Source organism: Diospyros lotus, chromosome 6, assembly GCF_014633365.1.
Source record: "Diospyros lotus cultivar Yz01 chromosome 6, ASM1463336v1, whole genome shotgun sequence".
Classification (NCBI taxonomy): Eukaryota; Viridiplantae; Streptophyta; class Magnoliopsida; order Ericales; family Ebenaceae; genus Diospyros; species Diospyros lotus.
The window spans coordinates 7,651,089-7,773,789 of record NC_068343.1 but is presented as its reverse complement, the minus strand read 5'-3'; the positions used below and the strand labels follow the sequence as shown (position 1 = coordinate 7,773,789).

The 122,701-nt window shown below is 37.8% G+C and overlaps 6 protein-coding genes across 8 annotated transcripts; 3 read left to right on the top strand and 3 right to left on the bottom strand.

Annotated features, from left to right (window-relative positions):
* Positions 1-12,139: 12,139 nt before the first annotated feature.
* LOC127803348 (triacylglycerol lipase OBL1-like) lies at positions 12,140-14,286 on the bottom strand. Its single transcript, XM_052339505.1, has 4 exons — positions 13,620-14,286; positions 13,495-13,528; positions 12,772-13,379; positions 12,140-12,593 (listed from the first exon to the last, which is right to left on the bottom strand). The coding sequence occupies exons 1-4, from the start codon at positions 14,115-14,117 to the stop codon at positions 12,300-12,302; spliced, it is 1,434 nt and encodes a 477-aa protein (XP_052195465.1). The 5' UTR covers positions 14,118-14,286; the 3' UTR covers positions 12,140-12,299.
* A 10,364-nt stretch (positions 14,287-24,650) lies between these two features.
* Positions 24,651-25,633, bottom strand: LOC127804695 (transcription factor HEC2). The gene has a single exon (XM_052341633.1). It carries the CDS (start codon positions 25,529-25,531, stop codon positions 24,794-24,796), a length of 738 nt encoding a protein of 245 aa, XP_052197593.1. The 5' UTR covers positions 25,532-25,633; the 3' UTR covers positions 24,651-24,793.
* Positions 25,634-29,161: 3,528 nt separating this feature from the next.
* On the top strand, positions 29,162-29,893 carry LOC127804148 (protein RALF-like 34). Its single transcript, XM_052340933.1, has one exon. The coding sequence runs from the start codon at positions 29,289-29,291 to the stop codon at positions 29,631-29,633; it is 345 nt and encodes a 114-aa protein (XP_052196893.1). The 5' UTR covers positions 29,162-29,288; the 3' UTR covers positions 29,634-29,893.
* Positions 29,894-43,865: 13,972 nt separating this feature from the next.
* Positions 43,866-50,994, top strand: LOC127804950 (PI-PLC X domain-containing protein At5g67130). 2 transcript variants are annotated; one of them, XM_052342068.1, is made up of 9 exons: positions 46,932-47,124; positions 47,228-47,302; positions 47,385-47,507; positions 47,604-47,741; positions 48,863-48,961; positions 49,053-49,356; positions 49,442-49,665; positions 50,320-50,406; positions 50,505-50,994. In XM_052342068.1, exons 1-9 carry the CDS (start codon positions 47,119-47,121, stop codon positions 50,697-50,699), a joined length of 1,251 nt encoding a protein of 416 aa, XP_052198028.1. In that variant the 5' UTR covers positions 46,932-47,118; the 3' UTR covers positions 50,700-50,994. The 2 variants fall into 2 exon arrangements, with proteins under 2 accessions (XP_052198029.1, XP_052198028.1); XM_052342069.1 differs by lacking the exons at positions 46,932-47,124; positions 47,228-47,302 and adding an exon at positions 43,866-45,028 and having other exon boundaries at positions 47,378-47,507.
* A 1,309-nt stretch (positions 50,995-52,303) lies between these two features.
* On the top strand, positions 52,304-67,537 carry LOC127803371 (DNA polymerase alpha catalytic subunit). The gene is made up of 31 exons (XM_052339542.1): positions 52,304-53,551; positions 54,745-54,915; positions 55,000-55,083; positions 55,193-55,267; positions 55,477-55,541; positions 56,470-56,557; positions 56,635-56,823; positions 57,245-57,408; positions 57,532-57,646; positions 58,035-58,214; positions 58,294-58,407; positions 58,932-59,051; positions 59,141-59,458; positions 59,561-59,653; positions 61,227-61,345; positions 61,459-61,531; positions 61,642-61,698; positions 61,828-61,920; positions 62,322-62,444; positions 62,536-62,633; positions 62,760-62,805; positions 63,236-63,349; positions 63,452-63,535; positions 63,654-63,767; positions 63,876-63,965; positions 64,290-64,366; positions 65,232-65,451; positions 66,103-66,156; positions 66,244-66,363; positions 66,458-66,532; positions 67,123-67,537. The coding sequence occupies exons 1-31, from the start codon at positions 52,403-52,405 to the stop codon at positions 67,267-67,269; spliced, it is 4,629 nt and encodes a 1,542-aa protein (XP_052195502.1). The 5' UTR covers positions 52,304-52,402; the 3' UTR covers positions 67,270-67,537.
* Positions 67,538-67,738: 201 nt separating this feature from the next.
* LOC127803372 (nicotinate phosphoribosyltransferase 2-like) lies at positions 67,739-113,050 on the bottom strand. 2 transcript variants are annotated; one of them, XM_052339543.1, is made up of 15 exons: positions 112,560-113,050; positions 110,467-110,614; positions 109,208-109,327; positions 108,938-109,072; positions 108,787-108,848; positions 95,062-95,137; positions 92,061-92,162; positions 89,504-89,620; positions 86,114-86,172; positions 70,883-71,057; positions 70,581-70,715; positions 70,192-70,290; positions 68,513-68,621; positions 68,111-68,223; positions 67,739-67,993 (listed from the first exon to the last, which is right to left on the bottom strand). In XM_052339543.1, the coding sequence occupies exons 1-15, from the start codon at positions 112,718-112,720 to the stop codon at positions 67,916-67,918; spliced, it is 1,689 nt and encodes a 562-aa protein (XP_052195503.1). In that variant the 5' UTR covers positions 112,721-113,050; the 3' UTR covers positions 67,739-67,915. The 2 variants fall into 2 exon arrangements, with proteins under 2 accessions (XP_052195503.1, XP_052195504.1); XM_052339544.1 differs by lacking the exon at positions 89,504-89,620.
* Between the last annotated feature and the right edge of the window lie 9,651 nt (positions 113,051-122,701).

The following is a 122,701-nucleotide window of genomic DNA, read 5'->3' as shown; positions in this document are numbered from 1 at the left end:
GATAAATAATTTAATAGATAAATGAATGGTCTAATCACATGAGGGGTCATATATATTTAATTTTTTTATCATTAATCACCACTTATATCATATTTATTTTCATTAAACATTGTCTCTAGACTACTCGAAAAAATAATAAGTTGAAGATATATCTTGTAAAAGAAAATACTAATTAATCTATCTTCCATGGTTTTCTCTTGGAGCTGTCAACCTTCTTAGCACTTCTTATTTATATTAAGTTAATTACACCACCGTTACAAAAAAAAAAAAATACATGGAAATAGGGGCGATTATGATATTAAAAAGTCTGAAAACGATATGTCTCCCAAGGAATAGTACTATATATTTTGCTACATCTAAGCTGGAGGCAAGTAATTAAATAGTACTAAGATGGGTTGACTATCATGCTAGCACATGGTTTTTGTGAACCAATATGTGTCTAAACTAATGAAATCAGGGCCTCTCATCTATTGATTTAGTTGCTCTCTTGATTTGTTTATTTTCTGGCATGCAATTGTTTAGGTTTCTTTTATGCTTTTTTAATTAAATGCAGAAAATTAGTCTCGATACAGTAATATTCACACTATAAATATTAACTCCTTTCTGTAATATATTGACACTACAAATGCTTAAGAAAATAGTATCCAGTATATCCACAAGCGAGAGATTGGCAGGATGAATCTATGTAAATAAAAAAATAATAATTTAGCTAAAATGTTTTATTTATTGTTCTACCACTTGCAATATTTTATTTTATTTTATTTTTTATTTGAGAGTACTGGCGCATTATTCATGTAATGTTTCTTTAATTTAATGTCAGATAAATACAAACTTCTTGTTCTGTCTCCATGTTCTCTTAGGAAGGAAGTATTTTTAAGATGGTATCAACAATCAAACCAGATCGGACAAGATTGGATTATGATATGCATAACGAGATATGTTAATATATTAATTGGAGTGTTGGAATGATTAGGAGGAAGATTATTAAAATCGAGATTTTAAGTGGCATTGTAAGAGGGTCAATAAAATTGAATTGTAAAATTGTAAAATTTTAAAGAAAAATTTAAAATACCTTTTAATTTATATAAATATATATTTATAATGATATATTCCTTATTATAAATGAAATACATATGCCTATTTTAAAATTACTTCATTTATCTATTTCAAAAATATTAAATATTATGAATTTTTTAAATATTAAATCTATCATTTATCATAAATTCATCATTCATCCATCCATAATCAAAATTTCAAACAACAAACATTGTTTCTTGTTAAAAATAAAAAAAAAATACTAAGTCGTAAAAATAATAAATATTGTTAAACTTCTATATTATGTCATTACACTAATTAAGTTAATACTAAAGATATATATTTGTTTCTTGTTAATCATCAATCTTAATATAAAATTAGACTCACTCATGATCTGATTCGGACATATTTAAGATTAATTATTTGAATCTGAACCTACTTGTACGTGTAGATAATAACATCACAAATAAAAATGTACACACACAGACATAGTCGCACAGCACACTCACTGACTCACTTAGCACGTCAATTGAATGCAACACAGAGCTTAGCATAGTGCACACACAACAATTGATTATCGAATTTAGTAAAATATAGTCACTCTCATTCATGATTCACTTGTATACTTGGATTGGGTTTGATTTTTCGAACTTTCAAGATGAACAAACAAAGAAGAAATGCCGAAACAATATCGATAGTGATTAAGGTTTGCAGAAGGACACATCAAGTGGATGCAACAAGCACACAAACACAATGTCGTTTAGGGTTTGTAGAAAAATAAAAATGAAAATTGACAACGATTGCATATATATATACATATATGTATGTTGATTAGAGACGAAAATATTTTTGTCTCTAACATTGAAATTATGGGCAAGACTAAACTCGAATCAGTAAACTCATAAATTTGAATCGATAAACTTGTGAATCGAGTCTGATTCTATAAAAACTCGATCTACAAGCAAGTTGACTCGTTTTAAGTCTTATGACTTTTAAAGTCGTACGAGTTGACTCGTAATTTTAATAATGATGATTATTAGTGTTGGGTTTCTCAATTTTTATTAAAATTTGATAGATTAATGTAGCAAACCAGTTAAATTAATTAGTCTACCTCTTTTTGGCCCAAGCCATAAGAAAGCTTAGTCAATTATATAAAAATAATTGACGTGGTTGTCTCATTATTTTAGTCCGAGTAAAATATTCATTTTAAACTTATCATCTACATATTTTATTCACTATTTTGATGTGATCAAAGAATTGCATCTTACTAAATACCACCGTACACAAGGATGGCAATTCATCGTTCATTTATCTATTTATATATTTATTTCAGTAAAAAAAATTAAAATTAATCTTCTGCTTTTATCTTAATTTTTATATTTATTTTAATTTTAAATGAATAATTGGGATTCATTGGATATTTTACATACTTATTTTAATAAATTTCTAAGTAAGTCTTATATCTATATCTTAATTTTTATATATTTAATTTAATTCTAAATTAATAATTAATATTTATTGTCATCCCTAATTATTTAATAAGAAAAGTCATGATAATACCTTGTGTCATTGACTTATAATTAATCGTTCTTAATAATAATAGTGGCAACCTTGTGATCAAGCTGTCTTTGCTTTCAACTTTGGTTTGGACATTATTAGCCTGGAATTCGATATAAATGATTTGCACGTTTGCCTGATGTTTCTTAATTTACCTAAACAATTGGATGAAGGAGTGGTGTTGTCGTCCGCCCGCCGCCGCCGCCGTCTTTCTTCTTCTTCTCCTTCTTCTTCTTTGTATTTATCAACGCGAAGACGTAGCTAAGTAGAATATTTTGTGGGTATTGGTTGTCTTAGTTTCTTCCAGAATATGACAATCTCTTAATTAAAAGTGAGGGTATTGCGGATGGCATTAATTGTAAAATTAAGTCGTTTTTTTTTTTTTCTTTCTTGTTATATTAGGCTTAATAACCAAATTCATCAATCTGGTCAACAAGAATTTGTCAAAATCATTATTGAAGTAATTTTATGTTACATTTTGTTATGTGACAACGTCAACTGATCAGATCTATATGATACATTGATGTGTTTTTATTCTTTAATATTGTGAGAAATACATAAACTTGATTATTATTATTATTATTATTAATTCATGTGATTAATTAGATATTAGGTTGAGCCCTACCCTACATAAATAAGAAAATTTAAAAAATAAATAACGAGTGGATGGTGGGGATTGACCAGCGATGGGAAATGGGAGGCACCCAAAAGTTGAGCATGAGATTGATAGTCAAAGATAGAGATTTATTAGATCAACTGCGCGATAAGATAATAAACTGTGTGAAAGACTGTTAAGGCTCCATAAAGAAATTTTTGAGATCTTTCTTGATCTTATTTGGGTATAAGATTTAATGCGTGATTTTTGGGATGTTCTTAGATATAATATATATGGAGTATATATAAATATCGATGATTTGCATCAATTTTAACGAATTATATATGCATTGAATTGAATAGAATTATTATGATATTTAAACCAAATCTATAAACAGATCGAGTAAAATAACTTCTCAAGTACTATTTGAGGACTAAGTATTATAGGCCACGCACGTGGGAGGAACATTTTGGCCGTACTGAAACATTTGGGCGGGGCGTACCATAGGTTTAGCTTGCCAAAAGTCTTAAATGTACCAGATTACACTGGACTTGGCCAAAACGGTGACGATTTTAGATTTAGCTTGCCAAAAAACTAAATTAGCCGATCGAGGGAAAAGTGGAAGCATAAAATATATATAGTTCTAAACCTGGTTTTGCATGCGAAAGTATTCGAGGTCTTATTGCATTAATTTGCATGTTTAGCAATATATAGTTTGGGTGTAAGGTACGTAATATCTGTATTATCATATATATATATATATGGCATCTTCACAAAATATTCATATGTTATTAATTATATTATGTATTTTATAAGTAACTAAAAGTCTAAAACACATTATAACTGTAACGTCCTGAATTTCCCAAGCGTGCGTTAACTCGAGATTTCGGGATTTTTTTTTTTTTTCAACATCATACACAACATAATCATTTTTCGACAATCTCAATTATACCTTCTCAACTTATTAAATTTAATAATTAATAGACTAAGATAAATAATATCAATCACATCAGCAGAAACAGAATCGAAACATCAATGATATATAACTAACAAATTTCTTTTATAGTCAAATAACCAAATTGATGTTTCACATGAAAATAACAAAATATAACATAACCTCTGAACATCGAATCATAGACAAAGACCTACGAAAACTAAACATAGCAGCTACATCTTGATCACGTTTTTTCTTTTAGCGCCGCTACTTTCACTTGTAACGTTTGAATATTCTAGAGATATACTCAAAATTAAATGTTGAATCATCTAAATGAGAGTTCAAAAACATTTTTATGATATATGCAAGACCATGAGCAAAACCGACATATCTCAACACACTATAGCCCAAAAGAATCCCATGCAACGCTTAACCCATACTACGGGGAAATAACAAATCTCTCTAAAGGCAACCAGACCACACCGACATATTGGAATAACACGATCCTGTATAAGAGGGACAATCTCAATGCATGAACCCAGGTATCACCCCTAAATCATGTTAGATATTACGTTTCTACTCAAATGCATTCTAGATCTCAACACAACCATGGTCACAAGATAATCAACACTATCCCCTGTCACTTGAGCCAATTGGGGTGGTGTCCATTCTCAGCCCCACCACTTGAGTATCGTAAGGTGAAGTTTGTCTCAACCCCGTCTCAAGCGGGTCACGTAGCATTAATCATTGGCACGCATCCCGAGTGCTATCACTCTAGTGCCATAACACAGGTTGACACCCCACATCCTACATGGACCACACATAAACACGCCAATGCCACAACACAAATCATGCATCATATAAACTCAACATTTTCATGCACATAATTTAAAGTATAAAATTTGATGCACATGTAAATAATCACTTTGGATGAACCATCCATATGCAAATAATCTATCACGAGTCAACTCATTTGTATAAAAAATCATGTATAGGGTTGAACCATCCAAAATAAACCAAGTTTTTAAGTCAAAATATTCATAGTAAACCATTCACATGCCACAAACAAGTTTTTACGATAGAATCACTCATGTAACGCCCCGTTTTTTCGACGCGTTATAAATTGGGACAATAAATAATTTTTTTTTCTTTCAAACACTAAGGCTAAACCACATCATTCCTCGAATCCGTTCCGGAATTCCCAACTATTAATCTCGAAAGAGAATCACTATACACATCAAATGCGGAAGCAAAGATCGAAACCTAATATCTTAACATTAATCATAAATAAATTCTTACATCTTCAACATTTCTCAAAGCGTTCAGAATCTAAAGTAGCATAACTTAAATACGGGGGTTATGTAACATACATTTCATTATTCATGCACTCTGATAAGTGTCATTTCATGCCTCATTTATCCTTGAATCTACTACAATCTCCACCTGAAACGTTTGAATATTTCATGGGCAAAAACCCAAATTAGATAATGAATCATCTAAGTAATGGTACGTAATGCTATATCATGTGTGTATGCAATGTCTTTAATCGTAGGTGTCAACTGCACCCCTCATGCTGCCTACCATTTTTGCGGCCCCCTCTTTCTAGACCAAGGTGTATGGGTGCACCATTGGTAAAACAGCGGTGCTAATTCGTACTCCCTACGGCCACAAATGCGCGTGATCGATGATATCAACGTGTGTTTATGCATTTCATAGTCATGTATGCAGTCTACGTGATGGATACATATCAGGGCATGAGTAAGCACCCCCGCCCGGATATCCACAACCACTCGGACTACCCAAACGGGAGCGCTTACGGAAGAGAAAAAATGAAACACGAGACAAAGCCACCCTGGCATGCATACACAAAAAAAAGAACAACGGAAGCAAAGCTAAACACACGCATGCACTACGGGTACCCCGCTATCACAGTGGTCACAAGATCAATAATAAATACAGACTCCTGTGCCGACATAGACGAGACTCGAGGAAAGACTTGGCATAGTAAGAATAATAGAGTAAATCCTACTCAGATTTCAGAGTTGATAGGGACAAACGGGACTGCCTGTACACCATACCGACTCTGCCGCTAGGAGATGACACCCTTGCCATGGCCCACGCTGCCACTACTTGGAATGATGGAAAAACAATGTGAGTTGAGAGACTCAGCAAGCATAAAGAAAGGAAAGGCTGGAGGCTACACAAAACCAGAAATCGAAATCTCTCCCCAGAATAAACCCCCAAGCACACACAAGTCATGAGATGCTATAACACAATAGCATAGCAAAATAAAAACACATACCGATCTTTGGGGCCCACACAAGATACCTGGCACCAAAGTCTCGTACCAACCTGTCGCTGCCCTGAAAGGCAACATATATCTCCAACAAACCAGCGCACGCTGTCCCGGGTCAGTACTCCCGTCACCTGTCCATGTCGGTACTCCCGACATCCGAGCCAGAGGCTCATTCGGAACGGTACTCCCGTCCGAGAACTAAATACTACCAGTAGACATGTAATGCACATAGAAATGTAATGGCGTAGTGAGCATCAACGTGATACACTGGCGCCCATACATCCAGGCATCAGGCCATGCTATGCCCACATAGTAAACCACACGCGATGCATATGCCCGTGCTAGATGCAACCTAACCAAGCTAGCATGTCCGTGTCCAAGCATACTCAATAAATGAATATCCCAATATGCAACCCGTACCCATGTGCATATTAAATCATGGACAACAATATAATAAATCTAAATGTGTAGTAAATCACATACCGGCAGAGCTAGTCAGCAGTGCCCGGCACCGGTCAACGGCCAGTGACTAGGAGTGTCCACCCGACGGTCCACTTCAGGGCCGTACAATAGTCTACCCCAATATCATCAACAACCGACCCCTGCCCTACTGCTTGATAGCTCTAATCGAACCATAAATAAATCCGAGAAAAACTATAAATAAACTCGATAAAATCGTAAATAAACCCGGACGTCTAGGAACCTAGTTCCCAAGCTGGGTTCAACATCATTCCCAAAAAAAGTGGGGGCGGTACAAACCCCCATAGGCTCACAAGGAATAAAATTCTAGAAGTTTCGGATTTAATTTACATTAACACAAATGGATAATAATCTATCAAATAAGGCTATGCGCCGAATTAGAGTAAGGGAGATGATAAAATACGAGAAATCACGGGGTCTTTCACGGGAATTAAAGATCATGAGGAGAGAGTTAGGAACTTGCCTTCACACAGTCGTTTCCTCTTTTTCTTGCACTCCCGCTGCAAAGTAAAGCGTTTAATAATTATTAATAAAACCCGTGGCTCACATTAATTAAATCTAACTGTGTAATATAAATAATTTAACTGTCTAAAATCCCACGTAGACACATCGTAAATAAAACCCCAATGAATCTCATATTTAATTTAAATTAAATCACGCTAATAAAATCCTCATTTCGAATAATTAATACGCGATACCGAAACGAATTAAGGGAAGACGAGCGGATCATAAAATGGAAAGAGATCGCAAGAGTAGAAGAGAGCTTGCTTGTATCTAGTCATTTACAGCGTTTTCCCGCTTAAACACCACCAAATTAATACACGCTACAAATAAAATAACTCCCAAAATTAATAAAATTGGACCCAAAATAAAATTCTAATCGCGTAAAATTTATAATTTAAACATATCACATTTCTACTAATTTTTATCCACGTACCTAATCACTTTTCCTGCCAAAAAAATCCCAAAATTCCATTATTTTTCATATTTTTTTCTTTTTTTTTTTATTTTCTTTCTTTTCTTCTTCTTCTCCTCCTCCTCTTCTTCTTCTTCCTGCAACTCGCTTCTTCTTCTCCTTTCCTTTCCTTCTTTTTCTTCTTTTCTCATTCTTCTTTCTTTCTTTTTCTTCTTGTTCTTCCTCTTCTTCATTTCTTCTTCTCCCTTCCTTCTTTTTCTTCTTCTTCCGCGCGCACGCTCATGTTCATCATCTTCCCCACGCACCCAGGCAGCCTGCAACCGCGCATGGCCGCGGCTTGCCTTCGCCATCCGGCCCTCCGCTGACGTCGTGCCTGCCTCCGGCCCACGCCGCCTCCAGCTCCGCCTCCCATGGCCGTGCGCCGCCGCTGCTGCCCCGCGTCGCCACCGCTGCTGCCCCGCGTCGCCACCGCTGCTGCCCCGCGTCGCCACCGCTGCTGCCGCTTTGCTGCCATGGCAGCTCGCGACCGCACCCGGCTGCCTCCAGCCAGCTCTCAGCCACCAGCACTCTCTCTCTCCCTCGATCTCTTCATCTCCATCTTCCTCACTTTCTCTATCTCTCACTCTCTGCTCGCCCTCTCTCGGGATTCCTCTTCAGCCACAGCTCTCAATGTGAGAGCAAATATCAGATTTTGGCCACTTTTAAGCACACAAGCACTGCCTCACAATTAATTAGTTTAAATTAATTTAATTTATACTTTTATTATTTATTTATTTTTTTGGGGATATTACAGCATGTCAATATGATGAAAACATTTTCGAGGAAGTATCACTTACCTTCTCAAGCTTATCAAGCTATCTCGATATTTGCGCTTATCTCGAAGTGCGTGCATCGCCTCGATTTGCGTGCTAACCTCAAAATTTGCACCAGTCACTTCAACTTAAGTCTCAAAGCATCCTAATCACCATAATTATTTAAATAAAAATTAAAACCCATTTTTCCATAATTTTGGCATTTTCTATAATTTTCTCTCCATTTCTTCCTATTTTTTCCTCAATAATTCCAAATTAAATATTTCTAAAATATTTTCTCAATTATTTCGTTACGAAAATTCATAAAATAATATTCTGGAATTTTTAAAATTTTCTAGAGAATTTTACTTACCTTGACTTAGCATCTCTAGCTTCATCGGTTTGCGTGCCATATCCTCGAAACTCGTTCCCGGGCCGCTTTTCTCGCCAAAAGTTCCGGACTATTAATAAACCACTATTTCCTATTTTTTGAATTTTTTTTTGATATTTTTCCCTACTTTTCTTCTCTTTTTTTTCTTTTCTTTTTTTTTTTCTTTTTGTTTCTTCTCCCTCTCTTCTTCTTCCTTCTCCCGCTTCCTCCTGCGCGTGAACCCCCATGCCCACTGCCGCCGCCGCGTGCCTTTCGGCCTGCCGTTGCCCTCCCTGCCTGACTCCAACCTCCCTGACCGCCTCATCACCGCTGGAGTTGCCCGCAGCCGCCATTGGCCGTGGCTGGTGCAGCTTTGCTGCAGCTGGAGCTCGCGGCCTCTCTGGCCGCCTTCAGCCTCACCAGTCGGTCCCCTCTGCTTCGCCAGCCACCGCACACCTTGATAGGTCGTCGCACCAGCTCGTTTGAGAGCTTCAAGCTTGGGCTGCCATGGCTGCAGCTTGCGGCCATGGTTGCTGTCCGCCTCTTGCGGCTAGCTTCGACCGCCTCAGCTGCTTCCTTGCGCCTCCCCGAACCCTCTTCCATCTCTCTTGAGCTCGAGCTTCCTCTGCCTTTCTCTCAGCCGAATGCTTCCTATTTATACACCCCCTGCCTTGGCCACCACTCCACTGTGAACCTATATATATATATATATATTACTGTTAAATGCTTGACCACCACGCACTTAATCAGAAAATCTCACAAATCTTGCTGCCTCTTCCTTAATTCTAGCTGCCATATCTCTCCCTAAATCCTGCTAAAATCTCGCAAATCTCGGCCATAAACTTCTTACAGAGGCTCTGAGTTACGTACATATATATCAATATATATATAATGTTATATATTATACTATATTAACAACAATTTTATACATTTAAACCTCAAATTATATCATAAATTTATTAGAATAATTCTCTAATTGCAATAATATCCTCAAATTTTAATTGACATTATAATACCGAAAACGCAAAATTAATAACTTTAGAGTTACTCAATTTGGACGATTTCACCCCAGTATCCTTACCGGGCTATCATTTTATCCTAAAATCACTGAAGGGTTGCTCACTACGCAAAACTGAAGCCCCCCTAGGGGTTCGTTGATTTTTCGGGAGCCTTCTACAACGATTCGATTTTTTAGCCTAAATGGCAGCTGTACTTTAGCTGTACCGAAAACTGTTCCCGATCTGATTTCTTTCGATACCATAAATCCTATCTTGAAACGCTCGTCAATACTATATAATTTTCCTTAAACAATTTCACTCTGAGGTATTCCCTACAGTCGATTCGGTACTAATAACTATTATCAAACCAATTTTTCGGTATTCTAAACTTATTGAAATTACATGTCAACCTTATCTACACATGGAGTATTACAACTCACATTGGGCTAAATTCAAGATTACTCGAAATGTGTGCCCGACTTTGATTCTTGTGTCAAGCGCTCTATAGTTCAACCTCGAGCTTCAATAATACCCTAGACATTATATCCATTCAAAGGGAAATCAATATCTATTTTCTCAAAGTTTTCAGAATTTTTCTCCAATTTCTTTCTATTTTCTCTCGATAATTTCAAATAAATACCCCTTCAAGCATTTTTCCAAGTTTTTCTCCACAAAAATTTATAAAACAATATTTATAAGCCTCTTGAATTTTCTGGAATTTTTTCAGACTTTTCTCCTATTTTCTTCAATTTTCGTGATTACTTTTCCTTGAGAAAATTTATTTCTCCTTAATTTCCTTCGAATTTCCTCCATGAAAATCACTAAAATTCATAAAATAAATTCCTTATCCTTTTAGAATTTTCTCATAATTTTCTCAAAATCCCTCATATTTAATTTCCATTTACCTTTCCTTTCAAAAATCCAAAATAATTATCTCCTCAACAAATTTCTAAGATAAAAATTCATCAAAATAAACTATTCATTTTTTTTAAATTTCTGGATATTTGTTCAGAATTTTATTTCCTTTAATTCTATTTTTTGTCGAATTTCGTATATTTTCAGCATTTAAAAAATACATAAATTAACTCCGATCATCTTCTCCGGCGCCGGCGCACCGGAAAATCGAACCGATGACACCAGACTGCTCCTCTCCCTTATTCGATCCCAATGGTACCCCTCTTTGTCGGAAAACACTACCGGAAGTCCTTCGATTTGGCCGAAATCAGTCCGTCCAAGCCGTCCACCACCGAACTCCGGTGAACCAAATTGACCCCCGATTCGACTACTGATTGACACGAAACTTTCTAGACTAGTTGCCCATAGCCTCGCGACCAAAAACCCCTTATTAGATCCTTCAATTGTTCAATCTACAAGCCGATTTCATCCCTCACTCAATATGCATATATATATATATATAGATAGGCTACCAAATATATAATTGCGAAAACACCCCCTATACCACTCCAAAAACTCTCAAAATCTCCAGAATTGCTTCTCACAACCTGGGGAACAAAAGCCCTTATCAAAACGCTCCAATTCTTTCTCAAACTCTCGATCTAAGCCTATGAACTTTGATGGAAATCCTCGACTAAAACTTAGCTATTTATAGTCAAATTCGAGTCTCTCTCAACCAATCACAAGGGGTAACGTGAGCTAGAGACCACCCTCACGTCCATGCCAGGCTCGGCCATGCCCTGGTTACTGATTTGACGGCGACGGTGGCAAGTGTGGAGGCCATTCCTCACGTTGGAAATTCTTGTTTTTTTTTTTTTTTTTTTAACATGATAAACTATAATATCTTTTATTAAAAACAACTATAATATATACTAGACATTCTCGGAACGTTCATCAACAATATATCTTTTCTTTTAAACATCAAAATTCCGAGACACTCCTTGCCCACAATTTAGTTTTCAGCCCGAACTGAAGATGTATCGAAAATTAATTCCGATTCGATTTCTTTTGATACTAAAAATCCTATCTCGAGATGCTTAGCAACGACATATCATTTTCCTTTGAAATCTCAATCTCAGGATATTCCCTGTAGTCGATTCGACGACTTATTGTCCTTTCTAGCCATTTTTCGATATCCCAAGCTCTTCGAAACTATGTGACAACCTTATGTCAATACGGGATATTACAATAACTCTATTGCATATATATAATATAGTGTAATATGTGACAAAGTTTTCATATATATCCAATTTATATATACAATGGAAGGTGAAAGAATCGTGTAACATGAGTACATTAAATAAGCAATAACCATAAATATAAATGCAATAAATAAATATAAAATTATATTATGAGATAATAAAAGTTAGTAATTAATTTCGCGAGGCATCCAAAGCTTTCAGTTTCTTCTGATTACGGAGTTGCAGGTATTCGTCAAACGATCCCAATCGTGTGGCATTGACATAATCTTGTGGCATATGAGCTGGCACGCCTGCCACCACCAACCCCAATAATCTCACCGCTCGAAGCATCCACCCTTCTTTGTAGTCCGATCCCTCTGTGTATGAAATGGTGAAGCTTCTGATCAACTCCCAGATTGCATTTATAATCTTCGATATAGGTGATAATGGCGAGATGTAGTTCTTGTTTGGCTCTTCTGAAACAACCTGCAGGCCACCATTAATTTACAGAAATCATTCTCGCGAAGCCTGTCAATCTCGAAAGGGTCTGGAGTTTATTATTATTACTACTATTATTATTTGTTTATTTGTGTTAAGTACTGAGGTGATTAATTTTGAACAGAAGATAATCGAATGATCGAAGCATGAAGGAGGCTCTGATCACCTGGGCTTCATAGAAGCTGTTGAAGTATAGGCAGGTCCCGAAGTGCTTAAACATGAACGTCGGATCATCGTACGGCAACCTGGGAACCATGTCGTTGCTATACACGAACCTGTGGTATCGAATGTTGTATTTACGTAGCTGCTGTTTCATGAAATCGCCGAACTTTTCATCTCCCACCCTCGGTTGTCCAAACGTGTACACCCCCTCTAGCCTCTCCAGCAACCATTCCTCGCCGTGAAACGCCAAAACCGCCGGAAAAAGCACCGCCAGAGCGCCGCCCAAGCTGTGGCCGGTCACGATGAACTTTGCTTTATCATGCAAATGCTTTTTCAGCAATTCTCGGAGGGCGTAGTAGGCCACCGGCTTTTGGCCGTCGGCCGGTTGAATGTCCTTAGGCCAGCCAGTGGAATTCTGTAGGCCCAAGGCCCTCATAAAGCCGCGATGGACTTTCCCCATTTCGGGGAGCTCGTACCAGGAGATGTCGAAATCGGTGCACCATGCATCTGCGTCGAACATTTCGGTGCCTCTGAAGGCAACGGCTATGAGTTCTGGTTCGACATTCCTGTCTCGGAAAACGAACGCTTGTGTGGTAGATTTTTTCTGATGCTCTGCAACAACATATATATAGGATTTTTAAATATTGATTAATTCGATTCGTATACTTTATTGATTCAGTATTATGTAATGCGCTCCTATATATGATATGCAAGGCCTGCTTCTCACCATTATAGAAATCAAAAGAATCCACGAACTCCATCTGCAAAAATTCAAGAATTGTTTAGAAATCGGTATTTCATCTTCTTCAAAACATAGTCGTACAAACACTGTTCATGCATGATTAAATATACCTTCCAGTGATCTCTGACTACAGTTTGGAGGTAGGCTTTATTCTCGTAGGATGCTTTGGAAGCCATCATAGACAGTGCAGCATGGTACCTGCTATCGCCATGTTTGATGTTTCTGTCCAACTCAACTCGGCTATCTACATGTCCAACAATCGACAAGAAAGTTGCCGACTTTTTATCTGGAATCACGAGCTTCCCTCGGAGGAGATTCCATAGCAAGACGACGAAGCTGGTGTTGCTGGAGAGGAGGTTGAGCCACATCTCCAGAAGAGACCCAAACCAAGCGAGCGGCGTGGCCACAGCTTGCAGCAGCATCTGCACCATGATGGACGCAAATATGATGCACCTGTGCTTGAAGCATTGCTCTGTGCTTGCAGGGCAGTCTATGAAATCTGTCTTGTCTATGTGTCGGAAAAACAAGAAGCGGATGGCCTTGAGGATGGAGGCTTTCTCGTGAGACAGCAACACATGGGTTTTGGAGAAGCTCTTGTCGCAAGCCATGGTGGCCAACTTGATTTGGTTCGATCGGAATATATTAATTGATCACGAGAACTTGATTTGGTTCAATTGTATAAATATACATGCATATGTACGTACATAAGAGAAATTATTGTGCAGGAGCCCTCTCAATGGATCGAAGGATCACAGAAACAGATCGAGATGAAGAGGTCTTTAATCAGACCAATTCCACTATATATATATATAGACTACTAGGTCTTATTAATTAATTAGTTAGACTAGTCTCTCATTTGCGTTTAACTGTTTGCTTCTTCTTCTTGTTCATTTCTTCTGTACGTAGGTACATGACTTTTTTTCTTTTTTGGTTTCGTGTGTGGAAGAATGAAGGATACTTGTGGTTGTGCATGGGTGTATCACAAGATTCACATTTAATTAAACTATGAGTGTGACAAGTTGACAATATATCATACTAAAATATATATTTAATGTACTAATAAAATCCATGTAATTATTAAATGAAAGGAATTATATATTATTTGCTGAACTTGTGGGATATTGGACTACACCCTGGAATGGGTCAATATAGTTTCAACACTCTTAACGTGTGCGCTCCACTCAAAAACCTACACCAAAACGCTATGACTATTCAACAACTAAAAGTAGTAATCAATTAACGTGTCCTAAAAATTAATTAGAAATAGAAATTTGATTTATTTACTTAGAAAATATTAAAATTAAATTTGACCCAAGTATATAAGATCGATGCGCTAATTTTTAATAATCCAAGCTCTCTCACATCACCTATTAATCGATTCAAATTACTCTGTAAATTTGTTAATTTTTGGGTGCAAATATATTATAGGTTTATTTCATGTTTTTTATATGGAGACGTGCACAAAATTACCCTCAGTTATCAGTGCTTGAACTAACTTAATTTGAAGTATGAAGAAACACTTTTAAATGTACAAGTGTTGGAGGGAATTACAAAGTTGTTGTGCCATAATTATAATACTAATTCAATCTTATCATCAATAAATATTTATAATAAAGAGAATAATATAAATGCACGGTCGTGGCACGAGTAAATAATTAACTATAATTGTTTTTTTATGTGTTGTTTATTAATATATAGTTGCATGTTAAGGTAATGGGTAATTTTAATTATTATTATTATTATTAAAACATTTATTAACTTAAAACCATAGATAAATTATAATAAGTGTATCTTATTTTAAGATGCAGTATTGAAAATAATGATAATAAATGCATACGGAAATGTTAGTCATAATGGAAGACTTTTAAATATGAATCATGCTAGATGTACAATTTTTTTATATATTTTAGACTACATAAGAGGATATTATGACTAAAATATCCCTCATTTCTATGTGCCTCACGAGAAATTTTTTTGTCATTAATACACTTTTATGTAACTCAAGGTATACATAAAAACATACCAATAATATTTTCCTTAAACATAGCATTGTGTCCGAGTTAACGGGAAAATCTGATTAATTAATTTGGTAGAAAATTCTGGTGTGCAGTTAATTAATTAATTATTATATGTAGATGATTTTGACAGATATATATTAGTTAGCGTGTGGGTTTCATTTCATCTCATTGTGGGGGTGAGAAGTCCATAATTGACTAAGTATGGACGGTGAGAAGAGAACGGGGTCAACACGATGCTTATGACTGATTCCTTTGCTTTGGAACAGTCCAGCGGGATTCCCAAAGTCAAGGTCTCCCTCCATCAAATTCTATTTTAGATACAAGGTTTTAATATTTTGTGTGAAATCTAATATTAGTAATTAATTATTCATTAATTAGTAATGATTTATTAATAATTAGCTAAATATTAAACTTTATCAAAATTAACTGTACCTTGATTAAATTTTATCAAAGCTCACCAGAGTTCACTTGTGCTTGACCAAAGCTAACACTTTAATCCATTAAAATCTTAATTTCAGAATATATCATGTCTATTTTCAAACTCAATTTAATTAACCAAAAGCATCATTTGCTCATATATCCTTCAATTCACAAGACTTGTTAAGTAGATTTATTCTTCGTCAATATTATTATATAGTAATTAAAGAAAATCATCTCCAATGGTTGGTTTTTTAATTTACTTATTTTTATATGGTATTCCTATTTTATTTGGTTATTATTAAAGGAGAAGAAGAGCTTATTTAGCAACAACAAAACAAAAGTTCTTTATGATTAAGGAAAAGCTTCATTTTAATTTTTAAGTGTTTGTTTATTATATAAGATAAACAAGATGACTCGGTTAGGCCCATGTTGTTTTTTGTTTCCTAATGAGGCTCAAGGGTATGACGAATAGTCGGGTTTATCTTCATAGGTTTCGGCCCGAGATTTAAGTATCGTCCAAATATACCACCCATTGGTAGCCCATTAAAAAGTCGGGCCATAAACCCTTAATTAAGTTTTTGGAGGAGAAATTGGCTAAGCGCATTTGCTCAAGGCTTAAGGAAGCCCAAGCCCAATCCAAACGGCTCTTCAGCCGTGCCCTAGCACCGTCATATATAAGGTCTCTTTTCTGCTTTCTTTACCCTCATTTGACTGTCGAACTCTCTCTTTCCTTCTCTCTTTGCTCTCCCGATTGTTTCCTTTGATGGCTGATCTTCGTGAGTTGGCTCTTCTCTTTTTGTGCCAGATCTTGTTTTCATGGCAGGGGTCTTCCTTTCCTTTGGAAGCTCTTGGTCGATCGGTGAGTAGCCCCTATTTAGCTGGTTCAGCAGATCCTTTTGAGGTAAAATTTTTGGTCTTGTTCTTCGTCTCATATCTTTGTGATCGTTCTTGTTCCTTAGTGGATCTTGCTATGAACGTAACCTGTGTGGTTTTGGGAGAAGTTTTGGTGTTCTGGCCGATAGGATTTAGGGCTCCGATTTGGGGGTTTTCGTGGCTTGTTTCTTGAGTGCTTCTGTGAGGCTTGGTGTCCCTATTTTCTAGAGTTACTTGGGTGGTACAATCTGGACAGATCCAGATCTGAGCCTTGAAAACTATTTTACAGGGAGTCTCTTTTACTATTACTCTTTTGTGTTCTTTGGTTGGTTTATTTTTCCATATCCCTTTGGTTTTGCTTATATTTTGTACTAACCCTCTGTTTTGGTAAGTGTTCTTCTGCAACAAATGGTATCAGAGCCTCATGTGGCTCCTGGGTTGTGCAAAATCAAACCCTAATCAAAAAACCCTTTTGGTTTTTCTCGATCGATTTTCACGATAAGTGGTTCTAGGGTTTACGTTGGAACCCGAATTAGTTAACTCCTATTGCTTTGTGCAGTGAGTGATTCGGGGTAAACCAACCCCAAATCCGTGATTGTTCGTTCGAGTTGCTTCGCCCTGACCGGCGCCTGCCAGTCTACTCTCCAGTTGGTGACGACGCGTGTAGTGGCAGACTTTGGCGCGTGAAGGTCGGCAAGTCCATGAGATCCGACTCGATTTCATTCTAGATCTCACTCTTGAGATCTAGCTCGGTAAATTTTGTATCAACTTGTTTGATTTGTTTTTCCTACAGTTACTGTTCTTTTTTTTTTTTTATGCCAATATATACTTTGTTAAGTGCATCCTGATAATTTGCTATGTGTGATATCAGTCATATTGGCTGTGTGCAAAACAAGTCTAGAATACTGTTTATTTTGTAAATCAGTTTTCTCTGCCCTAATTAGTCTTGTTCCAATTCTGCTTGTTATCCTTCTGTGAATCTGCTGCCTTAATTAAATCTTTAAAACTATGTGTTTGCATTAATTTAATTAGGTTGCATATTTTGTGTGAAATTCATATACTTAGTGAATATGACTACACACTTCGAATTGGGAGTTTTCAATGGGAAGGGGGATTTTTCTATTTGGCAACAAAAAATGAAGGGAATTTTAGTACAACAGAAAGTATCTAAGGCATAGATGGTAAATACGCTGAAGGTACTAAAGAAGAACAAAAACTAGTAAGATAATAATTAATTAATATTAGTAATTAATTAATAATATTAGTAAACTGATATTATTAATTATTAGTAATTAATATTAATTACTAATATTAGTAATTAATTATTAATAATTAGCTAAATATTAAACTTTATCAAAATTAACTGTACCTTGATTAAATTTTATCAAAGTTCACCAGAGTTCACTTGTGCTCGAGCAAAGTTAACACTTTAATCCATTAAAATCTTAATTTCAGAATATATCATGTCTATTTTCAAACTCAATTTAATTAACCAAAAGCATCATTTGCTCATATATCCTTCAATTCACAAGAATGCTAAAAGATACTTGTTAAGGTAGCGTTTATTAAAATGAGTAAAATAAGGGAGTATCAAGATAAGTCCGGAATGATTTTCGGACCAAGATATGGAATGGTCAAAATAAAATTAGGAAGTATTCCAAATTTTTTATCAAATTATTTGTTAAATTCTTTGAAATATATTAGAGAACATAGACATAGTTGTTTTCTTATATGTATGGATCAAGATATGTTTATCTTGAGATGGAGCAGAGATATGTATATATTGAAAAATCAAAATAAGAGATCATTAATGATTTTTTTAAGAATGGTTAGATAAACTTAACAAACATGTTGTAAATGATAGAAGTCTAGGATGTATCACATATCTTGGTTATATCTTGATTAACAAACACCCCTTAAGTAGATTTATTCTTCATTAATATTAGGGCCTGTTTGATTGGCCATATTTTTCATGAAAAATAGCCATTTTCCATGTAAATTCTAATTTTGGTAGTGTTTGATTAGCAATATTTTCTACGTAATTTCAATTCTCATTTTTGATCACGTGGACTCCAATTCCCACTTTTGCTGGAAAATCAATTCTTAGGGAGGGTTGGGAAAAGAAATTTCAGGGAAGAAGAAGAAGAAAAGCTGAAGCACGAAGGAGAAGAAGAGGGGAAGTGCGGTCACGAGGAGGAGGGGAAAGGCGGTCAGCGATGGTAGCCATGGCTAGTGAAGATCGGCCATCGACGATGGGCAACGAAGATGGCAGCGGCGACGATGGCCACTGCAACCAGCACTGGTGGCAATAGGGGGAGGCAGGGAGAAGAACTAGGTTTGGGAGGGAAAGAGAGAGATGGGTAGCTTACCACGAAAGCTTTGAAAATGAGTTGGTAATTCCATGGCAGCACCTCATTGGAGTCGAAAATTCGATCGATGAACGCCTCATCGACCTCATCTCTTTCCTCTGGCGCTTTCTTATTTTCTAGGTCCTGATGAGAGAAGACAACGATGGCGGCGATGCTTGCTCCAGCGATGAGGCGATGGGAGAAGGCAGCAATGGCGGCGATGCTTGCTCCAGCAATGACGGTGATGGGAGAAGGCAGCGATAGCGGCGATGCTTGCTCCAGCAATGACGGTGATGGGAGAAGGCAGCGATAGCGGCGATAGGAGAAGGTAGCAATGGCGGCGATGGGAGAAGACAGGGCAGCATGGTCTGGTGCTGCTGGATCTCTCCATTCTCCAGCGATGGCGGCGATAAAGAATGGTAGGGCGAAGAACTGGGTTTGGGAGGCAGGGGAGAGAGAGAGATAGGAGAAGGCAGGGAGAAGACGGGGATGGGTTTGGGGGAGAAAACTACATAGAAAACAAAATTCAATCAAACACTTCTACTTCATAATTTCCATGTAAATAAGTTATAGGTAATTGAATTGCCTAAAACTTATTTTCTTTCTATGTAAATTCCATGATTGCAATCAAACACGTCCTTATTATATATTCATCTCCAATGGTTGGTTTTTTAATTTACTTATTTTTATATGGTATTCTTATTTTATTTGGTTATTATTAAAGGAGAAGAAGAGCTTATTTAGCAACAACAAAACAAAAGTTCATTATGATTAAGGAAAAGCTTTGTTTTAATCTTTAAATGTTGTTTATTATGTAAGATATACAAGATGACTCGGTTAGGCCCATCGTTTCTAGACCGGGCCATCTTGTTTTACGAACGGAGCCCAATTTAAAGTCAAGCGCCTGGGCTCATATTTGGGGCCATAGTTGGTCATCGTAGGCTTCACAAACTAGATCTTCATGGATCGTCTTCTTCCCCCCGCCCCGTCGTCTTCCTCTCTCTCTGCCACACACACACACACACATATTTATAAATGGTTTTAAAATGGTATTTGTCTTTACCGAGATCAATATGAAATGCTCGAATTCTGATACATCCCGCCTTGAAAACCGACAAATTAAGAATATGGAAATTCTTAGATGGAAGATGTAAACATTTATGTGTGTGTGTGGGTAGATATCAATGATGCATGTGCATGATTCATGATCATCAACCTTTGCCCCTTCAAAGGAGGAACTACGTACTTCTTCCAAAATTCAACGCATCCAACCAATTCACCAGCCCCTTTAATTCAATACGTTTATCTCTCTTCACATCGTTATATATATATATATATATAGCACTGTGTACATGTGTTTAATTATTAAGTATGCCATACATCCATTAGTTCAATCTTCCAAGTCCCATCATTTCTCTTCCACTCGCTCATCATATATATATATATATATATATATGTATGCACATATATATAGTGTTTCAGTCAAGCTCTAGCTTGTCTTAAACCAGAAAAATAAACAAAGCAGGTGACATTTTTCAGGTTGCTTTTCAAGCTGATAGATGGATCGTAAATCTGCCAGATCTAGTAGTTTGTTTGACATGAATATATATATAAATAAATATGTGTGTGTGTGTGTGTGCATATGCATGCATATGTAATATATATATATGTAGGAATATGTACTTAATTCACATAATATATGAGAACTTATCTTTTGAAGAGGAGGAGGAGGAGGAGGAGGACAAAGATAGAAAGATGGATGGAAGAAGATAAAAAGAAGATAAGAGTGTGTCAGAGAAATATACAATGAACTTGAACAGGTCTCCCCCAAACTTATTCTTCTTTCATGCACATAATAAATAAATATAAATAAACCTGAAGCCATACTTGTGGAGATGTCGGGACCTTTGTGGCATCCCCCACGTGACACCTTTGCTTATATATAAAATATGTCATCTGATAATTATATTTAATATATATTTATATTATGTTGGGTAGTTTTGACGCCACTTTTTAAGATTAAAAATTATATGCTTATAATCATACACAGAAATTAAGATAAAGAGGGTGCAAAATTTTAATATCATTTGATTTCAACAAATTTCGTCTATGATTTCACAATTAATATATAATAGAATAAATTTACTCATTGATGATATATATAGCTTTTAAATTGAGAAAACTATAAACTCTTCACAACATATATATATATATATAGTTTTTGTAGGACGAAAACATAAATTTTCTTAAGCCTTACAACACTTAGATGGCTTTGGTTGTGAATCATGTCACATTTTATAGATGCACCACCACATGCAGTAACCTAATTAAAGTATGTATCAAATTACTAAAAGGTGTGTAAGTCTATTTATAAACTTTAATAGTGTTGAATCTTCTACACTTGTGTTCCTATATATCGTTATTCAAAAGCAATTTGGGTTGATGGAAACTCTATTTAATTCTTATCATATTTAAATTTAAAGAGTTATCTAAACAAAATAATATTTAAATAAAAATTATTTACAAAGATTAATCGATTCATTAATAATTAATAATAATAATATATTGGGATAGAATTAATTATTAAATAGGTGTAATAGACCCTCTAATTAGGTCATTTTCTCTCTTTTATCTGGGCCTTTCAATGTTACATTGATTTCACTAGCCCATTTGATATGGCAAGAGTCCTATAATTGCTTGTTTCACCTAAATTATAGATTTCACAGCGATTGATGTTGTTGTCTGGTATGTTTTTAGCCTGATCCCATTTAATTATTTTGCTGTTTTATTGACTATTTGTTGTATTAGAATTTGCCCCTTATTTATATTAATTTTGCTGGTCTTTTGTCTTTAATTTAATAGTGGCAAAAAAAGAAAGGGTATAATTACCAAAGTGACACCTTATTACGTTCCATTTCTTTATAAAAATCTTATAAATTAAATATTATTTTCATATATATATATATATAATATTGGGTTGGCTTGAGAGAAGCATGATACTTGAGACATGAACACTCTCATCACTGGATCCTGCGTTGGGAGGCAACGACCTACCACCATCTTCCCAACCCACCTCTCCCTTAAAAATATTTTATATATACATACATATATATATATATATATTTCAAACGAAGTGCGCATGTAATGTAAACAACGAAGCAGCAGCAGCTGCAGCTTCGTTAATGATCAGAAAATTAAGCCAACCATCTGTCAGGCAATAAATAACTTTATTTATTTTCCTAATTTATACAATTTTATTATTAAGATTTTATAATGATTTTCTGTGTGTCGACTTGTTACAGTTACAAGGCCAAGCCCATCCTTGGTGCATGATAATTTAAGGCAATGTGATCGGAACGATGACTTCCCCATTAATTCTGCGTGGAATTCTAAACCATTAATTTGACTTGTAACACTGTGGAATGGTCCGCTCAACTAATTAATATCACATAACATATTCATACATATATTGACTAGCTTTCACAAAGCATTTGGTTTGGTCAAGGAAATTATTTGCACTTTTTTTTTTTTTAATTTTGTTTTGAAATTGAAAATAAAATGGTGTGAAAGCTTTGTTTTTCAAATTATGGGTGTATATATATATATATATATAGGTGATGGGTCATTCATTTTAAAATATGGATCGATCTCAATGAACATTTCATTTCCCTTTGACATATGAATTGTAATTTTTTTTAAGAACAAGGGTTGAATTAAATTTAATTTCACAATTAATAATTGAGTGCTAAACTATATATTGTTACGCCATTATTGGAATCTTGAAAAAGATAACGTTTTGCTAAATTTTACGTGATGCCAAGGGGTATGACACAGTTTCAGAAATGTTTGTGCCTCCGGATGCTTTCTGTTGTAAGTTTAATTTCCTATGCAAACATATGTTAAATAACAATTAAGTACGGAAGAAGTGTTGAATATATTATTTAGTTTTATAAATTTAAAATTAATTAAACTTTTAAGTAATGACGCATTGCATGTACGTGTTACAATAAGGAAGCCAAAAAGGAACCACTGTTAGGATGCGCCAAATACAAAATTTATATTATCTAAGTAATGTTTATTTAGAGAAGGTAATTCGTAACTTATCGCGTGTATTCGACAGTGAGTACTGTCATTATAAGATCGATCATTACCAGCAGCCTTAAAACCCCATAAACACCTTGAACATTGCGAGGCAGAATATAGAGAAAGTTGTGGAGTTTGGGACTGTCAAGATGACATAGAAAAGAAGATCCCTTCTCAAGACAGGCTTTTGTTGGTTCAAAATTATTTTTAAAATGCCACTTTGACGCCCATTTTGATTTTGTCTTCAAAAAGTGGCAGGACAGAATAATAAAAATTCAAGTACTTAAATTAAAAGCGTACGTAGAACATAACTTCAACTACTATATATATACTACTTTTATACAAGTCCTCATAGCTAGCGTTAGAAGCAGTGGGTAAAACGAACTCAAAACTACCACACAAATATTTATTTGATGACTTAAAGTGGGTTTTCTCAACCCTCTCCCAATCGAGATTCAAAAGCTATATAAACACAATAATTTCCTTTCATAGATCATATATAGTCTATGATTTTCAAACTGATTTATAGTTGGGCGCCAGAGGAGGTGGTATCATATGGAATAGAAGATGTCTCCTTGTTAAACCACAGTCGGCCTTTCTTTGAATTATCCTACTTGCAAGCCTTATTGGAGATTCTATTTTATTTTGTGATAATTTTATTTGCTCATTAATTATTGTCTTGTTGGATTATGTTGTCTTAATGCTTATTCTTCTGCATGTAGTAGAGCCTATGGCTAACTACGGCTCTCTTTAATATAATTTTACTTAAAAAAATTAATTAGTACAGACGATCGACTACTGTACGTGGTTTAGTTACAAACAAAAAGTAATCAAAGAGGTTAGTTTTTTGGTTTATACGTACGTATCAAACTTGCGGAGATTACATTTAAATTATGAAGTTTATTTGACATGTGTTCGTCTCGTTGTACGTATACTTCCACATTAAATATATTAGATGTGTGAAGGTTTATTAGAGTATATATGTATATAAAGTGAATCCTTAATTGATTGCTTTGATCTCCTGGGTGACTAATAATAAGATCTTTACTATATATATTAAAGTTAAGATTACATTGCACATGAAAGGGAATGTTAATTGTTTATTAATTAGTCAATACATATGCGGGACAGAGAACTCTCAAAAGTGCGATACCAGGTTGGACAATAATTAAAAAATTATTAAATCTTAATCATTGGAACAGTCTCAAACTTACAGACAAGCTCAGTCTCCTCTAATAATAGTGCCATGGCGTCAGTAACAAGCAAGAAAGTGAGGCAGAATTCTTCACATATATATAACAGTTAATTAACCATAATAATATTAACCCCGTTCTTTATATAAACCGATTAAAATTTTCATTTGAGCACGAAGAGAGAGAGAGATAAGTTAAACGGTGGAAGCAGAAACCAAACTGTAATCGATACAGAAAAACCCTTTCTTTACAAAACCGCATAATGATGAAGCTGCATGACAATAATGGATTTACACAAAACCCTTTGAGATTCGTTCTCTTTCCCTGTCTCTCACGCACACACAAACACCTAAGCATTCGAGTAGAGCCCACCCACCATCTGAGACGTCTGGCAAGCTTTCGCCAAAGATGATGAATAATTCATATTCGCCAGCTGCATCGCCGCCGTTGTCGTCGTTTGGAACAACCCAACCGTCGACCCCATCGGCCGGCTAGCCCCGGCCTGCTCCAAGCACTGCACTTGCTTCTTCAAGAACTTCACGTAGTGTATCGCCTCGTCCAGCATCGAAGCCGTGTCCATTTTGGTGCCGCCCGGAACCAGTCTCTGCAGAATCCTTATCCTCTCGCTGATCCTCTCCCGCCGGTGCCGGGCCGCCACGCTCTGCGGATCCTTGGATATCTTCACGTTCCGCCGCTTCGGCGGCTTCACCGCCTCCGGATCGATTTGAATCGGCTGCATCACCGCGATGCGATAAATCATCTCCCGCATTGCTTCCATGGAGTTTCGCTTCTCGTTGGGAGCGATGTTCCTGAATCTTGGGGGGATGTTAGTGGCCATTGGGTCTTGAACTGGAGCAGTGGTGAAGAATGGCATGGTTGGGGGAGTTAGTACTACAGGTGAGGGGCTGTGGATATGAATGCCGGTTGGGCTGACGGCGCCGGAGAATTCGAATTCGATTTCGGGCAAGTCGGAAGGGGTACTGGTATAAGGGCGCCTGGAGAGGTCGGGAAGCCTGTCGAGCTGCATCATCATGGTCATCATCTCCATTTGATGGTGTGCAGGGGATTTGGTGAGGTCAATATCCATGAATTATTTCTCTGTGCAGAGGAAGGAAGCTAGCTAAGGGATGAATTAGAGGATGGAAAGAAGGCCTTTTAAGAGAGTTAGGGTTTCATCACAAAGTGCGAGCTTATAGTAACTTGCATTTGGAATATGTCAGTGGAAAGCCATATATATAACAGCTTGTGAACCTTTCTTTATATATTTTATTTATTTTTAAGTACTGTGCGTGCTAAATACTTTATACTTGTTTTTTTAGCCCAGAGCTATAAATAAATATTTATTAATCTATTTTTTTACTCTCCTCTCCCCTATATACTAGCTAGTAAGTATTACAATTGCCAAATTTTCAGCTTATGATCTCCATCCTATATATTTTTCACTAAACAATATATTAATATTATTATTATTTATAAATAGGGAGGGAGGGAGGGAGGGTTGAGAGTGAGAATGGGAGGTAGCCGTCTGATCGATCTAACATTAATAAAGGTGCATGAACCCATTCATCATCTCTATCATCATCAAAGCAAGGGGGCGGGAGTGATAGATGTGAGAGATCCCACGAAGGAAAGCAAAAGCCTTCCTTATTAGCTTTGCCATCTATATAACCACCCCCACCCCCAATAAAAAATAAAAAATAAAATAAAACTTAACTTTGATTTGATTTCATTTCATGCTTATATTAAAGAAATCCCAAGAAGCCCCCACAGTCACATGACATGTGTCAGAAGCACAACCCCCCAATTTCAGAGGAGGGCCCCAATAACCAAACCAATCCATTATTAATTTACTATTATTATTATTATTATATATTATCAACACTTAAAAAGATTTTAAATAAAAAAAAATTAACTCCACCGCGTCGCATTACGTGCGGCACGGCACGCTTGCCAAGATGAGAGAGAAGTTGGGATCACATCACTGACGCTCTTCTCTTGAAGAAGTAGTTGTACTGTTACTTCCCCCACTCCCCCCCCCAAAAAAAAAAAAAATGAATTCAATTTGCTTTGCTTACTGTGGTAACGAACTTTAACTTACAACAATACATTCGTACGCTTTGTTCGTAGACGGAATGTTACGCAAAAGGGGACTCGATTTATTACCACACCACTGGGGCCCTGGGGATTTACTTTACTCCTATCCAATCATATACGTACAAGACGAACCAATATTATTATTATTATTATTATTATTATTATTATTTAATGGGCATGACCATGACTAAATTGAATTGAATTGAATTGAATGGATGCACGCTTGTTGGATACGTACCCAACATTTCTCCAGTTTGATGGATTTAGGGGGGTTACATTATTAGCTAGCGATGAGAATGGAAAGAAATTAAATGGATCGAGGTGGCAGGTTTTGTATTGTTTAATTGGAATAATAATATTGGTGATCAAGTGGATTACATTACACCCATTAATTAATTTGCTCCCCACCATTAATGGGTAGTCATCATCCTCATTAATGCCTCCCTCATATTTATATTCTTTCTATCGGTTATACATGTTTGAATGGATATCATCATTTTACTTCTTTTTATTTTTCTGTTTACTTCTCGTTTTTACTTTTTATGTGATTTTTATAATAAAACATAATTTATTTATTTCTATTTTTTTATAATTAAAAGAAAATGATAAAAAATCAAAAGAAATGTTTGCTTCTGACATGCAATACTCAACAGTCAAATTTACCACCATACGTGGATGTAGTTCTACAAAGAGTAAAGTGATAAATGAACAACGTACTCTTGTCATCTGTCGGTTTAAGAAAATATAGAATTAGTTCTATTTTTTTTAAATATACTATTTTTGTACAAAAATGATATGATAATTCATAAATATATATATATATAATTTTGGCCTTTTCATATTAATAGATGAACAGATCTAGATAACTTGCAATACATATTGACTTTTATGTAAAGCTATTATTTACATAATATTATACTTAATTTTTTTTAAAAATAAATAATTCTATGGCTATCTACTTTTACTTGGTGGGTGTGAGAAATATAACTTGCACGTTATATAGTTATTAAAACTAATCCAATTTAACAGAGCAAACAGCTTAGCTTATGTATTTAAGTCACTTAAACACGTACGGCTCCTAATCCCAATGTCAAATGCGACCAAGATATAGATACTGAGCCAACACAAAATAAAATGAATTCTCACCGCCAGTGGGAAGTGGCTGGAAAGATTGCATATATGAGGAGGGCATTAAATATCTGACTGACCCAACCCAATGGTCCCACTTTCCTTATCCCGGCCGGCTTGGGCGCAACAGGGCTTAATTTGTTTCTATAGCTTCGTCAGTCGTCGTCATCATATTCTTCTTGACAACCCACCATAGCCTCTGCATTCATGTCCATCCATCTTGTAATCCATCTCCTTATTACCGCAATTGAACGAAGCAGTAGCCACCGTAGCCTTGCTTCTTTCCCAGATTGCTTAACCTTTTCTTCTCAAGCTTCCATTACCCCCGGCCGGCGAGCCCTCATTAATTAGAAGCAACAGAACAAACAAGTCATTTCAAGGTGGTGGCACTGATGATCGATCCATAACAGCGACCGGTCCTAATGCTCTGCCATATATGCACCCATCGCCATGAATTCAACTACTCCAAGTAGTAAAAGTTGCAGAATGTATGCATTAATTAATGCGCTTCTGATAAAGGCTGGGAGTCAACGAATGACAGATTTACGATCGAGTGTTGAAGCTACTCCAAGTAGTACTAGTTTCACCGAAATGGTCCATCATCATGGACTGTTTGGGGTGATTTAAACTAGCTAGAGCTTATTCTCTGTGTTCATGATACATACGTGTGTGTGTGTGTATCTATATATATATATATGATGATGATGATGACGACGACGACGACGATCATAAAATTAATTTCCTGGCTTTGCCCACAAATTAACCAACCTTTGTTGTTGATCATCAGGGACCATGCCCATATATATATCGAGCGATCATCGATGAGATCACAAGTCTGTGCTTTGAGTCAGACTGACTACGTATGCACGGGAGTTTGCCTTTTTCTGCCAGCAGCGCTTCTTTAATTAATTTGCAGAAGAAAAGTGGAACTATATCATATTATTATAAAACTATAGATAAACAACAACCAATTATATACAAAATATGTATTCTATTAAGTGTGATCGGTTATATATATTAAGTTTAGTCAAATGAATGCATAGTGAATGAGGAGATCATAGAAGAAAGATGGAAGGAAGACAAACAAGTGATGTTGTGACGTCTTACATTACATTAAAAAAAAATGAAGAATAAAACTGTAAAACAATAATCTAAACAACAATAAATATATATCATCAGTTAGTTAATTATGTCACGCCTACAAATTACATTCATGATATAATAGCTACACTGAGTTTTTTTTTTTTTTTTTCTTTTATTGTTTTAAAACAGACAATACATACGTTGATGCTTGCTAGGCCAGGGTGGAAAAGGGTAACTACTGGGCCAGACCCGGCCCAGCCCCAACATGTTTCGGGCAATTCTGAAGTTGATTACTTGCTGGGGTCATAGAGAAGCCCGCGAGCTTCCACTATGTAGGGCATCAAAAAGTTTTGGGCCTGAGGAAGTAGTGAACCAATACGAATATATTTAGTATTATGCCACCAAGTTGAACTACCATGTAGTGGGACAAAACCATTTTAGGACTTCTACCCCTCCGTTTGCTTTCTTTTTCCCATGTCAAGTGGTATAGTTCATTCTGCAAACAGCCAAGCCTCTCTCTCTCTCTCTCTGGGACATCCATGGCAACCTCGAATCTCCTGAGACTCGTAGCACTTTGCATCCTCCTCCTGTGGGCCTCAGGTAGTGCCGGAGCTCAGGCCGACGTGTTCGATTGGCAGTCGGCGATGTCAATGTACGAGTTCGGCGGCGAGGAAGGTCTCTCGGACGGCGACCCAACCGAGCGAAGGTCTCTATTCTGGCACAAACTGCGGTTCTACATTTCCTACGGCGCCCTGTCCGCCAATCGGATCCCATGCCCGCCTCGCTCCGGCCGCTCCTACTACACCCACAATTGCTTCAAGGCCCGAGGCCCCGTCCATCCCTACACTAGAGGATGCTCCGCCATCACCCGCTGCCGGAAATGAAAAGCAAACCGCTACCTGGGTTAGCGACTCTTTTATGTTTTCTCTATGTATTAGTTGTGGTTTTTGTTTGTACGCGTGTAACGTGTTGTGGTTTGTTCTAGCTGGCACCTTAAGTTTGTTTTTCCCTTTTTCAGATTATAGGATTGTGATTTGATTTGGTTGTCGAGGAGAGAAGAGGAGCATTAAGGGCCCTATTCTATGCTTTGATCTGTAGCTAGAGGGTATGCTCATATGAATACATAATGTTGTCTTGTGTTACAGATTCCAATTCCATTTGATCATAGAACCCACCATAAAATTTGCTGCTAACCATCGATAGAATAAAAAAAGAAAAAGAAAAAGTCGATGATAATGCTGTGGATGGATTTGAGCTGATCATCCAGTTTATGCCGTGCTGAAATTCAACCCAAAAAGCTAATTCTACGGAAACAGAGGCATCCTCTGCTCAATCTGTAGAAATTAGAAAAGTCAAGATGGGAAGGAAGGGGTAATTAATAAGCAATAAATGATTGGAACCTCTAAAACTTAAATAGCTGTAAATCATGTCAACCACCCTCAACCGCTAGTATAAATGTTGTTTGGTTCGGCCATTTTTGCTTTAAAAAAAATAGTAAATTATCAATACGCCAGCGTCACCCATCCTAAGTATTAAAATTAAGTATATAAATAACATTTTCATAACTAAAATTGAAATTGCTGTGTTTAATCTTGGCCTTGGGAGCTTTTCTTTTTTTGAAAAATTTATCAGGTTCCTTAAATCAAGTTAGGATTTAGTTAATTTTAATAATATTTAATATTTATTAAATTAATCAAAATATAGCATCTGAATTACCACGTGAATAAATTAAAAACCCAGAGAAGCTCCAATGATGATGCTACAATCTTTTGGAATGGACAGTGGCAATAGAGCCAACAAATTGCTGCTCTCAAGCATTTAATATTTTTGAAGATTGCCCCACTCCACACCCACTCAAATGAAAAAAGAAATCTCATAAAACAACTAAAATTTTAAAATGGATCATTATTGTAATTTTGTTTAAATTATTGAGGCTACAACAAAAGAAAGTAAGCTATATTTTGTAATAATATTGGTAAAACGTATGAATGGGTCTTTTCATAAACATACTTGTCAGCACGCGGTCCACAAATAAACGTATAACGGCCCACGGTATGTTGGGCCAGATTATGGGCTACAATTTAATGGACCAACCCATGCTGAGCTTGTCATGTCTGCCTGCAATTTCTTTGAATTTGTCCAGTTGCAATGGGCCTCGCGTCACGTGCTTATTTAATTCCTTTGCTTAAATTCATTCTACTTAAATTTGAGATTTGATTTCATTAACACTGTCATTTATCACCATAAATTAAAACTTCAATTGTGTGGGTTTAATGTGTTAATAGCTAACATAAAGTTAATAATTATGGTTGACTATCCGAACTTACATTTCTCTTTTGACTTAGTGAGAGAAAATTAATAACCTCTCTCTGGGCTGATTATTTCCATTTTTGGTTTGTAAGTGTTTTTCATAATTGAAACTCTTGAAATCATATTCATATAACCAAATACTCTATACCATAATAGTAGAATCCCATCCCTCAACTCAACCATCGACTTGTTTTTATTATTAAGAAAAAAAAAAAAAATCCATCTTAGGGAGGGTATGGTGGAATGGGCGAGTGTGGAAAATCTAAAGATGATGATATTGAAGCTGACTCCTCACTGCAGCCTATGCTCATGTCTATCTCCATCATGTTCATGGTGGCGACACCAATTGTGATTGTGCTGTCCCCACCCCCTAATTGATGTACAATTTCCTAGATTTGTTTTTTTTTATATATATATTAATATTAATTGGTAGCCTATGTATAAAGGAGGTTAGAAATAAAGTTATACATATATCTCAGGTTATGATCATTAGTATACTAATATGGACTTAGTTATTGTTGAATTTTAGTTGTTAAATAACCATTTTGTCCATTGTTGACAGCCTACCACTGAAGTTGTCGTCACAGGGTCTCAGTCTCCAAGATTTGATTCATTCATTCATTGTGAGAGATGATGAAGCTCCCAAACGATATGGGCCTAGTCCCATGCATGGCAACAGCTAGCTAGAGAGAAGAGTTCGTGGACCTTCTTAATTTTGATGGTTTAAGGGGCAAAATTTTTCAAATTATGGAAAAAAGTTAATCTCACCAAAGTATCTAATTGAATAAGATCAATAGAAGATGGAGATGAATTTACCCTAATTTGGTAAAATAAAATTATCTGAAGCTAAATTATCCCCCTTTTATGGAGATTATCTAAACACGACAAGTAATTAAAGAAAACAAAACCACCCCCAAAAAAAAAAGAAAGAAAAGAAAAGAAAATGAAAAGGGAACGGCGGGGAGGAGTGGCGAGGTCAAATCAAATGGAAATGGGGCACCCCACGTACGTACATGAGAGAACAGTTTTCGTTCGTTCAATTAATATTTGTGATACTGATACGTTTGGGTTTGGCGTCGGCAAGCGCTCGGTGTTGGTTCCACTGTATCTTCTGCTCACTGGCCCCCCCTTGTCCTTTCCTCCATTTCCTTCCCCCCCCCCCCCCCCCCCCCCCCCCCCCTTTCATTCCACTTACAAATCAACTTGCATGCTATTGCTAAGTCACGCTAGCTATACATATAATTTGCCTTCTCTCTCCCTCTCTCTCTCTCGACACTATGTACGTATGTATGTATATCCATGTGCCTTCCTTTGCAGCTAATCAGAACAAATGAAGGCTTTCCTCTAGCTCCTAATTGTATTTGTATGTAGCATATATATATATATATATCATGCATGGAATTGGAATTGGAATAATGGAATGGAGCCCCATGCCAGCACGTGACAACATAATCACCAACTACTACATTGATGAAGGATTTTCGGAAGTGGTAGCCGCACGTTCCCTTCTTGCCTTTCTGAATGTACCTGCAATGGAGACGGGGTTTGCTCCCCCGGTCAATCTCCGATGATTAAGTTAGTCCTTTGATCTAGGGTTCCTTGTCCCTTTTAAACTATGTTAATTGATGGAAAAAATAAGGAGAATCCCCCACCTTCTTCGCTTACCTTTTCTCGGGATAGGAATCATGAGGGATCTTCGGGATCTTCCTCCCGCCTTCTTCGGGACTTTCCCGATAAGGGTTTCGCGATAGCCTCCGCCTCCGAGGAGTTCGGGATAACTGTTGCCTCCGTGATCTTCGGTGGGATAGCCTGTTCCTGAGATCTCGGGGGTTTCTCTATTGAGTGCTTATCTGATTGACGTGGCAATGCTTGTCTGCTGTGTATCTTTTGACCGCTGTTAGGTATTCGTCTTGGCGTAATTATGGGACCGAGGGCGTTCTCCTCATCACTTGCCCCCCTGCTCCTTGAGCTCTTCGGCTTGAAGGGCCCGAGGAGTAGTAAGGCCTCTGAGGTTCTTCACTTTAACTCCCCCTTTTTTTTTTTTGCGCGTCTGACAGACGTGAAAATCAATCGGTTTTGACGGCGGTATCCCTTCCCTATGCGCTGTCCGAGGCCTTTTCGTCTTTCGAGCTCTGTCAGTGCGGGGTGATCAATGCTCATTATTGCTCGTCCTTTGGTTTCTTGTCCCCGCAGTTTGGTCTTTTAAAATGGGAACCCTTCAGTCCCTTTACTTCTCTTTCCGTGCGACTTTCCTTCAGTTTTAGCTTTTCTTGTGTCCGCAAGCATTTTCCTCCTCTTTCGCCTCTCTTTCTTCTAGCTTTTTGCCATGGCGATAATCGGTTCTGGGAGGTTTAATCCCGCTGGTGCAGAGCTTATTGAGTGGGAAAAACATCCTGCTGCGTCGATTCCATGTCAATGGATGAGCCAAGCGGAATGTCAACAGTTTAGAGAAAAGTACAACGTCCCCGAAGAGTGGGAGGTAGAGTTCAACAGTCATCTACGGGCATGTCATCCCGTCGCCGGCCGCCTGTGCATTTATAAGTGTGCTTTTGACAGGGGCTTTCGGCTCCCTCCCCGGAGAAGAGTGATGACCTTACTTCAACATCTTACTATCGCTCCCGCCCAACTGTCTCCCTTCGGATGGCGATACCTGATGGGGTTCCTCCTTATTTGTCATTCCGGCAAAATTGAGCCAACTGGAGACCTCTTCGACTATTTCTTCACGACCAACCGCGACCCCGGAGGGTGGATCTCCATCTCCCCTCGGATCGTAAAAGATAGCCGTCTTCTCGCCTGCAAGGGATACTCTAATCTTGAGATCTCTGCTTCGACTCTCATGCAATCCGGCGGGTCGAAAGATTCTGATGATTGGAAGGAGCGTTTTGTCTTCGTCCGCCCCAGGCCATCCGGCTCTCCTCAAGAGATCTGGTCTGTCAGTAACGAGTGGACTCTGGACACTAAGCACAAGCGTCCGAGTGTCGAGACCATTGAAGATTTCGCCTGCCGACTTATGAAGAACAGTCGGAACTGGGAAGAAGGATGGCTCTCCAATCCCGGCCTTTCCCAAGCGGGTCTGGACGGCGAGAACTGTGAGCTCTTTTTCCTTCATCCTTTTCTTTTACTCTCTCTTTTTCCTTTGTCTGTATTTGATTTTCGTTGTTATCTCTTTCTTAGATGAAGAGGTCTGGGAAATATCTTATTCTGCTGTCACTAAAGGAATGATATTGGACTTCCCTGGGAGTAAAGGCCCTTCGGCACCTTCCGGCAACCAGAGGGTGTTGGAGAGGACTGCGCCTTCCGAGCGAATTCCAAAGAGCAAGAAGAGTAACAAGAAGAACTCATTACCGTCCAGGTCGCGAAGGGCGGTGGAGGAAGACCCCGGGACCTTCCAAGAGGCTTCCAAGGGGAACATTGCTGGGGGTTCGGGGGACCCCTCTTCCCGTTCGGGGGACCCATCTTCCCCGCTTCTCCTTTCTCAAACCAGAGGCTCTCCGACCGCGCGGCGAGAAGCCTCCACCATGCCTGCGCGCTTGCCGATCTCTCCCGAAGGCGATTCGGCGACCATCGCTCAGGTGCTTGCTGTAGCTCGCGCGGAGGCCCAGAAAAGGCAAACCATGGCAGGTACGGAGTCCAGTGCTACGCCTCCCAGCATCCCTATCAGTTCGATTTTTAAACGAATTTTAACGCCATTGGCACCAGCGGGGCGTTCGGAGCTGACGGGAGAGGCTTCGCTGGAGGAGGCTTCGGTGTTGTCGGCGAAGGAGATTTTAGCGCGCCGGACGAAGCGTCGCAGGATGGAAGCCACTTCCCCAGCTGCTGCTCCCTCCGAGCCTTCGGCTCCTGAAGCCACCAATGCCCCTTCAACGGCTTTAGTCTTACCGGAGACTCTACGAACTCCGAACGAAATCGACTATTGCGCTGAAATTCTAAGGGTGCGACCGTATTCCTTCTTCTTTTGACTTTTCGCTTTTTCTGTGCGAGTAGGTCTTGATCTATACTCTGTTTTTACTTCCTCAGAACCTTACGGAGTTCCAAGGTCTGGTCTCTCGACGAGAGTCCGAACTTCAAACTCGGATCACCTCCCTGGAGTCTGAAGTGGAAAGGCTTCGAGGGTTGGAATCTCTTTCTTCCCAATTGTCGGGTCTCGAGCACCGGGTTCATATTTTAACCAAGTCTGTGGAGCTGGCGCAAGAAGATGCCCGACTTGCCAACGAAGCCGAAGCTCAAGCTCGGGAGGATTTGGAGTTGGTCCAGAAGAATATGCTTGAGGCTAATCAGGCCAATTCCCGACTTGGGGAGGAGCTGGATTCCACTAAGGTTGTTAATCGCCAGCTTCAGGAGGATATAAAAAGACTCACTCTAGAGCTGAAGGAGGCCAAGAAGGGGCAGGTCGAAGCATTGGAGTCTTATTCCCGGTGCAAAGAAGACCTTCGTACCGCTCATGCCCAACTTCAATCTGCCCTCAAGGATGCCCAAGTGGCTTTTCAGAATGGTCGAGAGGATTTCCGAAGCTCTGAAGCTTATGCCGCGGAGTTAGAAGGAGTTCTTCGGGGTGGGTTTGAGCATATGAGAAAACTCGTCAAAGAGCGCTTCCCGAACTTGGATGTTGACTCCATCCCCTTTGATGTTGTCGCCGCCTTGTCTTCTTTAGAGTAGTCATTTGTATTAAAACCTGTTGTCGTAATAATAAAAGTGTTTAGATTTTTCACACAATTTTCTTTTGAAAAACAAGAAAAAGAAGGCCGCTTGGGATCAGGCTTGATTCTTCCTTTTTTTTTTCTTTTACCCTTCCTGCTCATCGCAAGACTTGGTCTTCGTCGCTTGCTCAAAAGGGTTCGGCTCCGGCCCCCCAAGGATCGCGCCTGATCCTCGCAGTCTTAAGCCTTTCGAGGATTCGGGACCCTCCAAGGATCACATCTGATCTTTTGCTTTTGCCGGAGGTTCGGGCCTCCTAGGATCATATTTGATCCTTTGTTTTTGTCGGGATCATATTTGATCCTTTGTTTTTGTCGGGGGTTCGGGCCCCCCGAGGATCATATTTGATCCTTTGTTTTTGTCGGGGGTTCGGGCCCCCCGAGGATCATATTTGATCCTTTGTTTTTGTCGGGGGTTCGGGCCCCCCGAGGATCATATTTGATCCTTTGTTTTTGTCGGGGGTTCGGGCCCCCCGAGGATCATATTTGATCCTTTGTTTTTGTCGGGGGTTCGGGCCCCCCGAGGATCATATTTGATCCTTTGTTATAGTTGAGGGGTCTAGCCCCGTTGAAGGTATGTCGATTCTTTCCCTTCGCGCTGATGTGCCTTCCCAGGTCTTTGGAAATGATGAGTTTTTACGCATAGGAGAAAAATGAATTTATTCCTGGATAGCATACGCAAAGCCATAAAAAGAAAAGATGCCAAGACATATAATGTAGAATTATTACTAACAGATCATATGAATATAATAAAGAGCTATCACTGATAGAACTTCCTCAAGTTCTGCACGTTCCATGCGTTTTTCACCGGTGCCCCTTCGAGGGTCTGTAGTTTGTATGCCCCCGGGCTGAGGACTTCTGTTACTTTGTAAGGACCTTCCCAATTTGGTGTTAACTTATCTGTTTCTCGGGTTCCCTGAATGTCTGCTCGCCTTAGTACCAAATCTCCTGGTAGAAAGTTTCGTGCTCTTACTCGTCGATTGTAGTATCTCTCTATGCGCTGATTATAAGCAGCTTGTCGAATCTTCGCCTGGTCACGAAATTCATCAAGGAAATCTAGGTTGTCCCTCAAACTCTGCTCATTGGATTCAGGGTCGAATAGCTCTACTCGTAGCGTAGGTACTCCAATTTCAACTGGGATTAATGCTTCCGAGCCGTAGCATAGACTGAAAGGAGTCTCTCCCGTGGAGACCTTCGCCGTAGTTCGGTAAGACCACAGAATGCTCGGCAGTTCTTCTACCCAACTACCTTTCGCTTTATCTACTCTTGTTTTTAAACCCCGCAACATAGTTCTGTTAGTGAGTTCGATTTGGCCATTAGCTTGGGGGTGAGCTACCGAGGTGAATTGCTGCTTGATTCCCAACTCCTGGCACCATTCCCGAACGGACCGGTCAGAAAATTGAGTGCCGTTGTCTGAGATTAGCACCCGAGGAACTCCGAAGCGACAGACTACGTGCTTCCATAGGAATTGTTTCACCCGCCGAGAAGTAATAGAGGCCACTGCTTCAGCTTCAACCCACTTTGTGAAGTAATCGATAGCAGCCATGATATACTTGACCTGTCCAGCTGCTGGGGGAAAAGGTCCCAGGATGTCTATACCCCATTGGGCAAAGGGGCATGGTGTGGCGAGATGAGTTAGCGCGACTGCCGGCACATGGACCAAGTTAGACGTTTTCTGGCACCGGTCGCAAGTTCTAACTAGCTGCTCGGAATCTCGCACCATCGTTGGCCAATAATACCCCTGCCGCAGGGCCTTTTGACTAAGCGCCCGAGCCCCGATGTGGCTTCCACATATTCCTTCGTGAATCTCCCGTAGGATGTAGTCTGCTTCGCGAGGTCGGATACACTTGAGCAGCGGTTGTGAAAAAGACCTTCTGTATAATTCCCCCCCGACTAACACGAAATTTCGGGCTTTTCGTTTGACCTCCCGTGCCTCCGAGTCGTCTTCGGGGAGCTTTTCCTCTCTTAAATATGACAACATGGGGTCCATCCAGCTGGGCTCGTCATCGATACAAAATTGGACTGCGGCTTCTTCGATACTCTTTTGCGGAAGAGATTCGATCCGAATTTCCCGAGAGCTTGTAGGGAAAGAGGAAGAGGCGATTCGGGACAGCAAGTCCGCCTCTGTATTCATGGCTCGAGGGACGTATTCCACCTTTACGTGTTGGAAACGCGCCATCAGCTCTTTGGCTAGGGTCAAGTATTGCGCCATGTGACTTTCTCGGGCTTCATATTCTCCATTCACCTGCTGCACCACTAAGTTAGAATCTGAACTCACCTCAACGTTTTGAGCTCCCAATTGTTCAGCCAACCTCAGCCCAGCTAATAAGGCCTCATATTCTGCTTCGTTGTTAGATGCTCGGAATTCAAAATGCAATGCATAGGGCCATATTTGCCCTTCGGGACTCTTTATCATTAATCCTGCTCCACCCCCGCCCGAGGTCGAGCTTCCGTCTACCGCCACTGACCATGGTTTCTGGCTTTCCTCGGGACCTTCGGGAGCTCCTATCCCTTCGGCGATGAAGTCTGCTAGCGACTGCGCCTTAATGGCCGGTCGCGGCCTATACTCAATGTCAAAGGCGGTGAGCTCTACTGCCCACCTCAACATCCGGCCTGAAAGCTCCGGCTTGCTAAGAACCTGCTTCAAGGGTTGGTTAGTAAGCACTATAATCGTATGAGCTTGAAAGTAGGGTCGGAGTTTCCTCGCCGATGTTATTAAGGCGAACGCCAGTTTTTCCATAGGAAGATACCGAACCTCGGCTCCCGATAATCGTTTACTCGCATAATAAACGGGCCTCTGGATCCTGTTTTCTTCTCGAATCAATACCGAACTTACAGCCTCATTGGCCACCGCCAGATATATGTATAATGGTTCTCCGGGCTTCGGTTTGGTAAGAACCGGAGGCGTGGCTAGGTGCTCCTTAAGCTTTTCGAAAGCTCGCTGGCATTCAGAATTCCATTCGAAGTTATTTGCTTTCGATAAGACCTTGTAGAAAGGAAGGCCTTTTTCTGCCAAGCGAGAAAGGAATCTGCCAAGGGCTGTCATCCTACCCGTAAGGCTCTGTACCTCTTTCACATTCCTAGGGGCCGGCATATCCATGATAGCTTTGACCTTCGCAGGGTTTACCTCGATCCCTCGGTGGTGTACTATGTAGCCTAGGAACTTTCCTGCCGAAACGCCGAAAGCACATTTGACAGGATTAAGTTTCATATGGAACTTACGAAGGGTTTTGAAGCATTCCTCCAGATCCTCCGGATGACATTCGGCTACCATACTTTTTACCAGCATGTCGTCGACGTAAGCCTCCATATTTCTCCCGAGTTGTTGGTGAAAAAGCTTATTTACCAGGCGCTGGTAAGTGGCTCCTGCGTTCTTTAATCCGAAAGGCATTACGGTGTAGCAGTAGGTTGCCTTGTTGGTGATGAATGCCGTTTTCTCCTGGTCCTCCGGGTGCAATGGAATCTGGTGATATCCCTGAAAAGCATCTAGGAAACTCATGAGCGAACATCCAGCAGTCCCATCAATTAGGGCGTCAATCCTCGGGAGTGGGTAGCTATCTTTTGGGCAGGCTTTGTTAAGATCGGTGAAATCGATGCAAAGCCTCCACTTGCTCTGCCCTTTGGGAACCAGCACAACATTCGCTAGCCAATCTGGATAATCCACCTCCCGAATGTGGCGCGCAGCTGCTAACTTTGCGATCTCCTCCTCGATCGCCCTTGCCCTATCGGGGGCGAAGCTTCGTTTTTTCTGTCTGACAGGCTGAAAACCTGATCGGACCCCCAGCCTGTGTGTCATTACTTCTGGATTTACTCCTGGCATATCTCGGGCTGTCCACGCGAAGATATCTGCATACTGTCTAAGGAGTGATATTATTTGACTCCTTAGCGGATCTTTTAACTCCATACTCACTCTTACACATCGACTTGGGCAATTTTCTTCCAGAGGTACTTCTTCCAATTCATCCACCGGCTCCGCTGTTTTGGGATCTTCAGGTCCTTCTAGTAGAAAACTGACCTCCTTCGGGGGGTCAGCATCCTTCTGCAACCCTGCTTCTTTACTCTTCGCCATGCCTATAGAGGCCATGTAACATTCACGGGCTAAGCGCAAATCTCCCCGCACTTCGCCCGTCCCCCTATCCGTGGGAAACTTCATCATCATATGATACGTGCTTGGGATGGCTCGAAGGGCATTGAGACCCGATCTTCCCAGAATCATGTTGTAAGCCGAAGGCACGTCTGCTACCAGGATATCTAGCATAACACGAGAAGTTCGGGAACCTCTCCCTACCGTCAACGGGAGTTGAATAATCCCTTCTGAATATACGGCTTCACCATCAAATCCCACCAAAGGGACCCTCGCTGCCCTTAGCTGTGTCATTTCATACCCCATGCCTAAGAAGGCTTGCCGGTACAAGATTTCTGAAGAGCTTCCTGGATCCACAAGGATCCGCCGAAGTTCCCACTTCCCGAGTTCAGCTGTTATCACCAGTGGGTCATTTTGAGTCGGGTACCCCGGGAGGTCGTTATCTGAAAAAGAGATTGGATCCACGTTCCTCGATCTTTTCAGCCGGGTCGCATTACTTTTTTCGTCCTTCATGACTGGGACCTCCCCCGCCGCGAGTGTGTGGAATATCGGAGGCTGAGGATGATCATCTTCTCTTCGGTGTGATCTCTCCCGCTGGGCCCGATTTCGATCCTCCGCGCGGTCTTTCTTGGGGGGGCTTCTTGATCGCGACCGTCGATCCTTTCTCCCCTGAGAATCACCTGTTTTTGCCACGTAGCTCCTCAGGAAACCCCGATTGATAAGTTCCTGAATCTCCTCCTTTAATTGGTGACACTCTTCCGTGTCATGACCATGATCTCGGTGGAATCGGCAATATTTACCTCTGTTCCTTTTGTCAGATGGTGCCTTCATCGGTCGAGGCTTTTTCAAGTAATCTTTTCCCTCAATAGTAGCCAGGATTTCTGCCCTCGGGGCGTTCAGAGGAGTGAAACCCGCCGAATCCCACCGAGGGCGATGCTTTTCTCTTCGGTCGTCACTCCTCCTTTCCTCGGGATGCTTCTTTTTATCCTTCTTCTCCACATGCTCCGCCCTCTTAGCCTGCATGACCTCTTCGGCATTTATGTACTTCGTGGCCCGGCCCAATATGTCCGTGAACGCGCTGGGAGGCGTTTTGGCTAATGATTGGGCGAAAGGGCCGGGCCTCAGGGCGTTCTGGAATGCCACCATAGCAACATTGTGGTCAAAGTTCTCGATGCTCAGGGCTTCCATATTAAATCGTGAAACGAAATCCTTCAAGGGCTCTCCTTGGTTCTGCTTCATACTCACCAAGGCCATTGTGGACCTTCGGTGTCTTCGGAGAGGTGCAAAGTGCGCCAGAAAGCTGCTCCGGAGTTGCGCAAAACTTATGATGGAATGATGAGCCAGGTTTGAGTACCACGCCCGTGCGTGCCCCTCCAGAGTGGCCAAGAAAACTCTACACCACATCGCGTCTGAGGCGTCCTGTACCATCATATGCGAGGTAAAAAGATCCAGGTGATCCATCGGGTCGGTGGTCCCTGCATAGGGCTTAATGGCCGGGATGCGGAGACGTTCTGGTGGTATGGCCGCCATGATCTCTGGGCCAAGGGGCTGATTTATCCTTGGTCCCTGAGCCTCTCCGGTCCTTGGCTTTAGGGCGGCTATCTCCTCCTCCAACTGCCGCAATCTTCTTTCCTGCCGCTGCTGCACAAACGACAAGTCAAGAGACTCGGCCGCCTCGCCGTCATCTGGCCCTGGCCTCTGCGGATTCTCGTCTTGTCGATAAGATTCCTCTTCTCTTGGGGGCTCGCGCCTTTCCTCCGCCCGAGAGTGCTGGGCTTGCTGATGCTGGCCATCTAGAAAACCCATGAGTAACTCCGTCAATCGTTGTACTTGACCCTCCAGAAGTGCTATCCGATCAGGAGGAGGCGGAGGGCCCTCCGGACTCCGAGCCCTCCCCGGCGGGCTTCGGGGAGGGTTCTGCTGACTCGGTTCCGGAACGGGGTTGCTCCCCACGGCCCTAGACGGCTGTCTTCTGGTCGCCATTCACGGTTGAGAAGATTGTCGGCTGCACTGGAAAGACAGAAGAGAAGAATGTCGGCCCCACGGTGGGCGCCAATTGATGAAGGATTTTCGGAAGTGGTAGCCGCACGTTCCCTTCTTGCCTTTCTGAATGTACCTGCAATGGAGACGGGGCTTGCTCCCCCGGTCAATCTCCGATGATTAAGTTAGTCCTTTGATCTAGTGTTCCTTGTCCCTTTTAAACTATGTTAATTGATGGAAAAAATAAGGAGAATCCCCTACCTTCTTCGCTTACCTTTTCTCGGGATAGGAATCATGAGGGATCTTCGGGATCTTCCTCCCGCCTTCTTCGGGACTTTCCCGATAAGGGTTTCGCGATAGCCTCCGCCTCCGAGGAGTTCGGGATAACTGTTGCCTCCGTGATCTTCGGTGGGATAGCCTGTTCCTGAGATCTCGGGGGTTTCTCTATTGAGTGCTTATCTGATTGACGTGGCAATGCTTGTCTGCTGTGTATCTTTTGACCGCTGTTAGGTATTCGTCTTGGCGTAATTATGGGACCGAGGACGTTCTCCTCATCATACATGTATCTGGGCTTTCAAATGAATTCCTTTCCCAGTTGGCTCTACAGCTGCTGCTATCGACCTTCATGATTGTATATTTTATTCATGCATTTATTGATTTGATGTGTCATTTTAATATTTATTAATTATTTCATGAGTGAAAACTGCTCGTGTTATTCGCACGCAAGGATCATTAATTTTACTCCTGTTCTTGGGAATGATTGGTCAATCGCTTCATTGTAATCGCTGTGTATTTCTTTAATATTTGTTGGCAACGTGCATGATGCGCAGGTGACGATCGCCTATTGATCATTACTTAATATATACTTCAAATTTTTAAATTGGGTAATTAGCCTATGTCTTTATAATAACAAAAAAACCAAATTCCCTTTCTTTTTTTTTTTAAATTTTTTTTTTGAAAAGGTCAAATAAATTACAATTACTTTATATCTTTAAAAAGTTTTGATATAAAATAATTATATAGATAGATATATATACTGCCCCGTGCCCGGCTACAAGAAACAACAAAGAAATGGGTTAATTAGGAGATGATATGAATAATGAATGGATGCGTGCATGTACATGGAATAATAATAATAATAACTTTAAATTTAAATTTGTTGATAAGTGTCATCTCTTAACTTATATAAAATCCCGTAAATTTTATGACTGCTCAAATTGAACCCGTAAAAAATTATATTTGTATGTATCCGTAAACGTGCATGTAATGTTAACGCATAGAACAGAACGTGGATGAATATGAATTGAGCCTTGAGGTGGCCCCGCAAACATGGAGGATCCAAGTATTGGAATCTTGGATATTACGCTCGCTCACATCAAACTATAAATATATATATATTATTTTAATTAATTGATTTGAATGGCTGTAGGAATAACGTGGGAACATGTGACTCCCCACTGCTGACAGATCAAAAACGTGATCTCCCCCTCCCCCTCCCCTGCTTTCTCGCATGCAAATCCTAACTTTGCCCCCTTTATTGGAAGTACCCAGCGACCAGCGTACGTACAGGAAAAGCAAACTAAACTAACATCACCCCCCCCCCCCCCCCCCCAAAAAAAAAAAAAAAAAAAAAAAGAAAAGAAAATGTGTTTCTCTGTTTTATTGCAATTATTTACGGTTACGGTTACTTGAAACAATAAAATCAAAGGTTTAATTAACTATCGGAATCCAAAGTCCAAACCGAGAGGAGAGGAGAGGAGAGGAGCTATAGTGCGAAACAAAGATCTTGACTTGATGGTGGTATATGGCTCTCCCTCTCCGTATTATTAAACGTTTCCTGAATTGGCGTAGGATATTCAGCCAAATTGGCAACAAATATCCTTCACTATCACGTGCTTCAATTATAAACTAACCGACCGTGCCTATGCTATGAACGTATCTATCTATCTATATCACTGATGGCACGGAACATACAATAAAAAATAAATATATAAGCAACAAAGAAATCCAATATATACAAGGATTCCAAAACCCAGTTGCCTTTGATTTGTGACTTGTGTTTCCGTCCCTGTTCCCACACCACACCTCAACACAGATGCCTGTAGCAGAGAGACTCAATACGGAAAATCGGAGAATTCAAATCTGAGTTACAGGCTATGGAGTGGGTTCGTGGCCAAATTGTCGGTCGTGGAAGCTTTGGGACTGTGAATTTGGCGAAACCCAGGAGCCGGAGCACCCTGTTTCCTCCTTTGATGGCCGTGAAATCTTCTGCCGCTTCGCTCTCCGCTTCACTTGTGAATGAACGGTGTGTACTGCAGGAGCTCAACGATTGTCCCCAGATTGTTCGATGCCTCGGTGGCGATTTCAGCTTCGAGAATGGCGAGAAATTGTATAATGTCCTGTTGGAGTACGCTTCCGGCGGTGCTTTAGCTGATAAGCTTCGGAATTCCGGTACCGGCCGGCTGTCGGCGAGCGATGTGCGGCGGTACACCAAGTCTTTGCTCAAGGGGCTGCATTATGTTCACAAGAACGGGTATGTTCATTGTGATCTCAAGCTTCAGAACATTCTTCTCTTTTCTCGAAAAGATGTTCAAGAAGATGATGTGAAAATTGCGGATTTCGGGCTGGCGAAGAAAGCTGGAGCGGGGAGAGAAAAGGCGGGGATGGAGTTGAGAGGTACGCCGCTGTACATGTCGCCGGAGATGGTCGCCGCCGGCGAGCAGGAGGCCCCGGCGGACGTGTGGGCGTTGGGGTGTTTGGTGGCGGAGATGGCCGGGGCGGAGGTGTGGAGGTTCCCACCGGGGGCTGACGTTTGCGGGCTCTTGATGAGGATCGGCGTCGGTGAGGAGGTCCCGGAGATTCCCGGAAAATTGTCGGCCGAAGGAAGAGATTTCCTGGGAAAGTGCTTTATCAAGGACCAGAGAAAGAGATGGACGGCTGAGATGCTTCTAAATCATCCCTTCGTCGTCGATGAGAACAGTGATCACGACGACACTGTTCCATTAGAGGAGACGTGCGAACCCTGCTCGACCTCTCCCAGAGCTCCGTTCGATTTCCCCGACTGCGATGAGCAGACCTCTAGCACATTTACCTTTACACCGTCGCCGGAATATTCTTCAGAACAGGACACATCGCCGGCGGAGAAGCTTCGGCCACTGGTGGCCGGTCAGATACCCGATTGGCCTGTTTCGGACAGTTGGATCACAGTAAGGTGGTTGTTGGAGTAGGTGCTGCCACAAGAGGGAGCTAAGAAGATATGCTTTGTTTTGAGTGCGGAGGAGAATTGATTGTCATGATTTGGCTATCATTTGATTCTTTTTTTTCCTAAAACCAAAATTGCTGTGAATACTTAGGGAGTAGTGAAATGTAAGTAAGAAAGCAGCTGACAGACTGAAGAGTGAAGAGTTCCCAATTGGGGACTTGGAGATGGCTGCCTCAGCTCGGAGTGAGTGTCCGCTGTACAGTGCTGCTACCCCCGTGTACATTGAAACTTTCGTTATCTATTTTCCCCCTCTCCACTTGATAGCCCCCTCTGTACAGTGAAGTTGAGCTATTAAACAACTTTTGCCACTTTTTCTGTCTTTATCGGGAAGGTTGAAGTTGGGTGCAGCTGCTATTTGGATGTGTTAGGCACTTTTATCTCACTTCCTAACTCAGATGCATTGATTCTGTTCTTCACCCACTTTTGCTTTGCTCCTCCCTTTGTGTTAACGTCCAACATTAATGGGAAATTTTCAAATAAAAATACAAATTATAACCAAATCTATTAGATCATCAATTATGTGACGGTCAATAAATAATTATCAACAACTAATTGACTATTAATTAATGTTGTTAAGTGTTATATATAATATCAAAATTTTATGTCCTGAATATTGGACACCTTGAGAATCCAAACAGCCCAGTGCCTGCGGAAGAGTGTGGCTGTACTGTATGAATGTAGCGTCCAAGATCCTCCCATCAAATTCCTGAAACTGAATCGCTTCGGAAAAAGTTTGGTAACCGATGATTCTCAAATTTTAATTGGATTTAATATTTTTTTTTGTTTTTAATAATATTTAACATTTAATATTTATTTAAAACAATCATAAATTTTCGTGTCATCAGTTAGGCGATAACCTTAGAGAGGCCCAAACAACAGTTGGGGCTGAAATGAATCTGTATGGGGCTTGTCCATGTATCTGCTGCGAAAATTCAGCCCTCAAAGACACGTTTTGCCAGGCCCACAAAGACGCCTAAAGGGCTCAATGGAAGTAGTGCTTGCCAACATAATAATAGCCTCACGCTAGACTTCTAGAAAAATCTCAACCGCAACGGGTTGTTAGGACTATTTAGTTTTAGAAAATATTTTTTAATTCTTAATTTTTTATTAATTCTATAGTTTTGATTAAAAAAAATTGAAAAATATGTTCAAATATTAAAAGTACAACAAAATAATTTTAAATTTAAAAAATTAAAACACGCGTGCAAAGAAAAAGCGAAAATTAGAACAATCACGTTTTAAGTAAAATAGAGATCAAATAAAATGTTTGGAACAATATATTTCTATTAATTAAACAAACCAGAGGCAGCTGCTAGCTACAAGGACCCTGAGCCCGAGCTTCCTAATTAATAAAATACAAATAAAAATAGCTACTGTGGAGGGCGGACCTAGACTAGATAATACTGTCTAGAAGCTCGTTTCTCCCAAGTCCCAACGAAATGTCTTCATTTCTAATTACCAATAAATGTCCATCCACACCATGGAATTGTCTTCTATTGAGACAGCCGTGTTGGACGAAGAATAGTCCTATATATGGAAGCTTTCTGAGGCAGAACATATCTGAACAACATCCTCGATCGATGGTGGTGCTTAAGGTGATTGTGACTGACGGCTATTATGATTGTATTTGAAAGTCAGGCAAGATTTATCCCATTCTCTAAATTCACATTAAATATCATATATGTAAGATATAGAATACATTATTTGTAAAGACCATCCGGATATTACGTACAGTTTTAAAATTATGATCAGAGGCGAAGCAGTTGAATTGAACGGGCCGTATTCAAACAATCGTGCCAACGAAGCCTCACCAAAAAAGAAAAAAAAAGAAAAAACAGAAAAGACAGATGGGCAGTTAATTTCGAGTTGCCTTCGCTTTCATTAGGGGAAAAGCCGGCGTCAAAAATCAGAACGAAGCCTCCTCCGTTTCCACAACACCAACCCCTTGTTTAGAACGGAAGCCTCAGGCGAGAAAGAGACAGAGTCCAGAATCCATCCCCGTTTATTCTCTCTTTCGCTAAGCCAAGAGAAACCCGGAAATGCAGGCAATCTTCCCTATTACGCGATAAGTTCATTGATTCCCGGCTTTTTAGTTTGCAATCCTAACTATTTCCCTCTTTCCCGCTATCTGCCCTGTTTAAATTGCAGAGAATTAATTTCCCAGCCGCCGAACTTGGGTTGATCACAGTCTGTTTGTTATTGGGCGGTTGCGCCGGTCTCAAGGTCAATTCTCTTCTATCCTCGTCGTTTCTTTCTTCAGAAATAAACCCTCTAATTTGTTGGGTTCGTTTCTCAAATCCTTCAGATCGGCGAAACGTGCTCTTCTGAAAATAAGTGCGACGCCGGCCTACGCTGCGGAACATGCCCCGCCAATGGCAACACCCGCCCCAGATGCACCCGCATTCAGCCCATCTCGCCCACATCCAAGGCATATAGTTATTGATTGTATTCGTATATGTTTATGCGCATGGATGCTTTTGTATTGATCGTTGATTGAATTTGGGAATCGGGGTTTTGTTGACAGGCGAAAGGTCTGCCGTTCAATCAGTACTCGTGGCTGACGACGCATAACTCTTTTGCGCTTTCCGGGGCGAAGTCGCAGACCGGATCGGTCCTAATCAGCCAGGAGAATCAAAATGATTCTGTCACCAGCCAGCTCGAAGTAAGTGGCATTACCAAATACCAATATTATCCGTTGGCTCTGCAGGATTTCTTTAATGGCCTGAAAATATTAAATTGCATATGGACATAATACCCTATGCTCTTTGTCTGATTGACGGAATGCACCAGATGATGATCTGGCACCTGGGTTTTGGGCAACAAAGTGACGGGGCTGGCTTTTGTTGAAGGGTCATGTTTATGCTTCCTGCAATCATCATGCCTGTCCGTCTGTCATCATTGGTTTTTTGCTACTATTTGGATTTCTATTGGAGTAAATGAGAGTGAATCTCGACTTATATGAACGCATGTGAGCCAGTTCAATCCCTTCTTCCACCTATTAAATTAGATTTAAGAAGCTAGTTTTACCATCTTATCAACATTCATGAGATTAGATTGACAACATCTTTGACGATGTTCGATGATAGTATTATTATTATTGTTTTTATTTTGAATTCAAGATAATCTCCTAATTGTCACTTGAATCACTACTCAAGCGGCGGTATTTATTAGTAATTGAGAGTTTAAAACGTTGGGAAGAATACATGCTCCTTTTCTTCCTCCCACAAGACTTGTTTATTCATTAGAACATAATTTCTGGGCAAATAGAATCTTAAGTTAAAAATAGAGATAATTCATCAAGCCGAACCATCATGTGCAATTTGAAGGGATAAATCAGTGGTTGGGTATGTGGAATAATTGCTGTCCAGGTTTGCTTAGATTATAAAATAAGCATCCAACCATGCATAACAGCGCCATTTCATAATGCTCCAGCAGAATTGTTACTTTTCCAGTCAAGAAGAATCCATTTGATTTTTGACATCATTTCTTTAAGCAGCACCCTTGTCTAATTAACCTAGCATCTGGGTTATGAAAAAGTTAATATGGAGGAGGCATGTTGATGTTGGTTTGATCTGAACTTCAGGACTCGGCTGTCTGCATTTATTTCAAAAAAGATGAATTTCCGGGTTGTAGCTTTTTGGAGAATTTAATTAATCTAGTGATTAATTATGCAATCTGTTTCATATACAGTATATATACAGGCTTCATTTTATCAGAAAATTAAATATATATACTATTATGCCTTTTCCATTTCAATGGGGTACAAGAGTGTTTCTTTTGCAGAATGGGGTGCGGGGCTTGATGCTCGACATGTACGATTTCATGAATGATATCTGGCTATGCCACTCCTTTGGTGGGAAATGTTACAACTTCACAGCATTTGTGAGTTCATTAAAGTGAATATATGTTCATGCATAATAAACTCGCAACTTATTTTCTATTTTGACTGAATTGGTGCAAATTTCCGCCCCAGCAACCTGCCATCAATGTGTTGAAAGAGATCCGAACTTTTCTGGAAGCAAACCCATCAGAAATCGTCACCATATTCATCGAGGATTACGTGTCGTCTTCACAGGGCTTGACAAAGCTCTTCAGCGCATCCGGCCTCAGTAAATACTTGTTCCCAGTCTCTCGGATGCCCAAAAATGGCGGAGATTGGCCTACCGTGGATGATATGGCACAGAAAAATCAGCGCTTGGTCATCTTCACCTCAAAATCGTCCAAGGAAGCCTCCGAGGGGATTGCTTATGAGTGGAAATATGTCGTAGAAAATCAGTGTCAGTCACAATCCAAGACTTCCCTTTGATTAACTTGATAAGGAAAAATGTTTCATTCACTTTGGTCCTATATATGAAACTGCAGATGGCAGCGATGGAATGATTGCTGGTTCCTGTCCAAACCGCGCAGAATCATCCCCAATGAACACAACGACAAAATCGTTGGTTCTTATGAACTACTTTTTGACTAATCCCAATGAAACAATGGCTTGTGTTGATAATTCTGCCACGCTAATTAGCATGACAAACACTTGTTATCAAGCAGCCGGCAAGCGGTGGCCGAACTTCATTGCCGTTGATTTTTACCAGGTATGGAATTATTTAACTTCAAATATAGATAGAGCCATTCATCTGTTGATCGAGACCATCTCTAACCCAACCCCAAATTTGGGGTTGTGAATAGTATTACCCCAAATTTGGGGTTGCACTATTCCTTGACCCCAAATTTGGGGTAATATGTTTATTCTTATTTTGTCCCTCCCATTTTAACTATAATAAAATTTAATTTCTTTTGTATCCCACCTTTATATATTTTTATTTACTTATTATTAGTATTAAATAATATTAATAAATTATAATCAATTAATGAATAATAATTAATAAATACACTAAATTAGAAATAACTAAATAATAATTGATTAATAATATTTTTACATTATATGTAATAATATTTTTTTTTAATTTTGTCGTGTTCAATGTAATGTTTTGTTAATTGAGATAGTAAATGTAATGTTTTTATTTTTTAATATTATTGATAATTAATTTTTTTTAGTTAATTATATAATTTTTAGGTAATAATTTAAATTGATATATTATAATAAATAAGTAAATAATTTATATTGTAAGAAAATATTTAAAATAAAAAAATAAAGAAAAATAATAATAAATTATCCCTTTACCCCAAATTTAGGGTAAAGGGTTGGAGATGCCCTCGACTTCTTATTAACTACCCCCTTGTTTTAGCTGAGCGACGGTGGGGGCGCCCCGGAAGCTGTGGACGTAGCCAATGGCCATCTGACTTGCGGATGCAATAACATCGCCTATTGCAAGGTTTTTGCACTTGTTTTGACCATTACAGTATCAAATGTACCTTATTCTGTGCTCTTCTAATAACTTTTTTTTTTTTTTTTTTTTTCCTGTGTGGATAGGCAAATGCAACATTTGGCACATGCGATGTGCCGGTGCTCTCTCCTCCCCCGCCGGCCTCGTTGCCACCGACAGGCGATGGCTCCGGCAGCGGAGCATCTCAAGGGCCAAGCAATGACTCTACTATTAGCAGGCCGGTTCAACTGCGTTGGCTGATGGGGACGATTTTCACTGCTCTTCTCTTGCTGAGTCTGTAATTCGCCGGCAACTTTTATTAATTAGTTACCTGTTTTTGTACCACTGCCCCATATAGATGCATTTCTTTTTACAAAATAAATAAGCGACCCATTTGTATTTGCCATTGGGTTTGGATATATATATATATATATATTTCAAAATTTAAATACCCTGCATGCAAGCAATCATTTATATTGGGTAAATGTTGCTTGCTTGATGTATGCATGGATAAGAGTATGTATATCCAAGTTTGGAAGCCACAACTCTTAAACTTAATTTTGCACTTAATTATAAGTTCGCTTAAACTTTATTAAACTCCTTCAGAATTCAAAATTTCCACATTTAATCCCTTTATAATTTTATTTTTATCAAGAACTTTCTTTAGTCAAAATTTAAATTTATATGTAATAAAATAACCATAATACCCTCATTAATCTTAAATATTTGCACACAATTCTATGATTACAAATCAATTGAAAATGAAACTCCCAAACTTACCCTTGAATGGAGTCAAGTGGCACTAATTAATAATTTAAGAGCAAAAGCTAGAGAAAAATGTAATTGTATACAAATTATTTTATTTTGTTTTTGTCCTTTCTTTGATCAAATATTTATTAGAGCTCGTTTGGTTAACCTTTTGTTTTTAATTTTATTATTTAAAAAAACAAAAATAAAAAAATAGCATTGTTCTTTTGTTTGTTCAGGCTTTCGAAAAAATTGAAAAGATAATGGAAAGAATAAATGAGTATTTTAAATATTATGATTATTACTTAAAATACAATATATCATTATCAAATAATTTATAATAAATTTTTGTCATGGTTGTTATCAATATATTGTGTAGGGGCGAGACTTGTCAAGTACCTCCTCGATTAGATTAATGACTACAATTATATATAATTGTTTATAAATCCATCAACACCAACACCAACATCAAATCAAGGGATCCCACTCATATCAATTATTGTACCCTTTATTTGTTTTTTTATCTCTAATTTATTACTATTATCCCTAACTAACGTTTTGACTTTTAAGTATTATAGAACCTTTTAGAATTACTTTTAAATAATTAAAATAAAGTTATGTTATATAAGTAAGAATTATTCGTATTATAAATCTCATTATAATTAAAGCCTAATCATCAAATTAACTACTCAAATATTACAAATTTTATCAGTGCAAAATATTTACAGAATCAAGAGTAAATTTGAAGTCTATTATAAATTTAACTTATCGGAGCAATAATAGTTGTCAGTAATATTTTGTGTTAAAGTAATCATATATAATTGTGAATTGTATTAGGTAGATGAAATAAATGTATTTATTATATTTATTTTTTAATTTTAAATTAATTATATTACTTTGTTTAAAAATAAAATATATTTATTATAATTTAACTAAAAATAAAATATATTTATTGCAATTTAACTATTGCTCTTAGTATTAGATACTTTACTTTACCCTATCATGTTGGGCTGCAAAGCTAAATTTTGTGCAACGGGCAGGCTGGATGGTAAATGGGCTGGGCTCTGTGAGTGACTTTTATCGGCTGGCAAAAGGGGTAGGGCTTCTTCTTCTGCCTTCAAATATCCGCTGGCGCGAAACTTTAGAGTTCCCGCCATTTATAATCCATAGTGGTCATAGGCGTGATAATGAATAGATACCTCTAGAGAGAGAGGGATTGTCGGACATAGAGAGAGAGAGAGAGAGAGAGAGAGAGAGAATGGACGACGAACAGCCGATAGACACCGCAAGGCGGAGGAGCAGAGGATCCAGCGCGTCGACCCGCTCGGAGGCCCTCGAACGCCTGAAAGCACTCCGCCGGGGTGGTCGGCGAGAAGGCGGTGGATTCCAGGTCAAAATTGAAGATCCGATCTACGACACTGTCGACGATGACGAGTACGATGCCCTCGTCGCGAAGCGTCGGGAGGAAACCCGGGGATTCATTGTGGACGACGATGGTCTAGGGTACGGAGACGAAGGCCAGGAGGAGGATTGGTCTCAGGCGGCGGTCCCAATGTCTGACGAATCGGAAGGTGAGTTAGAGAAACCTAAGAAGAAGAAAATGGAGAAAAAAGAACCGCCGCCTAAGAAGCCTTCTGCTCTCTCCGCAGCGGCTGCTCTAATGGGTAAGCAAAGACTCTCCAGCATGTTCACTTCTTCGGTTTTTAAGAAGAGCAAGGACGACAAGTCCAAGAATTTATCTTGTGACAGTATTGTTGATGATGTTATTGCTGAATTTGCCCCTGATGAGGCCGATCGAGAGAGACGACGCAGGGGACACACGAATTTATCTGCAGCTGCGAAAATCTTCACGCCGGTTAATTTGATCACACCAATTAAGAGTGAAATTCCACCTGTCGAAAGTGTTGATTTGATAGTCAGACCTGAAATTCAAATAGTAAATCCTAATGGTGAATTTTTGTCTGGTAAGGACCATAACTGTGAAGTCAAGGAGAGTGATCCAACAAAGGAAATTGAACATATCCAAGATTTGAGTCCTAAAATGGATGACAACCTGAATACCAAATTATTTGAATCTTCAAATGTTACGCTCGTAGCCAAGGAGAGCCTGCAGAATGCTGTTGAAGTGAAGTTGGAGCCGATGGCTAAAGATGAGGCTTTTACTCTTAATGCCAAAATTAAAGATGTAAAGGATCCCGCATTGAGTGCCACTGCTGGATGGCAAGCTGTCAGAAATGCAGGAAATGGGAACATTGAACATGATAGCACAGAAGCAAATCCTAGTTTAAACAGCGAAGAAAAGCCAGATTTCACCTTGGATTCTGATGGTTCACTGCTTTTCTACATACTTGATGCCCATGAGGAGTTTTATGGTGCTAACATGGGTAACCTTTATCTTTTCGGAAAGGTATGGCGGTAATTCTAATTTTATCCTATACCCATTTCCGTCTAAATCAAAATTATACTATCAATTTACACATAATCTGATTACATGTTTTAATACTGATGTGGTAGCATTAAAATTAGGTTTGTAATTTGTACGGTTTGTCAAAGTGTGATATTACACCACTGGCTGTTGTAACTTGTTATACGTGTTTATAGTTTTAAATTGTTTTTCTATTGCCCGCTTACGTCACTATGTTTGCATTCTGTTTTGTTCTTGTGTTTGTGACTGGCCAGGTTTGCTACATATAGGAAAAAAGAAAAAAAAAAAACAGAAGCAAACACAGATAAAGAATAGCAGCCTGAATAATATACTTGGCAAAGGCAGATCGTTGTATTTATTTTTTTTCCTCACTCTATATTTCTTCGTTCAGTAGTTTATATCCATATTTCAGGTGGTGGAAGAACGAATTACTGGAAATCTTGAGGCTATGAGACATCTTTAGTAAAAAAAAAAAAAAAGGAAACAAGGAATATAAGTAGCTGGTCATTCTCCGTTATTTGAATTACTCAAGATGATGTTGTTCCTGTCCTCTACCAAGTATCAAATTTATTTTTTTGCTCTTTGGATACTTGAAGGTCCTAAACCATTTTCTACTTGTAATGCCTGATTTGGCTGCTCTCCCCGCAAACAGCAGATTGTCCCTGCCCACCGGCCCCACCCTCTCAAACTTTCTTGCACTTTTAATTTATTTAGCACTCTAATTGACCGTCAAATAATATAAACTTTTATCATGTGGATATGAAACATAAACCATATAAATTTATATTTAGCACTCTAGTCCCTGTCTATTTTCATGAAATACTTCCTTCAATCCTGAACTTATCATCTTGGTTTCATTAGTTTTGGTACGTCCGGAATGTGCACCTTCCATAGATAAATTGATATGGCTGGTGCAGGAGTCTCCTAAAGTTTTGCCATTAGTTTCATCCAAGATTGCTCAAACCAATGTTTCATTTAATGTATCACTGTTGCTTATACGATCAATGATGCACGATGAAGGTGATCACTTGGTTGTTTCCTTGTCAATGGTCTGCCCCAATGATTGATATAAGCCACACAGTTTATGTTAAATTTTCTTTGTGGGTTGGAATTGGGTTATGTTAAATTTTCTGATGTAAACAACTGATAGTTGATAATCTCTTTCCGCAATCCAGGTCAAAGCAGGAAGTACATATTGCAGCTGCTGTGTAGTTGTAAAGAACATGCAAAGATGTGTCTACGCAATTCCAAATGGTTCACTGTTCCAGAATGATGTGATTATGAAGCTTGAGAAAGATGCCGAAGAGTCACGAATTTCTTCTACAGCTTTCCGAACTAAGCTGCAAGTAGTACATTACTTTGGAATACTTAAATATGTATTTCAAAATTTCTAGCACATGCTAGTTATCTTCCCTTTGCCTTTCTTGTAGGAGATGGCTTCAGGATTAAAGACTGAAATAGCCAAGCATTTATTAGATTGCAATGTTTCAAGTTTTAGCATGACACCTGTTAAGGTTTGCAAATTTATCAATTTTCCGTGTCAAGAATTTCCCTCTCTTTCCTTTCTATTTCTTATTTCTGGTTTACTGTTTATGATCACTAATTCGTTGTTTGACAATTCAGAGGAGCTATGCATTTGAGCGACTTGATGTTCCTATTGGGGAGAATTATGTACTCAAGATCAATTACCCGTTCAAGGTATGGTGCTTATGGTGCAAACTGAATCAGTGCACTATTCTTGACTACTATTTTTTTTTTTTAAATCAAAGATTCATCTAATTCAAAATTAGATTGTAGTCTGGGAAGTGATATTCTGAATGTTGTCCATGAAAAAAGAGATGCCTATTCCATTTACTTTATGATTGTTGTGGTGCTATATTTGAAATGGCTCACTACTTTAAGTGCAGGACCCACCACTTTCTTCAGACCTCAAGGGAGAACAGTTCTCTGCTTTACTAGGAACTCATAGCAGGTATAAGTGCTCTGAGTTGGTTCTTCTGCCTATTTTACTACTTTTGCAGCATACTTGGGGTTGAATATGCAGAGGCTGTCTTTATGGGTTAGGATTTTGTAGTGTTGAAATTTAACCTGTTGTTTGGATACAAACCCTTCGTTATCTGCAAAGATGAGAGCAAACAGGTATGAGTAATGAACATGATATCAACATTTAGCTCAGCTGCTAGTACCAAGCATTATCCTGATTGAAATTGTCATCTTTCTTGATAATTCCATAATAGAATTGGATGAGAAGTTATGGTCAATAAAAAATGACTATAGGAATTTGTCTGCTGTCTGTTCATGTTCTTTATATGCTGCATTTCTTGTTAAACTTTGCTTATCTTCATTAAGTACATGACTTGGAATGTGAAAGCTTCAACTTTCACAAATTTGATTGTGTTGAGACCTTGTATGATATCATCTCATGTTAAGAAACATCTAATCCTGGTCCTTTTCCAAGGAAAGAAGGGAATATGAACTGTGTATGGATTTTTCTTTTGCTGTCAATTAGACCCTTTGGGTATGCATTGGGTAAACTTATTGGGCGCGTGCAATAGCCAACAATCCACACGCACCAGGTAAGCTCACAGAAATGTGTGTGTTTCCCCTATAGAATGTTTTTCTAGTGTTTTATAACTTTGCTCTGGGTTCTGAAGTCTCGCACATATATTCTGATTTTCTCTTGTTATTGATGCTTGAGGATCCTGTATTTTTCAGTCAAATTATGAATTAAAGTACCTCGAGGTTTAAACAGATGCTAATTTCTTGGAGTTAATTAAGGCGATAGTGTTGTCACTGTTAAATTTGTCACTCCAGTAAAAAGCTTCTGCTGTGAAAAAAAAATCATTTCAATAAGCCAAAGAAAGGAAAAAAAAAAAAGTGACAATTATCAATGTTGACAGTGCTTTGGAGCAATTTCTTATTAAGAGGAAGATAAAGGGACCATCCTGGCTATCGGTTTCAAGATTCACCATGTGTTCAGCTCAGCGTGTAAGTCTCAAAATCTGTGATGTGTCTAGCTTTTTATGTATTGCTCTCATACATTCTTATTGATGCATTCTGAGCAGGTAAGCTGGTGCAAATTTGAGGTTATTGTTGATTGTCCAAAGGACATACAAGTTTCAACCTCCACAAAGAGTATACCAGAGATTCCACCTGTGGTTGTCACAGCAATAAATTTGAAAACTGTCATTAGTGAAAAGCAAAATGTGAATGAAATTGTTTCTGCATCCATAATCTGCTGTCACAAGGCTAAGGTATGTTGTACATGGTTCATTAGGCATGTTGATTGCACCATCATCAAAACACGTGAACTGTCTATTGATCTAGAATTGGTCCTTTGCCTGGTCATGCACTCTCTGTCTGCAGATTAATGTGACTAATGCTGTGTGATTACTAGTGGTTTTGGCTGTTTTTGCTTGAATGAATCAGATGTTTGTTTAACGAAGTATACAATCATATCTTTTGAGTATGTTGGGAAAAACATAATTAGGACATCATCTTTAATATTTTATTTTATTTTTGCTTTGCCACACTTGGTCACAGATGTCCAACATGTTTGGCACCTATAATTTATCTGCTGCAATTGTTCAAATGGAAACTTATTGGTCAGGTTTGACCAAAACAATTGTAGCATTCTTCTGAGATTAACTTTCATGATTGGATTTTTTTCTCCAGATTGATACGCCTACATTAGCCTCAGAATGGACTAGGCCAGGTATGCTTAGCCATTTTAGTGTTGTTCGCAAGCTTGATGGAGGCATATTTCCAATGGGATTTACCAAAGAAGTAAATGATAGAAATTCAAAGGCTGGAGCGAATGTCATCAGTGTTGAAAGCAGGCAGGTTTTGGTTGCTTACCTCATCTGTTTTTATCTCTTTATTGAGGTTTCAACTTTACTGATAGCATTCATCTGCTTCCATCACTCAAGTTCCCTGTTTTATCTTGTCTATCCAATTTGCAGCGAAAGAGCTTTATTGAACCGGTTGATGATTGAACTGCACAAATTAGATAGTGATGTTCTTATTGGCCACAATATTTCTGGGTTTGATCTTGATGTTCTGCTTCACAGAGCTCAGGTGGGATATCAGCATGGTTCTTGCAGCAGTGTAACCTTTATATTCATATCCACAAAATTAACTTATGGCTCTAATTGTTGTGAATGTGTTCATTTACTGTTATTTTTTAGTAGTTATGTTTATAATTATAGTATCTTGTGGTCATATCTGTGTCCAAATTAAGAAAATAGATAATGTAATGCCATGAAAGGTGTCAACTACTTCGTCTGGGTTAAAAAATTCAACAGATCACTTTTAAAGTCTTCTTTATTTTCAAAAAACACCACTATTTTTCCATTATTATTCTGGTCATTCTTCTATCCTTCATATGCACTTTCCCTACTGTATATATCTGGTCACGTGAATTTGAAATGCCATTTTAACTAGGCTATGCATCTTAAATAAGCAGGCTTGCAGGGTCCCTAGCAGCATGTGGTCCAAAATTGGCCGTCTCAAGCGCTCCGTGATGCCTAAGCTTACTAAAGGAGGCACAATTTTTGGTTCTGGTGCAAGTCCAGGGATTATGTCCTGCGTTGCAGGGAGGCTCTTATGTGATACATATTTGTGTTCTCGAGATCTTTTGAAAGAGGTAAATATTTAGGCTGATATCCCACAACAGAATCTGGTTGTCCAGTGCAGTTATCATGCATGATATCTGTTCTTTTCAGGTCAGTTACTCTTTGACACAACTTGCAAAGACTCAGCTCAACAAAGACCGGAAGGAGATTGCACCACATGAAGTTCAGTTAATGTTTCAAAGTTCTGAATCCCTTGTGGAACTTGTAGGTTCTTACTCTTTTCTTAGTCGTTCATATGCTTGTATTTCACAACAAACATGAAATGCAAAATTTCTACAAGTTGTGGCTTTCAGTTCAGTTAGATGAAAAGATTTTTTTTTTCTTTTTGGAATTCTGAGGAAATATATATAGAAAAACAAACCTAGAGAGAAAATAAGTAAAAAAAATTTCCGTTTCATGTGTTGGTCAATTCTTATACCTCATTGAAAATTGGGTGGGGAGTAAAATTAGCTATATATATATCTGGTACATTTCACAGTTCCTTCAATATCTTCTCCGTAATTAGCTTGTCTCATTTTTGAGGGCAATACAAATGTCATGTTTGAAGTAACCTCATGACATCCCCATTCTCTCTATGGCATAATGTATCAGAATTCAATTAATACCTATTAATAAAATAGGCAGATGACAACATATTCTACCAGTCTTACCTTTTGATTCCAGCAACCTGATATTTTTCTACTTTGGATACATCCTAATTTATATCATGAAATATTCACCATGCTCAGATTGAATGTAGTGAGACAGATGCATGGTTATCAATGGAACTTATGTTTCATCTGAGTGTTCTTCCTCTCACGCGTCAATTGACCAATATCAGTGGTAATCTCTGGGGGAAGACTCTGCAGGTGAATTTTTGCCCTATGCTTCAGATTATCTACATTTAGATCTTTGATGGTGTTGATTTAGAAACTAAAACGGTCACATTTGACTTTAGGGTGCCAGGGCGCAAAGAGTTGAATATCTTTTGCTGCATGCATTCCATGCTAAAAAATATATTGTCCCAGACAAGTATTATTTTGATTCAAAGGAAACAAAACTGACAAAGCGTAAAGTTAATCATGGTGCTGAGGACAAAGAAGTTGATGATTTGGATGCTGGGAACTTTGAGAATGATTCACCACATAGTGATCAGAGGAAAGCCAAAAAGGGACCTGCTTACTCAGGTGGATTGGTATTGGAGCCCAAAAGAGGATTGTATGACAAATATATTCTGCTTCTTGACTTCAATAGTCTCTATCCTTCTATCATTCAGGTAAATCAATGATTTTTTCACTTTGATCTCTTTTTCAAGTATATAGTAATAATATGCTTTATGTTATACATTTTGCTTATTCAAGTTATTCCTTTTTAACAGGAATACAACATCTGTTTTACAACTGTTGAACGCCCTCATGATGGATCAGTTCCTCGATTACCATCTAGCAGAAAAACTGGAGTTTTACCAGAGGTACTTTTCCGAGTTGATTTTGATGGTGTTTATATTTAGCAGATTGGACCTTTGACTCAGTCATGAGACATCACAATTTGGATTCCAAATAGGTACAAGTCAATAAAAAGGATTTTAACTGTTGACTTAAAAGGATGGTTCATAGTATTCATGGCTTAAATGAAATCTTGTACTGTATGGGAATTTGTTGAGCATCACAAGTACCTGTTTGAGATATATATCCCCAACCAAATAAAGCTGAATTGATGGTACTTTTTGTTCATAAAAAACAGAAAACTTAGTTCAATATTTAACCTTCATGACTGCCTGTGCTTCCCAAGTAGAAGTGCACCGAATTGCCTCATTAGAAATATCCATTTTGAAGGTTGGAAAATTGGTAGGTCTGGAGGAAACAGTTAAATATTTCCATTTCTTTATGATGCTTGCTTAACTGGATGACCTTTTATGGTTATTTGATATGAAATCAATTTTCCTTCTCTTTCCTGGCTGTTTGTATGCATTTTGATAATATATTCAGTTAGCATCTTATTCTTTACTCAAAAGGTCACTTGATGAATAATGAGGCAATATAATGATGCATTTGACGGTTTGTTTTTTCTTTATGTCATGATAAGTTGTGTGGTCTAAGGTGCATCTATTTTTTTTTAGATTTCTGCACATCAATTTGTTTTTGCTGATGTACTTGAAATGCATACATGAGAATTCAACTCAATAGGAAAATATGTGGCCTATGACATGCTTTTGTGGTTATCCAAGAACTAGGATCCACTGAATGCTGACTGGCACTTGAGCAGGTATTTCTTGCCATATGTAGTAACACTTTCTCTTTACGAGCTCCAGTTCAATCCTTTACAGAGGTATATCAGGCATGCTGTCTGTCTGTTTCAGTCTATCTATTTCACCAAAATTTGCCCTCCCCTGCTTAGCCCATATGTAAAATTATGTTTCAGTCCACTGTATTACAATATGCAGATATATCATTTAATTATGTTCTAATTTTAGTTTCTCACAATATTCTTATGCAATATTATTGTTAAGCCATTGGATTCAGCCTCTTTAGGTTAGTTTATTTAACTGAAGATAAAAACAACGGAAGGCCACTGGGTAAGGCGTACATTCTTTGATTTGATTTTAATACTATGCTTGACAGTTTGAGTTAAATACAGACAGCCTCATTTTTGGGGAAAATAGACATGTTGAATACAACATTGCAAGTGCTATTAGCCTTCTTTCCCTTTAGGACGAGAATGGGTTCCCATGCAGTTACAATTTTGGAAGTATCAGAATTTGTTTTATTCATTTTGAATGATTCTGTGAGTACTATCAATTTTTGTCTTTTTCTTTCTCTTTCTTTTTTTTGTTTTGCTTCCTTCTGGTTTTTAGATGCTAATTGGTTCATCATTCATTGCAATTTGAACTTTTTTTTAAGTTTCTTTCTTTTTCCTTTTTTTCCTCATAGTACCACACTGGACTGTGTTTCTGATTTTTGATTGTGGCGAGTTTATTCGTTTGGCAGAGAGAGAGAACTGTAGATGTACTAATTCACTCTCTAACTTGCATAGTTCTATTGTAGTTACTGAAAAATTTGGTTGAGAGAAGAAGAATGGTGAAGTCATGGCTAAAAACTGCCTCTGGTCTTAAGGTCCAGCAGCTTGACATACAGCAGCAAGCACTAAAACTTACTGCAAACAGGTTTTTGTTTCACTTGATTTCCATTGTCTTTTCATTTATTTTAATAACTCATGCTCCTGTCTGCTCTACCAGCATTAGTTATTCTAATAATTATTTCTCTTTCCCACCTGCAGTATGTATGGTTGCCTTGGATTTTCCAATTCCAGATTCTATGCAAAACCACTTGCAGAGCTGATAACACAACAAGTAAGACTTTTGGTGTCCTGATGCTAGTTAATTTTCTTGAATGGGCAGATTTTGGATGATATCTGTTTTCTTCTTAGAGCATCTGGGAACTTAGTTTGATTCTGATACAGGGAAGAGAAATTCTTCAAAGTACTGTTGATCTAGTCCAGAATAATTTGAACTTAGAGGTACTTTCTTGCATGCTGAAGTTCATATTTTTTTATTGTATTTTTTCAACTTTCATGTTTGCTTTTTTTCTGATTTCAGTCACCAAAATTCTTTGGTTCTTAAAGAATGAATTCTCTTGTTCTTGGCAGGTGATCTATGGTGATACAGATTCAATAATGATTTATAGTGGACTTGATGATATTGCAAAAGCCAAGGTGATTGCAGGGAAGGTCATCCAAGAGGTGAAGCCTGGTTTTAAACCCAAACTTGTTTCTGTCTTTTTTCTTTTTCTTCCCTTATGATTGAATAAACATTCAAAGAATTCAGTAAATAAAGTACTGGATAATGTATTACCTCATTTCTTAATCTTTGTTGGAGTAAATTAAGTGCTGGATAGTGCATTACCTCCGGTTAGAGGAGTACATTTTAATTTACCCAAAGAAGATTGAGAAACATGGGTTTAATGACCAAAATTGGTATGAACTTTGACCTCTTGTTCTCTCTAGAACATATGTTTCTGATGCTGGCATGGACATGAAACTTGATAAAATATTTGTGCAGCAAGAATAAAAAAAAAAAAAATTGTGAGGAATGTCTTATTGTGATGCACATTTAAATTCTCCCCTTGCTTCTTTGGTTTTAGGTCAATAAAAAGTATAGGTGCTTAGAAATTGACCTTGATGGTCTGTACAAACGAATGCTGCTTCTCAAGAAAAAGAAATATGCAGCTGTTAAAGTGCAGTTTAGGGATGGAACACCATATGAGGTAGCTTTCTAAGCTTTTTTTCCTTCAATTTTTTTAATTAATTTTAGACATTTATTTCAGTGTTCCAAAGTGAATTTCAATCTTGGTGCAGGTTATCGAACGGAAAGGTCTTGATATGGTTCGTCGTGACTGGAGTTTGCTGTCAAAGGAGCTGGGAGATTTCTGCCTAAATCAGATCCTCTCTGGAGGGTATATTAAAAAATCTATGCAGTTTTTTTTTTGGGTGGGGGGGTGGTTGTGATTAACTAGTAATCCAAGAAAAATCATAGTTACTTCTTCAGGCATCAGCATTTTCATGCCCACTGTGCTTTACAGGTCATGTGAGGATGTTGTTGAATCCATACACAGTGCTCTCATGAAGGTATATGAGCTCTCATAGACTACAATATGTGTATATGATTTGCAGTGTCACTTTGCAGCATGACTATCAACTGCCCAGAAAAAAGAAAAAAAAAAATGATCTGAGGTCACTGTCTTGTGAGCTTAAGAATTTCTCAACTTGGATGTGGTCGAAACGAAGAAATAGTAAAATAAATGTGTTTCTGAATTTTTTTTTCATTGATCCGCTATGAACTTTCACTGCAGATAAGTTTGTACCTAGTTGACAAGGATCCAACTTTACAGGATTTAGATTTTCAATTTATGACTGTTAGATACGTTACCTCATTTGTTTACCATTACACCACCTTATTTGTTTACTGTCATACATAAACTAGCTAAGCAAGGTTGTAACTTAAACATAGTTATTTGTTACTTCATTTGTGTTTCACACTATCTGGGCCAATTAACAGGTACAGGAGGACATGAGGAATGGACATGTAGCACTGGAGAAATATGTCATCACAAAGACATTAACAAAACTGCCAGAATCCTACCCGGATGCAAGGAACCAGCCTCATGTTGAAGTGAGTCGAAATCTTGAACCATGTCTATCACTCCTTTTTTCACCAACTTCAAATATTTTACTGGATTAACTAGTATTTGCTTGGCCATGAATGATCACGTAGGTTGCACTTAGGCGGAAAAGAAATGGTTACTCCACTGGTTGCTCTGCTGGTGATACAGTTCCTTATGTAATTTGCTGCGAGCAGGTTTGTTGTAAAAAATTTTCTGCCTACTTGGGATGTAACTGAAACCTCCATATTGTGGTTGTCAGACAATTGAAACAATATCTAGTGGCCTATGTTTGCATGCTTTTCTTGTCAATAGGGCACCAGTTCTGCTACATCAATTGGGATTGCTCAGCGGGCAAGACATCCTGATGAACTGAAAAGAGACAATGAAAAATGGATGATTGACATTGATTATTATTTGTCGCAGCAGGTTGGCTTTCTATTCATCGGTCCTTATCAGCCCCCATCCTAATGGTTGTGCTTACATGAATTCAGACCTGTTCTAATGTTTGGTCTAACATTAATTTATCTGGTACAGATTCATCCTGTTGTTTCACGCCTGTGCGCATCAATTCAAGGTACAAGCCCAGCACGCCTGGCTGGTTGTTTAGGTCTTGACTCATCCAAGGTGAATAACATAATCTCCTATTTATTACCTATTTCACCTTGCATGTTGTTGAAATGGAAAGGAGACAAATCCCTTGATTAGTGGGGATTGGCTCCAATCTCCTGATTGATGGCCCAAATCTCTTTGATTGATTGATTCAAGTTTAGAATAAGAATATCCTATATATCTTGTAAATTATTTCCTAGTTTGATCACTTCCTAATTTGTTGTATCCTCCCTCTATAAGAAGAGAGGAGTCATGTTTTTCAATGATGGTGAAATAGAAATCATTCTACTCTTAGCTTATACATGTGTTAGTTACCCGTGAAACAAATGGTTTTTTCAGTTCCAAAGTAAATCAAGCGAGGGTGTCAACAGTGATCCTTCAATCTCACTCTTCTCTGCAGTTGATGATGATGAGAGGTAATTTTTCTTGCTCAACTTATTTACACCTGCATGCATTCTAAAATTAGTAGATAAAATCAAGGAAATCTGTAGCAAAAGAGGGAGAAGAAGGCCAAAGAAAATTTTTGGTGGGAAACCTTTAGTTGTGATACAGGAAATAATAACTTTACAAGGGATATGGACCATATGGTCATGGATAAGATGTATGGAGGATTAAAATTCATGTGGCTGACTGGACTTAATGGGATTAAGGCTTGTGATTGTTATGCTACATACATTCTAAAATTAGCCCAGATCTCTCTGGAGGGTGTTTGGTGTGATAATGAACATGGAAATCTGCATATATTTAAATGAATACTCAAAGAGTTATATGAATAAGAAACATGGTATTATTGCCCGCATGGGCAGCTCAGCTGGTCACTACTGGGGGCACAAAGTGCCTCCAAGGTGAAGTTTGGAACAAGGACCAAGGATCGAGTCTCGCCAGCGGCAGTGTGGGAGCAATCTCTCAAAATGAGGGGGGCTCCTTGTGCGCAGTGAGCACTGGTCTAGCCACTGTGCCCGGCTGAGTCATCATGATTCACCCCCTCACATTCTGTCGGGCCGGGTGTGGGGGCGCCTGGGGTGAGCGATTCACCTTTTGGGCCAAGAAACATGGTATTATTTTTTGAAACTGAACAAATGTTTCACTACTTGGAGATTATTCCACTTTCTAGTCTTTGTATCAAAATCCTTAATGTCTTTACTTCACCACTTATACTCGATTATTTTTTGAATGTTATTTCTGATAATTTTTTAAGTTCCACTTCTGTGCAAATTTATTTTGCGTGGAAAATTTTCTAGTTTAAGACTAATGATGGAACTTGAGATGAACTAATTGCAGATATGGAGGTTGTGAGCCTTTGGTTTTGTCGTGTCCCAGCTGCTCTGGTACTTTTGACTGTCCAACTGTGTTGAGTTCCATTCGTTCATCAATCAGTGAAAAGCAAACAGACTCACAGGCAGGGGAAACCTCTCCAAATTTCTGGCTCAAACTGCATTGTCCAAAGTGCCCCGAGGAAAGTGATGCGGGAAAAATGTCTCCTGCACTAATAGCCAATCAGGTACTACTGAGTTATTCTTTTGTAGTATCAGGTTTGAATTTTGCTTGTGGACTGTTGCCAGTTTCTTTTAATTGGGTATCCTAAGAGGCATTTCTCATTATGAGATTGGTATGCACCTGCATCACCTGAAATGTATAAAATATAATACAAGAGTAAATGCGTTCATATTATTAAGTTTTAAGATACTTCAAAATTGTTTTTATAAAACAATTAGATAATAAAACAACTCTAGTATTTTGCTTTTTCCGATTAAAAAATTGTTGCCTTTTCAGATTAATTATATTAGAATATATTCTTGAACAAATTGGTCTAACTTTTTTACATTTTTTTTTTATCTCACAGCCCTAGTATCTATTTTTCTTATAACACGTGTTTCCTTGCATTCTAAGAAAAACATTTAAGAGAATAAATTTGAAAAAAGGTATAGGGATAACCAGGTTTTCTAAACTGACCTATTTTGAATGGAAGTATCTATATTTTGAAAGGTGCTAATGTGTAAAAAGTTACTTAATAGCCTTTTCTAATAACGCAGGCTTGTGCCACCTCGTGTGATTGTTTTTTAGCTATATTGCTTGGAATGCATGTATTTTAGGTTTGAGGTGGATTTTCGTCTGAGCATGTATATACTTGACCCTGGCTATTATTTGTCAGGTTAAGCGGCAAGTGGAAGGGTTCATTTCCTTGTACTACAAGGGCTCAATGACGGTATGTGTTGCAGTTCACTTGTGCAACACTTGAAATTTAGAATCTAGCCAGAATATTATTTGAACAGCACGTGATTTTTGTTTACAGTGTGACGATGAAACTTGCAAATACACAACTCGTAGTATGAATTTGCGGGTTGTTGGTGATTCTGAAAGAGGAACACTTTGTCCCAATTACCCTCGCTGTAACGGGCGTCTCGTCAGAAAGGTTTTCCCCACCCTTCACTCATTTATATTTTCTCTTGATTTGTTTTTTTCCCTTTAATTTACTGATGAACTGGTGTGCATATTCCTGGTATTAGTACACTGAAGCGGATCTCTACAAGCAGCTTTCCTATTTCTGCCATGTCTTGGATACTGTACGGTGCATTGATAAGGTTAGTAATTTTTCATCACGCAAGCAGTAGGATCTGCTTTTCTGTGCTCTAGGCTTTCAGCATATAAATACACCAGTAGGATAAAAATTTTTGGCCAGCCCCAGTAGTTGAAGCTTCTTGCTGCCCAGGCAACCATCAACGACGTCCACGTGTAAATAGTTTTAGAAAGTTATGAAAATCCGAAATTTATGAAGTGAGAAAAGTGGCAGGAGGGATGGCAAAAAAACTTGCTTTACACTTACAGGGATCCTTTTACCTCGTATGGGACAAGGTTAAAGGTTTTTAATCAGGGATGAGGGTATATTTTTATAAAATCACATTTTTTATTTTATAAAATATAATATATGTGCTTTAATTATATTTTTATTTTATAAGCTATTATATATACACACACACACACGTTCGAACATCAAGCAATTTGCTCGTTGTTTAGAAAGCAAATTGCTTGCTTTTAAATTAGTAAATTTTTATAATTTATTTATTATAAAATAATTAATATAAAAAATTAATTTTTTGTAGAACAGTGCTTTTAAATTATAAATTTTCCAGTCATATAGTTCACATACATTTTGTGCAACATGGAATTTCAGGTCGAGCAAAAGCTCAGAATAGCTGTGGAAAAAGAACTGGTAAGAATTCGGCCGTTGGTTGATTCGGCAGCATCAATCGCAGAGAGCATACGGGACCGATGTGCGTTTGGATGGGTGCATTTGAACGATCTCATTGTCACTATTTGATTGCTTGATGAAGCAGCAGCAGCGCCAGCTCGAAGACATTGGTCAGCATAAATCTGGTTATGGGTGGGTAGGGACTTTGTAAATTAAATATATTGATGAAGTTCACTGGCCATTGTCCATCATCCTCATGATCCACGTACAGGGGCAACTGCGTCATTAATGCTACCACCATACCATTACGTTCTTTTCTTATATAATTTTGTTTTTTACTCCATAAAATATAATAGTCTTACAGAAGTAAATCTCAATCCTGTTTTTTGTTTTTTAATGTTTCTATCTAATCTTGTAAGCAGGCATGGCCAAACTAGGGCAGTTCTCTGGCGAAGTACTTTACTTTTTTCTTGTAGAATCACTCAAGACTACATCTTTGGTTACGATAACTGATGCAGCAATAGCCAACATGGGTTCACATGCTTGCCCGGATATATGTCAAAAACTACCGATATTCTTGAACTATTCAAGTCCACAATGGAGTAATCATTCGGCCAGCTACTTCTTGCAGAATAATATGCTAGAAACTTACACGTTCTTTACTACTAACATTGTACAAGTCAAAAAGAGAAACAATTCTTGTGGTTTTACACGTCAAAATCAAATGCATGCAAACTATAACATGGAAGAAACTCCTCCAGTTGTACCGTGAGATTCACTGCAACTCCCCGACAGGCGCTTCATTGAGCCATAGGAAATGAATAAAGTCGTAGAGCTTTGCACTTACACTAACCTGCCCAGATGGGAATTTTGAAAGATTGGTTTTAGTTACTCGCCGGCTAAACAAGTGCAACAGGATATTGTTCCCAGTTTCAAACCATGCAATTAAGAGGTAAGTAATTTTAATTACCTTGTATGGTGTTGGATTCAATCTCCTCATGTGGTCAGGCCGCATTTGCTCCAGCTGTTTGATGCAACGCTCCCTGATCTCCTTGAGAGGTGGTAATTTTACTCTAGCTTCATCTTCATGCAGCAAAAACAACAATGTTGAGAAATGTCAAGATATTGATGCCACATACTGTTGAAACCTAATTTCAAAGATGTCAAGATATTGATGCAGACTAAGCCCCAAACCCTATTAGCCATTAGGTGAGGAAAATGAAGCACCATAAATGATGGGTTTTAATGTGGAAAAGTGGACATCAACTCACACAGGATTTGCTCCTAGAAATTTAAGGACTAGAGAGCTAAATTATGCATTTAGTTGGGGCAATCTTTGAATGCCCATATAAACTAATACCCCAAGGTTCACCTGGTTTCCCTGGCCAGTAACACTTCAGAAGCTCCTCAACACGCTGTGGCACCACATATGCTCTCTTAGATTCATTAAAGGGGTGACGACACAGAATGCGTTCTGCCACCTGTAATCAAAGAATAAAATAAAATGAAACACTAGTTTATGACTCCATTTGGGAGGTTGCCACATGAATGCCTGGCTAATAAGAGCTGAACAAGTTACCAGTCCGAACTCAGTAGGTCAATAATACATAATAACAGAGATAAGGCAGGTTACACAACTCAGAGCCATGCATTTCATAATACACAAAGCTGAACAAGTTCGTTCAGGATTTCTAGATTACAAAAAATGCCTCCTTCAGTCAGACTCCATAGTCCACCATCTGATCTCACTTCTAAAGACTGTAAAGATATGAATGGGGGAAGACACCATCTACCCACTGATGGGGATTTTTTTTTTTTTTTGAAAATAGAACCAAACAATAGGGGAGGAGCTGTAATTCTCTCTAAGCAAATATCTTGAGGCCCATCACAGTTGCAGACAATAAAAGTCCAAAACCTGGAGCATAGACAAGTTCCTGACACTATTACCATTTTTATAGTGCCCTAAAACATTCGTTTTAGACAAGGATAGAGAAATAGACAAGCATACTCATTAAAACAAAACAAAATAAAGGGAAGAGAAGCCACACCAATTAGGAATTTGAGACAATTCCCAGTAACATAGCATCTATTATCAGAACCAATTTTCTGAAAAGCATCTAGCAAAGTACGAGTAAGATTGCCCCAAATAAAGGACATGAACTTCAGAGCCTTCATGGTAGAACTTTGAGAATCAGAAAATTTAGTTTGAATTCAATGTTGCTACTGCTCCCAATGGAATTCATTCCAGTGTTCTATGCTAAAAATCAGTTTGGCAGGAACTAGCGGGCCTATAGAGGGTTGATTAGTTTCTTGGAGGCATTGGACATTTTTAGAGGCCATATGCCACCCGCGTGACTAAATAATAAGCATTTTCTTGCAAACAGAACTGCAGGATTTTATTTATTTATTTATTTTTTCCCCAGATAAGTTACAACCACAGAAATAAGATATAGGTTGATTTCTATTCTTGCATGGTGGACGGTTACTTACCTCTACAACTTAAATTGTTGGGAAATCTACCCCAACATCATATATTAAGATCTCACATACTCCTTCAGGGAAACCTTTCCTGACATTAAACTACAGACTAAACTGAAAAGGGTGCAAAACCTATATGGACTAGAGCACATAGACAAAATGGGTACAAAGGCATAGAAGAAGAATCCAACCCAAGGGGCTATGAAACCAAAGCTTTAATTTGATAGGGTGAAATTCTCAGATTGCTTGTACATGAGATCTTATTATGAGTTGATATTCTTATGTTAGCTAGATTTTTGTGTTTAATTCATTTGCGTATCCTAGAGCAATGTTTTGCAATCATTGTTGAGTGGATTTAGTTTTTTGCTTGGATGATTATAATATTACCAGGTTGACTAGGCTTTCACACATTAATGGGTGTAACAAGCATGATAGAATTTTATGACAATACGTCAGATAATAAAGCAAGAAATTCTGTGATCCAGAGTTATTAGCTTACCTGAATTTTGAGAGAACATCTCACATAATCACAAGGAAAGGATATGAATTGATAAACACATGCAGATGAAATACCTCTGGAGGTGGTTCACTGTCCCCTGTCATTATATCTACAAGGGGGTAACCTTCTTTCCCATACAGTCTGTAACACCGTTTTTTGCAAGGAATAGAGACCTAAAACCACAAATGGTCAACCTTCATGACAGATGTTGAGAGCAAAACAAATATAAGATAAAGTTAACCCTCTCTCTACGGTTAACCTTTTATATGTGCTGCACATGTCTAGCTCAATCATGTTATGAAGTCTGGCCACACTTTATAGTTGCATATTGAGGATAACAGTGAAGATGTGAAAAAATAAAGTTACCCATCTTTAACATCTTAAGCTTTTAGATGAGTTAGTGGTCAACAATTTCACAACTTAAAATAAAAGGCCACTGAAATATTCCACAGCATGCTCAAACCTTCGAAATGTCTTCAGAAAGCTTGATGCGAGGCTGATTATTTATTTCAACAAGCTTGAAGACACAACCTAAAGCAGCTTGAGCATAGCATGTCACCAGATAAGTTCCAATACCAAATGCATCAATTTCATGGCCCTGTGGAGATTAAATTCTCAGTAAAATTAGGTCAACAAAAAAAGAATTATTTTTCTTTCCTTTTCTTTAATAAAGAAAATTTCAACCTATCATCAATTATAATATTTGACAAATAATAAATTGGAAAAAGGAAATGCCTGATAGTAACCATTTAATTAGAAATTTACCTGCTTGTTTAAAGCATCCAGAGTTTCCTCATTGATGTCATTACTAGCAGTAATGCTCATCTTTCCAAAACAAGGAACATTGAATTCCTCCTTGATAGAGTTAAAGAACTTGCGAGCCTCAGAAGACAAATATGCAAGGTCACCAGAGTCTAATCTAATGCCCACTGCTTTATACCTGCACATTTCATTAGCCAGGCAATACATTTAAGAGAAATTAATGCAACATATCTCTGAGAATGAACCAAAAAATTAAAAAACAAAACAAAGAAACACATAAACGATCTGACATTATATTCTGCAGATGCAAATAATGAGAATAGAAACAGAAGAAGAGAACTATAAGAGGGGACAACACAAAAGCCAGATACCATAAAAATAGATCTCTCAGATCTTGGAAGAATAATGGTTTGCCACATAACAAACAACCTTAAGACAGTAATAAACTCATTAAAAGAAAACAAGAAAGGAAAATTAGAGGAGGAGGGGGGGTTCCATCATGAATGAATTCTAGATCTCCAATCATTTCTATCCATGGTCATATCCTTTGTAAGGCCATTATATGTTATGTCATGCATAATGGTTTTTCACTAAGTTTTCTTTAGTCTTTCTCTCACTTTTGCTGCAATTTTCCTCCATTTGCGTTACATGTGCTTCTATGGATCTTGTTCTCAAATGTCCAAATCATCTTAATCATGACTCCCTCATCTTATCTTCAACAAGCGCCACTCCAATCTTATTATGTATGATTTTGTTTCTTATTTTGTCTTTTCTTATATGGTCACACATCCACCATAACATTCTCATTTTAACTACACTCATATTTTGCATATGTTGACATTAAACTATTCAATACTCTAAGCCATACAACAAAAATAGTCATAAACTCGTCTGATAAAACCTCATTTTTAGCTTTAAAATAATTTTATTATCACATAAAATGTTGGGCACACTTCTTCCCCATCTTAATTTTTATGAGGAACAATCTCCATAATCTCTCTTTTTTTTTTTGAACAATTGATTCAAGATATCAAAATTAATCCCCTCCATTTTTTGGAATAACTTGATCTCCAAGTTTCGCAATAATATCATTCACACATGTTTTTACTGAACTTGCATTCCACATACTCAATGTTTGATCTACTTAGTTTAAAACCTTTGGATTTTATGGTGTTTCCATAATTAAAGTTTATTATCCACATTGCCTTTTATTTCATCTATCAAGATAGTGCCATCTATGAATAACATACACCAATGCACTTTTGTATATTGTGAGTTCATCCATAACAAAAACAAAGAGATAAAGGCTCAGTTTAGATCCTTTATGTAATCCAATTGTAATTGGGAAAGCCCAAGTATCTCCTCCATGAGTCCTAACATACATTTTTGCTTGATGATAACATGTTCCTTTTATTTACAATCTGTCCTAAGCCTGGGTAAAGGAAGAGGGTTGCATTAGGTAGTCGATAGTTAGCGTAAAACTTGTTGAACAAAATAAGAATTTATTCATACCCAAATTAATGCATGCACGATAGTAATATACAATTTTCCATGAACATACAAATAAATATAGTTTTTTCACACATTTAATTATTAAAGTATGCCTAATTAGAATATATGATGTCACTAAGTCCCACTTTCTTATCTACTGCTAGTCCCAAGCCAGATAAAGGAGAAGAGTTGCTTTAGGCAGCTGACAACCAATGTAAAACTTGTCGAATCAAATAAACATAAATTCTAGACAAAAAAAAAAAAAAAAAACTTGCTTAGGTGTAACCCTTCATAGCAACGCACTATATTTTGCTTGCTTTTAGCGACAAATAAGCAGGGATTGTAAAAATTTCGCTTGTAGACACAAACTCGTACAAAATACATGTTGAACCCACCATGGCATAGGGGAACTCTGAAAGTTGGAAATGCTTACTCTTGTTTTTTTCTCTTTAATAGTCTCTACAGATTTGGAATGTTAATGGGGTTTTCTAAGATAGTAGTGATGTATTCAATGATATCCCTCCTCTTGAATTTTATCACTTTGTCTAATTTCAATGGATTACTTATTGACGTTGCACTTGGAGTTATTTTTTGTCTTTTAACGAGATACGATTCATGAAATAATGTTAGTTTTCTTTATTGAGTGATAGAATTTAAGTGTTGAATATTCATATTTGATAAAACTTTAGCAAGAAAAATTGTGTATATTTCCAGCAAAATAGGACTCAATATATACAGTTCTGAGGGTTAACAACCCACCTCCACTTTGACCATAACCATCAGATAAGGATAACCAAAATAACAAACAAATGAAGGATAAAACAATAAGACACAAGCCACCAGATAAATTTGATAAAACTGAGAAAATCACACTACTTATCTTCTGACACTCCCCCTTAAGTTGGTGAATGGATATCCTCCATTCCCAACTTGTTTGTTATCCTTTGAAAAATTGCACCCAGAAGACCTTTAGTGAGTAAGTTTGCAAATTGATTTCCTATAAATACAAATGGTGTACAAATTATACCTCTTTCAAGTTTTTCTTTTATAAAATGCCTATCAAATTTCACATGTTTAATGCAGTCATGTTGCACTGAATTGTGTGTGTGAAAAAGAGAGAAAAACAATGTCGAACAAGATAGAAAGGAGAGAAAAACCCTTTTTAGGAGTAGAACTCTTTTATTAGGTCTAGCATCCTTCTATTCAAATTTATAGTAAACTGTACAATAATTAAGACTAAAATTAAGGCCTAAATAATAGTTAATTACATCTAATCACATGCTAATTGACAAATCTTCTTGCTTTGATTTATAGCAAAGATTCTTGATTTATGGCAAATCTTCTTTCTTTGATTTATGGTCTTGATTCACAACACTCTCTCTCAAGCTAGTGAATAGACATTGTCCATTCCCAGTTTGACTATAATCTTGTGAAAGACAGGATTAGGGGGTCCCTTGATTAGAACATTAGCTAGATGAGATTCATTTGGTATATAGGGAGTACAAATAAACCCTTTGTCTAGTTTCTTTTTAATGAAATGTCCGTCAACCTCAATGTGTTTTGTTTGGTGAGACTGTACAGGATTGTGTGCAATGCTGATAGCAGACTTATTATCACAATAGAGTTTCATTGGGCTGTCCCACTTGAGTCCCAAGTCTTTAATAATAATTTTCAACCATAGAAACTCACATATACCATGTGCCATTGCTCGAAATTCTAATTCTGCACTTGACATAGCCACAACAGTATGCTTTTTACTCCTTCAAGTAACTAGATTTCCTCTAAAAAACAGTGCAATACCCTATGGTAGAACTCCTATCAACCATTAAACTTGCATAATCTACATCAGTATAGGCCTCTAGGGTAAGTTTAGCCCATTTTTTTAACAAAATTCCATTTCCTAGGGTTCCTTTGAGGTAGTGCAGAATTCTATAGACTGTTTGTAGGTGAAGCTCATTGGGTTTGTGCATAAACTGATTTACTATGCTCACTGCATAGACTATGTCTAGCTTTGTATGAGATAGATAAATTAACCTACCAACTAATTTTTGATAGGCTTCTTTGTTGGTATCCTTGTCTCCCTTTGCTTCTCCCAATTTGTGATTAGGATTAATCGGGATGCTGGCTAGTTTGCAAGCCATTTTCCTTGTGTCCCTCAAAAGGTCAAGAACATACTTGTGTTGAGATATGAATATCCCATGCCTTGATCGTGCCACTTCAATAGCTAGGAAATATTTTAAATTCCCTAGTTCCTTGATCTCAAACTCCTCAGCCAAACATCTGCCCAAGTTCTGCCTCTTTTCATCATTTTCTATCACTATAATGTCATCAATATAAACAATAAGAGCTGTGACAAAATCTGAACCTGAGTGTTTTATGAATAGAGTGTGGTCTCCTTGGCTCAGTTTGTAACCCATGGCCTACATGACTTTGAAAAATTTTCCAAACCTAGATCTAGGCGATTGTTTTAGACCATAGCCTACAAACCTTACTCTCAAGTTTGTTTTTGTTGAATCTTGGGGGTATGTCCATATAAATTTCATTCTCAAGGTCTTTGTGCAAGAAAGCATTCTTCACATCAAACTGTAACAAAGGCTAATTAAAGTTAACTGCTAGGGATAAGAGAATTCTCACCGAGTTCATTTTGGCTACCGGGGTAAAGGTTTTTTGGTAGTCTATTCCATATGTTTAGGTATAACCCTTAGCTACCAACCTAGCCTTGTATCTTTCAAATGTTCCATCTGCTCTATACTTGATTGTGAAGACCCATTTGCACCCAACAAGTTTCTTCTCTTTTGATAAATCCACAATTTCCTATGTATAATTCCTCTCAAGAGCCTACATTCCAACATTCATGGCATTCCTCCAATTTTCACAATTTAAAGCCTCTAATAATGTGGTAGGAATGGATGTTGTGTGTATGTTTGTAAGAAAGCTTCTATGAGATGGAGAACATCTTTTAAATGATACAAAGTGAGAGAGTGGATATAAGGGATGTTTTGTACACTCTCTAATTCCTTTCCTTAGTGCTATAGGAAGGTCAATATCAGCCGTTGAATCAACATTAGAAGATGAGTCAATAGATGGTACCTCATTTCTAGACATTGGAATTGATGATAGGTGCAACTTTGGTTTAGGTTTTGGATTATTTCTTCTTGAGTAAATCTAGAGAAACTGTTTGTTAGTGGTGGTCTCCTCCTCGATTGTTTGGAGAACAGGTTGGAGGGAGGATTTAGGTTCATGAGCTTGTGAGGTAGAGTCAAATGCAGGTTCGAGCAGTAGGTTAAGGGAAGGTTCAAACGCAAGTTGTTCAAGTCGAGGTTTAGGAATGTAAGAGTCCATGTTACCCAAGTTAGAGAGAGAAGCTCTCATCCGTGGGCAAGGTTTCTTCGCTGGCGGTTGCTTGGGTGCTGATTCGAGTGTGTTTTCAGGTCAGGCTCCACCTCCTTTGTGTAGGTATTATGCTGTGATCTTTAGTTCTTCTCAGTGCTGGGCCACTGTGCGTCATTTTTTTGGTGGTTTTCTTGGCTCTGTGTTTTCTCCTGATTCATGGTTATCCCGACTAGTGGACTGAGGGCCTCGGCTTCCATTCCACTGGAGTGATCTGTTTCGGTTGGATTTCTATCCAGTTTGCTGGCTATTAGAGTCATCGTTCAGGATTTTCTTACTGCGAGAGCGATTGGGCTCGTTATTTTTTATTTTGGTTTTCTCGCCTTCGGGGTTTTTGAATTTCAAAGGTGCTAGAGCGTTTCTCAGGCGGTTCAATGGTTGTTCCAACCTGACCCAGGCGTCGTATCTGCTTCTGTTTTGCATTTATTCCTTGGCATGGGCAGGAGGAAACTGAAGCCCCGCTATAAAGGAGGATACTCCATCAATGGAGGAGATGTTTAAACGGTTTGGGGTGAAAACATCGGTCTCAGGGTCTCGGGCTGGTGATGCGAAGCAGGCGACTTTAGTTATTCCAAGCTCATCGAAGAATCCATCTGTGCGGGCGGTCTCGGCGTTGGGTTCTTCTAGCGACCCTCTGGAGGCTCAGTATGTTTTAGAATCGTACTCACCTAGCATATCCCAGACGCTAGGGGACGAGGACTCCAGTTCAGAATCGAAAGAGATCCTGCATTCGGTTGGGGATCGAGCTCCATCCCTAACGCCAGATTCTTCCTCTGATAGCCAGGAGGTAGGTGCAACAATGGTGGCTCAGGAAGGTTTCCACTCGATGGGTGATTAGGTCGTCAACCAGGGTGATCGATCCAATCAGTTGGAGAAAGTCCCAGCATGCAATCCGGAGGCGGCCCCTAAGGAGCCAGAAGGTGTGAGCATCAAGACCCTGGGGTAAACCCACTGCTCCATGGGTTGGCCTCTTCAAAGACAATAAAATGCAGTATCGGGGCCTTCTGTTGCCAGCATTCACAATTCAGGGTAATCGAGTTGTTTTGGAGCTTCAGGATGTTGATGAGGTTGATAAAGCTTGGGGCTTCTATCTTATGGGCTTCATTGCTAGGAAATTCCCAGGTAAAGAGGCTCTGCTTAATCTTTGTGATTCATGGAAAGGTATCAATACTTGGCTCACTCAAGTGGCTAGCTTATCTTCAAATTTCTTGATACTGAGTCGAGAGATGAGATGTTGCAAAAGTCGAGAGATGAGGTGCTGCAGAAGGGCCCATTCTTTGTCTTTGGGCGTCCCTTGTTAAAAATTATGCCTCTAGATTTTGATTTTGATGGAAAGATTACTCTTTTGGTTCTAGTTTGGGTCTCTTTTCCGAACTTGCCCCTTTGTTGTTGGAGTGCAAGGGCCCTGGGCAAAATTACTTCCACTGTTGGCAGGCCCATTACCTCTGATAAGTTAACAGCCACAAAGGAACGGATCTCGTTTGCTCGGGTTTTGGTTGAAATTGACCCATCGAAGGAGCTGTCTTGGGTTGTGGAAATTCAGATGCCTTCTGGGAAAATAAGGCATCTGAAAGTGGTTTATGAGAATGAACCAAAGTATTGCTCTATGTGTAAGGTTCTTGGGCATGCAGTGAGTTGTTAGAAGAATGACATCCCTGTGCAGTCTAGGGGTGCTGCTGGATCGATCGCGCGTGGTCCTCATGCAGGAGCCAAGAATCAGGCTCCTGTCTTGAGCACCATCGGAGAGTCCTCAAAGTCTATGCCCCCCCCCCCCCCCCCGCTAAGGATAAGCCCACAAGTGTTTCTCCAGATGCCTTGGGTATTTCCCATCCTGAAGTCCCCAGGGACTAATCAGGATGGTGTTGATAAGGTTGTTGCTGGGAATGTTGATGATGGTCAAGTGGGTGCAGATAGAGGAGGCACAATGAGTACGCATAATGTTGCCTTAGGCTCTAAAGAGGTGGACCTGGATGGCCCTTTTCAGTTGGTCACGTACAAGAGGAACAGAGGTGGTAAAGGGATGAGGTCTTGGAGGATCAACCGAATGCGGGCCCTAAACCTCGGTTGGAGGTATTGGAAGGTAACTTGTCTCTTACGATTGCAGGGGTCCCAAAGCTTAAAGGCCCTAGTGTGCAGAAGGCTACTGTTCAACCGAAAAAGGATAGGATGAAGGGCCAGACCCTTCCTTCCCCTCCATGAAGATTGGTTGCTAGAATATCAGGAGTCTAAATAGACCCCTGAAGCAAAATGGGGTGGCTAGCCTCATGCACCTTAAGCAGGTTGATATCATGGGTATTCTTGAATCAAAGCTCTCTCAGTCCAAGATTGGCTTGATTATGAAAAACAAATTTAAGGGCAGGCTGGAAGTTGATAACTTCCATTTGCATGATGCAGGAAGGATTTTAATCCTTTGGGATCCAAACAAAGTGCAGGTGGAGCTTGTTGATATGTCTCCTCAAGTGATCCACTGCAAAGTTAGCTGTAAGGTATCATTTATCTCTTTCCATATAAGCTTTGTGTATGCGTATAACTTGGTGGTGGGCAGGAGGCCTCTATGGCTTAATCTCAGGGAGTTCGATGCTCGTTGCTCAGGCTTGTGGATTTTGCTAGGTGATTTTAACTGTGTTTTGAGGGAGGAGGAGAAATGAAATGGGCTTCCAGTCTCTGAGTATGAAACCAAAGACCTTTATGAATGCTGTGTTGATTTGGGGCTTTTGGATTTGCCTTCCACGGGGTGCTTCTTTACATGGTCCAATAATCGGGTGATGTCTAAGCTTGATAGGGTCATGGCCAATAACTGCTGGTTCTCAGATGGGATTTATGGACAGGTAGACTTTTTGCACTCGGGGTGCCTATCTGATTATTCCCCTAGCATTGTATCCATCCTTAGGCCTCCAAGACCAAAGCTTAATGCATTTAAATTTTTTAATATGTGGGCCTGTCATGAGGATTTCTTTAGGTTGGTTGAATCAGAATGGCAACTCGGCTCAAGCAACCCCTACAGTCTTCTAATTGGATGCATTTTAGCCACATCTCTAGTAAATGAGAGAATGCTAGTCGTGAGCTTCTTAAGGCTCAATTTTCCCTGCAGATTTAGCCTGATTGTATGGAGCTCCATGTTAAAGTGGGTAATTTAAGGAAGAAGGCCTTGTTTCTTAAAGAAGCTGAGAGACTATTTTTCCTCCAGAAGGCTAAATGTGCATATCTGAAGAATAGCGACAAGAGCACCAAGTTCTTTCATTCGATGGCCAAGAGAAATGCAAAGCGTAACTACATTGCTGCTGTGGCTAGGGAGGATGGGACCTTTACATCCTCTCAAGATCAGGTGGCTAATAAATTCATCCAGTTTTATCATAAGTTGCTTGGCATTGGGGTTGCCTATGATCCTATTGATCCAGCTATTCTTAGCTCGGGGACTTCAATTTCTAGAGATCAAGCTGACAGTTTGGTTCATGAGGTCAATGTGCAGGAGATTAAAGAGGCTTTGTTTGATATTGGGGATGACAAAGCCCCAGGTCCTGATGGCTATACTGCTTTCTTGTTTAAGAAGTCCTGGAGTATTGTGGGTGATCAGCTGTGTCAAGTTGTGTTGGAGTTTTTCTCCACAGGAAATCTTCTAAAGCAGATTAACCATTCGGTTATAGTCCTCGTGCCCAAGTCTAGCTCAGCCAATTTGGTGGGAGACTTTCAGCCTATAGCTTGCTGCAATGTTTTTTACAAGATTATAGCTAAAATTATGTCCTCTCGATTAGCGCCTGTGCTGGACTCCATTATAGATATGGCCCAGTTTGCGTTCATCCAAGGCAGGAGTATGGCCCAAAATGTTCAGCTTGCGCAAGTATGCTCGGAAAAGAATTTCTCTGCGGTGCCTCATTAAGGTGGATCTTTGCAAAGCCTATGATACTGTAAGTTGGCATTTCCTGCAACAAGTCTTGGAAGGTCTGGGCTTCCCATCCATGTTTATTAAGTGGATCATTGAATGTGTGGCTTCGACATCCTATTCTCTGGTCATTAATGGTAATATGCGTGGGTTCTTCAAAGGCCAAAGAGGCCTGCAACAAAGAGACCCCCTGTCTCCTTTTTTGTTCTTGTTATGCTTGGAATACCTATCTCGAGCCCTTAATTTGGCTACTAATGGTTCTAACTTCAATTTTCACCCCAAGTGTAATAAGCTTAAGTTGTCTCATTTGGCTTTTGCTGATGATCTTATGTTGTTTGCCAGAGGGGATGGACCATCTATTCGTATCATTATGGACTGCCTCAAGCATTTTGAAACTAAATTGGGGCTGCAGGCTTATGCTCTCAAGTCTAGCATCTTCACAACTGGTATTAAGGGACAACATCTCCAATGTATTTTGGACGTGGCTGGTTTCCCCAAAGGGGTTATGCCTTTTTGCTATCTTGGTATCCCTTTGGCAGTGGTTAAGCTTAGGGTCAATCACTATGAGCCGCTTATTTCAAAGATCTCGGACAATATTAAAGCTTGGCAGGAAGCTTCCCTTTCATATGCAAGGCGGTTGGAACTTATCTGTGCTGTGATCCAAGGAGTGGTTTGTTTTGGGTGCTCCATTCTCCCTGTCCCGACTGCTGTCATCGACTAGATTTATAGCTTATGTAGGCGCTTCCTCTGGAACTCCAAGGCCTCCCTTGTCGCCTGGAAAGATGTTTGTTTGCGTAAATGTGAAGGCGGCTTGGCGCTTAAGGATCTTAAAAGTTGGAACTCTAGTCTGTTTGTTAAGAACCTATGGGACATTCATCGCAAAAAGGACACGTTGTGGGTTCAATGGACCCATCATGAATTCTTGCACTCGATCTCCTTTTGGCAGAGGCAGGTCCGGAATGATGACTCCCATCTGATGAAGAGGATGATGCTTATAAGGGATACCATGTGTGAGGCGCGAGGTTCAGTGGAGGCCGCGTTGAGCCTGCTCAAGAGCTGGGCCAATGGTCCTCGGTTTGATGTGCAAGCTGCCTATGAGTTCTTTCGGCTGAAGGGACAAGTTAAGGAGTGGACGAAGACTATTTGGCATTCCTGCCTTGTTCCTAAGCATGCCTTCATATTATGGTTATGTGCCAGATCCAACATCATAACTCGTGATAAGCTCTTATTTTTGGATATTGACCGCGCTTGCCCCTTATGTAATGGGGCTAAGGAGACTGCTGGCCATCTATTTTTTTGATGCCCATTCAGCTCGGCAATCTAGGAGCATATAAGAACATGGATAGGCATCTCTAGAGCCATGTCTTCGGTCCCCAATGCCCTCAAATGGCTGTATAAAGAAGCTTGAGGATCCTCTTGGATATGCAAGGCTAAGAAAATCGCCTTGGCCTGTTTGGTCTATCAAATTTGGGTAGCTAGGAATCGTTTAATTTTTTATTTTGTTCAGCCTTTAGTGGAGGGGCTAATTCATAGGATCAAAACCTTTGTATACAAAGTAATGTTTACTATGTATCATTATGTTTTGGGACCATTTTGAAGGCCTTGTTGTTGGCCTATAGGTTTTGGTTGTTAGCCATGTTTCCTGGGTATGCCCAGTGATTGCTTGTACATTTGATCATTTATACATATTTATCGATTTGATAAAAAAAAAAAAAGAAAGTAGAGGTTTAGGAGCTGGAGTCTGTTGCAAAAAATTAGGACGGAGTAGCTCATCCTTATCTTCCACACTTGAGGTCTCCCTTCTGAAGAGAAGGGTGAGTAAAATAGGGTTTAGTTTCAACAATGGTAACATCCATAGAAACCAAAAAAAAATTAGTTAGAGGATAATAGCTTTTGTACCCTTTTTGTGTAGAAGAATGGCCCACAAAGACACACTTAAGAGCTCCAGGATCCAACTTCCCTCGATGAGGGCTGAGACAGAAAGGGCAAGCGGTGACAGCGATTCCACAAGAGATGGTTGGCGGTGATGCATGAGAGAAAGAAGGGGAAAGCGACGAGAGAGAGAAGGGGTAAGGGGAAACAAAAAACTTAACATACAAAATGGATTAGGCGGCTGATTAGGCCATAATTGGCCCAGGCGTTTCATGCGGCTAGGCACCACTCGCTACCAATTAGCTGGGTCGGCGCCTAAGGGGGCCGATTAGGCCATAATCGTGGCGGTCAGCAGCTGCCTAGCGCCTAGGCCGATTTTTAGATCATTGATCTTTCTAATGACCCATCAGAATTATATTTAACTATGAATATCCACCTACACCCCACAGGTTTCTTCCCTTTAGGCAACCTTACAAGATCCCATGTCCTGTTTTTTCCAAGTGCCTGCATCTCTACCCTCATAGCATTTCTCTAATTCTCACTACTTAATGCCTCAGATATTGTTTTTGGTATAGGAATGGAGCTTATGTTGGTAAGAAAAACTTTATGACTAGGGAACTATTTTTGTAGGACATGAATAGGTGTAGAGGATGCTTTGTAAAAGCTCTAGTTCCTTTACTATTAGCAATAGGAAGTTCACTACTACTTGAGTTAAATGGGTCAGCAACATGTTTAATCTCAGTAGGGGAGATTGAAGGAGAAGTGATTATCTCATTATGTCAATGTCAAGACCATGTGTGGATTTGGATGCTTGGACAGGTGTCGGATGAGTATCTGGTCTCTTTCTTCTTGAGTATACCCAAAGTGGATGATGTATAGGCTCCTGGATTGGACCATCTTGTATCTGTTCTTGAGTTTTGGATTGAGTGTTAGATGCAGGTTGTGATGATGAAACAATAAGTTGTAAGTGTAGAACGGAGGGGGTAATGAGGATCGAAATTCAAGAAGAAATAGGTCTCTATCCTTATCCTTAGTTATTGAGGTCTCCTCTTAAAGGGAATGTTGAGCAAAATACTGATTTTGTTTAGCAAATGTAACATCCATTGATACAAAGAATTTTTGGGTTAGTAGATGAAAACACTTATAGCCTTTTTGAGTAGGTGAATACCCCACAAAGATGTATCTAAGAGCTCTAGGATCAAGCTTTCCCTTGTGTTGAGAGTGTAAATGAACAAATGCTACACACCCAAACACTCTAGGTATAAGACCATTAGAGATTGAGACCTGTGAAAAGAATTGAGACAACAGTTGGAGTGGACTTTGGGAATTTAGATTTCTTGAAGGCAATTTGTTCATAAGGTAAGTAGTAGTTAAAATGGCTTCCCCCCAGTATTGTTTTGAAACATATCTTTGAAACAGAAGAGCCCTTGTAATAGTAAGTAGGTGTCCATCATTTCTCTTGACCACCCCATTTTGTTGTGGGGTATTAACATAAGAGGATTCATGGATTATGGCTCTTGCTTGAAAATAGAAGTAAGGAACTAATTGAAATAGTCCTTAGCATTATCAAATCGAATTCTTTTGATTTCAACAATGAATTGGGTTCTAACCATATTATAGAAAACTGGAAATATGGAACTCACTTCAGATTTGTTTTTTAAAAAATAAATCTAGGTGACAAGTCTACAATCATTAATAAAAGACACAAACCATCGAGCCCAGTGATGTTAGGAATAGGAGAGAGACCCCATATGTCACTATGGATAAGAGCAAATGGAAAATAACTCATTTTCATATTAACTAGAAAGGATGTTCTCTTATGTTTTGCAAATTCACATGTGTCACACTGAAAGTCTTCTCCAACTAATCCTTTGAATAATAAAGGATACATCAATCTAAGAACATTAAAAGATGGATGCCTGAAACGTAGGTGTTGTAACCAAATTCTCTCCTTACGAAACTTTAGGGACTCCGTCGGCAAAGATAGTGAGGAGAACTCAGCTGTCCTATTCTCTTGTCCACTTTGTTCCTTAAGATAGTAGAGACCCTCTTTCTCTCTAGCATGCCCAATCATTCTCCTCGTGTCTTGTTCTTGAATTTCACAATAAGAGGGATGAAAAAACACCCTACAATTAGAATATGTGGTGAGTTTTTGGATTGAAACAAGGTTAGTAAACAACTTAGGTACATGCAGGGCATTTTTTAATATAAGATTGTCACTTATGTAAACATCCGTTTGGTTGGCTAACATAATTGTACCATCAACTATAGTAATCTTTCTATTGCTAGGACAAGGGGTATATGAAATAAACTTTTGGGAGGAACAGGTCATGTGATCTGTGACTCTTGAATCAATGATCCAGACATATGAGAGAGTAGTATTTGAGGCATTTAGAGCATGAGAGTAGGAAGAAATACTTGAAAGGTTGAGGTACAGGTACCTGTACCTAATCCAATTGGTTTCTCTTGGGACCCAAGTAACTACTTCAATTTTGTAATTTCTTCCTCGTTAAATTTAGCCAGTGATTCTGGAGAATCCCCTTCCCCAAATTGCTGAGTGTTTGCCACATATGCCTGCTCCTATCTTTTCTCAGCTTGAGGTTTTCCATGTAGCTTCCAGCATTTGTCTATGGTATGTCTAGGCTTCTTACATTAAGTACACTATATAATAGATCCTTGTCTGACTAAGACCCATCTGGTGTTCTTTTAGCCTCACCTCCATGTTGTTCAAAACTGGAATGTTGAGGGTTCATTCTTCTTGACATTAGAGCTAAATTCTCTACCGTAAGAGTCTCAAGCATAACTCCTCTCCTTCCTTCCTCAGCACGAACTATGGCCAGAGTCTCATTTAGGGACGACCAGTCTTCTTTCCCAAGAATTTGTACCCTTACTGCATCAAACTCAATATTTAAACCAGCAAGAAATTCATAAATCATGTCCTTTTCAACAAACCTTCTTAGAAGGGCTGCATCCTTAGTACAAGTCATCTTGATACAATGATAATGATCCATCTCTTACCATAAAGTTTGTAGGAGATTGAAGTATTCAGTGATTAATCAGTTTCCTTGCTTTGTAGCTGAGATTTTTGTTTTAATCTCATAAATCTGGGTTACATCTCAAACTTTACAGTAAGTCTACTCTTGAGCTATGCTTGGGAACATGACAATGTCACTTATCTGCGAAAGCATTGAATTCCATAGCTAAGACATTACCATTGAGTATCTCTTTTTTAGGTCCACTGCCAAACAAATGGCTCAACTTGCCTCTTCCTTACAAGAATGTGTGAACCAGCTGGGCCCATTTTAGATAATTTTTACCATTTAACTTATAGGTTGCCTGTATATTTTGTAATTGTCCGATTGGAGTTATACCTTTGTTTTCTCCGCTAACAGTTGTTGTAACAAGTGCCTCAGATACACCACTAGATTTTGTTGCGATAGACATGGTCTCTAGATAACTCTTGCTTGATCTCTCGGATCAAAAAAATGAGGTCGAATCTGATCTTGCAATAGTTCAAGTTTGCAAGGCTTAAGGACACGAAGAATGGTAATATCAATTTCTAGGAAAAACGGTCTACTGCTCCAATACCATGATAAAACTTTAGCAAGAAAAATCGTGTATATTTCTAGCAAAATAGGACTCAATATATACAGTTTTGAGGATTAACAACCCACTTCCTTAAAAATAGGACACACTATCTAATCAATTATCCTGAAACAAACAAAATGATAAGGACTAAGATTCAATCCACTTTGACTATAACCATCAGATAAGGATAACCAAAATAACCAACAAATGAAGAATAAAACAATAAGACACAAGCCACTAAATAAATCTGATAAAACTAAGAAAACCACACTTCTTATCTTCCAACAATATTCTTACTTTATTAGTGTTGTTTTTCAACACATTTGGTGGTTATTGATATTATACTAATGAGATAACTAAAAAATATATCTTTTTCCATATTCCAATTATATGATTACATATACATCCTAATATTTTACAAATTATTATATCTCCTGTCTTTGTCCATATTTTTATCCATACTTGTAATCCATACTTCTACAAGTAATACTATCAAATATTCTCCACTTGGAGTGGAAAGAAAAGAGAAACACCATAATAGGTTATGAAACATGTCTCACTTTGGATATGTTAAATCATTTTGAAATGTTGATTGCTAACTACCATATGATCTAAAAGCTTAAGCTACTAGATAGAAGGTTAGCTTTATCTTTTATATTATCATTTTTACTCTCAACACGTCCCCCTCACGTGTGGCCAGACTTCACTGCATAATTGGCCCAAACAAGTGCAACAATTTAAATATTGGGTCAGCATAAGATTTGAACTCAACTCTAATACCATGTTGAATTGTTAACCACCATTTGATCTGCTAGATAGAGGGTTAATTTTATCTTGTATATTATCATTTTTACTCTCAACATGAAGATATGTTAGTATAGACCCCAACATTTTTGACCAGTATAAATACTGCACAAAAAATGGAAAGATTCACTATGCAAAATCGCATTCATACAAGGAAACAAATAACATTAAGTAAACATGCCTATACATACATAAAACTTCTTACATACCCCAAATCATTGAGTGCGAGAGCAACTGCACAAAAATTAGGAATCCCACTTTTCATAACCTGGTATAGGGAAACCAATGTAGTCACATAAACAAAGCAAAAAATAATGACTCTAAAATAGGTGCACCAATACAAAGAAAGTACAACACTCACAAAAAGTGTAACCGTAAAGCATTCATGAGAAACTAAGCAATATGACCTCACTCAAAGTGATAAGTAACAAAAGGAATATTTTCAAATAAGGGAGTTTACAGTGCACAAGGCTTCTTGCTTTGTGAGGGTTGGGGATCATTTCTTGTACTCAATCTCACCCTTGCTTTTCTGTAAAAATGTGATTTCCGCAGCTCAAACCCGAAAGGAGCAACCTTACTACTTCTACCAAGGGTTGTCCTGAAGGCACATTTTTTAAGTAAAATATGAGATGCTAATAGGTACTGGATAAACATGTGTTCTTCTCCTCTTAAGACTCCTATAAATGAGTTTTTTTGTCCCATCAAATAAAATGTGACCAGACAAGGGAATCTGCAAAACCAAAGTTGTAGTATACTTGCTTGCTTCACTAATTATACAATAATGCTTGCATTAGATAATTATTATTCAATTTAATTATTGGAGAGTTAATATTTTAATATCTTAAAATATTGGAGAGTCAATTTCTATCATGAATGAATAATATGGTGTACTTGTTCACATAATTATGGCCTACAGTGCTATTGAGTGCCACATGTAATTGGACAAAATTAGGTGAAAACCTAGAATTCTTGTATGGAATTTTGTTCCTAGAATTAGTGTATTTACGATGGTGGTTGTTCCATACATTCATATTTACATATTCCGATATATTTGAGTTCTGCATTTATCTAGAGAGAGATAAAAGGAAAAGAGACTTAAGGTTTGTTCAATCAATTGTTGATTTTAGCATCATAGCAAGGTAAGATTACATTCTTTACTTTCATATTTGTAATTTGTGTTGGTTGATATGTATAAGATCACAGCGCACACAATTTGAAAAAAAAGAGTTCGTAATTTACTTGGAGTTTTGGTTGCAGTAGAGAAGATTTTGGAAGTTGTGAATATGATGTATATAAACCAACAATAAATCCATAACTTTGATTTTCAGAGAGAGAGGAAAAAAAGGTGAGACTGCTTCTGGTTTCTATCAAGAAGCTTATGGAAGGAGTCCTAGTTTGAGGTTTTTACATGATATGTTTGGATTCTTTAGTATTTGGTCCACCCCAATTAAATTTTTACTCAATTAAGTAGGTTTATAATGATAATCATGTATTGCAAGATTTTCCAACCTGTAGATTTCATTTTTGGGCCAGTTTCTAGTTCTAGAATAGACTCTCAAATAATACACTTATTATTGTGCTGATCAGGTAAACATTTACTTTCATGCATACCATATTGTGAAAATCTACTTAATTTCGAACCACAAGGGAGTCACTTTGCTTTCTTATGCATATTTGTCTTAAAATACTCCCTACCCAAGTGGTTAATTTTGAAAAGCATGAATTAATTGTTTGGTTTATTATTTTAATTATTTGTTAAAAGTGGTTAAAGAGTATCCTTTTATAAAATTGAGTTTTTTTTTTTTATATTATTCATACATCAATGTTGGTTTTAGCTGATGGGATTAATTATGAGTTGTTGGATATTGGTTTTGGCATTGGAAGGTCCATGAGAAATGTCTGTATTACAGGTGCCTCTAGCAATAGGGGAATAGGCCCATGAGTTGTAACCCAAATTTCTCAACAAGAAAGTGCAGACATGTTACATCTGGGTGAAATTCAAATGTTGGCTTTTGTAAAGGACCCAGTTTGCCATTCCACGTAAATTCAATATTGGATCCAACAGACCTATAAATTTAGGACTTATTGGATATTGGTTTTGGTTGTGGCGTTGGTATTGTGCACTGAGACAGACACCAGGTTCCATGTGTTTGTTTTATCATGTTGGAATTCATGTGAAATATTAATTATAGGAATAAAAAATGCTGAACTCAGTGCATGAGGCTCCTGCATTGCGAGCTATGGGGAAGGTCAATTGTACGCGGCCTTACCCTTGCTTAGCAAAGAGGCTGTTTCTTGTCTTGAACCTGTGACCTCTAGGTCACAACAAAGCAAACTTACCATTGGAAAGTGGATATGATTATCTGGCCTCAGAAAAATATTTGCAACTCTGTAGTTATTGGATATCTGGATATTAGTGCACTTAATTAGTTATTATTGACTGTTGGAATAAAAATGTTTTATTGGATTTTCCTTAGAACCCAATTTGGTATTGAATAAAATTATCTCTGAGGTGGGGGTAGGGGAGCACCAATACTTGAAAACAAGTGTTACTAGTAGTTTATTTTCTATACAATCTTTATCCTGAGCTAACTGAAATCACTATGTAATATGCATGGTATTATCATTCATTTGGCTATGAGATCACCCTTTATTCATTACATTTTGAATGGAGAGCATTGGAAATCATTTTTTTGATCAAATGTAAATATATATATATATATAAAGATCAAAATGTACAGTATACACTGGGCATACTAGATTCAAGTTGGTTAGGGAATTCAACAGTAGATAGCTTAGGACGTTTTCTCTATTCAGTTGCAATTTTAGACTCTTAGTAGTGATATTACACCCATAGTATACTTTTTATGTATGAAGAATTAAGTGTGGGCTAGAGATGTTTGACAACTTTGGATAATAGATAGTTGTCGAGGAGTATTTATATTTATGGTTGATGCTACCACCATAATTACATTGAGCACACATTCATGTTCCAGGGGCCAAGGCAATATGGTTCACAGCTGGTGGCCTCTTTATGTGGGTGTGACACAAGCACTGAGGAGGTTACATAAAAATATCAATTAAGTCCCATAAAAAATGCACAAAAGCCATCAGAGAACAAGTAAAAGCTAAGAGTACCAGAAGATTTTCCAGATTCATAGTTGCTTTTAAGATATGTTAAAATTTATTTTATGAAATGGCTTGTCTAGGAAATCTTAAATGTTTAATCCTCTGACGTAGCGAACTATCCTAGGATGGGAACTGTTATGCTATGGAAATTATCAAGTTCACACCGCTTGAATAATCGAGATCTGATTTCAGAACTCTCCGGAGTTTCAGATTGGTCAAGGAGAAACTGAAATTGGATAACGAACTCACAAAACACACACAGCTTATTCAACCCACATTAAGATGAAGATGAATAAAAAAAAAATAAGAATCCAATTATTAGCGTTTGCCATCATTTGTGTGACTTAGTTGGATATCATAGATCAATTGTTTGTAAAGATACAGTATGAATAGAACAGTTGGGTATCAAGAAGATGAGAGAAAAAGAAAAACCAAATATCAAACTGCTAATGCGACATTTTTATACTTACGTCATACGTGTCTACCAGAGCTAGAAAATTGTTGGGGAATGCAAGGGCATATGAGGCAAAAGCTGCTAACTCACTCTGATTTGTCTCACCAAAAATGCCATGCAGTAAACTTGACCACTGACAAGCATTCACAAGAACAATTAAACAAAGAAACATGTGAAGGGAATAGACATAGAAGAGAAATCAAGATAGGTTTGTCAATTTCATAAAACTAATTACCATAAATCCTACTGAAGACACCAACAAATATTCATAAATTACATGGTACAAACGTAAAGTACAAAGATTTTTTTTTTTGCTATTTACATTAAAAAAAAAAAAACCCTTAAGGCATGCCTTTCTGAATTGCAAGGCTATATTTATTCCTTTTTGCAGTAAAATAAAAAGGTTAAACAAATTTATTCAAAATCAAAAGAAAGCTTAGCAATGGTCATTTACTCAGATGATATGTCGAAAAAATAAACAAGAGAAACAATAACAATAACAACAATCAAAAGCTGTTACATGGATTCTAGACCTCCAACCATCTCTATCCAATGGCCATATCCCATGTGATGTTTAAGGTTTTTCCACCATATTTTCTTTGGTCTTCCTCCACCTCTTTTACTTCACTTCCTCCATTTCATCCATTCACCTTGTAGGTGCATCTTTTCATCTTCTTTTCACATATTCAAACCATCTTCATCGTGTCTCCAACATTTTATATTCAATAGATGTCACTCCAACCGTATAATCTTATTTCTTACAATCTTTTCTTGTATAGTCACATCCATTGTAACAATTTTCATATGTTGATACTTAACCATCCAACATTCTAAGTTATCCAACAAAGATGTCTTATAATTGTTCAATAAAATTTTTCTTTTAATTTTAAAGGGATTTTACAAGGGCAAGCCTTAGTAACAACAAGAAGGTTGCTAGAAGGTCACAGATTAGAATTGTGAAAATAAACTTTTTACAAAGGAAGGGTAAGACTACGTACAAAAACAACTCTCCTCACAATTCCATAAAAGTTGTTGGACACATTACTCCACTTTAACAATCCGATTTTGTGACTAATATTCTTAATAATCTCCCCTTCTTTTTGAAAGAAAGAAATCTTATGCCCCCACCAATAAGATTTTCCAAGAGGAGTGAGTGTCAACCATCACATTATTACATAGTTTTTCAGCTCTTCAATTTCTTAGCCTGTGTCACATTCAGTCAGTTCCCACCCGCCAGAGTCTGGACATAGGATCATGGTAATGCGGATGTTTCAAAATTGAAATAGATCTGTACCATGGAAACATCCATGGTCGGATATCTTAGAATATAAATGAACTAGCATGATCACTTCCAGTGCACAAAGACCTGGTTAACTCGAATGGGAAACACTAAGTTATAACTCAAGGATGAGAGAGCATAAATATGTGTTTCATGCATTCCATATATATCTTTCCATAAACCAGCATATATTATATATTGTGGGCATATGACCAACTACAATCGCACGAGGCAACATATCATAACGCAGATAAGTATCTCATCCCAATGCTTAGGCCATCTAATACAAAAATTTGTTGCACTTTGTATTACACGTCCTGCTCACATTCATTTGAGCATCAAGTATTTAGTCTGCTAGCTCACACTGAAAATGGTTAGTTGCAAAGGCAGTGTCAAAAGTTACCCAGAGTAGAACACGATGAGAAGTGACAAATAGAAATATCTTAAAGTGAATATCACTCCAGTTGAAAAACGGAAAGTCTCTACTATAGATAAAATATCACATAGAGACAAGTCAATTAATTGTTTTCCTAACTACTTGGGATCTGCTGCCATATGGATCCTTCTTCTGGATTTCACTCTATCAGGGGCAATAATTTTGGTGAAACCACAACAGGACATGTCTTCTTAATTATCTCAACCCAAACTTATCATTGGTTTCCCATATCTCATAGCATCAACCTCAATGTGAGTATTATCACTTCTCCTAATTAAGGAGTGGATCTTTCTTGAGCATGGCCAAACCATCTCAACTACTTTTTTCTCATTTTATCTTACTAGATGCCGCCTTTAAGTCTTGTTTCCATGTTGTAAAGGGTAGTTTCAAAATATCAATTATGTGATGGAACACAACTATATCAATTATCTTCATTCACCATCTCATGAAACTTTTCCATATGAAGATGGTGTCGGAAGGGTTGTATTAGGAAGGGCATCCAGTGTAAAATTTTTCCAAATTGTTCTTTTGCATGGTTAGGATAAGGTTGCGTATCACCATCAATGTGACTTTCAGAAGTCAAATAACATCGTGAATGCTGTGCCAAACACCTTAACTTGGTTAGAATAAGATGGTTGATGATGATTAACATTATCTTTCCCAATTCTTTACACATCCACCCTAGTATCCTCATTTCAACTAAACTTGTTTCTTAATTGCCTGTCATTCAATACCATAAAGAATGGATGGTCATAAGTATTACATATTTAGGAATAATGGCTAAACCCTAAACCTGGGATTAATTACTTCAGGGTGAAAAAGGAAACACATTAAGAAGTTGGGTAAAATCCAGCGCACCTTTATTTTGCCTAACCATGTTTGCACCAGACTAACAAAATCCTCACAAGTACTTGTACCATCATGACTTGGAAGTGATTTCTCCATAATCTCATCAGGGCTCTGCACATCAGTGGATAAATTAGACAAGAAAAAACTCATGCAAGAGGGAGTACATAGCCCAATGAAACAAGAAGAAAGAAATTGTCAAACAAATATATCAGTTGGTAGAAATACAAAATGGCACATTTTAAAACTGTTTAGTTAAAGTTGAAGAGATCAAGAATAAGAAACTTTAAGCAATTAATACCATTAGGAGGCATACAAGCAGAGGTTAGATTTCACCATATAAAATTTTGGTCAAACATTTGCTAACATAAGGAAGAACGCACTACATGCACACCCACAAACACACCAGATATGGTTCATCCAATTTTCCAACAATTCAATTATTTCTTGTGGCTGATGAAATCATTAATAGTCGAGCAGAGCAACTATAGCATGCAGGTTTATGACATTGATCAAATGCTACATCAGCCAATTAGACAGCAGAATCATGTACAGATGGATAATTCAAAAGCAAGTTATTGACAAAATTTGCTCCTGCATATAGACAAGAAAGAAGTAATCCTCGTGATGTTGGCAGCAGCAAACAAGCTGCCAAGCTAAAAAATATTAGATTTGTAACTGAACAGTTGCAAACTATCAAAACCCACTTAATCTTCCAGGTCAAGGGTCGCTTCTTTGTAGACTCACTGAAACAAGGGGTGTTTTACAAAGCTTCCAACTTTTAGATTTCAGTTTTGGTTTTAATTTTTTTTATGTTCAATTTTCGTTTTCATTTAAAAAATGAAAACTTAACTTCTTGTTAATAACTTTTATTTGTTTTCAATTTTTTTTTTTTTGTGTTTTTTTCTTTTTTCTTTCCCTTCTCCTTCCCACTACCAGGCTCCAGCGACACTCTGGGAGTCAGCTGGTGGTCTGGGAGTTGTGGGGAGGCATCCTGGCAACTCTTAGGTGGGGCTTCCAAAAGCCAGGTGATTCCACCTGACAACCAAAGTCAGCAACTGTGTGGGAGGGTATGGGAGGGGAAGAAAATGAAGATGAAATGGAAAATGTAGAAACACTTCTTTATTGTTTTCATTTTCCAAAATTTTTGAAAAATGGAAAAAAGCAATCAAATACCATTTCATATTTTTGTTTCCAAAAATAAGAAAACCCCAAACAAAAATCTAAAAACGAAAGGGCTATTGAATGGACCCTATTGACTACTTTTCTAAGTTAATCTAGGCCATCTTTCTGTTTTAAATCATTTTGCAAAACCCATGAAACTTTCAACAATATGTCAAAAAGGGGTTATATTGCTCTTTGTCTGCATATTCCAGAATTAATATCCCAAATCCTCTCTATTTTAGGCAATATACAGCTAGGAGACTATACAGCTCCTAACCTTCTTTGTTTTCCGTTTAGATTAGTTGATTGCTGATTCTTTGGAGATTCCAAACTGTTAGGGATGTGATTAGATTCTTTTTTTTGTGTATTTATTCTGACTATGTACAGCTCTTTGATTAAGTGAAGTAATTAACTTTCTCCACACTCTTAACGTTTTCTATCAAATAAATATTTTTCGTCCATCAATTTACATTTACAGTTGCATGCAGTCAAACAAAATTGAACACTTTTTTTTTTCTTTTGGAAGGGGGGGGGGGGGGTTGTTCTCAAAACACTTTCAGGAAGACAAACTACAGTAATTTCATCAATGAATTAACTTGTTACACACATTCTGGAGGAAGTTTATAGTATATGTAGTTATTTGGTGACACTTTAAAATTGTGCAACTAGAATAGATGCAAACTCCAACTTAGAATTGTGGAAAGATGCTTTGAAATTTAAAGAATTTAGGTTCGGTAGGAATTGTAGAGAATGTGTAAATTACAAGTTTAGAAGCACTGGAAAGGAGAGAGTAAGAGTGCCATTTCCCGTATTCTTGATCAATGATCCATAATCCATTGAAAACATATAGATTCGGGGAGACTGAAAAGGATGTTGCCCATAAACTGAAAATCTCATTAATTAATGAAAATAGCTTAGGCATACATTATGATTAGAGAAATCTTGATAATTGAAGAATTGCCACAACATAATTGCAAGTCTACCCACATTTGGGGAAAAAAAGGGTGGATAATAAACAAAAAAAACTACATTGAAATTGATCAAAAAAGGAACCTAGAAATGGAGAGCAAGTGGTTGAATTAAAGCTTGTTAAGTGCATTGAAAGACCGGCTTCACGAAATCTTGGTTTTCATGAAGCAGATAATGCATACTGATATAGATAAAGTAAGCATGAACCTTGAATGTAGTAGGTTCCCCTTGGAATAGTCAAACATGTAATATCATATGTCCTCTTAGGTCCATGACCTCCCAGAACACAAACTCCCCTACTTTGTGGCTCTAGAATACCTGTCATGCCATAAATCTCATCTCATCATAATTCTTACCTAGATAATTTTCCAAAGAAACTTTCTTAAACGGGAGTTTACTCTTCTAATGCCATGGGCCCTCACCCATAAGTGCTAGATGAAGTTTACTCTTAAGGCTCAAAAGACTAAGTAATATTCCCAAAACCTTCTGACTAACTATAAGGTCATGACAAAACATATCTCAAATATCCTAATCATTGGGGCTCTTGAAATCTTCGATGATTCCATGTTCAATGAACTTCAACCTCACATAAAGTGAAGCAGTTCTGCTCAGATAAAAAGAGAGGGCGAACTTTTAGAATGTAATGTACTTTACTCCAGTAAGAAACTTCAATAATAGACTCAGAATACAAAAAGATTTTCTAGACATGAAATTTCAACACCTTTAGCTTAACCATGCATCAAACTTGAATGGGAAGCCAATAAAAGCATGGTTGAATGAAAATTAGGGAATAACACAAAAAACTAAAGTAATAAAAATGGTTAGTAAAAAATATGAACTACTAAGAAGCTTATTTCTAATATTTGCTTGCTAAACATACCATGAATGAGCTAACAAAAGCATGGGAATGTGTACCACGAAGAGGTATCCCAAATAACCTCCCAGCTTCAACATTGCTGTCAACACAACAGAAGGGAAAAAAAAAAAATGAGCCATAATGAAATCTACTTTTATCACGTAGTCAATGGAAAACAATAAACAGAATTTCAGATTGCAGTCAACCAAGAAAAAGAGGAAAATGAGCCACTTTGGAATCTCCTTTAATCAAGTAGTAAACAGAAAACAACAAGAAGAATTTCCAGTTTATGTTAACCAAAAAGGTTCATAATGAAGCAATTCAGTATATATCTTCATGTTATTCTATGCCTGACCTGTTGAACACATTAGAAATACTCAAAAATGAAAAAGATAGAATATCACTGCTGATTTTTTCCCAAATGTATATTGGGTAATGGGCAGGAAGCATCACTATAATAAATTCTGCACAATGATGATTCCGTGACCAATATTGGATCCAAGGAACAGGGAAACAAGTTTGTATATATCAAGATGAAAATATAAAATTAACAAGCCACACATTAAAGGAAATTGAGAAGGAAAAAACTTTGCAATTCAAGAATAGCATACCAACCTTTATCCAACTATGTGGGGTTGGCTACATGAGTTCTAGCTCTCTAATCATTTCTATCTATAGCCTTATCTTCTATAAGACCTTTATAACAAATATCATACCTAAGTGTCTCCCATCAAGTTTTTCTTAGCCTTCCTTTTGCTAAATACTTATTCCATTCTATCTACTCTTCTCACAAAAGCTTCTAGGTCTTCTCACATAACCAAACCATCTTACTCGTGTCTGGGCCCCACTCCCAAAAGTCCTGCTAGCATAGGAGTCCGGAGAGGGAGTCCCCACAAAATGGTTACAGATACAAACTCAAGAGACACTAGGCTTAACTTAAAAGGGAAAACATTTCCAAACCACTTTCACTTCTTTACACAACGTAAACAAAATACAAGGCAGCCTATAACTTCTTGAAATACAACATTAGGGCTTGCCTACCTTTTGGGCTAAAAAAGGGGAAGTTCAACCTAATAAAATAAGACAGTTTCGGAATCTTCCTTGAACACAAAACAAAACAAAACGCCCAAGAATCTTCCAATCAGGATGGCTCTATACACATGCCTACCCATGAAGAACTAAGCATTGTTGGACCCACCCTCGACTTTTTTCTTGCCTTTACCTGGAATGATGCAAAACAAGAGTGAGCCACATGGCCCAGTAAGTATAATTTAGGAAGGACAGGAGTCAAGAAGAAATGGAACAAGCAAAAGAACGACTCATTACATTACACACCCCCATGCCATGTGTCATGACACCATGAAATGCAAGTTGATGTGAACGATAAAGAAGCAAAGGCAAGGGTTGTCCAAGAGCATGTAAATCTTGGGTCAATTACTCGTTCAAGGGTTAAAGAATTTCAAAAGGAACTTGAGTTATTTATTGGGAAGACTTCAGCCCATTTAAAAGAGTTAGAATTCAAAGTGAAGGAGTTAAAGCCCAAAGTAATCACATTGCTTGTTTACTTGGAAGCTCAGGACCAGAATGCAACTTAGGCACTCCATGATCAAGCCTAAGCAATCAACCCATCTGTCAGGCCCAAGTCTTTCCAACAAGCCCAAGTCTCATAAATGATGTCATGGATGATGTCACCCTTCATTTGTCCTTTATGTTTGAGAGTGTTTTGTCGTGTTTGTATCATTGTGTTTTATCATCATGACTCCATTTGTCAAAAGTGGCATGATAATATTTTTCTTTATACTTTTGGTTTGTCTTTTATCATCATTAGCCCTATTTTGTCAAAAGAGGCAATCATGATTCCCATTGTCAAAAGTGACATGATGATGTTTTACTTTATGCTTTTGTTTTGTCTTTTATCATCATTAACCCTCTTTTGTCAAAAAAGGCAATGATGTTGTTTGTCTTTAATTATTAGGTTTGTCTTTAAGACTAGTATTTATATGTGTGATCTTGCAATGTTTTGACACGAACATTTTTATGAAGAAAGTGTAAGAGCATTTTTATCCTAATTCTTATCTAAGCAATTCATTTGTTTAGTGACGAATTTACTTGATTCCTATCACTCTTCCTTCTTCTATCTTAGAGTGTAGCGAATCAAAACTAGTATTTTCTTGTTTGTGGCGAACTTTCTTATCAAACAAGGAGTGCTAGTATTTCTTTTGTATTTTGGGCACATCATAAGTGCATGGGACCACACATGCGGTCCTTGGGCCCACATAAGGCTCACCGGCACCGAAGGCCAAAGAATAATAAAATACACACATGTCATGCGGATGAATACCTGCATGTACAATTAAATCATTATGCTGCGAACGGAGTCCCTTCTCGTGTCAAACATTTAGTCTACTGAACTTATGAGCCAAAGCTCCCTCGTGTCAGGCCCTTGCCTATCGAGCTTGCGGATATATCCTGCGGACCAAGTCCGTTGTGCGCAATAGTAACCATGCAACACATACCATAACATGATTCATGTATGCTACTACATAAACCCATGTTTTCCGACATTCCATGCAAATACCCACATTCAACCACATGCCACATGCATCATACCCATGCTTGTATTTAGAATAACCCCAGTAAGGACAAAGATGGACAACCATAGCATGAAACCCATGAGAAAACGCACATTACACATCATAAACGAATCCCAGTCAGCATGCACATAGGACCCAAAGCACACGAACATACAACATCACTCACAATACTTACCCCCAAGCTAGAGTTGCATCATTCCTTTTAGAATTGTAGGGTGAACCAAGCCCTACCTAGGCTCTTTAAATGAAATCCATTGAGGGTTCAAAGAAGACACCGAGAGTAAACTAGTTTACTTAGACCAAGACTAGATATCCAAAAAGAAATAAGAGTTCCAACCACAAGGCCTTAGGAACGACAAGAGCAAACTCTTCAAAACGGAGAGGGGGTTAGAGAACTTGCCTTAACTTCTTTGCTTATTAGGAATAAAGCTTGAGAGCAAATTAAACCTCCAACTTGCTGCCACCCATATACACACGTATATGTAAACATAACAGAACTAGTGGATGTCTGGAAGAAGAAGAGGAATATGGAGCTAAATCCTTATAGAAAAAAGAGGAAGAACATACGCACGGAAGGCCTCTGTCGGCTGCTCACGTCGCTTCTTGCTTTCCTCCACTTCCCCTTGGCTTTTCTCTTCTCAAGTATAATAGAACTCTCTAGAGGCTGATACATACAAACAACAACAACAACATATCCAGCCTTTATCCCACTATGTGGGGTCGGCTACATGAATTCTAGACTTCCATGTATTTCTGTCTTTTGTCATATCCTCATTTAGATCCATATATTTCATATCAAATTTTAATGTCTCTCCCAAAGTCTTCTTGGGTCTACCTCTACCTCTTTTTGTGACTAATTGTTCCATTTCATCAACTCTCCTCACAGGAGCGTCTCTTAGTCTCCTTCTCACATGACCAAACCATCTTAGTCTAGTCTTTCTCATCTTCTCCTCGATTGGCACTACTCCTACCTTATTACGAATAATTTCATTTCTAATTTTATCCTTTCTTGTATGTCCGCACATCCATCTTAACATCCTCATCTCCGCTACACTCGTCTTTTGCTCATGCTGGTATTTGACTGCCCAACATTCAGGCTGATACATACATATTTATGTATTTTTAATATACACTATAACATGTAATTTACATGCAATTACACCCCAACTTTGCCTGGCAGCCGGCAGCCTTAGGGGCTAAGCAAATTCCACCCTCCCAAGCACAATCATGCCTCCTGCCAACTCCTCTTCCCTTGGTCCCCTCCTTCCATCTTTCCCTAGCCACAATTGTTGACTTTTGTGCACCTATACATACATGCATACAAGCTTCCTTTGACTTGCTTATCTAAAACAACCAATAAGATATTACTAATCACAAAACACACACACACACATATATATACCTACCACTATGCACGACAGCTTCATGCCACACTCATCCTAAATTTTGACTTCCTTTTCCCTTATTTGACCTTGAATTTTCCCACTTCAAGAATAGCTTCTTTTGCTTGACTTTCCAACCCTCTATGCAACTCCTCCAAACCCTTGGCCAAATAAACACAGAAAATTAAAACACACGTGGGGATGTCAATAAGGCAGCCTAAACCTGATAATGGGTCGTTACAAATCATATCTCAACACATATTATCTTTAAACTTTATTTCTAATTTTATCTTTTCTTATATGGAATCTTAGAAATAACCAAAGACAATTTGTCTTCATTGATTGAAATGAGCAAGAACAACATCCTCTTTTAAGGAGAGGATTATGAACAAAAAAAGGAAGGAAATAATCTAAATATTGACAGCATCCTAAACTACATCCTTGACTTACTATATTTACATATTATTTACATAAAACTCAGATCCTAGAATATTCTAGGATTAAGGACAAATCTCTCTTGATTTTAGCATATTTCCAGCACTCCCCCTTAAGTTGGCTTGTAGATGTCTTCCATAGCTAGCTTGCCAATAAGTTTATCAAATTGCTTCTTATGAAGACCCTTAGTTAGAACATCAACAATTTGTTCAGTTGTTGGAAGATATGGCATGCATATTATTCCAGCATCGAGCTTCTCCTTGATGAAATGTTTGTCCACTTCTATATGTTTCGTACGATCATGCAATACCGGATTATGAGCAATAGAGATGGCAGCTTTGTTGTCACAATAGACTTTTATAGGTTTTGATTGAGGAAATTTTAGCTCTTCAAGTATCCTTTTGATCCACATCCCCTCACAGATTCCATGAGCAACAGCTCTGAATTCTACTTCTGCACTACTTCTAGCCACAACATTTTGTTTTTTGCTTCGCCAGGTGACAAGGTTTCCCCCAACAAACGAACAGTAGCCTGAAGTAGATCTCCTATCATTAACACTTCCTGCCCAATCTGCATCAGTGTAGATCTCAACTTGTAGATGGCCATGTTTCTTGAATAGTAAGCCTCTTCCGGGAGAACCTTTCAGATATCTAAGGATTCTGTAGACTGCTTCAAAATGCTCTGGCCCTAGTGAGTGCATAAATTGACTCACCACACTCACTGCAAAAGCAATGTCAGGTCGCGTATGAGACAAGTAGATTAATCTGCCCACAATTCTCTGATATTGTTCCCTGTCCTTTACTTCTTCAGCTTTGACAGCATATAGTTTCACATTAGGCTCAATGGGAGTTTCTGACACCTTGCAGCCGAGTAATCCTGTTTCTCCAAAAAGGTCAAGAACATATTTTCTCTGATTGACAAAGATGCCTTCTTTGGATCTTGCAAACTCCATTCCAAGGAAGTATTTTAGGATTCCCAGGTCTTTGATTTGGAACTCATTTGCAAGTTTCTACTTGAAGACTGCTAACTCTATCTCATTATTACCAGTTAAAATAATGTCATCAACATAAACAATCAAAATTGCAACTTTACCATTCTTTGAGTATTTATAAAATATAGTGTGATATGCCTGACTTTGAAGGAAGCCATAACTGGTAACTGCATTTCCAAAGCGTTCGAACCATGCTCTTGGAGACTGTTTGAGACCATACAGGGATTTCTTCAGTCTACATACTTTGTTACTCCCAAGTTTATTTTCAAATCCAAGAGGTAAACTCATAAAGACCTCCTCTTCAAGATCACCGTTAAGAAACACATTTTTGACATCAAGTTGGTGTAGAGGCCAATCTAAATTTACTGCAAGAGACAACAAAACTCTGATAGAGTTTATTTTTGCCACAGGAGCAAAGGTCTCTTGATAATCAATCCCATAAGTCTGGGTGAAACCTTTAGCCACTAGTCTGGCTTTGTACCTGTCAACACTCCCGTCAGCCTTACATTTTATTGTAAACACCCATTTACACCCTACTATTTTCATCCAAAGCTTCCTGTATATTCCTTGGCACAAACAAGTGTGAAATCCTAGATGTGGAAGCCATATGATTCTTAGATAATCTGTGGTAGGAGAGGTATTTAGCAATAGGATATTTAGTGCAACTCCTTACACCTTTCCTAATTGCTATAGGAATATCAAGATTAGAAATCGTAGGTAAATGATTGGAAATAGTTGAAGAATCAATTTTGGAATTGTTAGGTAAAGTAGAAGGAGGTGAACTAGAAGTTGAAGCGGGAGCTCTTGAACTTACAGTGCCATTTATCAGGTTTTCAGACTGGTTTTGTGCAGAATTGACATTCAAGTCTTTGTTCTTTTGATGAAATCTCTTCCTGGTATAAACTTGAAGCTCAGAATTTAGATCATTATGATCAGTTTGTAGTAATTCTCCCCCTACCTGAGAAACCCCTTTACTTGGCATCAAAGAACCAGAATCTCCTAGGTGACCATTATCAGAAATATGTGATTCCTGAGTAGGACAAATTGCATTTGGAAGAGGGACAGAAACATCCCAAAAATTGTCTTCAGCTTCATGGTTCTTCCCCTGAAAGGAATTTTTGGTAAAATAGGGTTTGTTTTCAACAAATAAGACATCCATACTCACGTGAGTCTTTTTTGTGAGAGGATCATAACACTTATAGCATTTTTTATGAGAGGTATAACCCAAGAAAACACATTTGACAGTCCTAGGATCAAGTTTTGAGCGAAATTGAGTAGGTATATGAACATACACAGTACATCCAAAAACTTTGATGGGAATGTCCGAATGTAATCTAGTGTTGGGAAAAATGTCTTTGAGGCACTCAAGGGGGGTTTGATACTTTAATACTTTAGTAGGCATCCGATTTATCAAATAGGACGTCGTTAAAACAGCTTCGCCCCATAAATATTTTGGAACATGCATAGAAAACATGATGGCACGTGCTACTTCGAGTAAATGTTGATTTTTACGTTCAGCAATGCCATTTTGTTGAGGAGTATACCGACAAGTAGTTTGGTGGTGAATACCTTTGGTTTTCAAAAAATCCCCCAAGTGCTCATTGAAATACTCGGTGCCATTGTCAGAGTGTAAAATGCCAATTTTGGTTTGAAATTGGTTTTCAATCATAGTGTAAAAGTTTTTTAATAAAGTTTCCACTTCAGATTTTTTGTGCATCAAATAAACCCAACACAAACGAGTATGATCGTCTATAAATGTAACATACCACTTTTTTCCAGATAGAGTAGAAATTTTAGATGGGCCCCAAACATCACTATGAATTATATAAAAAGGTTTGGATGCTTGGTAAGGCTTTGGTAAATATGTAGAACGATGATTTTTTGCCAAGATGCAACTTTCACATTGAAAAGAAGAACAATCCATTTTTTTAAATAATTCAGGAAATAAACGTTTCATATAGGTAAAACTAGGATGTCCTAGTCTAAGATGCCATAGCATAATTGTGTCTTGAACAGGAATTGAACTAGTACTACTAAAGCCCTGAGCTTTTTTATTACCAGAAGACTTTTCATCAAAGTAGTAAAGACCTTCAATCATCCTAGCACACCCAATCATCGTCCCCAAGTTCTGGTCCTGAAATTCACAATAGGATTCAAAGAAAGTAACACGACAGTTAGAGTCTTTCCAAAGTTTACTAACAGACAAAAGATTGCAGGCCAAGTTAGGAACATGAAGAACAGAATGGAGATTAATTTTTTCGGTTAGTTGAATAAGACCTTTTCCTGTAATAGATGAAAAACTACCATCGGCAATTCTGATTTTTTCATTTCCAGAGCTAGGAGAATAGATATTAAATAAATAAGGAGAACTAGTCATATGATCGGAGGCTCCAAAATCAATAACCCATGGAGAGGAATGTAGACAAGAAAGAGCTTTAGGTTTTCTACCTGTGTGTACCAAGGAAACACTAGGAATACCAGATGAGGAACTGGATTGTAACAGCTTCAAGAGTTGATCAATCTGCTCTTTGTTGAAGGGACCTGTGTCAACCTCATTTGCAGTAGGGACCCCATGGTTACTGCTCTTGTCTCCTCGCTTGTTGCTCTTCCAATTGGCAGGTTTGCCATGACTTTTCCAGCAAGTCTCACGAGTATGGCGTGGTTTGTTGCAATGGTCACACCAGACCCGACATAACTTACACGCTGGATATTTTGTTTGGATAGCAGGGGCAGGATTTAAGGATGTTTCGGAAGTGACTTCCGACGTAACTTACACGTTGGAAGAGGAAAAAACAAGAAGGAAATGAAGCAAGCAAGGTTACCAAGATCTGGGAGATGGCTGCAAAATTAGTTGTTGTCAATGTAAGGTGCCAGCAAGCAGAAGGCGGTCGCGGCTCTCTGCATAAGCGGTTGCAACAATAATGTTGTGAACAACTGTGGCCGCCGCGTTGTGCAGAAGAAACAGTTGCGGCAGTGCTTTCCAGTGGCTACGGTGGCTGCGACGTGCGGCTGCGCTGCGCTGTGCAGCAACAGTGACTGAAACTGGTCAAGGTAGAGAAGTCGCGAACAATCGGCAGTGGCTGAAGCGAACACAGCGGACCCAATTGGAGTGGGTGTCACCATTCGGAAGCGAACGTTGGTCACGGTAGAGAGGCCGCGAGCAATCGGCAGTGGTTGAAGCGAACACAGCCAACCCAATCGAACACCGCTTGCACTCGCCCAGCGGAAGCTTGCACTCGCAAGCGGTAGAAAGAATCCTGGCAGTTGACGATGGAGGACGCGACAGAGAAGATGACCTTGGGTCAATCTTGGGTGGCCGCGACCAGCAGATTCAAGCTTGGCGAAGGCTGGGAATTGCCGAATCCGGGCATCAACAACCAATCGAGAGGCCAATAGAGGAGGCGTAGACGGTTGCGCGAAGAGCCTCACATGGAGTGGATGGCTGAGATTTAATCCAGCTCTGATACCATCTTAGAAATAACCAAAGACAATTTGTCTTCATTGATTGAAATGAGCAAGAACAGCATCATCTTTTAAGGAGAGGATTATGAACAAAAAAAAGGAAGGAAATAATCTAAATATTGACAGCATCCTAAACTACATCCTTGACTTACTATATTTACATATTATTTACATAAAACTCAGATCCTAGAATATTCTAGGATCAAGGACAAATCTCTCTTGATTTTAGCATATTTCCAGCACGGAAGCACATCTCTTAGCATCCACATTCTATTACATTCATATTTTTCACATGTTAGTCCTTTACTTCCCAACATTTTGTGCAAAAAAACAAAGCTAGTCTTATAGCTATCTATCATGATCCTAGGGTTTAGCCTAGGACTAGAATGGAAATCGGAAGGATCCGATTCATTTAAGGTCAAGAACAAAATGTATAGAGGGGAAATTGAAGAAGAATGGGGAGAAATTAGAGAGAATGGAGGGAGAATGGCAGAAGAACGAGAGAGAGAAATCTTGGAAGAGAATTCAAAATTCAATATCAAAATCAGCATGCCCTCTCCTCTTACAATGGGCCTTTTTATAGGCCATAGCTAGCTCCTTAACTAATTTCTAACAGCACCCATGTGCTCCTAACAAACACCCAAATATCTCCTAACAAACTAATATAAGACTATTACAATATTACTCATTTATTATATCTCTATCACAATATTACCCTTCTAATCCTTTTAGGGGCATGACAATTTCCCTGCCTTGAAACATGTCTTGTCCCCAAAACATGCCAAACCTTCACAGCTTTCATTATGCTCCCCTTGTTTTTTTTCCTTTTCTTCCACAACTTAGATGGAGAAATTGTGAAGATATCCTTCACTGCCAATGGAATGATCCCAGGTGACTTTTGCTTTCCATGCATGGTATGAGTCTTCCAACTGCTAGTAACACCATAAGCAAACACTATACCATTAATTCCTTGCATGGCACCACTTACAACCTGCTGGGCTGCAACATCAATTTCGGTCTTCAATCCTCCCTTCAACAAGGGTGACAGAAATTCTAATCGATCAACTGGAGGAACAACAAACAAAGTAGTAGCAGCTTTGTTCTTTCCGGCCAAACTCTCGACAGCAACATGGTGACACCATTTAGGATCAGCAAGATTTCCTCTAGCTGGTGATGTCTTCGCCTTATCATTAGTTAAGGAATCCTCAGCATTATCCAAAACCACAGGCAATGGAACCTTATCATTAGGAACTCCACCACCCATTCCCTTTCTTATAGAATTCTAATCTTGAACACCCTCCAATCCTTCTATCCCTGCACTAGTCAACAAAGGTAACGAATTGGCCTTGGCTTCCTAAGTCACTTCATCAAATGCTACCCCATTTTCCTCTTGCAGCCTTTCAATAGGTGCATCTTGCGGTCTTATTTTTTCTTCAAACTTCTCAAGCACTGCTGCATAATTCATCCCCAATTCCAGCAATTCCTTGTGGCCTTTTGTCATTCCTTTTATCTGATTGACTATTGTCCTAGCCACTGGATTGTTACAGCTTCCCTTTAGATAATGTTTTTCACCACCAAAATTACTCCCAATATTGCAGCCATCCTTCTGGTCACTGTTGCCTCCATCAAAATGCTTCTTTTTCTGCCCAAAGTCTAGAGTAGGCAGCGAATCGGTCGTTCGTAATCTTGTCTCCTTCTTCGACTGCTCCACTCCAAGAAATTCTTCCTTGTTAAAACTTTCGTGATAATCATCAAAGTATTCCACCAAAAAATTGTAATGATACTTCTTAATAAGTATCATCGCAAACCCTTGCAGCTTCTCACGGAACATACGACCAAATTCCTCGCACTCTTCATGAATCCCATTGCTTGTTCCTTTGTCCCTGTTGCTGCCAACTGAAAATGCAGCCTTCTTTAGCTGCCATTGAGGCTCCATTCCAGCTAAAAATGAAGCATTCTTCTATTGCAATTTAGGGCTCATCTGCTCCATGTATGCATTGCTCCCAATGACCTCACGATCAGGTCGCCCCCTTGAAAATGAAGCACCCTTCTGCTGCGACTGAGACTCCAATGTCCTCGTGCTTGCACTACTGCCCCTACCAAACTTCTCACAAGCAGGACAACTCGAAGGCCAATAAACAGGAGCTTTGTACATCTTGAATCCCTCGCTTCTCTTCAGTATGTACCTCTCAACAATCACCCTAAAGCTGATCCAAGATGTGGCAGATTACAATCACTGTTCTGCTTCGGAGTCGGTCCTATTTTAGGGCCGGAATAAATTGCACGTTACAGCAACTTGATCGGCCTTCAAGAGTCGCTTAGGGCTACTGAATATCCTATCTCGCTTGCTGTAATAATACCTAATACTTGCTGGAATCACCGTTAGAATCACCGGCCTGCAACGCCTTCCAAGTCACAATCGCTTGGCCTCGAATCCGCTTCAACTTATGGCCCGTGATGCATCAAGCTTACTTCCCACGGTTATGCTCTGAGTTGGCTCTCCAGAACAGTCGAAATCTCCTTTCAATCAAGGAGGAAAGCACGTTGTGACACCCCGGTCGCTTCACCAACACGGGTCAGAAGGCAACCTAAACCGTGGCACACACAGTGCCTTTCGATCAAAGCGGCAACACCCACAAAACTTCGGTTGAAATTCCAATTAAAACCGCCACACCTCAGTCGCACCTGTAGGAAGCTTATTGGTCAGGGTCGAAATGGTCTTCCGGTTTGGTCGCAACTCTCTAGGTCATCCGCTTCACCTTCGACGGATTCAAGCTCGCCTCAACAATCGCACTTCAGTGGTCGTGGACCACCCTCCCTTCATTGCCTTCCAGCCGAACCAAGAATCACCTTCAATGATCAAATCTATCACCGTTCAAAATCATTGTCAAGGACCACCGTCAACCCAAAGATCACCGTCGACTCTTCGTTACCTCCCGAGGTTGAGGATCACCGACTTAGCGACCTTGGCCCAGTCACTCCAGAATCACCGTCAAAGTTGCCTAGGTCAATTTTTCCTTCACCCGCCTTCCTTAGTCGGTCTCCTCCTCCACTCCATCAATTGATGCTTCCGATCAGGTTGGGTGTTCAATTCGTTCACTCGGAATTCTGTCTTAGGCTGATGACCGCCTGAGTTCCAACCAATCGCTAGGAATCACTGCACCCAACCGCTATCAACTATTGTTCGAAATCCGCTTCACTATGGATTATTAGCAAGCGAGGTTTGCACCCAAGTCGATTAACGTGTTCAAAGTGGAAGAACCGATTGAAGAAGGTGCAGAGCTTGATCGATCAAGGAAGGCGATTGTGATGTAACCAGCGGAATTCTCCGAAATTGAGAATCGATGGTTGCGGTTTCTTCGAAATTCACCTGCAACGGCTCCGAGGATGGGAAGGCTTGCTCGTCTGGGAGTTCCAATCAACTGGAATCAAATCCACAGCCAATGATTGACTGCTTTGATACCAATTGTCATGGTCCTAGGGTTTAGCCTAGGACTAGAATGGAAATTGGAAGGATCTGATTCATTTAAGGTCAAGAACAAAATGCAAATAGGGGAAATTGAAGAAGAATGGGGGAGAAATTAGAGAGAATGGAGGGAGAATGGTAGAAGAACGAGAGAGAGAAATTAGAGAGAAATCTTGGAAGAGAATTCAAAATTCAATATCAAAATCAGCATGCCCTCTCCTCTTACAATGGGCCTTTTTATAGGCCTTAACTAGTTCCTTAACTAATTTCTAACAACACCCATGTGCTCCTAACAAACACCCAAATATCTCCTAACAAACTAATATAAACCTATTACAATATTACCCCTTTATTATATCCCTATCACAATATTACCCTTCTAATCCTCCTAGGGGCATGACATTATCTTATAAATTTTTCTTCTTGTTTTAGTAGAATCTTATTATCACATAAAACACAAGAAGCACTTTTCTATTTTATCTATCCTACCTTGATTCAATGGGTAACATCCTCGTTAATCTCACTGTCTTTTTGGATGATTGATCCAAGATATGTAAACTGAACTTTTCTTGGTATAACTTGATCTCCCAATTTTACATAACATCATCCATACTTATATTTTTACTAAACTTCCATTTCATATATTTGGTTTTCACTCTACCACTTAAAACTTCGATTCTACATTGTCCCTCCATATCTCAAGCATAATATTCATGACTTCTCTTGCCTCGTCCATCGACACAATGTCATTTGCAAATAGCATACACCAAAACACCTCTACTTGGACATTTTTAGTGAGTTCAACCATTACTAGGGTAAATAGGTAGGGGCTTAATGCAAATCCTTGATGTAATCCTATTGTAATGGGAAAAGTGTTTGTATATCCTTCGCATGTTTTTGTGGACTCCTTTCTTCTCTAAAACCCTCTATAAGACTTCTCTAGGAACTTATATCATAAGTTTTTCTAGATCTATAGACACCATACGGAAAGGACCTTACAATAACACTTATATATTCAATCTAGAATCAAATAACTGGAAAAGGCATAATGTAAAAGGTGTGGGGTGGGGGAGGGGAGGGGACCAACTAAAGTGTAAAGCCTTGCAAATATTAAAATTTGTCTGTATCCTACCTACATAACAAGAGCAACTTTAGAAATTTTCTCCCTGAGGTTTGGTCTGGGCTTACATTCTATGCTGTCATTAACCAAAGAAAATTGCAAATCCTAAATGAGAACCCAAAAAAAAAAAAAAAAAGTTAATCTACGTAAAGATTAACATGAATAAACAGTTGGAGTTGAGAGCCCCATAAAGAATAAGTAAAATGAATCATTTGATATGAATCCGCAATGCATAAGGTTGTAAACACAAACTTGGTTTACAACTTGTAGCTATAATTTAATATTCCAAAAGGAATCACCTTGTTGCATCAAATCCTCCCATATAACAGTACTTTGATGCCCCTATTGCACCATCAGGCCCCTAGTGCAAAAATAATGGAAATGATAAAGAATCCACTGACAATGAATGCAACTTTAGAATCTTCAAAACCAAAGGAAAACCTCAACAACCTGTGCCCGTCGAAGCCCAAACTCAAGTAGAAGTTTTGACTTTCCAGCAACAAAACGATGCCTTGCAGCATTTGTGGCAACTAAGGAGGCATAATTTATAAGATTCAAAAATGGAGTTTCCAGCAGTTGAACTACCTGAACAATAAATAAATTATTAGGTGTAGTCATAATGAAAAACATTAGCAGATGCTGGAGGAATTTATTCATCAGAGAACAACAATGATCTTCCAACAATCATCACAAACAAGGAAGCAGCATATAGCTCCTCACCGCAATTGGCCCTTCAACTCTCAGGAGAGGTACCTTTGGGAAAACAACAGAACCCTCCGGAACAGCACATACTTCAACATCAGAACAATCAATTCCTCTTAGATAATCATAGAAGCCAACCTAGAGTTCATCAACAGTAAATAGGGAACAGGTTATTCAGGTAGACAGAACTCATGGATTACATAAAGTATGACTAGCAGTTTCATATGCTTTAGATCAAATTTAAAGGTACTAGTAGCAAAAACCTATAGAATTTTGCAGCATATGACAAAATCAGTAAAAACATTTTTGATGGTGAGAAAGCAACTGGATGATAAAGCTAACATATAGGAAATCTGTTTTGGCTCCTTTTATTCATGAAACAACATCTCAGTCTTTTAAGAATATATTAATTGTTTTCAATACTATTGAATTGTTAATCACTGTCTAGTTTAAAAGTTTAAGTTAATGGATAGAGGGTTAACATTATCTTTTATATTATCATTTTTATTCTCATCATGCTTCCTCACATGTGGCCAGATTTCATTAAATAACTAGTCTAAACACATGTAACTAATTAAATATTGGGTTAGCAGTGAGGTTTGATAGGACCTTTGTCTGCTTTGATACTATATTTAATTGTCAATCATTATGTCATCTAAAAGTTTAAAATAATAGATAGAGAGTTAATTTTATCTTTTATATTATTATTTTTACTCTCAACAAGTTCAATGCTCATATTGACAATGTATCATTGAGCAAACTCATCAAACTCTAATAGGAGAACATGTCTGGAGATTTGCCACTATAAAGGAAAGATGATTTGTTCAACAACCATACGTATTGCATAAATCTCATATCTACCATTTGCAAGAAGAACCATTCATTTGAAAAATAAAAAACTCTCAAGTATTTGCTTCCCACTCCAACACCACCACCAACAAACGCCTTGCAATCACTTTCTTATTGGCTATTTTCAACTGTATATATGCCCACTTTATATGTGTGTGTGTTAAACAATCTCAGATTTCATGCATCATAATGGTGACACGTGATAAAAAAATTGAAAATCTTCTTGTGCCTGCATAGCAATACTAAAAAATGTATTATGTAAATTGCACATATGAGTTATAAGCTATGCTGAAAGTTTCCTTGAAAACAAAACTCAAATGCTGAAGAACAAGTGGAAAGATTTTACAATTTATTGGTAGATACAAAAGGTGAACTGGTTAGGTATACTACCACAAGTTCACTAATGGTTACAAATGAAATTGCTTTACCTCACAAGTTTTAGGCAAGGATGCTTGGATGAAAGCAATTTCATCCTCTGAAAATCTAAAATTAGCAATGAACCTTATGCACTCTTCAAGGCCAGCAAAAACTGTATATTCACCACCAAAGGGGTTCTTCCGAAAATATAAATCAAACCTGGAGAATGTGAAATAATAGATGAAATGAATTTACTAAATATATCTAAAGGCGTACAAGCCTAAAAAGGATAAATTTATTGTATGGAAAGAACAGTTGGATGCCAAAAATTATAGGAAAAGTATAACCATGAAAAGCTTCAACAAGGAAAAACGTGGCCAAGTAAAACTTTTAAAAGTTAATTGCATTGCTGCTATTTACTGTAAGATTAAAAAAACTATCTAAAAATTTGTAGTAATATAGTGTCTCGCTGAGTTGAATTTCTCAAGATTCATTGCACAAGGCAAAAGAGAAAACATTGCAATACAGGCAGATAAACAAAATTACATTCAATTGCAATTTCCTTCTACAGTGAAGCCAAAGTCTGGACACAATTGCATGCATTAAAAGTGTCACCAAATATTGTTCAGCAATAGATGGCCAATTCTTCCCTACAGATGCACTTTCAAAAGCTAACAAACCATGCACACCATCCATGACATACATGGCTGAAACTGAACCTCCATAAATTCAACGAAAATAAAGGGTCAAGATAAAGACCCACCATGTCAACAGAAGGAAACGATAATCTCACTAACACAAATTTAGATTTATGGGCATGAAATCCTATGCCACTTAATTAAAATTTAAAATTAATGAAAAATGCCCTATCAGATCTGGAGATGACAAATCACAAGCCCTTGTAGTTCGTCTAAATGGTTTACATGATTAGGCACTTTAAAAAGCCTTTGCAAAATCTTGAGCTGGATGGACATGGTCATACAACAACAAAAATCAAAAGCCTTAATCCCACTAGATGGACAAGGTCATAATCAAGAATATTTATTTTCACCAAGAAATGTGTAAATTTGACTGTTTGACAGAAGACACTAGAGAGCAGGTTTCCTTGTTCTCTACGTCTCTTTCCAATTCTTGTTAAATACAGGTTGAACCAGATTGTTAACTCCAACAATTTGATGTGCAGCCAGGAGTAGCATCAGAAATGGTTAATGAATCAGTATAGAAAGAGTAGGAGGTTTTGAGAATTGAGATTCCTAATTAATTAATTAATTAATAATATTATCAAACAATTTTTGGGGGAGGTAGATTCCTGATTTCAATCCTCATAATACTCTATATTAAAGAGTCAAATCTGAGATTACCGCATACATGCCCACATACCATCTATTTGATAGCGTGCAAGTATCAAGTTTGCTTGAACTGCTACTAAGCTAAACAAAAGCTTTTTTTTCATGAAAGCAACAATATAAAACCAGCGGTACAAATATAGACGCAACATAATTTATGATCTGCGACTGTGAAGCACATGTTGATTTAACATTTACTTTCTGATGTTAATAAATATGTCGACTCAATTCTCAAAATACTGAAAGCAAGGATTTATCACTATAATCTGCATTAATAATCATTTCATAGTCATGACAATTAGACTCACGATTCTCTCACACTGATCTATTGAAGCCATCATTTTGGAATCAGTATTACACTGTGAAGGTTTTCCTTGTGTCTGGATAAATGATTATGCATACTTTTTAGAATAGAATAAGATTCTTTCTGGCTGTTTGTTTCCCTTTTGTTTTTTGCCCCTCTATATCATGCTCTTAGTATCCAAAAGCGAGTGACCTGAAGCAAACGTAAGATGGCACCACAACATTTTTTTCAAGTACACTGAAATTGATCATTCCAAAACATCCGCGTTATGTTTAGAGGAAAAGGTCTAGATCAGTTGAATTCGTTCACACAAACAAAAGCCTTCAAGCAGTAAATTGATTGCTGAGTAAGGTCCATTACTATCAATAATGCTTCACAGTTCACACCCACCCCGAGAGGAATCAAAAACAAAAACCAAAACAGTTATAATACAAAGGTGAAAGTAGAGAGAAATCGAACAACTGCCAAGGATTGACAGAAAAGCTAATCAATTGGTATAGGAAAAAGAACTCACACAGCTCGTTCGTTATGCTTGCCAGCTTTCCAGTATGCATATGCCATGGTGAACTGATAAAGATCTGAAAGCAGAGGCGTCACCATAGGATTGGTCGGCCCATCAATAACCGGCCGGCGACTTTCTTCTCCTTCAATCGGACCGTTAGCCTTCTCCTCCATTGTTAACTTGCTGCGAATTCGAAATTCTAGGGTTATCTTTTCTCACTCGACCATTTAATACTTCCTCTTGTTACAGTTATCAATATTTAGCTGTTCTGAGTTCAGACCGTCAAGCAAGCGTCAAGGCTTGAGTCAGTTCAGAGCGCAAAGAAGAGACTGGAATTCAAAAGTCATCGCCGAGAATTGTGGCTTGCCTGCGGGTGAAGCTACTCTGAAAAATGGGAATTGTGACGTATATTTTGCCATCACTTATCAGAGACGAAAAATGCCACTTTGCCTTGAGTGGTAGCCTACCGGTGAAGCTTAAGCTACCACCGGTACGCCTGCGGATTCCACTCTTGCCTCTTAGGACCGACTTTGCTCCATTATATAATATAATAAGAAAAATGTTACTTGATAATTAAATTATCGAAAGAATAATTAAAAGTGTCAAAATTTAAAAATATTCTTACCTAATTTGTTATTGTCCACTCTAGATGAAGCCCGGTCTAACTTTATGATTGATGAAACCCTATGATTAATGATGAAATTCGATCAGATTTCATCATCGAATAAAGTCTGATTTGATCATCGAGTTTGTACATCTCATCAATATATGTAACACAATGTATATAATAAATTCATGATGAGTCACTAGTTCTAGACTTCTTTTGTCCTAGTTAAGTGACGTTTAAGGATGATAAATTGATGGATCATGTTATTTGTACCAACGAGATAACAGGTTCGATAGTTGAATCAAATTTCATCAAATCGTCGCAAATGGGAGAAGCCCGAGATTCATCGGCACCACAAACAAGAAAAGCCCAAGCTTTCATCTAGGATGAAGCCCGATCGAAGGCAACAGCAGCGAGGTGACGAGATGATGCAGTGGCAGTCGTGTAAGGTGTTATAGCAGTAGGGCGACAACAAGATGCAGTGACAATTGCATGAGGTGCTGCAACTGGGCGATGAGATAATGCATAGGCAATCGGCGAGACGACACAAAGTGGCAATGAGGCAAGGCAGAGTTTGTTGTAACAATGGCAGAGGATAAAAGAGGCGACCAAGGGCAAGAGTGGTGATTCTGCAAATTAGGTAAGGATATTTTTATCATTTTAAACCTTCAATTGTCAGACAAAGTAGCATTTTCCTAAATTAATTTTCCAAACGTCATCTAACTAACTAAGCACAAAGGGTGGTGTTGCCTTATAACCATACCAGAGATAGCGCCCTCAACACTTTAATTAAATCTTATACCTAAATGAATGCTATGAGTGCATTTGTGCGCTCTATTACATATGTTACTTTTTTGTCTTTTAAATTTTTTCTATCTAAAAACAAGAAGTATCCCCCCAAAAAATGTTCAATCTATATATATTGTATTATTGTTATTATTATATATTTAGAGTTTTTGAAAAAAAATATTTTAGTCATATATAATTATATACAGAGTGTGAAGATAATAGCACATGCATGCTATAGGGCATATATGTTATTTTCAATTTAATAAAATTTTGATATAATTTTTATTCTGAAAAACTATTCAACCTATGCACTTCACAGAAAATGATATCTTTTAAGGACACCAATTATTCAACTAGAATAGAATTTTCACATTCAACTGATTAATTTTAATTAATTTGATTTAGTTCAAGTTTAATCTAATCATATCTCTTTTCATTTCCACTTTAACACTAATTTACTAGCTCTAACATTTTAGTTTTAATTTGAATAAATGGATTTGACCAAAATATATATTATTAATTTACAAAAATATAACTACATTTTAAATTATTTACAAAATTATAACTACTATACACTAGCTTCACTTTTATCACAATAGTTATATTTACTAAAATGTCTGAAGTTCCTAATTGATAAGCTTTATTAACTTTGATTATTTGAGTAAAGTTTTGTTATTTTAATTAATTATTATTTTAATCATTTGTGTAATTAATTGACTTTTTAAATTTTTTATTTAATTTGATCTTTTATATATATATATATATAATTTTAATCAATTCAGTTAAGCTGTCAAATCACCCATGGGACTTTGATTTATTTTGTTTAAAAATTTACCTACAAAAATAAAAAAAAATAGTACAATTGTCAAACAGTGATCTTTAAAAAAATTTATTTTTTATTTACACATACATAACATATGCCAAAATATATATACACATTTTTTAAGTTTAGAATTAGATTTTTAATGTATTCAAAAATATATTTTGTTTAAATAATATATATTGTTTAGAGAGAAACAGGGAGATGAGAGAGACATTAGGGGGTAAAAAGGTTATTTTAACTTAATTTCATTTTTAAAATGTGAGAGTTATTCTTTGCAATTAGGTCAAACTTTAGGGATGATTAGTGTAATTTACTCTTATGATATTTGTTCTTGAGTATGGATTTCACATTTTCACTGCAACTTTTAAAAATTAACTGATATTGCAATTAGGTCAAACATTTTCGTTTTTGAAACACTAATAAATATTTTTGATCTACTTTTATAATTTAAATTTTGTTTGTAGTTGTTTTATAATATTAAAAAATATCAAAAATATATTTCCAATTTAGAAGCGTATTTTCGAACTGAGATGACATTTTTTTTGTGTTTAACTCAAAATTTTTAATTTTTTTTAAAATTTGTTTCTAAAATTTATTTGAATGCATTATAAAATTTATGTTACTTTTTAGATTGAATAAATATTTTTTATAATTTTTTATATTAAAAATTATATTTATAAAAAACTCTTATCTTTTTTTTATTTATGTATTTTTCTTGCGTTTATGTTTTTTACTTTTTTTAAAAATTGACGTTTCCTCATTTCCATTTCATATCGTATCCATTTTCCATTTCCATATAACTTAACTATAATTGACAATCAAAATTACAGTCAACTATCTTAGTGCTACTCGTCCTTATAGAAATTTTGTTTTACATTTTAACTTTGAAAGTTGACTTAAAAGTCTATTGTCAATAATGTTAATTAATCTCTCTAATCTAAGGTTAAGTCTTTGTTTTAAATTTGAATTTATTGTTTTAAATTAACCAACTAACCAATCACATATTCTTGAAAATAGTTAACTACAAAGTTGATCGTCAATCATAATGATTATTTTTTTTTTATACGCTTTTGTCTTGTTATAGATTGCCACTCTAAAATTTTTATTATTGTCGTTGGAAATGACTTAAAGATGCCTTGAGCTACAAGTATGTCCTAAGAGCAAAAGTTTATAAAATGCATTTAAGGCGAGCTTACCTTGTAAAATGGATACAAGTATGCGATGCCCCCAAACTATTACAAAACCTCTCTTGTGTTCCCTTGTTGTGGATTTTTTTTTTATGTTTTAAAAAGAGAATTCATTCAAACCATTGAAAAATAAAAAGTAAATAAAATGGGAAACTAAACTAATACAAACAAAAGCCACACAAAAGACATAAAAGCTCAGACTGCTAACAAAAAGAAGATTATTTAAGACTAAAATTCAAAGAAATTAGGCAAGACATATATAAGTAAAAGCTTTGCCAATGACCAAGGGGTTAACAAATAGTGTTGTTAAACTTATACGATTTAACTCAATTCATATAAAAATCGAATCGAATCTACAGAGTGAATTGAAAATCCCTTAGAATTAACCATGAATCGAAAGAATCTACAAAGAATCAATATAATCGAGCGAATCGCAAGACTAAAAGCTGAAACAACAAAAGCTAAAACGTTAGAATTTGAAAGCTTGAAATAAAGAAGAAAAATGTTGCATATGAGCATGAGTTGAAATATCAAAAGCAAATGCGAGAGCCATGACTGCGAGACTTCAAGTTATATTCAAGGGGCGTTGTTTTTTTCTTATTCTTCTTTTTTACTTTCCCTGAGATCGTACGAGTTTTAAGAAGAAGAATATTGTGTTGCACATGCGTTGGGTACCTTATGGGCATGAGGCTCACGTGCTAACACCTGTTTTCTTGTCGGGGTTGTGAAGGAAGATGAGCTCTAGCAACCTATTTTGTACTTCTTAATTTTTATTGTTTTGTTTTTTTGTTTTAATTTTTCCTTCTTGCTTTAGTGTTGAGCCTTTTTTTTTTCCTTTGATTTTTTTTTATTATGTCTTGTTTTCTGATCCAATTTCTCTTCAAATTTTTTCTGTTATTAGTAGCCTAATAGTTATAGTTTATTTTTTTATTATTATTCTAGTTTGTTATTTTGAAAGTGATTTGGTTTGATGCAATTTGAATTTAAAGATAATATGAATATACTTTTGGTATAATTTTAATATATTTTATTTATTTTCAATGAATATATATTATTTATAGTTAAAATTGAGAATATGTATCGAATTTTACTATTCAATTCAGTTCTTGATTCACGATTTATAAAATAAGAATTTTGATTCATGATTTAACAACTATATGCTAACAAATAGCTTGAAATATTGAATAAAGGGAGAAATGACCACAGAGGGCCATAGTTGATATAACAAACAAAACCACTTAATATGCCTTCCCAACATCTAAAGTGGTCTACATAGCCAACTATGAATACAAATAAGTTTTAAAAATGGTAGATGATCTCAGGGAACATACGCTAAAGTAGAACAACAGAGACATAAAAGTAAAACCAACAACTCAACCATTTGGTGTGGGAGTTCAAACAAAAACAAAGGCCCTAACCCTTCATCAGTAGGCAGGGTCCAGATGAGAGAGAAGAGTTAAGAGATTGGACTTTGGCTGCGGATGCATATATAGAGAGAGGAAAGGTCGGAAAGCCAAATCGTCTTTCTGGAGCCCCATGTCCAAATCCCAAACAACGATTCCACGAGCAAAGTTAAGAGACACGAGCTACTGATGAATCCTTGTGAGAGGAAAAATCAACAAGTTGCAACAACAATCACACACTTCAATTAACAGTAGCAATAATGTGTGAAAATTGACAACAATGAAGATGTATAGGGAGTGGCGTGGTAAGAATCGATTGAAGGGGATAGAGATGGGGCTTTTAGCAGATGAGGTTTAGTAATAGGGATTGGGATAGGATATGGAAAAGTGATGAGATTTTTGAATTGAGAATAGGTACGGAGAAGGGTTTCAAAAATGAAAGAAATGGTAGAGGAGAGATTAAGGGAAACAAGGGAGAATGATTCAAGAAGAGGGAGAAAAGACACGAAAGTGGCAAGGGGGAGGTTAATGTCGACGTCAATGGGGTTGTTTGGGCAATGATCTCATTGGTGGCAAGAGGGGCTTGAGTTGCAAGCAATTGGTTTAGGGTTTTCATAGAGAGATAAGCTCTTTTGTGTAAAGTTCTTCTCCTATGTCTCTTAATTGTAGTTTGATTATTAAAAAGTTGCCATAATAAAAATATAAATTTAACGACAAGAAAATTAATACAAGATTAATATGTGTTAAAATTTATAAGATTTAATTTACCTATCTTGAGTCCAACCAAAAATAAGGTACCGATATTATTATTATTCTTTTAACTAAGTTTCTATTATTACGACATTTAATATGTAGATATTATTAAAATTAGTAAATTTTTGTCGTTATTCAGTTTCAAGATATCATCATACTTAGATTCACTCGAAAATTCTCAACCAAAATATAAAAAAAAAAATTATTCGTTAAAGAACAGTCGAGATCGTTAAACATAAATTATATATCACGTATATGATTATGATATGGTAGTTATATCATTTGCTATTATTTTACTCAATTAAAAGACAAAATTCTAAATTTAACTTAACGAACGAATTTCCAAGTTTTAAAACTCAATGAATCAAGCACACATACAAAAATAGTGTAATTAATTTCACATGAACTTGTTTGATATTAAGTGGGTGGATCAGTTTTTTATTAATTTATTTTAGTAAAATTAGTAAGTATTATTAAAATTAATAAATTTTTGACGTTATTTAGTTTCAAGATATCGTTATACTTAGATTCACTCATAAATTCTTAATCAAAATGTAAAGAAAAATTGTTCATTAAGAAACAGTTGAGGTTGTTAAATATAAATTGCATATCACATATATGATTATGATATGGAAGTTATATCGTTATTTGTTGGAACGTCGGTTATTATTTTAATCAATTAAAATATAAAATTCTAAATTTAACTTGAAGACAAATAAACCAATATCCAAGCTTTAAAACTCAATGAATCAAGCACACTTACAAAAATAGTGTAATTTTATATGAATTTGTTATTTTATTTTAGTAAAATTAGTAAATATTATTAAAATTAATAAATTTATACCGTTATTAGTTTCAAGATATCATCATACTTAGATTCATTCATAAATTCTCTACCAAAATATAAAAAAAAAAATTATTCGTTAAAAAACAGTTAAGATCGTTAAATATAAATTACATATCACATATATGGTTATGATATGATAGTTATATCGTTATTTGTTAGAATGTTTATTATTATTTTAATCAATTAAAAGATAAAATTCTAAATTTAACTTGAATGAATCTCCACATTTTAGAACTCAATGAATCAAGCACCCTTAAAAAAATAGTGTAATTTCATATGAACTTGTTTGATATTAAGTGGGTGGATCAGTTTGTTATTTTATTTTTCTATTTTTTTGATATAACTTATATCACAATTTGATTGATAAATATATATCACAACAAATCAAATCAGTTAAATTTATTAAGTCTCTTTATCTTTCGTCAAAGAACAAGGTGTATTTCCATCTAATTTCTCTGAAAACTGAAGTTGTAGTTTGAAATAATTAACTATAGAAATTTCACAATGCTTTTAAGTGGGAATATAAGTTGAGCAATTTTAAAGAGAGTGCAGTCCTTGTGGAAAGTAAATTCTAACTTGTGGGCAAGCTTGGTAAAAGGGGACATAAAATATGCCAGATTTTTTTAAAAAAAAAATTCAAGAAGAAACTTCGAATAAGCATGAACGGGGAAAAGAAACTTCGAATAAGCATGAACGGGGAAAAGAAACTTCGAATAAGATAGATAGATAGATAGATATCAGCCAATACAACAATGGCTCTCTACCCAAGGACAAAGTGCTGCTATCATCTGAATAGATCATGCATCATAGGGAGTTCTTTCAAAAGAAAACATAGATCGATTACCCCTTATCGGGGAAATCCATATTGTACTAGCCGTCCTCGATCGGCTTTTTAATAAAACACACAAGCAAAAACATAAGAGTTCTAATAAAAGAGATTGTTGTAACAGAAGGGCTGTATTTCAGCAATTACTTTTCGACCCCCTTGAAGAAAGGCAACTCATTAACTTGGGATCCTTACTAGAAATTAGAAAACTGCTGTCCATTTGCATATGGGGCAGATGTTTTTGTATTTGAGCCACCCCTTGATGCACTCGACATGAAATTGGTGGTGGCAGCGTAAGGTGCCAATCTGTTCGCCCTGGACGTGATCCTCCTGCATTAATCCAATCAACAGAGAGTTTAATTAGCAAGAAGCCTCGTCTCAATGAAATATATATAGAAAGCCACTGGTTCAGTTTAAGTATATGATGAAAATGGACGACTTTGAGGGGTAGATTACAAGGCAAATGCAGCATTTTTCTGGTTCATGTGTGTGGATTGAAATCCCACTGAGAATCTCTTCATCGCTCATTGGAACATCAAACTCATCATCTTCATCATTATCAATCTGCAGTGGTGGTCGTTCTGGTAGCTCCTGAACTCGATCCAATATATTTATTAGACAAGCCTCATACTGTAGCTAGTAAAAAGAAAATGTAAAGCACCCATCATGATCATTCTCATGCACACCAGTATCTTGACCACCTTGGTCACATCACAATGATTGCAAATTACTCGTAAAACTTTGTTACAATAGTGATTGCTACATACCCATATATATAGAGTATCATATGATGACCCAAACATGTATATATATGGTCATCCCTAAGAAAGCAAATTTTACTATCAAAGCTTAAGAAACCAGACAAATATTTAAAGATCTAACCTGAAGTCCACCAGCGTGAGCAACTGGTGAAGAATGGCCGGGCTGAAAACAAAGATATTTAGAGCTCCAGTTGGATGGAAATTGAAACAGAAACGGGAAATATAATAGAAGGCAATGAGGATATATATATATATATATATATAGAATCCCTGTCACATACGCAAATAATGTAATCTCATGCATGAGAATGGGTTGGTTAAACATCAGACCAGATGATAATTTGTTGAAGAAAGATTAAACAAGCAAATCTGATCTACTTACGTACAGATCTAGAACTCGTACCTGGTTACTTATTTGGCGTTCAGGTGGCGGGTCACGCCCGTCGACCGGTCTAAGTATCACCGGAGTGCCAATTTTCAACACGGCGAGCCTAAATTCTTCTGCAACATTCAAGCCAGAAGAAGAAGATCCTGGGACAAAAGCACTCCGGTAACTTGGGACGATGTTCCCGCTAGATGGGCCTGAACCGTAACGACTTAAGTAGTGGGGATTCGGAAAAACATGGGATCCGGCTGAAGCAGCAAGCCTGATATTTCTTGCTCTTTCCGATGAGAACCAAGGTGCATCGTTTCCAGTTCCAAGAACAGACGATGATCCATGTCCAGGGACTAGTAATCTAGGACGAACGCTTCTTTCAAAACCGGTTGATTCATTCGGAGCCAAACTCGGATTTTCTTCGGCTTCTTCGTCGCTGCTCTCCAACTCCGGAACTGGTATATTTAAGTCTGGCAACGGTGGGTGAGTAGTCATTTGACCTCCAACAGGTCCTTGACCATGAGGAGCATCAGCTTCGACACCGGAGCCTTGGCCAGGCTGGGGATCTGAATCATGGTCCATGTTTCAGTATGCGTCTCTTATGGGTTCAGAGCTTATATACCTGGAGAAATGAAATCGAGTTACCAGGATTAGTAATGGATGTAGTAGTAGACGGGGCAATTTTTATTTTAACATCTTACAGGCTGTACGATAGAATACAAGGATAAGAATGAAATTATTACCCAATACATTCGATGATTTACAGTACACGTAACTTAGTATCGAAGATTCTTACGTGACAAAGAAGATTCAAACAAAGAAAAGAAAAAAAGGTAAAATTATCAAGTAATTTGGATCAATAGAAAAAATCTTTGAATATATTTAAGATCTTCAAAGTCATGAGTTATAAACTGATCGAACGCAACATCTAATAAGAAGTATAAAAGGAACAAAATAAAGAAATTAAATTTTAAACAAAATTGTTGGATAAAACTTAAAAGACACACATTTACCAAGCAAAATTATCAACCAAAACCCTAGACTGGGCTAGAACCCCGCATCCATCCCAATTGGGTGTGGCAAATCTGGCTCTGGGAAGAGATATATTAGACCGGAAGGAAACATAACAAAGAAAAAGGAAATTAGAAAGAGGAATTCAAGAAATCTAACCACAGGGGCGAGCACACATTCATCTATGTATTTTGTAGTGCGTGTAGACAGTATATATAGACTAAACCACGACTGTAAAGGGCAACTAACGCTTCCAGAAATTATATCGTAAAAGATTTAAAAGAAATGAAACATTATTATTAATTGCAGCAATTTACAGAACAATCCAGAAACCCCAATTACCGTATATGGATTTAATTAGGAATATATTTCATATTCTTAGACTATTTATGTGTATATGGAAACAAAAAAAAAATAATAAAAAACAAGAAAGGAAATCAAACCAAAGCCTTAAAACTTCACCCTCGTCTTAATTATAATACAGATGCGTGTATATATCTTTTTGGTTAAAACGATATATTACACAACAGAAGCAGATACATACTAATTGTGCAAGCGGAAGAAGCAGCCAAGATGATATCCAGATGCATGCATGCTTAATTAGCCTGCTCTTCACTAGCTATATCAAACAAGAGCGTGTAATTCTGATTTCAAACTCAAGTCTCCGGAACAATTTTTAAAACTGATTAAGAGGAAACAAATACGCAGAAAAGAAAAGGAAAGATGAGATGGAGAAAAGGGAAGTTAACCTAAACAACAAATTAAGAAATA

What these genes read in the sequence shown, in the direction of transcription:
- LOC127803372 (XM_052339543.1), bottom strand. Translation starts at nt 112,720, where the DNA reads ATGGAGGAGAAGGCTAACGGTCCGATTGAAGGAGAAGAAAGTCGCCGG. An exon ending in GGAGGATTTGATGCAACAAG is followed by an intron (nt 95,138 to 108,786) that starts GTGATTCCTTTT and finishes TTGTGTTGACAG; the next exon opens with CAATGTTGAAGCTGGGAGGT. An exon ending in CTCGCACTCAATGATTTGGG is followed by an intron (nt 71,058 to 86,113) that starts GTATGTAAGAAG and finishes TGAAATGTGCAG; the next exon opens with GTATAAAGCAGTGGGCATTA.
- LOC127803371 (XM_052339542.1), top strand. Translation starts at nt 52,403, where the DNA reads ATGGACGACGAACAGCCGATAGACACCGCAAGGCGGAGGAGCAGAGGA. An exon ending in CTCGAGATCTTTTGAAAGAG is followed by an intron (nt 58,215 to 58,293) that starts GTAAATATTTAG and finishes TGTTCTTTTCAG; the next exon opens with GTCAGTTACTCTTTGACACA. An exon ending in ATTATTATTTGTCGCAGCAG is followed by an intron (nt 63,768 to 63,875) that starts GTTGGCTTTCTA and finishes TATCTGGTACAG; the next exon opens with ATTCATCCTGTTGTTTCACG.
- LOC127803348 (XM_052339505.1), bottom strand. Translation starts at nt 14,117, where the DNA reads ATGGCTTGCGACAAGAGCTTCTCCAAAACCCATGTGTTGCTGTCTCAC. An exon ending in TAGTCAGAGATCACTGGAAG is followed by an intron (nt 13,529 to 13,619) that starts GTATATTTAATC and finishes GAATTTTTGCAG; the next exon opens with ATGGAGTTCGTGGATTCTTT. An exon ending in ACAGCTTCTATGAAGCCCAG is followed by an intron (nt 12,594 to 12,771) that starts GTGATCAGAGCC and finishes GGTGGCCTGCAG; the next exon opens with GTTGTTTCAGAAGAGCCAAA.
- LOC127804695 (XM_052341633.1), bottom strand. Translation starts at nt 25,531, where the DNA reads ATGGATATTGACCTCACCAAATCCCCTGCACACCATCAAATGGAGATG.
- LOC127804148 (XM_052340933.1), top strand. Translation starts at nt 29,289, where the DNA reads ATGGCAACCTCGAATCTCCTGAGACTCGTAGCACTTTGCATCCTCCTC.
- LOC127804950 (XM_052342069.1), top strand. Translation starts at nt 43,974, where the DNA reads ATGGAGTGGGTTCGTGGCCAAATTGTCGGTCGTGGAAGCTTTGGGACT. An exon ending in CCATCTCGCCCACATCCAAG is followed by an intron (nt 47,508 to 47,603) that starts GCATATAGTTAT and finishes TTTTGTTGACAG; the next exon opens with GCGAAAGGTCTGCCGTTCAA. An exon ending in ATATGTCGTAGAAAATCAGT is followed by an intron (nt 49,357 to 49,441) that starts GTCAGTCACAAT and finishes ATGAAACTGCAG; the next exon opens with ATGGCAGCGATGGAATGATT.